This window comes from Miscanthus floridulus, chromosome 2, assembly GCF_019320115.1.
Source record: "Miscanthus floridulus cultivar M001 chromosome 2, ASM1932011v1, whole genome shotgun sequence".
Taxonomy (NCBI): domain Eukaryota; kingdom Viridiplantae; phylum Streptophyta; class Magnoliopsida; order Poales; family Poaceae; genus Miscanthus; species Miscanthus floridulus.
Window position 1 is genome coordinate 74,274,641 of NC_089581.1, and position 144,179 is coordinate 74,418,819.

Genomic DNA, 144,179 nt, shown 5'->3' on the forward strand with positions numbered 1-144,179 from the left:
CATTGATTGGCTAGATAATAAATTAATCATGGCTGCTAATAATAACATAAATAAGGACTCACCATTAGTATTGCTTTCTGCAAAAAGAAAACCAACAAACCATAAAGCTTTGCAAATCCCTTGGAGTCTAGAAACTATTCCCACTAGTCAGATAAGTCTTGCGAGTACATTGTGTACTCAGGGTTTATTTACCCCTATTGCAGGTAATGCTTGAGGAGTACCGTTGTGTGAAGGATTCTTCTAGTGGGCACAGATGGATCCTTGTTCTTTATCGATAGATGTTTATTATCATTCCGCTGTTTAATATTTCACACTCTGAATTTGGCAATGTAATAATGAATTTCTAAGAACTCTGGATGTATGAAATGTACTAAGTATTATAACTCGTTCTCATTATTGGATCCTTGAGGGAAAATGTGGACTCTTCGGGCTCTCCCTTGGGGTATGCCCGATGGAACCCGCCTGTTGTAGCTTGCTTTCGGGGTGCTTAGTATCTGGTGGAAGACGAGCGCCTCCATAAGTGCGTTATTTTGGGCGGTTCTACCATAGTTGGTACTAGAGCCAATAATGGGTCTACAAGTTTCATCACTCCTTTCCAAAACTTAAAATTTGACCAACAAAAGTTTTGCGAAAAGTAGGATGCGATAAATTATCTAAATAAGTATAGGCCCTAGCAATATGGTCTATCTAGGATAGCGGCACTGGTTTTATCTAATCAGTTTCGGTAGGTACACTGACTTACGTTGCGTAAGAAATCACTTAGCATATTGAAAGTGAGTGTGCGATGTGCCAAAATTTTGTGAATGCCGCTATATTTCGGCTTGAGTGAGCGTATAGGCCGATACATACATCATGATAAGAGAATCTTGCTTAACTAAAATCCCCCCTACACGTATAATTGGATTAGTAAAATTGATAGGATAAACTAAAAGAATGCTTTAATAAATGTCTTATCATTTCTCTAATCCCTTGTTTCTAATATGGAGGGTTGTTCTAAGTGGATGGTTCCTATCTCTTATAGATGAACTTGAGATTCGGTTGCAGGAGCACCAGCGTCGGGGAGGGCCAAGGTGAAAGTGGCCGGGGCAATGAGCATGGCAACAGGGAGAGCCATGAGGCTCCATGTCTGGCTCCTCCTCCTCCTCTACCACCACCTCTGATGACTCATGCAGAGATGATGGTGGAAATGTTGGCTGCTCACCATGAGTTAGCCTACGCCATGGAGCTGCTGGCACATGCTATTAGTGGCTTCACCCATGGAGGCCATGGGGGCAATGGTTGGAACATGGGTGGTGGCCACGATCCTGAGGGACCCTACTTTTATTAGGATTTCTTAAAGATGCATTCGCCCATGTTCACACCGATGGTTGAGCCCCTAGATGCGGAGCATTGGCTTTGTATTCTAGAGCAAAAGTTTCTTTTGCTCACCGTGCCTGATGAGCAGAAAGTGCGCTTTACAGTGCAATAGTTGTTGGAGTGCGTGAGTGCATGGTGGGGTACCTTCAATACCATGCAGCAGCTAGATCATCGGGTGACCTGGCAGGAGTTCACCGCAGCATTCAAAGAATTTTATATTCCTACTGGTGTTCTCAATAGGAAGTTGACTGAGTTCCTAGACCTATGGCAAGGGAGTATGTCTATGATGGACTATGTCAATAAGTTCAACCACTTGTCCCAGTATGCTGGAACTCATGTGGATACAGACGAGAAGAGGGACCGCTTCTATCGCGGCCTCTCTTGCAACTTACAGAAGGAGCTCTATACTAGGAACTATCAGACCTTTGGGCAATGATGAATGCTGCCATCGCCATGGAGTGCTTGCAGTAGGATTCCTAGGTAGAATGGAAGTGCAAGCAGGTGGCTATGGGGTCTTCTAGTCACCCCCATACTCAGAAAGTACAGGTTGTCAGGCGGGTGCCCAATCAATCTTTAGGCGGGCATTCGTTTCGACAGCCTCAGCAGACTGTTCAGGTTCCTTCCATGTAGTACCGTGCACCTACTCAGCAGGTGCAACTTCAACAGCCTCAAGGACAGCAGGTCCCACCTCACCAAGGATAGGGAAACAAGTTGGGTGCTTGTTTCAAATGTGGCAAGGATGGCCACTATGACAGAGAGTGTCCGCAAAACTAGCCAGCCCAATCCGCTCAACCATCGGCTAACTCTAGGCTAGTCAAGCGAACAGTGATCAAGAAGAAAGTGCCAGTCAGTTGATCTGGACAAGTGAATTTCACGGAGGCTGAGCAGATATTGCAAAATGAACCGGTGATGGCTGGTATGTTCACCATTGATTCCCATCCAGCTTATGTGTTATTTGATTCTGGTGCATCACACTCATTCATGAGCATGGGATTTGCACACCGACACAATATACCCCTTATGGCTATATGTTTCACCTAGAGAATTAGTACTCTGGGTGCGTAGATGTGCGTTAATACTCAGACGGATATAGTGAGCTTGGTATTAGCCACTCACACTTACCGTCTCTAGTTCATGATACTGCCTGGGTAATGCATTAATGCCATTCTAGGAATGAACTGGTTGCGTGTATATGGGGTAGTCTTGGATTTGAACTAGAGAATTGTGGAGTTACGACTTTCTTCTTCTGAGGATAGGATGTCTCTTCTGATACCCTCAGATCCATCCTTACCTATTGCTGCTCATGCTGAAGCCTCTCCTAATCTTACCTCTATTCCTGTGGTATGTGAGTTCTTGGATGTTTTTCCTAAAGATCTACCTGGATTGCCATCGGACAGAGAGGTGGAGTTCTCCATTGAGCTAGAGCCTGGTACTACTCCTATCTCCCGATGCCTATACCACATGGATCTGAAGGAATTGGTTGAAATGAAGAAGCAGCTAGAAGAGTTGCTAGAAAAGGGCTTCATCCATCCTAGCTCTTCACCTTGGTGTTGTCCAGCCATTTTTGTGAAGAAGAAGGATGGCACTCTTCAGATGTGTGCAGATTACCACCCTCTTAATGCGGTAACTATTAAGAATAAGTATCCTTTGCCCTACATAGATACTTTGTTCGATCAACTAGCTGGTGCCAAGGTGTTCTCCAAGATTGACCTTCGTTCAGGCAATCATCAAATCAAGATTAGACCACAAGATATACCAAAGACAACTTTTTCTACTAGGTATGGGCTGTATGAGTACCTAGTAATGTCTTTTCATCTCACCAACGCTCCTGCATTCTTCATATACCTGATGAACTCAGTCTTCATGCCAGAGTTGGACAAGTTTGTGGTGGTATTCATTGATGATATCCTGATATATTCCAAGAACAAGGAAGAGCATGCCCAACACCTTCGGATAGTACTGGCTCGATTGAGGGAACACAAGTTATATGCTAAATTTAGCAAGTGTGAATTCTGGTTACATCGAGTGCAGTTTTTGGGGCATGTTTTGACACCTGACGGTATCTCGGTTGACCCCAGCAAGGTGCAAGATGTGCTAAATTGGAAGTCTCCCAAGTTAGTGCACCAAATTCATTAGTTCCTTGGTCTAGCTAGATACTATCGGCGTTTCATCCCGAATTTCTCCAAGATAGCTCAGTCGATGACCAAGCTGCTCCAAAAAGAAGCCAAGTTTGATTGGAGCCTGGCTTATGAAGAAGCCTTCTAAGCTTTGAAGAAATTTCTGACCACTGCTCCTGTCATGGCCCAACCAGATATTGACAAACCTTTTGATGTATATTGTGATGCCTCGAAGATGGGGTTTGGATGTGTGCTTATGCAGGATGGGCGTGTGATAGCTTATGCTTCATGCCAACTAAAAAAGCACGAAGTGAATTACCCCACTCATGATTTAGAGCTAGCTGCTGTGGTCCACGCTCTAAAAATTTGGAGGCATTATTTGTTGGGCAACAAAGTACATATTTTTATAGATCATGAGAGCTTCAAATATATTTTTACTCAGTTTGAGTTAAATATGAGGCAAAGGAGATGGTTAGAATTGATCAAGTATTATAACTTGGAGGTACATTACCACCCAGGAAAGGCCAATGTGGTAGCTAATGCCTTGAGCTGAAAATCATATCAGGTTGAAGAAACACCTTTGTCTCTCAACCATGCAGAGGTGCTGGCTCACATTGCTTTGACCTTAGAATTGCTAGAGCAGATTATTTGGGAGCAAAGGCAAGACACTTTAGAAATTCCTCCCATCAAGAAATTGATTGCCGAAGGGCGTGGTCCTCACTTTAGTATTGATGAGCAAAGACTAGTGAGATACAAAGATAGATTGGTGGTTCCATCAAATGAGGAGCTGAGAAGGAAGATTTTGAATGAAGCCCATCATTCAAAGTTGTCTATCCATCCTGGCAGCAACAAGATGTACCATGATTTGTGCCACTTGTACTAGTGGTCCAACATGAAGTAGGATATCACCCAGTACATTGCGGAGTGCGACACTTGTGGGAGAGTTAAAGCAGATCATGTACGTACTTGGGATATTTTCAGCCCTTGCCATTCCTGTTTGGAAATGGGAAGATATCTCCATGGACTTTGTGGTGGGTTTGCCCCGCACATCCAATGGCTATGATTCTATTTGGGTCATTGTGGACCGTCTCACTAAGTCTGCTCATTTTATCCCAGCGGACGCTAGATATATAGCTAATAAGTATGCTGAGATATATTTTGATTAGATTGTGACCCTACACGGAGTTCCCCTTACTATCATCTCTGATAGGGGGTCAGTTTTTGTCTCTCATTTCTGGGAGCAACTACAACAATGTCTTGGTACTCCTCTCCTCAGAAGCTCAGCATATCATCCACAAACTAATAGCCGAACTAAAAGGGTGAACCTAGTGCTCGAGGATATGTTGAGAGCTTGTGCCATTTCTTTTCCTAAGAAGTGGGATGGATGCCTAAAGTTAGCTAAATTTTCTTACAATAATAGCTACCAAGAGAGCATTCGCATGGCACCATTTAAAGCTCTATATGGAAAGAAATGTAGGACACCACTTAACTGGGTTGAAGTAGGAGACCGTGGCTATTTTGGGCCTGATTTCATCAAAGAGGCTCAAGAGCAAGTAAGCATTATTCAGAGTCACTTGAAGACAGCTTAGAGCCGACAGAAAGCTTATACAGACAAGCAAAGAAGGCCCTTGCAGTTTGCAGTTGGGGATTATGTGTACCTCAAGGTGTCTCCTATGAGAGGGGTGCATCAGTTTGGTGTCCATGGCAAGCTAGCCTCTCGATATGTGGGTCCTTACAAGGTCTTGGCATAGTGTGGTCCAGTTGCTTATCATCTCCAACTTCCTGATATTTTATCGGTGGTACACGATGTGTTCCACATATTTTAGTTGAGGAAATGTTTGCGGGTGCCTAATGAAGCTGTGGAAATTGAAGGGCTTCCCCTCTAGCCTGATTTGACTTATATTGAGCACCCTATCAAAATCCTAGACGAAAAGGAAAGAGTGACGAGTTACAATGTGGTGAAGTTCTACAAGGTGCAGTGGCAAAACCACTCAGAGGATGAAGCCACGTGGGAACAAGAGAGCTATATATTGAAGCATTACCCCCACCTTCTCTTGGGTTCTGATAGGTAGTTGTTTACATTGAAATGTATTTCCTATCTCCTTTCCCACACTAGGCACATAAATCTCGGGTCGAGATTTTGTTTTAGGGGGGTAGAATTGTAACACCCTCGGTGTTACACTATAAATCTTTTTCTAAAACACTGCATATGCATCATGTTTATGCAATAATGTATGAATTATAGTGTGTAAATCAATTCCTATGACTCGAAATGTTCATCGAAAATGCGAAACGAATGTTTTTTCATGTCGCGTTATATCGCTTAGGGTTCTAAACGAATTTTTAGTGAACGAAAATGTTATAGGACGCATGTACGAAACTTAAATAAAGTCTGTAGTATAACATTCGGAGGTGATGATGAAATACCTATGGTTGAGAATGGGATTCACTAGCTAGCTTACTTAATAGCTTGGAAATCCTATTCGACGCGAAACCAATCAAGACGTGGTCAAGTTTCTTAAGTTAGAAAGCGGGTTGACGAGGCTAAGTTTGAGAATTTTTGTAGGAGAATTGTGTTAAGTAGTGGTATGTTCTTAGGGTTTGTTTTGGTAGCTTGACATGCCACCTCGAGAGTGAAATAGATGGTTCAGCAACTGGATCACTGAGACGCATTTTTTGGATGCTTTAAAAAGCGTGCAAGGCACATTCCCGGCCGACGTCAACATCTAGATGTGGTCACTGCCTCGGCTCGGCTCGACGCCACAGCGCTAGCTCACCCAAGTGCGCACCACCACATAGGCCACACCACCACTGCCATGCCCTAGCACGCGCTTACGCACACGCACACGATGCGCACATGTGCACACGCCTAGATGCGTGCCACCGCACTGGCTAGGCCTACCGCTGGCTCCACGCTGCTGGCCACTGCCACCTGCTACCACGTGTCACAGAACCGACTAATTTATAAGAGCACAAGTACAAAAACAATCACCGAAATGATCAAATTCTCACACTTGAGCCCATATAAACCCGGTAGTCAACTGAAACCACAAAGGATTTCAAACCAACTTGTATACAACCAAGATCACAGCAATTCAACATAACATATCGTACGTTACAACATTTCATAGATGGTTTGCAATTAGGTTACAACACCTCAGAGTCATCGTTATTACAAAATAGGTCTTGTAAAGTATGCGGAAGCAAATAGTTTAACTTACACACCCGAGTTCAAATACAAATACTGGTTTGCTAATCACAACCCGCAAAAGCATTCAGATAAGAGAAACAGAGATCATGCCCATGATCTAGTCTTCGTCACCCGCCGGGTGGAGACAATACTTACAGAAACCCTAATATAGAAGGTCATCTGCAACAAGAGGGAATAAACCCTGAGTATGAGAATGTACTCAGCTAGACTTACCCATCGGAAACCAAAACAAAAGACACCAAGGATCATGCATAGCTTAATTTAGTGGATCTGGCTGACACTTTCTCTTTGCGGAAAAGCATAAGTAATAATGATCAACTCTTAATCTGAACTAGCAGTGACTTTTAGCCATTAACCTGTCATCTACATGAGCACCTGTACTAAGCAATCATTTGATTAAGATGCAAACATTAATAACCATAGCAGGTATAAATCGTGGCAACATTCTCATCATCATCCATTTAACCATATCGTTAAATTAATAGAATCTACGTTTCTGCTGCTCAGTCAAGTTCTCACTATCCGAGAGAGACGGTGATTCGAATCGATTCCTATCTAGCTAGAGAGGTATTCCTAAACATAAACCCTGCTTCCCTCATCAGGGTCGCAAACAAGTCACCTTTGGCACAATTCAGGAGTCATGAGTCTGAACAGATCGACATTCTCAGAGAACCACTCTACCAAGGTTGCTCAGGACTCTAACCCGCCTTGGACTTATGCTAATGGCTCTCTACACATCCTTACTACCTCCAGAATGCACGCCACTGCTCATGTTCCTGGCCTGAGTCGAGCTACAAGGCTTCGTGGTCGGAACGAGTTATCCGGCCAGCTAAGTGTTAGGTTACGTTCAACATGACATGAGGACTTACAGCGTATCGGTCCTTAAATGACACAAATAGAGTCACTATGTCTAACCCTACATAAGACTCCGCCCGGTCTTAATTCATTATTAACATGGTTCTTTTCCATGATAGCAAATATAGCCAACCGTGATCCACCTCATCCTAAAGCTCGCAGGTGATAGGAAATCACCTGACTTCTACCGCACTAAGCATGGCTAAGCATTTAACCCATTCCTGAATGTAAATAGGATTCAAGTGCGATACCTAGACAAGGATGGGTATATAATGCAACAATTGGTTCCAACCAATTCCTATACTTAATGCATCATCAACGAGTAAAAGATACTCAAGATATTTGTAAAAGCATGGGAGACTTAATATGCTCCGGGGCTTGCCTTTCAGGAAAGAGGACGGTTGGTGGTCAGGGCACTCGGGCAATTCCTCCTCGGCGGCTGCTTCATCGATTTCTTGCACCTTGGGCTCCTCCTCCTGGCTCGCTCCTCGAATTCCAGCAGCGTCACTCCGTCCGGCACACCTATTGCATGTATGCGCATGATAAATATCATGGATGCACATGACGAAGTTAGGAATGCTCGGGGAATGCACATGCTTACTGCAGTCTGCATTTTCCGACCTCAAGGCATGATTCCAACTTTTACCAGGTCAAATTTACAGAACCACATAATCAGGTCCAACAAGATAGAGAGCAAGCAAAACTATGATCTAACTTTGAACAGTTGTGGCTCCTAAACTACTAGGCCAATTGCCACCAAATTTTGACAGCAGCTAGATACATAAGTTATCTTCAACTTTTGTATTCACCACATTCCCAGCAAACCAAAATATCATGGGAAACTTTGTAAAGTCCCGAGAACTGTCCACAAAGACATAATGCTAGGAAATATTTATTAACTGATGTTGCAAACAAATAATTGGACAAAACCAACTCTACTCACGTATCACACATGTCACAAGAACATCAGAAAGTAAAGTGTTCACCACCAATTCATTTCTTTTAATGCCTTTCTTAATTTATTTAATTAATCAGGGGAAATGGTAAACATATATGAAAACTACACCATTTAATCTACAAAAATTATAGTAGGTATCACATGCTCCAAGTAGACTACTATACAAATTTCACATCATTTGAGCAAGTATAACATCTAATACAAAAATGACAAGGCATAAAGGCTAAAAATGACATAATTAGGAAACCCTAGTGAAAAGTGTCAAGCGACAGATTTTATATTTTTCCTAGCATCCTAAAGGTACTAGGACATTCCCTGCAAAATTTCATGGTCATTGGATTCATAGATAAATTACAAAAATTCATTTGGTACAACTTAGGTCTACATTTCGCTGGGAATTTATATTTTTCCTAGCATCCTAAAGGTACCAGCTGGGAATTTATTCCTAACACAAACCCAGGTCTACCAGCCACGATAGCCTTAGGTCACCTTTGGTACAACTTAGGTCTACATTTTGCGGGTCCATACCGTGCCGCACAATCTGGAACACCAGATGCCAGGACGTTCAGGCCTAGCCTGCCCTTGGGCTCAGTCTGATCGTTCCTCGGAAGGAGCGCACAACAGAACGGTTCCTGGCCTGAGTTGAATTACTCGGCTTCACGGTCGGAACGAGTTATCCGGCCAGCTAAGTGAGAGGCATGCGTTCAATCTTGTCAGAAGCGCCAACAACGGTACGGTCCTTAATCGACACAGATGGGGATAGATCCACACCCAAGACCTCCATGTCTTGTGGCTTCTCTATCGACATCCCGCCCGGTCTCGATTTTCTTTTACCCCATGGTTCTATTCCACGATAGCAAATATAGCCAACCGTGCTCCGGTATCCACCTATATCTCGTAGGTGACAGGACATCACCCGACTTCTACTGGTCTAAGCAGGGCTAAGTATATATTCGATCTTGGACCTATACCGGTTAAAGGTGTAATATCTGGACAAGGAATGTACATGCACCAAGTGGTTCCATTCAACTCTTATAACCTAATGCATCAATCATAAGTACTTCAGTAAACATTTGTAAAATACTAGGAGACTTAGAATGCTCCAAGGCTTGCCTCACAGAAAGGAAGTGGGGCGGTGGTCAGGACACTCCGGGAGCTCTTCAGGATTCTGCTCCACGCCTTCGGGAGCTACGGCTTGAGGATTCTCCTGCTGGTCCCCTTCCTCTGCTTCTTCGAATTCCAGCAACGTTATTTCTTCCTCCAATCCTAGATGCATGAATATGGCATAAGTATTATGAATGCATATATGTTAACAAGTGCATCATGTTTATTGAGTAGGTGCATATCTCTTCTCGATTATTTAATTAACTACTTCCACAATGCGTCGACTATATCACAAAACAGCAGCTACTTGTTTCACTCATAACTAGAGTTCTACTAATCCAAATGCAGTGATCCTAGACTTTCTGGAAAGCTTATCAAATTATCTACGACTTTGTTGTTAAGCATTTTTACAGCAAACATCATACCTATCATGCAACTTATCAAACTACAGAATCTGTCCGGAATCCTTTTAATCTTTGCATTTTAAAGCAACAATACTTCTACTTCAGGTAATCACTCAAAGTTTGACAACATAAAGCCTACCAACAGTTTAAGCATACCAAATACTTTCAAGACAATATAATGGTGAAGCCCAAACTATTTATTTAAATGCCTTTATTATTTTGTTTAGATAATTAGGCTAAATAATAAACATATATCAATTGTGCATCAAAAATTCTTAAACATTTACAGTGCCTTACTAATGCTATCAAAGGACTACTGTAAATGTTTCATGCCATTTTATTCAATAAAACACTCTATACAAAAATGATAAGACAGAAAGGCTTACAATAGCAAAAATAGAAAACCCTAGTGAAAAGTGTCAAGCAATAGATTTCCTATTTTTCTTAGCATCCTTATGGTACTATGATTACCCCCAACAAATTTCATGAATTTTGGATTCATAAATAATTTATAAAAATTCATACAAGGATTAACTATTTATAAAAGAAAAATCTATAACTATGAATCTACACATGCACTAATCCTCAAATTTTTACCAGAGTTCATACATGACAAGAATAGCTTACCACAAAACTTTCATAATTTTTGGAGCACAGGAACTCTAGATATAAAATAAACAAGTTTGCATGCATTCAAAAACACATTTCAAATCTCTATTTAAATCTCCCAAAATTTCTACTGTAAATGTCAAGAACATATTTTTCCTAAATACTACACTTCCTAAGGAACACTACCAAATTTATTTCACAATTTTTGAAGCTACCAAACTAGAGATCTAAAAATTACAAAACACACTCAAATCTGGAATATTTGAACTAGCTTTAGAATGAAGGGTCGCTGACAGCAGGGACCCACGCGCCAGTTGGACCCACGCGTCAGCGACACAAAAACAGAGCAGCGGCGCTTGCGCAAGCTTGCGCGGCCATGGCTCATCGACGGCAAGTTCGCCGGCGGTGAGGTCTTCACCGCGTGACCTACGTGACCTAGCGCACCGGTTGAGCTACTCGGTGGGATCTCTCATCGGGGCTATGCACGGCGGTGGTGCTCATGGCGGAGCGGTGGCACTGGACGACGGCGAGACGCTGGTGGAAGCTACAGCGGCTCAAACAAATGCCACGCCGAGCATCACAGAGCTACGGTGGACCTAGCTAGCGCTCTATCGTGGCCTGGGGTAGACGGTGGCGACATGGCCACGACAACGGGGCTGGCGGCGGAGCTCCGACGAGGCTTGCACGGCGCGGTGGCTTACCAAGCTTGAACAGCGGGCACTGGGGGACACAGGGAGTTGCTGGGAAGATGGTGATGCTATTGCGGTGGCGAATGGGCGGCTCAGTGCTAGCTAGAGCTGGCTATGGCGACAGCGGAGGCGGGACGAGCTCGGCTGTCGCTGCGACGAGGAAGGAGGACGTGAAATGGGGAAATGAGGGCGCGGCTGAGTGTTGGCGGACGCTGGGGAGTTGAAGGCACGCTCTGTCCTGGCTTTGCCGCGTGGGGCAGGGCACCGGCGACGCGCGGCTAGCCGTGACGTCGACGCAGCACGCGGACTCTGTTCCGGTCGACCACTGAATCAACCGATTTAGTCGGTTCAGTCGCGCAAGGAGCAGCTTGACAGCGAGTTTTCCCGGCCATTTCACCGCTAATCCGTGGCTCCAAAGCATAAACCGTCTAAACAAAAATCATAGCCCTATGTACCAGCTTCAACTTTGGTTAAGGGAGTATGCTCTAATTTGCAACCAATAACGAGTAATGTCATCACCAAGATGGGTTTGTCAGGCTGTCAGTCGAACAAAGACTTAGAAAATTTCACAAGTGTTGAAATGTTGATTTTGCTGATTTTTGTGATCTCAATTCAAGCATGTTAGGAGCTAAATCATTCAATGACCCAAAAATAAAAGTTGTTCCTTATGTCAAATACTACAACTTTACTTTAGTGATCTCCTCCATGCAAGGTCTCTAACACCTAGTTCAAACTTGGTCAAACATGTCACATTTAAATGATGATATACATCAAAGCATGGCTTAATGACCTATTTACCCCTAACCATGAATATCAAAGTTGTTCATAATGATACTCTAAACATGTTTAAGCAATTTGCAAGGTCATTCAATCATTTCATGTAGTAGTCACTCATAGGGCTAGTTAGTGTAATCACATGAAGCTTAAGTGTTGGTTCATGAAATGTGACCATGAACAAAGTCCTATTTGCTAACCTAGGTGTTGCTATATATATTTTTGTGACTCACATCCACCAAGTACATGTGTCCACCCATGATCATATGCATAGACACATGGAGACATGAAATAATGAGAAAAGTTGCATATGTTTAAGAAACATGCGATAACAAGCAAACGTTGCAGATGTTTCAATCCAATGTTTCAATTGTAAATGCTTATTTATGAATGCTTGATGATCATGCTCATGTTATGCAAGTCAAGTTATGCAAGGCTAACACCCGAGGTGTTATAGCCCCTCCCCTTATAAAAATCTCATCTTGAGATTTGCAAGACCTACCATTCTTGGAAAAAGGCAGGATAAACTTCTCATAAATAATCTTCTCTTTCCCACGTAGCATCTTGTTCACTATGATTATTCCACACCACCTTATAGAACTTAATAATCTTACTCCATGTCACTCTCTCCATCTCCTCTAATACTCGAATTGGCTTTTCTTCATAGGTCAAATCCGATTGAAGCTGCACGTTGGTGGGTGCAATAGCTTCTTTAGGTACTCGAAGACATTTCTTCAACTGAGAAACATGGAACACATCAAGTATTGCACTCATCTCTGGTGGAAGTTGTAACTTATACGCAACATTTCCTTTTCGTTCCAAAATTTTGTATGGCCCTACATATCTGGGTGAAAGCTTCTTTTTCATCCCAAATCTTTTCACACCTTTCATGGGTGATACTCTCAAGTATACATAGTCACCCACTTCAAAAGTCAGTGGTCTTCTTCTTCTGTCGGCATAACTCTTTTGTCTTGATTGAGCTGCCTTCATATGTTGTTGGATGATACGTACTTGCTCTTCGGCTTCATTGACAAAGTCAATACCAAAGTATCTCCTTTCACCAGGCTCAATCCAATTCAATGGAGTTCTACATTTTCTGCCATACAAGGCTTCAAATGGAGCCATCTTGATACTCGCTTGATAACTGTTGTTATAGGAGAATTCAGCTAAAGGTAACCATTTCTCCCATGAACCCTTTGATGATATAACACAAGCTCTAAGTAAATCTTCTAGGATTTGGTTCACTCGCTCTGTCTGTCCTGAAGTTTGTGGATGGTATGCCGAACTTCTGATGAGCATGGTTCCCAAAGCCTGGTGTAAGTGCTCCCAGAAACGAGCTATGAACTATGGTCCTCGATCTGAGATTATAGTCCTGGGTACTCCATGCAGTCTCACGATCTGGGAAACATATATCTCAGCATATTTTCCAACTATATACCGTGTGTTCACGGGTATAAAGTGTGCTGACTTGGTGAGATGATCAACAATAACCCATATTGAATCGTGACCTTGTGGCGTCATTGGAAGACCTGTGATAAAGTCCATGCTGATTTCCTCCCATTTCCATCCTGGAATAGGCAATGGCTGAAGTAATTCGGCAGATTTCATATGGATGGCTTTTACTCTACTGCAGTTATCGCACCTAGCAACATAGGCTGTGATCTCTTTCTTCATCTTAGTCCACCAAAAATAGGTCTTCAAATCTTGATACATTTTACTACTACCCGGATGGATAGACAATTTGGATGAGTGAGCTTCATCTAAAATTTGATTCCTTAGCTCACGGTCTTTTGGTACCACAAGTCGGTCCTCAAACCATAATACACCTCTTTCGTCCAATCTAAAATGTTTGGTTTCTTGCGCTTGCATTTTTCTCTTGATGTGACTTATTCCTACATTGGTCTGCTGTAGCTCTATGATTTTGCTCTCAAGTGAACAACTGATCGTGATATTGTGTAGTATAGCAGGATGTAACAAGTTGAATCCATCTTCCAATAATGATTCCATAGTGTTGCAATGAGACTTCCGACTGAGTGCATCGGCTACTACATTAGCTTTACCCGAATGGTAATACACTTCTAAATTGTAGTCCTTAATCAATTCCAACCATCTTCGTTGTCTCATGTTCAGCTCTGGTTGGGTAAAGATATACTTGAGACTTTTGTGGTCAGTATATATATGACATACATTGCCCAACAAATAATGTCTCCATATCTTTAATGTGTGAACAACTGCTGCAAGTTCTAAATCATGTGTAGGGTAGTTGACTTCATGTTTCCTCAATTGCCAAGAAGCATATGCAATAACTCTTCCTTCTTGCATAAGCACACAACCCAAACCTATGCCTGATGCATCACAAAATACATCGAAAGGCTTTTCAATGTCTGGTTGTGCTAGCATAGGTGCTGTAGTCAACAAAGTTCTGAGGGTGTGAAAAGCTGCTTCACATTCTGGTGTCCATTTGTACTTCTCATCTTTCTGAAGTAGTCTGGTCATTGGCTTAGCTATCTTTGAGAAATCTGGAATGAAACGACGATAATATCCTGCTAACCCTAGAAAACTCCGAACTTCATGAACCAAAGTTGGGGCTTTCCAATCCATGACTTCTTGTACTTTTGATGGGTCTATAGAGATTCCATCTCTTGATAAGATGTGACCTAAGAAAGGTACTTTGCTCAACCAAAATTCACATTTGCTAAACTTCGCATATATCTTATGCTCCCTCAATCTGGATAAAACAATCCTTAGATGCTCTCCATGATCTGACTCATTTTCTGAATAAATCAATATATCATCGATAAACATGACCACAAACTTGTCGAGTTCGGGCATGAATACCAAGTTCATTAGGTACATGAAGTAGGCTAGAGAATTTGTTAGTCCAAAAGACATAACCAAATACTCATATAAGCCGTACCTAGTAGAGAAAGCAGTTTTAGGTATATCCTCCGGTCTGATCTTTATCTGATGGTAGCCCGATCTTAAGTCAATTTTGGAGAATACCTTTGCCTTCGCTAGCTGATCGAACAAGATGTCGATGCGGGGCAATGGATATTTGTTCTTGATGGTCACATCATTGAGTGGTTTGTAATCTACACACATTCTCAGTGACTTGTCCTTCTTTTTCACAAACAAGGCTAGACATCCCCACGGAGATGAGCTAGGTTGGATAAGACCCTTGTCCAATAGATCTTGCAATTGAACCTTAAGTTTCGCTAACTCATTGGGTGGCATTCTATAGGGCCTTTTGGATATGGGTGCCATACCTGGCACTAATTCAATCTTAAATTCCACCTCCCTATCAGGTGGTAAGCCTAGTAATTCCTCTGGAAATACATCCGGAAACTCACAAACCACTGGGATATCACAAAGTGTGGTGGTTTGGATAGCACAAGCTAAATGTTGGAGTTCAAAATTGCGGGAGAGTGGTACTAGAAAAGCATTCCCTCCCGTGGGTTCCCTCAACATAATAGTGTGGGTGCTAGTGTCAATAAGAACACCATGATCCTTCATCCAATTCATGCCTAAGATTACACTTATCGATAACCCGGGCAATATTATCAAATCCGTTGTGTACTCCCTCCCTTGTATAGAGATGAGTACATTTTTTACTATCTTTTTGGTAGTAATAGTATCCCCTGCTGAACTTATGTTATAACCCCCTTTACTTACTTCAATTATTTCTTGATCATGTCTAGATGCAAATGCTTGACTCATAAATGAATGAGAAGCTCCCGAATCAAATAAAACAACAGCGGGATGCTTGTTGACGAGAAACATACCAGCCGTGACAACTTCTCCAGCGGGCACTTCCTCAACAGTGGTATAATGCACGTGTCCCGGACGTGCCCTGGCATTCGCCTGCCTCTGATTGTTTTGATTTGGGTTGCCATTCTTCTTGGGGTGGGGGCATTCCTTGGACCAATGACCCAGTTGGTTGCAGTTGAAACATGGCTGATTATTCCTCAGTCCGATGGAGCTTCCCTGACTGTCAGTTCCTTTTGGTAAGGCAATAGTGAACGCCTTACGAAATGGTTTCTGTGACCTGTTATTCTGAGCCTTAGGTGGTGGAGGCCTAAACTTGGGTGCAGGTGGATGGAATTGTGGCCTAGCTGTGATAGGCGCCTTTGATTGGGAAGATCCGGAGGCACCGGCCTCATATGCCCTCTTGCGACCCTTAGCAACGGCATGCATGTTGTTGTGGTTTTCTTGGGTCAAGGCATCACTAATAAACTCATTGTACGTGGCACACCTAGAATTTGCCATGGTCTTCATCAGTTTGGTGCCCAGACCTCGCTTGAAACTCTCTATCTTTTTCTCTTCAGTATCTAAGAAACCTAGAGCATATATGGACAAGTTGTTGAATGCGTGCATATATTCTGTGAGTGTCTTCGTTCCTTGAGTGAGCCTCATAAATTCAGCCGCTTTCATGCGCATTAGGCCGGGGGAATATGATGTCCCCTAAAAGCCAGCTTGAACTATTCCTAGGTCACTCGCGCATTAGTAGGCAGAGACGACAGGAAATGTGTCCACTAGATTCCTGCTGGTCCTTGCAGCTGATGAGAAGCATACTCAGCTTTCAGATGCTCTGTGACCCTCAGCAGATGAAATTTCTGCTCAATGGTATTTAGCCACTCGTCAGCCTATAGTGGTTCCTCAGCCACCTTGAAGATTGGAGGGCTTCATATCCAGAAACTCCTTGAATGTACTGTGCTGATTTGGCTCAGCCCCTAGTTGATGTGGGTGGCCACGAGCGGTGTTTTGCGTGATGAGGCGCAAAGCTTCCTCCATTGTCCTTTGGCTCCCCAAGAACTAGGTAAAGAACTCCTGAGTGGATGGTGGCGGTGGTGGTGGTAAGTCATCATGGTTGCCATCCTGGCTGCCACCTGCTCCAGCATGGGTGCGCGTCATCTGCGAAGTTGCAACAATAAGCGATTATTGGTTGATGTCAAGAGATTGCAGATGAATTATGTACTCATGCCAAACTGAAATTACTGGAGAAAATTCTCAAAATCACAATAAAAACAGAGGCATAACAATTCATTCTCGCAACATGACATCCCCAATTTGACCACTTATCACGCTCATAACGCATGCAAATTTAAATCGTGATCACCAACAAAGGACTAGAATTGCATTGATGTTCAACCAAACATGCGATAGTCGTGCGATTAACGATATTACATGATAGTCTAATTACTAATACCAAATTCGAACTATAGGTCCATTACATGAATAAAGGTGATACATTGGCCCTTCCACTAAGTACTAAGCGATCTAATCCTCATCATGATCACTATCGAGGTCAGACATAGGATCATCTCCTTCCTCAGGCTCCACTTCTTCCTCTTCCTCGTCCTCCTCTGGATCCATATCTGCGGCTCCAGGCGGAACATAAGGGTGGAGCTGGTTATTCAGCTGATGAACCTCTTCATGTAGGTTATCGTTGTATTCTTCCGCATTGGCCAGCTGCTATTCTAGCTCAAACTGTCAAGCTCTCAGAACATCTTCTCTGGACCGGGCTGCATTCCTCTGGTGAGTTAACTGAGCCATCTCTACATTGAGCCTCTCAATCTCGGTGTCATGCTCCCTCTGAAGCTGACGTCGGTCCTCGCGGGCATGACCAAGAGCACCAGACACACGTCTTAGGCTACCTTCTACTCCATCTAACACCTTCATCACTGCGAACATGGCGCTCATAGCAGGGTTATCACTATTCTGCCCTTCTGCTGCACCAATCTCCAAAGATCTTCCTCTTGCCTACTGCCATGAGTTAGTGGAGGGGTTGCCCCTCGGAAAGACTCCAACCAAAGCGGCTACCAGCTCCTAAGGAAAACGATTCATGATATCCCTTAGGATCCCAAAGGCTGCCCTGCCAGCTGCTTCTTCAGCAGTCCTACCAGTTGACTCATAACACCAACCTATCCACTCAGAATCGTCACCTCAGGGACGAACAACGGCCTCCATAGTAACCAAGAGACCTTCTCCCAACTGCTCATTCGCCCAGAAGTAGCGGGGTTCCATTCCATCAGGATAGCCTACATAGCTGAGCACTCTCCACAAGAGTGTAGGCATCCCAAACTCTCCAAGAAACATGTGACATTGACGGGTACGTGGAGCAAGCTGACGGCTGGGAGCTCTGCCTCCGGTGGACTTTGCGAGCGGTCTGCTTTGTGCGTGCCATCTGCACCATTAACATGTACCACTTGGTGAGACAATGCCATAATGGATAAGAGTTACTTAACCAAGTAAGAATTTTATAAGGGGAGGAACAATGTAGTTATGTGAATGGTAATTATCATGATGCATGCTTGTTCTGTACGTCCTCACAAACTTAGGAAAAATTTGTTTCTAACGGTTGACACGGTGGCATACATATGTTCTCTCATAAATAGCATAACTAGTCGAGCTACACATTTCGTTGTTAGTGTACCTGCATAAGAATTTCATTTCAGCCCTAAACCCATAATGAAATATGCAGAATGTAATTGTAAATACTTCCATATATGTATACCCAAACATATACTTCCGTATCAATCTACCTGACAATAATTTAATCCCACAATTAAATACATACCATATACACATGCAAGCATGCATACACAGCCATACCAAAGCTAATTCTCCCCGACCGCACGCTCACATCTTGCGGTCATACACTCATCATCTTACCTTGACATAGAAGCAATTGATCCATACATTACCACTCAAGTGAATGGCATCCATACAATAGCACGCCGTATGGACGACGAAGTAAAAACCCCCATGTTAGTACTTAAATAGCCACCTAATAGTCCTTAATTTGGGCATAAGGAAAGTGATCATTGGCACACTTTAGGTTTCAAATACCTATTGATATAACTATTAGTTGCTAAAGAAGGGTTTTTGGAAAACAAAAACTTTTGTTTTTAAATACACATGTGACAATTAATGTTGAATCTTGCTCTAATGCCAGCTGTCGTAGAACCGACCAATTTATAAGAGTACAAGTACAATGGCAGCCCGCAAGCGGTCGCACTGTCATACTTGAACCCATATAAACCCGGTAGTCCGTCGAGTACCACGACGGGTCTCGATAAACGATTTACAACAACCAAGATCGTACATGATTCAACATACATGCCACATATTACATAAAGTTCACAGATACATTTCATCATCAGAGTACGAATAAAAGTTATTACAAACCGAGTATGATAGATGAAGCGGAAGCAATTGAGTTCGAAAATAAAGTTTCCAACATAGTTTGATACAGTGCCAAGTAGGATCACGGTCCACAAAAGCAAAGACAGGGATTAATAAAGAAGCCTGCCCAAGGCTTACTCCTCATCCACGGTGGGATAGAAGCAACTCTTGCAATAACCATGATACACAGTGCCATCTGCAACAATGGGAAATAAAACCCTGAGTACGAGAAGGTACTCAGCTAGACTTATCCAGTCATGAACCAGAAATAAAATGACTCCAAGGATTATGCAAGGCTGTATCAGTGGACGTAACTCGACAACATTTTGCATAAAAGCAATTGACGTCAGTTGTACCATTACGATTCCTTTATCAAGTTAATTATAACTATCTATTTCTAGATTAGCAACTATCCTGTGCCAAACATGTGGTATATCATTTAAAGCATACAATAGTAACCATAGCAGGTATTGTACTTCCATATTCATTCCGAACCAGTCATGTTCCATAACATAGTTACTATGATGTTGGGACTAGCCAAGTTTCTCACTATCCGGGAGAGACTGGCGATTCGAATCGATTTCAACCAGCTCGGAATTTATTCCTAACACAAACCCAGGTCTACCAGCCACTGATAGCCTTAGGTCACCTTTGGTACAACTCAGGTCTACATTTTGTGGGTCTGTACCATGCTGCACAATCTGGAACACTAGATGCCAGGACGTTCAGGCCTAGCCTGCCCTTGGGCTCAGTCTGATCGTTCCCCGGAAGCAGCGCACAACAGAACGGTTCTCGGCCTAGTTGAATTACTCGGCTTCGCGCTTAGAATGAGTTATCCGGCCAGCTAAGTGAGAGTCATGCGTTCAATCTTGTCAGAAGTGCCAACAATGGTACGGTCCTTAATCGACACAGACGGGGATAGATCCACACCCAAGACCTCCATGTCTTGTTGCTTCTCTATCGACATCCCGCCCTGGTCTCGATTTTTTTTACCCCATGGTTCTATTCCACGATAGCAAATATAGCCAACCGTGCTCCGGTATCCACCTATATCTCGTAGGTGACAGGACATCACCCGACTTCTACCGGTCTAAGCAGGGCTAAGCATATATTCGATCCTAGGACCTATACCAGTTAAAGGTGTAATATCTGGACAAGGAATGTACTATGCACCAAGTGGTTCCATTCAACTCTTATAACCTAATGCATCAATCATAAGTACTTAAGTAAACATTTGTAAAATACTAGGAGACTTAGAATGCTCCAGGGCTTGCCTCGCAGAAAGGAAGTGGGGCGGTGGTCAGGACATTCCGGGAGCTCTTCAGGATTCTGCTCCACGCCTTCGGGAGCTGCAGCTTGAGGATTCTCCTGCTGGTCCCCTTCCTCTGCTTCTTCGAATTCCAAGCAACATTATTTCTTCCTCCGATCCTAGATGCATGAATATGGCATAAGTATTACGAATGCATATATGTTAACAAGTGCATCATGTTTATTGAGTAGGTGCATATCTCTTCTCGATTATTTAATTAACTACTTCCATAATGCATCGACTATATCACAAAACAGTAGCTACTTGTTTCACTCATAACTAGAGTTCTACTAATCCAAATGCAGTGATCCTAGACTTTCTAGAAAGCTTATCAAATTATCTACGACTTTGTTATTAAGCATTTTTACAGCAAACATCATCCCTATCATGCAACTTATCAAACTACAGAATCTGTCCGGAATCCTTTTAATCTTTGCATTTTAAAGCAACAATACTTCTACTTTAGGTAATCACTCAAAGTTTGACAACATAAAGCCTACCAACAGTTTAAGCATACCAAATACATTCAAGACAATATAATGGTGAAGCCCAAACTATTTATTTAAATGCCTTTATTATTTTGTTTAGATAATTAGGCTAAATAATAAACATATATCAATTGTGCATCAAAAATTCTTAAACATTTACAGTGCCTTACTAATGCTATCAAAGGACTACTGTAAAAGTTTCATGCCATTTTATTCAATAAAACACTCTATACAAAAATGATAAGATAGAAAGGCTTACAATAGCAAAAATAGAAAACCATAGTGAAAAGTTTCAAGCAATAGATTTCCTATTTTTCTTATCATCCTTATGGTACTAGGATTACCCCCAACAAATTTCATTAATTTTGGATTCATAAATAATTTATAAAAATTCATACAAGGATTAACTATTTATAAAAGAAAAATCTATAACTATGAATCTACACATGCACTAATCCTCAAATTTTTACCAGAGTTCATACATGATAAGAATAGCTTACCACAAAAATTTCATAATTTTTGGAGCAAAGGAACTCAAGATATAAAATAAACAAGTTTGCATGCATTCAAAAACACATTTCAAATCTCTATTTAAATCTCCCAAAATTTCTACTGTAAATGTCAAGAACATATTTTTCCTAAATACTACACTTCCTAAGGAACACTACCAAATTTATTTCACAATTTTTGAAGCTACCAAACTAGAGATCTAAAAATTACAAAACACACTCAAATCTGGAATATTTGAACTAGCTTTAGAATAAAGGGTCGCTGACAGCAGGGACCCACGCGTCAGCGACGCAAAAATAGAGCAGCGGCGCTTGCGCGGCCATGGCTCGTCGACGGCGAGTTCACCGGCGATGAGGTCTTCACCGCGTGACCTACGTGACCTAGCGCACCGGTTGAGCTACTCGGTGGGACCTCTCGTCGGGGCTATGCACGGCGGCGGCGCTCATGGCGGAGCGGTGGTGCTGGACGATGGCGAGACGCCAATGGAAGCTACGGCGGCTCAAACAAATGCCACGCCGAGCATCATAGATCTACGGTGGACCTAGCTAGCGCTCTATCGTGGCCTGGGGTAGACGGTGGCGACGTGGCCACGATGACGGGGCTGGCGGCGGAGCTCCAGCGAGGCTTGCACGGCATGGTGGCTTACCAAGCTTGAACAGCGGGCACTGGGGGACACAGGGAGTTGCTGGGAAGATGGTGATGCTATTGCGGTGGCGAATGGGTGGCTCAACGCTAGCTGGAGCTGGCTATGGCGACGGCGGAGGCGGGACGAGCTCGGCTATCGCTACGGCGAGGAAGGAGGAGGCGAAATGGGGAAATGAGGGCACGGCTGAGTGCGGGCGGACGCTGGGGAGTTGAAGGCGCGCTCTGGCCTGGCTTTGCCATGCGGGGCAGGGCGCCGGCGACGCACGGCCAGCCGCGACTGTCCACGTGGCATGCCGGACTCTGTTCTGGTCGGCCACTGAATCAACCGATTCAGTCGGTTCAGTCGCGCAAGGAGCAGCCTGACAGCGAGTTTTCCCTGGCCATTTCACCGCTAATCCGTGGCTCCAAAGCATAAACCGTCTAAACAAAAATCATAGCCCTATGTACCAGCTTCAACTTTGGTTAAGGGAGTATGCTCTAATTCGCAACCAATAACGAGTAATGTCATCACCAAGATGGGTTTGTCAGGCTGTCAGTCGAACAAAGACTTAGAAAATTTCACAAGTGTTGAAATGTTGATTTTGCTGATTTTTGTGATCTCAATTCAAGCATGTTAGGAGCTAAATCAGTCAATGACCCAAAAATAAAAGTTGTTCCTTATGTCAAATACTACAACTTTGCTTTAGTGATCTCCTCCATGCAAGGTCTCTAACACCTAGTTCAAACTTGGTCAAACATGTCACATTTAAATGATGATATACATCAAAGCATGGCTTAATGACCTATTTACCCCTAACCATGAATATCAAAGTTGTTCATAATGATACTCTAAACATGTTTAAGCAATTTGCAAGGTCATTCAATCATTTCATGTAGTAGTCACTCATAGGGCTAGTTAGTGTAATCACATGAAGCTTAAGTGTTGGTTCATGAAATGTGACCATGAACAAAGTCCTATTTGCTAACCTAGGTGTTGCTATATATTTTGTGTGACTCACATCCACCAAGTACATGTGTCCACTCATGATCATATGCATAGACACATGGAGACATGAAATAACAGAGAAAAGTTGCATATGTTGAAGAAACATGCGATAACAAGCAAACGTTGCAGATGTTTCAATCCAATGTTTCAATTGTAAATGCTTGTTTATGAATGCTTGATGATCATGCTCATGTTATGCAAGTCAAGTTATGCAAGGCTAACACCCGAGGTGTTACAGAACCTGCCCGCTGTAGCTTGCTTTCAGGGTGCTTAGTGTATGGTGGAAGGCGAGCGCCTCTATAAGTGTGTTATTTTAGGCCGTTCTGCCACACAACATGTGGTGCGTCCCTTGGCGAGGCGAAGCTTGCCATGGTGCTTGTTCTACCTCTACCAGTCCAAGGTGGCTGGAACACAGCTATGCCATGGCGGGGACGGTGGGCGTGACGTAGTGGTGATAGCGTTCCTGAGCCCCTGTGGCTCAACAAGGCTAAGCCTTGGCTCATGTGCGTGTGTGCGGTGCACCACAATAGCAAAAAGGCTAGCCCTTGGCCCTCCCAAGGGGCAGAACACGGTGGCATGGCCATGGCAAGTCCATAGCAATGAGCATGGGAGAGCGGCGTTGGGGCTCACCATGGTGATGGGTAGGTAGGATGGTAGTGCGGTGGTGAGTTGAGGCCATGACAAGAGGTAGCAGTGCAGTGTCGAACCGCTATGGCGAGGAAGATGATCGGGGCACCGTCTTCTTCTTTGGTGAGCTCAGATGACTTCAGCGGGCTCATCTCCTTCCCTCCCTCCTCCTCTAGGGCATTATGGTGGTTCGTGGGTTGCCACAAAGTGGTGACGAGGTGTAGGAGGGGCACTAGGGCACCGGGGGTGCCCTCTTACAGGAAGGCCACAGCCATGGCGAGCGGTGGATGGCGAGGAAGGGTAGAGGGGTACATGTAGTGCGAATACGACCTCTAGGCTAGGGTTTTGGGAGCACGAGGTGATCACATGGGCGCTGGCGCTCCCAATTCGAGTGGCGTCTGGTCAAAAAGGTGGATGGGGTGGTGTCATGGTGACAGGGCCATGGCGGCGATGTCAGCATAGCGTGGCATAGTTGAGGAAGGCACGGGGGTGCCATGGATCACGGACGTGGTGTCTATCTATGCGCCCTCGCCTAATGTCTTGGGAACGGGAGGTGGGGATGCAAGGCGTGGCCTCGGATGCTCACCGGTGGGGTGCTCTACCTTAGTGGGAAAAGCAAAGGGGAGGAGGGGAAACAGAGGGGATGATAGGTGGGGTCCACGCATTAGTGGCTGCAGGGAAGGCGATGGTAGCAGCTCATCACGATGCGGGTGGGCGTGATGTGGACCATGTTGCTGGGCCACGTGAGCACGCGCGCGAGTGTAGACATGGTACTAGGCTATGGTGGCTGGCTAGGCAGCGCGAGCAAAGCAGGGCGGCGAGCGGTGCTGGCGCGAGCTGGGCCGGCTGCTGCTACTGGGCTGCTTTCCCTTTTCTATTTATTCCCCTTTTCTAATTCCTTTTCTATTTCCTATACCCCTTCTATGCTATACCTTGGGCTCCTATGTGTGTGTACATGTGTTGCCAAGCATGTACACACCCTTATGGGGCACACTAGGGGTCAACTAGGGTATTAGGGTCAATGCTAAGGGTCACACACAACAAGTTTGGTTAAAAAGGATTAATTGATTTTATTACATCACATAAAATCATGAAGAAGCAACTCACAAGTTGAATTTAAAATGCAATATGCTTAAACAAGCTGGCTTGGGATATACTTGTGCAAGTACATGGGTGCTTTCTTTGTATGCACACTCACCATGCATGGGTTTTGTAAAAAAAATTAAGTTTAGATTTTTGGTTATCAAAAAACCTGGGTTGTTACAGCGCTTTATGCAAGCTTTTCCAAAATTGGGCTGTGAATTGAGTTCCTCTATCTGAAACAATTTGGCTTGGTACCCCATGTAATCTAAGGATGTTGTCGATGTATAGCTGTGCTAACTTGTTACCCTTGTAATCGGTCCTTACTGGAATAAAGTGTGCCACCTTCGTCAATCGATCTATTATAATCCATATTGAGTCATGTCCATTTGGTGTCTTGGGCAATCCTACTATGAAGTCCATGCTGAATTCGTCCCATTTCCATACTGGGATGTGCAATGGCTGAAGTAGTCCCGCTGGTCGTTGATGTTCTGCCTTGACTCATCGACACGTATCGCCTTGGGTGACAAATTCTGCGATATCTCCTTTCATTCAGATCCACCAGTATTTTTGTTTGAGGTCCATGTACATCTTGGTTGATCCTGGGTGGATAGAGTAAGCTGAATGGTGTGCTTCGTCCAATATTAACCTTCAGAGTGCTTCATCCTTTGGTACGCATATCCGATCTTCATACCATAACTTCCCTTGTTCGTCGATCCTAAATCCTAGAAGTTCTTTCTTGCTACTTTGCTCCTTGAAATATTGTATTTCTTCATCCTTGTCTAGGGCTTGCTTTATCTGGTCTTCCAAGGTTGGTCGTATATGTAGGACATTTAGGGTACCTTGTGGTATAATTTGCAAATTCAGTTGGCAGACTTCTTGTGCCAACTCTGGTCCTCGGTTTAGAGTTGTCATGTAGTGACAATATGCCTTTTTGCTTAATGCGCATACAACTGCATTGGCTTTTTCCTCCTTGATCAGTTCCAACCATCTCCTTTGTTGTAGGTTCAAATCTAGCTGAGTGAAAATGTACTTCGAACTCTTATGGTCTGTAAATATCTCACATCTGTTTCCAATGAGATAGTGTCTCCATATCTTCAATGCGTACACTACGACTGCTAGTTCCAAATCATGTGTTGGATAATTTTGCTCGTGTTTCTTCAATTGTCGGGAGGCATAGGCAACTACTTTATCATCTTGCATTAGGACACATCCTAATCCTTGTTGAGAGGCATCATAGTACACTATGAAGTTCCTGTGTATGTCTAGTAGCGTGAGTATTGGGGCTATATTTAATCTTGTGTTCAACTCTTGGAAACTCTTCATGCATGCTTTTGTCCACTTGAATTCCTTTCCTTTCTGTGTCAGGACAGTCATGGGTCTTGCGATCTTCAAAAATCATTCAATAAATCTTTGGTAGTAGCCCGCTAATCCAAGAAAACTGTGAATTTTTGTCACATTTGTTGGTTGCTTCCATTCTGATACGGCCTTAACTTTCTCCGGGTCTACTTTTACTCCTTCTGTGGTGATAATGTGTCCTAGGAAGGTGACTTCTTAGCTAAAATTTACATCTGCTGAACTTAGCGTATAGCTCATGTGCCCGTAGCTTGTTCAATATTACTCTCAAATGTTGCTCATATTCTTCGGCACTTCTTGAATAGATAAGAATGTTGTCCATGAATACTACCATGAATTTATCTAATTCTTCCATAAAGACTTTGTTCATCAGATTCATGAAATAGGATGGGGCATTGGTTAATCCAAACGACATTACAGTGAATTCATATTGTCCATAGTGGGTCACAAACACGGTCTTTGGTATATCGTTGAGCCAAATCTTTAGTTGATAGTAGCCTGATCTTAGATCTATCTTGGAGAAGTATTGGCACCTTTTAGTTGATCAAACAGGTCATCAATTCTTGGTAGACGGTACTTGTTCTTGATGGTGACTTCAGTTAAAGACCGATAATCAATACACATTCGGAGGCTGCCATGTTTCTTCTTTATGAACAAAACTGGTGATCCCTAGGGTGATAAGCTTGGTCTAATGTATCATTTCTCTTGTAACTCCTGTAGTTGCTTCTTCAGTTCTTCCAACTCATTGGCTGCCATTCGGTAGGGTCTTTTTGCAATTGGTGCAGTTCCGGGTATTAGGTCAATAATAAAATCCAAGTCTCTGTCAGGTGGCATTCCAAGTAACTCTTTAGGGAACACATCGGGGTACTCACATACGACTAGTACTTCTTCAATGCTTGTTGCCTATATGTTGCAAACCATTGGTTCTACTTTGGGAGCTTGGGGTGTCATTCTACCTTTATTCCTTTGTGATTTATCAGGGTTACTGCTCTATCACTATAGGATATAGTGCCATGGTGTCTCTTTAACCAATCCATTCTTAGAATTATGTCCCAACCTTCTGTCTTTAGTACTACCAAATATGCTTGAAATTCTACTCCATCTATCATTATCTTCACTCGAGGGCATTTGAGAGTGTATTTGAGAATAGCTCTAGGGGTTCGAATCAAAAGAAGGGTGGGGAGTAACACTGTCCTTAAACTATTTTAAGCACAAAACAAGCAGAAATAAACGAATGCAAAGCGCCGGAATCAAACAACACGGTTGTAGAAGTGGAGTTTACTAAAAACTCACCGTACACGACATCTAGTGCTGCCTATACATCTTGCCATGTGATAGCTTCTGGTTCATTAACTGCATCTTGGTAGTTTTCCCACCATTCACCAGTGGCTCCTACTAGTTGGTGGGTGGCTAAAATAACCCTTTCTTCTTCGGTGGCTCGTACTGCATTTTTCCTTGTCCATTGCCGAATGGGTCATCTTTTGCACTATCGAATGTTGGTGGGTGAAGCCTCATGAATGCTACCATTTTTCCTTGTCCATTGCCATTATCCTATCTTCTTGCAAGATTTTTCAATAATCGTGTCTATCGATCCATTACTTTTGCTAATGTTGGTGGGGGTGGCAGGGGTTTCTCCCCTTGTACCAGGTTATTTCTGACATTTTGCTCAACTTCTTCTTCACCTCCTTCATGTACTTCTTCTACAATCAGAACATTATCTTCTTATGGTTGCTCATGCCCATGCCTACGGTTACGACGCTCGTGATTGCCTCTATTTTGCCTACCTCTAGGTTGTGGTGCAACTGGTTCCTCTTCTTCATGAACCTGCCTTTTGGCGGCCTTTTCACGGCTATCCTGAATCCTAGCAAACCTCCTTTCCATCTGTTGCTATGGAGCAACAAGTATGAGAAGACATCCTCTAGGATTTGGGTGCAATAAAATAACAAGCAAGCAAAGACACACATGCATAAACAAACACACAATATATTATATCACACAAACAGTCATACATATATGATACAAGGGTGCATCATATAATAAGTGCTAGGGTGATTGCTACGCGATAACTCATACTTCTAATGACACTACTACTAGCTACTGTAGTTCCCATTATTTATTTTACATGAACTATATCTCATGAAGGTTCCATCATGAAGTTCACATGCATATCCCTTAGCATCTAGTCCTAAAGGAAACTTGAGAGGGTTCAGTGGTATTTGCATCCCAGTGGTCTTCTTGGATATTGTAGGTGGTTGATTCTTCAGTAGGCTCTCTTTCTTCTTTTCCTCGCCTTTGGGCGTTCAAGGGCCTTCTGTAGTTCTTGCTTGCATTGCTCCTTTTCTTCTCTCATGGTTCACAGTTGTGAGTTTAGCATGAGTAGCTTTGTCCTTAGTGCTTGTACTTCAGCTTCTGCTTCCTTGAGTTTAGTGTTCCTTATCTATGAGAGCCCGGCGTGCTGCAATCTAGCATGTGTCACTCAGTTCTCTTCTGATTGTTGGGATGCATCTAACCCTGAACTCAGTGCTTATTAGATGCTCGGTAATATGTAGGCGCATCTCGCACTTGGGTACACCCTCCACATCATACTCACAATAGTAGTACAAGGGAGGCTCCATGTAACCCAAGCGCTGGAGTGTCTCCCAAAGGAGTGGTGGGAATCCTCCAACGGTCAAACAGTCCGAACGCTCCCATATGTCATCCATTGCTGCAAAAATTTCACCATAGGTGTTAGAAACATTTTTGCGACACAAATGAGAAACAACAACGAGAAAAATTCATCTATTATATTTTTATTATGTTTATGGTTATTACTATCGCTATTATAATTATTAAACGTGTTCCAATCCTAGGGCTTCGTCCTATGGTCAAGCTCAGCTCTGATACCACTTTGTCGGCCCCTCATTTTGAGAGTCCTAAGTGCATCCGTACTTGTGCTAGGATCACGCACAACTACGCACAAATCACAAGAATGGTACATAGATATATAATAAAAGGTTCTAAGCTTTATTGATATCTAAAAATAGGGTCTTACAATAGTGGCTTAAAGGGGCTTGGTCTTAGGCTTACATATCTAGCAAAATACTATGGCCGTGAAATGACATTATTCTTGGTAGTCTCTAGAGCGGTATTATTATATACCAAAGCAGTGTCCTATTCCACAGGCAACTTGAGCGCGGTCGAAACCCTAGCCTCGATGTCATACTCCTACGAATGTTTTTCCTTGCGTGACTCCTAATCCTCATGGTACGTCTCCTCGTCGAAGTCATAGTCTTCTTCTGTGCCGAAGTCTGTGGGTCAACAATGGGTGAGTACATACATACTCAGCAAGCCCTAACCATAGGATGGAAATAGAAGTGTAGTGGTGATTATAATTAAGGGTTGGGTCCTAGCGGAGTATTACCATTCCCACTAGTTCCCAGGTTAACATCAATTCTATTACCAGTTTCATTACACATAAAAGCAAATCTAATCATAGTATCCCATTGTAGCATTTGCCCATTCCAAGGACATGGCTACTCAAATAGGTTTACTTAACTCTATAGAGGTGTACAAATTTCCCCACACGATAGGTGCAACCTCATCCATGATCAGTGGACGAAATAGACCTAACAAGACCCCGTACCTGAATGTACGTGGCCTTAGATATCCATATAATTCTACTATGGCTTCTTAGGGGTTGGAAACACACATAAACCGGGAGGATACCTAATCGTCCCAACATGATGATACCTAATCATCACAATAAGTAACAACATGGCTCGAACACGGCCAAAACAATAATCATGGGCTTGAACATGGCCAAAATCTCAAAAGCTTAACATGGAAGATCACATAACATCCACGCCAACCAGACCATAGAAGGAAACCTATCCCCCATGTATGCTCCTGATATTTCACTGCCTACACCGGCCTCCTAGTAGAAATTATATGTAATGACCCGAGTTCATTGTAACCTAGGCAACCATTTTGATTTAACAAAAGGAGTCAGTCACCAACCATTAGTGAAGACTTGCACCGTGGAACACAACACTGACATCAAGAACATTCATTCAATGACTTAGTCAATTTAGCAAAGATAGGGAATACCGAACCATCCGCCAGTACACCGGACCATCCGATACGCCTGGGAGGCTCCTGCTGTCCATAACATACCTCATGCAATTTGACAGGCTGATCCTGTAGCCTCAGTATCTCTCGGGCCCTGAAACTCATCACCCTGTAATCTCTGCCGTTGAATGCAAAGTGAATGAAGTTGTGATGCGGATCAACGTAGAGTGAAGCATAAAACTGCCGAACCCAAGATGGTACATATACTCCTGTCCGGCCAATCAGATCTGCGAGCCCCGGCAAATATGACAAGTAGGGGCGGATGTGCTCTCTGGCTGCTGCCACAATAGACTCTAAACTGCATACCCGCTGAGATCTGAACACTGCCCCACTGTTGAGATAAGCATTATAGAAATCCTCCTGGAGCGGCGTGTAGAACCCCTCTGCTGCTCTCTCATCCCTCCTCAGAGGAAACCACACAACGAACTCAACAAACCTCAACTGGCGAACCTGTCTGGCTGTGGTGGCCCTCAAGTCGAGGTGTACCACTGGAGGCGGACCCTATGGTCTAGGCAGTGGGCGTGAGCCCCTGCGCTGTGTAGCTGGCCTCGGTGGACTGTAGCACTGGTATGACCAGAGCGGTGTAGCTAGGGTGCCGACTCGGTCTCCTCGGCCTACTGGCCCTCCTGAGTGTCCTGAGCTGGCTGGGGCTCTGCTGGTGGGGGCTGCTACTGTGGCTCCTGCTAGGACTCCCCCTGACGTCGAGCCTCCTTAATAACCAGTCGACATCCTGCCATCATGACAGTCCCAGGTGGACCACCATGACGACGCTCAGCCTCCTCAACTGCTGCCCTCTATGCTGGTGTGAGCCGTGGATCTGCTATGACAACACCACTGTGAGTGCCTCCTCTCTCGGCATGCTCTGTGGCCTCTGCAACAGCTGCTGCTCTCGCTGTCTCTACGTCGGGGTACTTGCACTTCTCTACGCTGGCGAGGCGGGGGCCTCCGATCTTCTTCTCCCGGACCACCACCAACATTCTTGGTGCGAGCCATCTGATCTGACAATAGGATGAACTGCCGCTGATGAAGATCAACTGTCAAACTGACACTCTCGAGGCTTGGTCTCAATCCTTACTCGCGAGCTTGGCTCTGAGTTGACTGACAATTGCCACAAGAGCCTCAATGGCACCGACTCGCTGCACGATGGAATAGATGGATATACGAATAAATACAATATATCTAATAGATGTGAAAGACCTAGGAAGCAAGCAATGTAGGTGCGAAATTGAGACGATGGGCAAGCTACCTGACGATCAGCGATCCAGAAAAGGAAGAGATGTCACGCGGGGGAAACCTCAGAACCGGCTGAGGCTAGGGTTGCGAAGAACTACGATGAACCGGTGGCCCTAGATTATTTGAAATCAGTGATTTGCAATGGATTTAGGTCACAAGCAAGGCAAATTCAAAACAAGGATAATGCCTTACCAACCAATCGAGGAGAAGGGCTAGGGCTTGGATCAATGACCTTGAATGGCCCTCGGTGACTGGGAAGCCGACGGCGGCGCTGAGTTGCGGGAGATGCACGGGTCAGGCGAGTGCACAAGGAGGCTCGCTAGCAGGCGGAGCCAGGCGCATGGTCGTGGGAGACGGGAGGCTCGCTGCTGCGGTGGACTGGTGGCGCATGGAGCAGGACAGCGGCGTTGGCACGGGAGAGCTGCGACGGCGACCTGGCGCCGGCTCAGGCTAGGGCAAGGTGACTACGGCGATTAGTATTAGACGCTGGCGGCTGAGATCAAGGATACGGATGGTTAAAAGGAGATCCCACGCGTAATGGAGAAGGAAATAGGGAAAGAGTTCAGAAACCGCACGTTCTCCATTGACCGGACGCTCCGGTGGTAGCGACCGGACGCTACCACCCAGCGTCCGGTCGATTCTAGAGAGGTCCAATTCCTCTAGAATCACGATCAGACGCGTCCAGTCAGCTCAGCCTGATTCTCCTTCAAACGACCGGACGCTGGATCCCTTCCTGACCGGACGCACAAACGCAGCGTCTGGTCACTCCTTCAGCAGCAGTTCACCTCCTGTGAACTGACCGGACGCTGGACAGCAGCGTCCGGTGCACCTTTTCTAGCAAAACTTCAAAGTTCCTTCACGTTGCCTGTTCCCAATCAAGTCCCAACTCGAATAAGATCCAAATAAACACCAATTGGGACTGATGTGAGTGACCTCTCTCAAACCCTCATATTTTTCAAAATATTTTGCCTTAGGCTATAATTCTTTTAAAGAAAATAGGCAATAAGAGGGCAAATGGAACAAAACGACAAAACAACATCCATGTATAGGCAATACTATGTAAGTAAATCTAGTTGCTTGTCAAGTTTGATCCAAGGTTAAGCTTCTTCACACGCTTTTTGGCGGTTATCTTAACCATGTTAGACAAGCCCTATATGCATTGCCAAAAATTAAACATGTTGTATATTACAATGAATGCAAGGGACAACACAAGCTCAATTTTTAGTGAAGTTACTAAAATCAAGCACATTGAGCTCGTTCTGCAATCTACAAAATGTAGCCTCATCTAGCAGTTTAGTGAAGATATCCGCTAATTGATCTTTGGTTCTTACACCTTCTAGTGATATATCATTTTTAGCAACATGATCTCTTAGAAAGTGATGGCGAATATCTATGTGCTTGGTGCGAGAGTGTTGAACCGGATTATTTGCAAGTTTTACCGCACTTTCATTGTCGCATAAAAGAGGTACCTTTTCTAGAACTACACCATAGTCTAGCAAAGTTTGTTTCATGTATAGTATTTGTGCACAACAAGCACCCACGGTAATGTATTCCGCTTCGGCGGTGGACAAAGCCACACTATTTTGTTTCTTGGAGGACCAAGACACAAGTGATCTACCAAGCAAATGGCACCCTCCGGGTGTGCTTTTTCTATCTACTTTGCATCCGACGTAATCCAAATCGGAATAGCCAATTAATTCAAATATAGCTCCTTTGGGATACCAAAGGCCAATACTTGGTGTGTGCTTAAGATACCTAAGGATTCTTTTTACAGCAATTAAATGTGTTTCCTTAGGACTAGCTTGAAATCTAGCAAACATACACACACTAAACATGATGTCGGGCCTAGATGCGGTTAAATATAACAAGCTACCAATCATAGAACGGTAGAGAGTTTGATCAACCGGGTTACCTCCCTCATCTAGGTCGAGATGTCCATTGGTAGGCATTGGTGTCTTGATTGGCTTACATTCATCCATCTTGAATCTCTTGAGAAGATCTTTTGTGTATTTTTCTTGAGAGATGAAGATGCCTTCTTTCATTTGATTGACTTGAAAACCAAGAAAGAATGTAAGCTCACCAATCATGGACATCTCGAACTCCTTCGACATCAATTCACCAAATTCTTTGCATGAGTCTTCATTTGATAATCCAAAGATGATATCATCAACATATACTTGACAAATGAAGATATGCCCATCAAGCTTCTTGGTGAATAGTATGGTGTCGACCTTCCCAATGGTGAAGCCCTTCTTAATGAGGAAGTCCCGAAGGCGCTCATACCAAGCTCTTGGGGCTTGCTTAAGCCCATATAGTGCCTTGGACAACCTATAAACATGATTAGGATATCTAGGGTCTTTAAACCCGGGAGGTTGATCAACATAGACTAGTTCATTAATAAAGCCATTTAAAAATGCACTTTTCACATCCATTTGATATAGTTTCATTTCATGATGTGATGCATATGCAAGAAGGATACGGATGGCTTCTAATCTTGCAACCGGTGCAAAGGTCTCTCCAAAATCCAAACCTTCAACTTGAGAGAACCCCTTTGCAACTAGTCTTGCCTTGTTCCTCACAACAACACCTTGATCATCTTGCTTGTTACGGAACACCCACTTTGTTCCAATGACTCTTGCACCTTTTGGTCGCTCTTCAAGAGTCCAAACTTCATTGCGAGTGAAGTTGTTCAACTCTTCATGCATGGCATTGATCCAATCCGGATCTTTAAGAGCTTCTTCTACCTTGGTAGGCTCATAGCAAGAGACAAAAGAGTGATGAGCAATAAATGAAGTAAGTTTTTGAGATCGAGTCATTACTCCCTTTGATGGACTCCCTATGATGAGATCTTGTGGATGATCTTGTAGGAGAGGTGTATTTCTTCTATTGACCACTTGGGGAGGAGGTTGTGGAGCATCAACATCTTGTGCTTGTACCACCATTTGCTCATGGGAGATATGAGTATCTTCATTTTCTACTCTCCCATCTTTTTCACCATCTTATAGCACACTTGATGAAGAGGGTTGATCAATGACTTGTACATTATCTTCATCATCCTTTGGCTTGATGTCTCCCACCGGAATATTCTTCATAGCCTCCCTCAATGGTTCATCACCTACATCATCAAGATTCTCATGTGCTCCTTGGGAGCCGTTAGATTCATCAAATTCTACATCATATGTTTCTTCAACCAAGCCGATGGCATAATTAAATACTCTATATGCTTTGGACTTTGATGAGTAACCGACAAGAAAACCAATATCATAACGTCTTTGGAACTTCCATAGGTGTTGTCGCTTCTTGTATATGTAGCATTTGCAACCAAACACCCTAAAGGAGACATCTGGCTTCTTCCCATTTAGCAACTCATAAGGTGTCTTGCCAAGGAACTTTTGAAGGAATAGGCGGTTTGATACATAGCATGCGGTGTTGATTGCTTCCGCCCATAGAGCTTCGGGGGTGTTGTACTCATCTAGCATTGTCCTTGCAAGAGTGATCAAAGTCGGGTTCTTCCTCTCAACTACACCATTTTGTTGAGGAGTATAAGTTGCGGAGACTTCATGCTTGATCCCAACTTCATCACAATAGGCTTCAATGTTTGTGTTGTCAAATTCTTTCCCATTGTCACTTCTAATCTTTTTGAGCTTCACTTCAAATTCATTTTGAGCTCTCTTGGCAAACTTCTTGAAGCAAGATGCAACTTCGGATTTGTCATGAAGGAAGAATACCCATGTATACCATGAATAGTCATCCACAATCATAAGACAATAGAGATTCCCTCCCAAACTCTTGTATGTTGTTGGTCCAAATAAATCCATGTGTAGGAGTTCTAACACTCTTGTGGTTGACATGAAAGCTTTGGTTGGATGAGTGTTTGCAACTTGCTTGCCAGCTTGACATGCACTACAAAGCTTGTCCTTCTCAAACTTCACATCCTTCAACCCTCTCACCAAATCATTCTTCATAAGCTTTTTGAGTGAGCTCATCCCAACATGAGCAAGTCTTCTATGCCATAGCCACCCAAGTGTTGTTTTGGTGAATAGGCAAGTCTTCAAATTTGCATCTTCGGAGGTGAAGTCCACTAGATATAAGTTGTTGTATCTAAATCCATTGAATATCACTTGATTGTCATCTACCTTGGATACAACAACCTCCTTCTCGGTGAACAAGCATTGGAAGCCAAGATCACACAATTGTCCAACGGATAGCAAGTTGAAGCTCAATGAAGCAACATAGAGCACATTGGAGATGGAATGATCATTTGATATTGCCACTTTGCCCAATCCTTTAACCTTGCCCTTTGAATTATCTTCAAATGTTATTTTCTCTTGTCCATCTACCTCTTCATCTAGTGAGGTGAACATACGAGGGTCACCGGTCATATGTTGAGTGCAACCACTATCAATAACCCAATGACTTCCACCGGTCATGTAGTTCACCTACACACAAGAGATTCAGGCTTTAGGAATCCAAACTTGTTGAGGACCCTTCACCTTCTCAACAAGTGACTTAGCCACCCAAATCTTCTTAGGCCTACTCTTGTTGGGGGCGTAAGAACATGACTTTCATCTTTCCACTAGAATCTTTTCTAAGCATGTAGTGAGCATTGAAAGCAAAGGGTCTAACATGCTTGGGCAAGGGTTGTGGCGGTGGAGTTTGACACTCATGAGCAAAGTGGCCTTCTTGTCCACACTCAAAACATCTCTTTGGCTTTGGCTTTGGCTTTGATTATTGTTGTTGAGCTTAAGCCTTCTTCTTCTCTACACTTGCTACATATCCAATGCCACTTCTATCCATCTTCATGACGGTGTTCATAAGTAGCTCACTTTGGAGGTGCTTGCCTCTAGCAAACTTGCTCAACCCAATCTTGAGATGCTCTTTCTCCAACTTGAGCTTCTTATTTTCTTCCTTTAGAGCATCATCTTTCTTCTCTTCCTTGAGCTTCTTGTTTTCTTCTTTGAGCTTCTCATTCTCAAGGATCAACTCTTTGTCATGATCAAGAGTTTCTAGCACAATGATGTTGTGGCTTTTCATCTCTTCAAGATCTTTCATGATCTTCTCATTATCACTCTTGAGCTTGACATACTCATCAAAGTCATTGCACTCAACCACTTGCTTGCCTTTGCTATTAGATCCATGCTCAATGCTCTCAACAATTAAATCATCACATGAAGTAGCTATATCAATCTTGACAACATGGTTAGTAGCATCATGTGGCTCATTTGGTAAAAATTCTTGAGCAATGACAAGAGTATCATGATTAATCTTAAGAGTAGTGTATTCATCTTTTAGCTTATTGTGACTAGTGATGAACTCATTGTGCACCCACTCAAGTTTATCATGTTTATCCTTAAGCTCTTTCTTAGAAGATTTGAGCTCCTTGAGTTTGGATGATATAGCATCATTAGTTTCTCTAAGCTCATCATTAGCCTTTTCCAATGTATCACACTTAGCTAAGAGTGAATCATTTTTAGCATCAAGCTTTTCATTTGTAGCTCTACTCTTTCTAATGATCTTAGTGTATTTTCTTAGTATTTTGACAAGATCATCATATGTAGGTGAATCATTATCATCGCTATCGCTATCATCATCACTAGCTTGCTCATCATCACTACTATCATCACTCTTAGTTACCTTGCGTTCACCCTTGGCCATAAGGCATAGGTGTGTAGAGGATGATGGCGATGGTGGCGGTGAAGATGCAAGATCAATAGCAATGGCGGCCACCTTCTCATTGTCACTATCATCATCGGATGATCCACTTGATGAATCAATGTCCGTGAGCCAATCACCGACAATGTAGGCCTTTCTACTCTTCTTCTTCTTGTGGAAGTCCATCTTCTTGCCATCTCTCTTCTTGTATGGCTTGTTCTTTTTCTTCTCATCTTCATCTTCATTGCTTGAGTCATCTTTCTTGCCCTTGTTCTTGTTCTTGAACTTGTCTTTCTTGGGCTTCGTGCATTGATGAGCTAGATGGCCAAGTTCGCCACAATTGTAGCAATCCATCTCGGAGATTGGCTTTCTTCTTGAGCTAGTGAAGAACTTCTTCTTCTTGCCGTCAAACTTGATGCCACTCTTGTTTAGCTTCTTTAGCATCTTGGCGGTCTTCTTCACCATGAGAGCAAGACTTTCTTCATCATCTTCTTCATCACTTGAGCTCTCATACTTAAGTCTTGCTTTGCCCTTATCTTGGCTAGCTTTGAATGCTAAGTCCTTCTCTTTATTCTTTGTAGAGGATGAGCCATCTTGTGGGGTGATGTGCATGTACATCTCATGAGCATTGATCTTTCCCAAGATTTGTGTCGGTGTAGCGGCGGAAAGATCACCTTGATGTAGCACGGTCACGATGTGCCCATATTTGTCAATGGGAAGGACACTCAAGATCTTTCTCACAACATCGGATGATGACATTTGAGTAAGTCTAAGCCCATTGACTTCCTCTACAAGAACATTTAAACGAGAATACATCTCATTAGCACTTTCTTTGGGAAGCATCTCAAAAGAATTTAGCTTTTTAATTACAAGATGATAGCGTTCCTCACACTCACTCTTGGTTCCCTCATGGAGCGCACAAACATCTGACCATAGTGCATGGGCGTCTTTGTGGTTCCTTACACGGTTAAACACATCTTTACAAAGGCCTCTAAAGATGGTGTTTCGAGCCTTTGCATTCCATTTTTCATAGTTAACCTCATCGCCTTGTAGATTAGTAGCACCCCGAGGTTTTGGGAAGCCTTGAGAGGCGGCTCTAAGAATACCAATGTCTAGAGCTTCTAAGTACGCCTCCATGCGGATTTTCCAATATGGAAAGTCATCTCCCTCAAAGATAGGAGGAGGTTCATCCCCGTGAGACATCTTGCTCTAAGCGGTTAAGCTTAAAAATGTGAGCACGAGGCTCTAATACCAATTGAAAGGATCAAGATGCCCAAGAGGGGGGTGAATTGGGCTAATTCTAAATTTTCTTGCAATAATCAAATCCTATGGATAGCCCAATTAACCCCTTGTGCCTAGAAAAGTATTTCTATCAAGCTAACGCACAAAGGACTTGCAATCTATGTTTCAAACTTACTCTAGCATGGCAATTCTATGAATGTAAATACAAGTATTGAATTGCTCAAAGTAAATACTCAAAGTAAATGCTCAAAGTAAAGAGAGAGAGGAACGCGGCGATGTTTTGCCGAGGTATCGGAGAGTCGCCACTCCCCACTAGTCCTCGTTGGAGCACCCGTGCAAGGGTGTAGCTCCCCCTTGATCCGCGCAAGGATCAAGTGCTCTCTACGGGTTGATTCTTCGACACTCTGTCACGGCGAATCACCCAAAGCCGCTCACAACTTGAGTTGGGTCACCCACAAGCTCCGCCGGGTGATCACCAAGCTCCCAATCACCACCAAGCTATCTAGGTGATGGCGATCACCAAGAGTAACAAGCACGAACTCTCACTTGACCATGCGAAGCCTAATGAGAAGATGGATGCACACTTGACTACTCTTGATTCACTAATGAGGCTACTCTCTTAGATTCCCAAATCTCAATCACCTCACTAGGACCTTGCTCTTCTTGGCACTCACAAACGTGTTTCTCAGCTGTTGGAATGAGCAAAAGTGACTCCACACACAAGTGGAGCTTCTATTTATAAGGCAGCCTAAAAAACGAACCGTTATGAGTTTCTGCGGGGTGACCAGATGCTCCGGTCGTATTGACCGGACGCTCCGGTCAGTTCAACCCGTGAACCAGTGAAAATGTGTTGACCGAATGCTGGTAGGGTCCGGTCAGCACTGATCGGACGTGTCCGGTCGCATTAAACCCTTACTAGAACCTTACTGGACTCGACCGGACGCTGAACCCTCAGGGTCCGGTCAGTACTGACCGGACGCGTCCGGTCGTAGATTCCCTTCTTTGGAACCTTACTGGAGTCGACCGGACGCTGCCTTTCAGTGTCCGGTCACTTGACCTCTCCAGCGTCCGGTCGCACCGAACGCAGACTGCTGATCAAATGAACTGACCGGACCCTGCGGCCAGCGTCCGGTCGCACCGGGGCCAGCGTTCGGTCAGCATTTGACCCTCCATTCACTTCCAACACTCGAATAATATGTGAATGAAGTTTGCTCTAAAGGATCTTAGGCATTCATAGGAGCTACCTAGAGCTAGTTTTAACAAGTGTGCACCACACCTAACTCACTAGACTCAACTAGGTCAAGCTACCCGTCCATACCCCTCTTAATAGTATGGCCAAAGGAAAAACAAAGTCCTAAACTACTCTAAGTGTCACTCCAACTCCAATTGACACTTAGAACTAGTCATCCTTAACCTTGTCGTCCATCCTTTGAAAACCAAAACGATTTCCATCGTAGGGGCATGACAACTTTGATTGCCCAATTGATCTCCATTACTATGACCTAACTTAATTGCATCTACAAAACACACGTTAGTCATAGTAATCTTGTATTGTTATTAATCACCGAAACCCAACTAGGGGCCTAGATGCTTTCAGTAACCTAATCCTATCCACCCATGTTCCCCCTCATTGTTCCGATCGTTGATGTATCTCTTAGATGATCTTCCGTATTCTTTAAAAAACATGCATGCACCTTCGTTGTTAGTTTCTAGATGTTTGGACGGCAACACCATCAGGCAGACACCCCACTATTATAAACCCTACTTTGGATATTTATCAAGTTGCATTATGAGTCATGCATCGCATGTAGTCTTGGATAATGATCACTCTTATACTACACTTAGAGTAGCCTAATAATCTGTAGAAGCCTCTCATCTAAACAATAGGAATGGGAACACTTAATGCTTATTGCTTAGTTGCTTGGGCAATGGTAGAAGTCGAGTATGAGAAGGGAACTCATACTCGCGCGTGTAGGATGTTACACCTAGATAATTAACTATTAAAACCAGTGATGGTACAACTTGACTTACCTAACTAATTTGGCTAAGGACTAATATGATAATCTTGATGATAACTTGGATATCTAGCTCGTGCGATGGGTAGGGTGTTGTGAGTGTGGGATCTCAGACAACGTAGCTCATGGAGCAGTAAGGACCATGTATTGGGTTATGTAAGTCTGAGTAACCACCCATACAGACCACATGTCGCGGATGGGGTCAACAAGCCAAGTAACTAGTTGCAACATGTTTATCCGTGAAACTGGCAAGGGAGTTGGCGTCGGTCGGGAATGTTCGGGGCATTGATCGGGTAACTGCTTGAACCTTTTGTCGGAAACTCGGACCGGATTAGGGAAAGGTTGGAGATATGAGGCAACCCTTATCTCTGGTGTACAAGATATGGAGGTTCGTCCCATTTCTCCGTGTGGGTACAGTTGTACACCTCTATAGAGTCTTGAAAGTCTGAAGTCCCTCGGGACGGAACTAATCAGTTGTTCTTTTTTTCTATACCCATGGTAGCATGAACAATGGACTATGAGCACATTGTTATAATGATGAATACCTTTACTTCTATGTTGAGCATAGCATGTCATAATCTTAATGAACATCATTGTTTTCCGCACTCATACAAATACCTAATAACTCCCTCATGCATCCACCAAATACTATATGTTGGAATTAAGTCCTGCGAATACGCAATGTACTCATGGTGCAGCCGTTAAGTTATTTTGCAGGAACGGCTAGACCGATGGAGGTCAAGTCTCCATCACCGCTGCCTAGTAGTGTCAGGGAAGGACGACCCCGAGTATGCTACATATTCACTCCGTAGTCTTGTTCGAGTGACCTTGAGTGATTACTTTAGAATGGATTCTGGATCTTCCATTGGTTGGACTGGATCGCGTAATTTATGTAAACTCTATCTTGTAAGCTTTTTAGTATAAGTTATTTGAGCATTATTTATTAGCCCTTGTCAGTTTGGTATGTGAACTATTACGTACCACTCAACCTGATCCCGAAGAGAAGTTGCCTAGTGCGCTCCCAGGGGCTTCGCGATGTTGTTTTGCTTAAATTGAGCACGTCAAGTGGATGACACTCGATTTAGATAAAGAATCGTGCCGGGCGCCCCACATTATACTTCTATCTAATGGGATGCGAAATCAAACCTATCCATATAGGCATGTGGCTGTACGTAATCGTCATGTTTGTTTGGCTTATAAGTCGTACTTTTTTAGCCAACGAACACTATTTTTCTCTCACAACAAATTAGCCAACGGTATTTTCAGTCACGACTTATCAGCCAAACAAACATGACAAATATCTCACCAGGCGAGAAAGATTATGAACCCGTCCTTATGTGATCGAGACGAGTATCTCCTACTAAAATCCTGTCTAGCATCTTGTCATACCACCACGCGCAGTGTGACTCCGCCTCGCGCCTCGCACACGCGACAGTCTAATCCAAGTCCAACAAAGTCGAGTCGTCGAGAACGAACATGAACGCTACCCCACGCGGCACGCCAGCACTCGCGCGGCGGCGGCCACGCCGCCCTGGCCACAAACTCGCGGTCTCGCGCCTCGCCTCACGGAGACACGGAGCTTCACTGCTACGGCGGCGCGGGGTCCTCGGCGCTCGCGTCGCGGCGTCGACTGCGGCCGAGCGGACCGGCCGCTCCATGTCGCGGCTCCGCGGCGAGCTGGGCTGCTGGGGCACTAGCTGCTAGGCCCGAGTGCCCGACGAAGGCCACGCCGCCACGGTAGAGGGCAGACCGCAGACGCCAGACGGCTTACGGCCCGTTGCTTCGAGTTGCAGGTTTAAGAATTAAGATTGATTTTCTTATATTTGCAAAAAACTTGTGTACCTACAGTTCTACATACTTTTATTTATTAATGATTAATGATTTGTTTGTATTTCAGTTCCAGGGTTCGTTCAACACACCAATAATTAGCGCCAATCCATCAACATTCATATCCTGTGACCTGTGAGTCTCTTCTATGGCTATATTTCAAACTATTTGTATTTCATTTAAACTGTTTATATCAAGATTTATCGTCGTTTCTAGCTTAATCTTTAAATCTAACGCTTATCGTGTTATTTAATGTACGCGGCGAATTAGAATATGATTTACTGAATTGCATAAGAAAAAATTTTACGACCTACCTTGTAATAAAATTCTAGGTCCGCCACTGTCCAGTGCCTCTCTGGTGTGGGTGTGGCACGCCAGACATTTTTGGTGATGCAAAAAACTTTCTCCTCATCCACCTGAGAGGTCCATGGTCACTGGATAAGCCCGATGGCCCCCACCGGATTTCCAGTGCCACAGTTAAAATCTCCCGCACCCTACTAACTCTGCCGCTTTATCCGGTGCGGCGAGTGGGGGTACCACTAAGCATTTCCGGTGAGTACCTCGATGCACAGTTAACTCCTCACGCAACACCTCTTTTTCTCCGGTGACTACACAACAGAATTTCCGGTGTTGCAGAAAAATTTGCACTAAGTAACAAACGCACAAGTGACTAGAATCTGCTAACTTTAATGGCCCCGTTCGCTTGGAGGAATTCTGGAGGAATCTGGATAAATCTGGAGGAATTTGTGAGAGGAAAACACTGTTCCGGATGAAAAAAAGAAGCGGATCAAGCCGGGTTTAAGGGCCCCTTAAACCCGGCTTGATCCGCTTCTTTTTTCATCCGGAACAGTGTTTTCCTCTCACAAATTCCTCCAAATTTATGTTCAAACATGAACATCTTCACCTTAGGCACTAAGTTTGCTTTTCAAAAACATTTTTTACTTTGCACCTCACCACGTCACTAGGTCTAATACATGTGCAAAGTTAGTTCACACCTAGTGGCACTTACATAACCATTTTGCTTTATAGTTCCCCTCTTAGTAGTATGATTATCTATCCTAAATGTTACCACTCACTCTATTGCGTCTCAGCCAGTGAAATGAAAACCCCTAGCATATACCTTTGTCTTTGAGCTTGTTTTCACCTCTTCATCAACAAGTGTGAGCTTGCTCCATATGGAGTGATCACCCTTCATCTATCTCCTAGCCTTGCTCACCACCTTAGTGTCAACCCTAACTCAATCACAACTCATTGAAAGCATTAGTCCACTGGTTGTTATTCAATTACCAAAACCAAACACAGGGCTTTCAGTTGCATAACTCATTTTTAGTAGAGATAGCAACACTTAACAAAACCTTAGTTGCACATTAGATTGATTATCTTTGCATATGTTTTGTTAAGAAGGAAATAAAGGACAAGTTAGAGTAGAAGATTTTAGAAAGCCTGGTCACTTCAAGCTCGACGGTGGCAAGTTAGGACTTGTAGTTGGAACTGAAACTTCCATCATCAAACCCATCCCCTCATTGTTGCACATCCAAGCCTGCATGGTCGAGATGTTGCGGTAACTGATTTATGATGTTGTATTCATTGTTTCTCTATGTTGCATGAGACATTTGGGATGTTGCAACATATGATTTTTGAACGTTGCAATAAATTATTCATGTGTTGCAAAAACTAAGTTTTGATGTTGTGTCACCTTTTTCTCCCAGTGTTGCAGCAACCTATGAGTTTGAGCCATTTCTCTGTGTTATCACAAGTGAATTTAGGTGTCGGCATTACCTTTTCCAAATGATGCAACAATGAAAAGTGATTCGATCGAGATGTTTCATTTTCATGTTGATTTTGTGATATTGCAGTAGATAGTTTGTGATCTTGCTTACAATACATGATCTTGTTTTATGTTGCACGAGATTATCTAGCTTGAGATATGCTTTCCATTGTCGAATTTGTGACGTTGTAGTGGATAGTTTTGATGTTGCAGTACATGATCTTTTACATATTGCACTAGGCAGTTTGTGATGTTGCATAAGATGGTTTTATATGCTGCAAATTTGGTGGCAATGTTTCGGTAGAAGTTTTTATTTTTCTTTTTTCTACATTTGAAGATTAAACGGTATTACGCAACACACGTAACATATTAGTAATGTTTTGCAGGGAGTTAAACCATCCGGGCGGTAACCGCCCAGGCGCTGGAGCTTCCTTAAAGAAAACGATTTTAAGCTAGGCAGAAGCCAGTAGCTATCCACTCACTATTTAGAAGAGTATTAATGTCTAACTGACGTTAGTTACATCTGATCCACTTGGTCTACAGTCTCTACGTCTCGGACTCGCGCTATTGTCTGTGTATAACGACTTTAGAAGTTTGATTGACATATGTTGTCGTACATTGTTGGTCATATGGACAAGCTAGAGAGTGACATCGCTGCCGTGTCATTGTCACCGTCTAGCTGCAATTTAATATATTTCAATTTACAAGAACAAAAGGGCCTCGATGCTCAAGCTGAGAGCTCATCTAGTAAACATCACTTGATCTGTTTCTTTTTGATATACTTAATAAGTTAATATTAAAGGCAAAGGACCCTTCCATGCATTTTTTTTCCTTCCCACAAAGCTCTCACACCCTGTCCTGTATTCTTCTATCAGTCTTTTTTTTACTTTCCACAATGCACCCACATCTTCTATATCCCATGCGACCCAGACTCACAATCCATACTCATACAAATTAGAACAACTCACATCTAACAATAATACCAAGTTAGATTCCAAGATATGTCAAGCAACGGTAACAAATTCTGCTGTGGCTGTGGCTGTTTATCTCACACAGTATTGTTTACCAGTACTGCAGATAAAACTTGAAAAGCGGCTACGACTTAAAGCTCAAGCGAACACCCCCATGATCAGTTGAGTAAATCTCTAAGCCATAAATTGTTCAAATCACCATGCAACAAATTATGGAGTCCATGCAACATATGTGCATGTTTGCTAGTAACTCTCATTTGCTACGTCATGGGTGCTTTATGCCAGGTAAGAATTACCAACACATACAATGGTCTCGCGTACTCTAAATTAAAATTACGTGTGTCCACAATCCACATACTTTGGCCAACACAAAATTTATACTTCAAGAAAATCATGATACTTTTGTGCCTTTACCACTATACTTCTGTTGTCATCTTTATAATATGAACTTTGTCAGACCTATCAAACTTATGCAATGTCCAGGTCAAGGATAAGGAAAGATACCACAGATATATTCCAGTTTTAGTAATATAAAGGACTTTAGCATAATGATGACTAAAGAGAATGGATCTTAGATTTGACAGCAACCTATAAAGAATGTAGTCTACTTCAACACTTGGGGCAAAAATAAAAACAAAAAAGCATATGGTGGAATGAATATTAGCACCGATTGAATGAAAAAGGATGGGTTATAGTTATCACTGACCTATCAAATCCTCTAAGTTCACTACCGCAGCATCACTATTTGTTACCAAAGCAAACCTAGGCAATTCATCGAGACAAATAAGATGGCTGAAGGTGCTGCGTCAAGAACTGAGCAGAGTGAACATGACGAAGAGATGAGGGCATTTCGATGTTTGACATGTCAACATCTGGTACTTCCTCTGCGATTTCCTTAGTCGTGAAAGGAATGCTGCAATTGGAAATTAGGAAGGATCGACTAGATGTAAGTTTTGAGTGCATGAATCATGCAAAAGATTAAGACAGAACAATATATAAGTTCATGAACTGAAGCTCCAGGGACAACTAACCTTAAGTCATCATCTAGAAGAAATGAATTAGAGACAGGATTTTGCATGTCATTACTCACCATGTCCCTCATTCTGGCAACAACCTGCAAAGAACACACTGAGTTAGATGAAAGCAAGAAACATGACTGCATGTCACAGAAGAGAAGATGAGAATGTACCTCAGCTGATACACTATGAGTACCATATTTGTCATCCCAGTACATTGTACATAGACGATATATCTGTCTCACACTTAATGCCTAGGAGAAATCATTGAATCAAGACAAGGGTTTTCAATTGTTGGAAGGATAATTCTATCAATGCCTAACTTGTACCATATAGGAATAGCACTATTGAAATTTGTCCATACCGGGCAAATATTTTTCTTAATCTGCTCAAGGGTCTTTTTGCTTTTCTGTGGAATGATCTGCAGTACATGCAGTGTATGAGAAGAAAACATAAAAACAACAACAAAATCTAGCTATCTAGAATGAATGAATTATACTGAGTTTTACCAGAAAGTCAACCGCTTGCCTAATGAACTGCAGCTCATCCCAAGCTGCACCTGCATGCTACAACGTAGAAAAGAATAGGTGCACTGTTGAATGCTGATCAAGATACAAATGAGAGAAAGGCCTGCAGCGAACCTCTTCAGTGTCCACAATCCATTTCTCCAGCACACAAAGCCCAGATTTCACATATTCTCCATTTGAAAATGTGCAACATTCTCGTCGTAGGAGCATACTGCAGATTAGAAAAAGGAAAACTAAATCAAAAGTTTGTAAACCTGAATGTTTTTTTTCTGAAATATAATTGATATGCACAGCCTGACCTATTGAACAACTGCACATTAATGAAGGAGAAAACTTGAGTTACTAGCTTGCGGGTGAAAAAAGAAGGCACCTGTATGAAGATTTGATCTGAAGATCAGTTAAGAGTGAATAGATCATAAAGAATACAAACTACTGAGTTAAGAAATGTGGGTTTCCTAAAAATATAATTGCAATGGACAGGTGCAAAAGAGACCGTTAAGTTCACATAAAAAATTGGACCCAAGCTTCTCTAGCATTTTGCTTCCACGCAAATGGGGTTTTGAAAAGCACATATTCTGTTCATTCAACAAACATTAATCAAATGGAGCACCTTTCTTATTCCCAAAATGACCACTCGACAAGAAACCCTCAAAACAGTTAGCGGACCAGAATACAGCCAGATTGGATTCTTTTTCTTACAGTTCATTTACCAATCTTAGGATGCAAATTTTGCTCTAGATCATGCATGATGAACCCTTGGACTTAAGTTCCAGCTAGCATATGATACTGAACCACATTAGAATTCTATCTATTGAATGGAAGATCGATTGCACAATCATGTGAACATACTCAGAGCATACTCAGGGTCCAGATTCAAAACTAAACATACTCAGAGCATACTCAGGGTCCAGATTCAAAACTAAACATACTCCAAGCATGGCAAGTTGGTTATGGTATATGTTATATATATGGACTCCTAACTCTCTATTAGCTACTTCAAAGGATATAGGAATTACTTAAGTATCAACTCCCAAGTACACTTGCATGACTGTGAAGTTATGATAACAACTGGAAAAATCATGTAACATTAGTTGCCACCAATGGAATTTGCTGATAGAATGTTTGCAAGTTTGTATGGAGTAACTCACAAAATTTTTATGTAGTCTATCCATCAATGAGTCCAAAAATTTTACAATCCGATCCCAATGACTACTTATCGGTTGCTGCAAGGCTACATCAGGTGACCTTGACCTCCTTCCACTGCCTCCTCGAGCAAGTTTTGGTGCCTTTTTATCAAGATAATAGAAAGTTGAAGCCGTTGCTTCCAAATATGAACTGATCAAAATTGTGCAGCCTCCAGCATAGAATTTCCATAAAGTTTGTGCTGGATGAAATCAGCAAGAAACTGGAGCTGTTAGATCACATACCTGAATGCAAAGGCTTAAAAGAGGTGATATCTCTTTCTTTAGATTGTCACGAATTAAGCCAAAGATCTTCTCCAAGGAAGCAGTTAGTTGTTGCTTAAATAGCATGGCTGGGTATCGAGCATCAATGTGTGACATGCTTGTTTGTTGTCCAAAGGCTCTTAAAGGAGACCGGAATGCCTGTAAGAATGTTTACAAAATCAATGATAGATGGCCATGGTATGTGTTTTATCAGATATGTAACAATATGTATTCTATAAAAAAACCCAAGGTCCACCATTGGCTCTATTGACATGTTCTGAACAGAATTCAAGTTTCTTCTGGGAACTGCTAGACACAGCTGCAACTTTCAAAGATCTCGTTTCAGAAAAAGTAAGCTACTATGGGCCTGTTTGGTAGAACTCTGTGGAATCTGATTCTCTAAGAGAAAATATAAATGTTTCTCTATGATTCTCTAGGATAAACTCTATGCATACAATGGCTGTGCATGGGGTAAATCAAGAGAAGCTACTTTTTCAGCTCCCAGCCGTTCATTTCAGAGGTTCACTTCACAGAACCAGCTCAGTAAACTGTTTGGCAGAGCTCCTCCTGGATTCAGCAAGCTGCTCTGGGAGCTCTGCCAAACAGGCCCTATTAGTCGCATCAGACTGACCAGGACCAATGTAAACCTGTTACCGCTAGAGATAAATTGAATCTTAAATCCAAATGCACGGACAAAAGAGACCTGTAAAGTGCAAGCTGAAAAGTGAATACGTTGATGGGTTGGAACTCACTTCATTTGCCTTTTCATTTAAGTGAGTATCTGAAGACGATCGAGAGGGTGCCATGATGAATCCTTTTGACCTTAAGTTTCTTTGCAACATGCATAGAAGGGCAGAACCATTGGCTAGCCAGTAGGGCAAAATGTCATTCTCGTTTTCTGCCTGAAAAGCAACATGTTGATACCAATAATGAGCGCACCTTAGTCACATGGCTAAGGAAAAAGAACAGGATCCTAACCTTCAGAGTGGTATTGATTGTGTGAATTATGAAGTCAAAAATAGTTGTTCTTTCAGCCTCGAATACTCCCCAATGGAGAAGGCATTTGTAAATGATACAGGCTGCAACTGGTTTTCCGTTCTTGAATCCCATATCATCTTTGATGCACCGTTGGAGCACATCATGATAATCCTGAAAGTGCCCCAAGAAAAAAATTGAGTATGCTTAACTTAATACGAAAAAGATCATCCTGGAGATGACTAATATCTAGAAAGAACATGTACATAAAACGATGTTCTTTTTAATATTTAGAGAAAGATATATTTAACCTCATATCTATCAGAATTCATCCTCGACCTTCTTGATTCTGTCTGGTTATGTGGGAGAGGTGCAAGTTTCACAGGTGAAGATTCCTGAAGGGAGACAATATTTCATTTATCATAACTCAGATGGATCTACAATGAAAATGACAGTGAGGTCGCATGTCTTACAAAGAATGGTCTTGGACTGCATGGTGAAGAACCGCAATGATAACTCTATGAACAAATATAAGAGCATTCATTAGAACATAATAATTCTTAACTGAACACACTACATGCGGACACTAAAAGAAAAAGATGTCTTTCTAGAATGAATAAGATATACCCCAGTTCGGCTGTGCCTAGGAGATAAATTCAAGGCCTTCTGTCTCAATAAATGATTCTCGTCTTCTAAATTTGAGATCTTATCCTCCAAGCTGGAAAAAAGCGTGCAAATTATTTAGTAAAAACTCTGGAGCTCTATGATGTTACTGTAAAAAAAAACTTACTTTTTCAAGTTATCCCGGAGATGCCCATAGTTCTTTTCCACATCGTGCAGCTTGTCCATATTATCATGGCTACATTTTTGAGCTTTTAAGAGCTCTTGTTCCATTTCTGTGTTCTTTGCCTGCATTACAGAAAAGGTTTGACAAATCTAGAACACAGATTTAATCAACCTATCAAAATTAACATAATAGACACTGGAATTAATTAAGGATCGCTTAGACCAAGCACAAACTAAGACAAACCACAAACTAGAGTATTGATGAGAGATAAAAATATGAGAGGCATAAACATAAGATTTTGAAAGTGGCATGGAATATTGAATCCAAATTGAACTCGAAGTGGGGATATTGGACTAAATTTAAAATTTACAGGTGGGGAACACCTTCAGTAAAATATTCTCCCTCTTCACTTCTTCTATCTGAGAAAGACTGTTTTGCTGAGCTTCTTGATCCTTGGATGATAAATCTAGCTGATGTTGGAGTGAGGCAATTTTCTTGCAACTATTTTTATTTTCTTCATTTGATGCCTCTAATTCTAACTTCACTGAATCCAATATTTTGAGAAGCTTAGATATCTCCAATGCCTTAGACTCTTCAGTAGCAAGCTGTGTACACACACACACACATAATTATATAACTGATACTGTAACAAAAATCAATTAATATACAAATAATTGAGTGCTTAACTGGGCTGTTGAGAAGTATGGAGAAAACATATAGATGATGTTAAACTACTTTAGATGCATTGCTGCTAATTGTTCCCCACCAAACCCTTATAGAGTGAATGTCCTTCTAGGTCATACTAGATAAGGAAAAGCACTTCATCTTTGAAAATGTTTACATTAGAAGATCTATATCATACAGAAGCATACCCTTTGCCTCCTCTCTAACGTGAATCGCAAAGTAAGATCTTCTAAGCTCTTCTCGAGTTTGCCTTTAGCTTCACGTAAAGCTCCAGTTTCATAAGCAGCCTTGAAAATGAAGAAGTTCAGTACTTGAAGCAAATTGAACTAAAATATCAACATAATACATAATTAGAATACCAACACACTACCTAATTACACTGCATGACATGTGAATCATCAATAATACAAGATAAATTTATCACAAGAAAGATAAATGCGATGAACTATGGAATAGTGTACCAGAAGAATGCCTTTCGAATTTAATCATACAGAAAACTAACTTATTGAGTCCGACTTCCATGCACCAACCATCTTACTTAAATTCTTTATCTGTGGAGGAAAGACATAACATACAACACTGCTAGTTACTACTCCATCTGTTCCAAATTATAAGTTGCTTTGACTTTTTTGGTTCATCCATTTTGCTATGTATGTAGACATATTATTATATCTAGATGCATTGCAAAATGGACGTACAAAAAAAGACAAAGCAACTTATAATTTGGAACGGAGGGAGTAAGTCATATCAAGTCTTCATCAAAGTTGAAGCAGGCTGTCATAACTATTTATTTAGAAGAAAATTGTGTTAGGCGATACTATAACTCAAGAACTTTGGCTCTAATACCACACTGAGATTCATGCATCAACCAGTCACCCAAGACCTGGAGCTTTTGGTGAACAGTGTGCAACATACTTCACAAGATTGCAGACTAATGAAAAGTTAACACGTGTTATATCACATCTAGGACAAAAAAATGAGATAGTTACAGTGTAGTTATTAGCAATGGAAAGGATTTGTATTAAGCATGCAGAAATTGGTATCATCATATGCAAAATTTCAGGTTGGGACTTCATAAATGGAATAAGACAGGAATCATCATTCACCACTTCATTCCTTATAGAACTATTTATGGCAGTAAATATTAATATCTTGCAAAGAACAAGGAAAATGAATATATTCAATTGTGAAATTGATTGTCACGTCTTGTGGGCACCGTTTGTTGGAACCTTATGCTTACCTCTAGCAGCAACCAAACTATCAACAGGTAAAATTTAGGAAGACTATCTTTTTATTTAGAACAAAATTTAGGAAGCTTCCAAAAATTTAGTTGTTATTTTCAGGGTTCAAATTGGATGCTTTAAGACACATTGGACTGCAGATAGTTGCTGTTGTTCATACATGTTTAAGGTTCCCCAATGCCCTTTTAGCAAGCTTCTGTCTCCAACAACACTGGATGAGAACTGTTGCCCGTCGATATTGCTGATGGAAATAATGGAGCTTCTGCATCCTCCACCAAGCCTATATATTAAATTAACAGTGTTGGTCAGTATACATCATCTTTATGAACAAAGATCAAACCAGAAAAGTTTATGGATACAATATTACTTGAGATTTACAAATGGCAATTACAATCTCGATCCAATGAAACAATTCCATGACTTGACAAGTTAAAACTAATGAGAGAGAAAGAGATTAAGAAACAACTACAGTTTACAAGAATCAAAGATGAGAAAGACCTGGATAACAGTAGAAGCTTTAGCATTCTTTAAGTGTAGCAACCTCTGAACTGCTAAGATATAGCGAATCCCAGACTGGATCACAAGAGAAGCAGAACGAAGATGCAAATATGCACAACGACACAACCATCTTCTAGCATATCTTTCAACTGAAACAGCTGCAGCTATCTGTCTCTTAGCTTCAAGCACATTTCGTGCTAAACACCCTGCAGAACAGCAAGTCAGCAGTCAAAGCCAATGACCATTATTTTAACCATCAAAGTGCAATTTATAGTGCATAATGTAAGTTGGGAATAATAGATTGATTATAGAGGTGTACAAGTATATATAGGTGTGAGTAGGGGCAGCTTATGGAAACAGAACCATGCTCTGATACTCCTACCCTAAAACAACTCAATCTACAGGTGTGCCGGATTAGGACTCTAAGGCAACACGTATATAGGCACATGGGCCAAGACAATCTATACCCAAAACTATATGTCTAACATGCCCCCGCAATCGGATCATCAATGGGTCGAACGTTCTCCGTGAACACCGTAGAAGGCAACCCTTTGGCACCTGTTGAAGTGTATAAGTGGATTGCCCACCTCTTCCCAATGGCTTAAGCTTTTGGGTTCATCTGGTTGGTGCATGAAACCTAACATGGTATCAAAGCTAGAGATCTCGAGTTCGAATCCTGGTAGAGGCATCATTTAAGTCCTCCGCTCCTTTATTTCCATGTTTGCGCCTTGTACGTGGCTGCACGTGAGTGGGAGTGTTGGAAGTGGTGGATTGCCCACCTCTTCCCAATGGCTTAAGGTTTTGGGTTCATCTAGTTGGCGCATGAAACCTAACAGCACCAAGAGCAACATGCTCGTGAACAAAATGAAGATCGATCTCCACATGTTTGGCTCCTGGTGCTGAACGGGATTCGAAGACATGTAGACAGTACTGATGTTGTCGCAATACACCAGTGTAGCTCGGTGCAAGGGAGTATGCAGCTTGAGCAAGAGTTGTCATCAATAGCATTTGCAACAACACAGTACTCTGCCTCGACACTGGAACGAGAAACAGTTGTATGTCGCTTGGCCGACCAAGAGATGAGATTATCACTGAGGAACACAGCATAGCCCGATGTGGACTTGTGTGTATCAGGACAATAGGCCCAATCTGCGTCAAAGACTGAACGAAGTATGCCACCAAGTCAGATTGAGAGCAAGATCATACAACCAGTCCCAAATCTAGAGTGCCGTGGACGTAACGGAGTTTGTGCTTCAGAGCTGCAAGGTGTGGCTCCCTTGGATCATGCCAGGGGCGGAGCTTAGTTCAGACAAAGGTGCATGCCCATCCCTGGGCAAGTGTGGCCGGTGGGACCGCACAGGGCCCCCAATATCTTGTGTACAGCCCATAGCCCAATAGTATATAGGCTTAGTCTCTGTTTTTTTTGGCCCAAGTTCCATTGATGCGTATAGAAAACAACAATTGCGTCTATTCGACTTCCTCCCGATGGTGCGTGCCTTCGTTCTTCCCGACGAATCGTGGCTCGCGAGTCGTCTCGTCGACTCTGCCCTAGGTATTTCGCACTTGCCGTGCTTCAGCGGCTGAGCGGCAGTGCCGCGGCAGACGTCGAAGCCACGAGGCCCACGAGAGGCCGTGCTAATTGACGAGCGTTTTGAATGGTACATGAAGTTGGGAGCAGCCAAGACGGAAGGAAGCCTGATCATGATTGGTTGTGGCAAGTTAGCGAGCAAGGTAATTTTCTTTTTTCTTTTCTAAAATTCTACTCATTATTAAATCAGTACACGTGCATTTGATGTATATGTGCCGTATGTCTCTAAATTTTGTTCTTTTCATCTTTTGTATACATGTGTATCCTGTAATATTAAATGTCTAAATTAAAGATAAAAGGAGACTCACATCATATTTACTTTATTTAGACACTTAATATTAGACAATCAAGAGATGACATTAGATAATCAAGAAATGTATTTGAGAAAAACAATCTACAATTGATTGAGAAGATTTATTTACTTATAATTTCTAGTAATTAGTGAGGACTAATGATATATACTAATGAAGATTATGCAAAGGACTAATGAAGATTTATGGCCCTATTTTGCTAGCCTGTGAAGCCCCGTTTTAGACTTTGCACAGGGCCTCAGTTTTGGTCGAGACGGCCCTGCAAAGGTGGGCCACGGCCCCTCCTGTCAAACATGATTTGCACTGAGTAAACAGTAAATGTGGTACTGTTAATTGTTGTTTACAGCATAATTACACAGACTGGCCCCTCCTGATTTCTTGATCAAGCTCCACCTCTAGATCATGCATACGAAGACAGACCGGTTGGACGGCGTATAGTAAAGGTGAGATATTGCAGAGCACCAGCAAGGCTGCGATAGTCAGAGTGATCCGAAACAGGAGCACCATCGGCTGCAGAGTGCTTCGGATTCAAATCAACAAGTGTCAAGCATGGCTTGCAGTCTGCCATGCCAGCACGTTCCAGAATCTCAACCATATACTGCTACTGGAAAGAAGAGGGATGCAATAGTGCGACGAAGTAGAGCAACCGAGGAAGCTGTAAGAATAATATCATCCACATAGAGTAGGACGTAAACCGTGAAATCACCATGATGATAAATGAACAGAGATGTGTCTGGTTTGGACTCCACAAAACCAAGCTGGAATAAGTGTGAAGCGAAGCGACTGTACCAAGCCCTGGGTTCCTAAAGAGAACGATTCAGCCAGCAGACATAATCAGCATGTGCAGAATCCTCAAATCCAGGAGACTGGGAACAATAAACTGTCTCTGTCAAAACCCCATGAAGAAAAGCATTCTTGATGTCGAGCTGATGAATGGGCCAGTTTGAGAGACAGCAAGAGAGAATACAGTGTGCATGGTCGCAGGCTTCACAACTGGGCTAAAAGTCTCATTGAAGTCAATCCCGGGGCACAGAGTTTCCCCGAAGAACCCATCATGCCTTATAATGTTCAAGTGAACCATCTGCCTTGAATTTATGCTTGAAGATCCACTTTCTGGTCACCAGATTGGCTGTGGGAGGACGGGGGAACAAGATCCCATGTGTTATTCTCCAGAAAGGAGGAGAATTTATCTTCCATGGTAGCCCGCCAATTGGGGTTGGCATCGACAAGAGCAGCAGGATAGCTTGGAGGCACCAGGAACAGCAGCACGGCATGGTAGAGCGCAGGCTGACGGAACCCGAGCTTGCCACAGGTGATCATGCAATGCTGATTGGCTACTGGGGGGGGACAGGAACTGCACCATGAGGAAGCTGAGGAGCTGGCACAGTTTCCAGGGAAAGAGATGACATCGGCGAGGTGGGAGCCAAAGCTGGTCACCCAGAGTAGATGAAGCGGAAGTCACAGGAGGGAAGACAACCCATCTGACCAGCTGCGCAAGCTAAGAGGGGGCCAAGCACAGGGTTAGTGTAATCATCGAGGAACTCGAAATCCGCTGGGGTGGGAGTGGTTTGCTGCTCGGCAAAGGGAAAAGAGGCCTCATCAAAGATGACGTGGCGAGAGACAATGATACGATTTGACTGAAAGTGAACACACTGGTGAGACAATGAGCAGAATATCCCAGAAAAACACAGAGGACGGAAAGAGGGGCAGGCTTGTGAGAAGCGGTGGCGGAAAGGTTAGGATGACACTTGCAACCGAAGACACAAAGGAGAGAATAGGATGGTAGAGTGCCAAGAAGGGTGTGATGTGGTGTAGAGAAATCAAGCGACTTGGTAGGCAAGATGTTAAGACGATAGGTGGTGATGTGGAGGGCTCCAACCCAGTAAGAGGGGGAATACTGACATGAAACAAGAGAGAGCAAACAATGTTATTTGTGGAACGGATGATGCGCTTGGCTTTACCGTTTTGGGAGGAGGTGTAGGGACATGACATGTGGAGATGGACGCCACGGGAGAGGAAGAACACGCGCACACTAAAGTTATCAAACTCCTGGCCATTGTCTTAATGGTGATGCCAAACTGGGTGCAGACAAAGGAGAAAAAGTTAGAACGAGTGGCTGCTGTCCAGAAAGCCAGCTAGTAGGAAGAGGCTACTGGGTGCCGCCAAGGAAGGCCTACTGTGGCTGCTGTCCAGAAGACCGGCCAGTAGGAAGAGGCACCAGGGTAGACCAGGCCAGATCTGAATAGCCCCTGACCAGGGGTTGTGGAAGGAGGGCCAGCCACCTGTGCTAGACTGACTAGGAGAATAGCCAATGCCTGTGCCTGGAGGAGGAGCAGTGCCTGCAGCAGCAAACCTGGGACTGGCCTTGCTGGCCACCAGGGCGGTGCTCCTAGTTGTGCTGATTGCGCTGGCCGCTGCAGTTCTTCGGAAGGGCGCCCCCGGTGCACGAGGCAGGCTGCTGCTGCTGCTAGAATCAGGGCACTGGAGGGTGGCTGATGGGGGCGACCAGTAGTGGCAACAAAGTCTGACAAGGTGGAGGAGCGTTTGGCGATGTTGAGATCCTCATGAAGAAGTTCGTTCCAGGCAGCAAGGAAGGTCAGGAACGGCCTCGAACGTTGCAGATGCATCCCAATGACGGCATACTTCTTGTTCAAGCTGCGGATGAGGTTGAGAACGGTCCTACACAGGCTTACCAAGATCCTACACAGGCTTACCAAGATCCTACACAGGCTGCGGATGAAGGTCCTACACAAGCTTATCAAGATTGCCAAGGGCAGAGCACGGGTCCGGGTGAGCTGAGGGCATCCCGCATGCAAGCCTCGGTGGCATCCTGAGCCGCGGCAGTGAGGGTGACCTCGCGTTCGACAGTCTCGACTTTCTCCAGCGCATCCATCTGCATGGGTCCAGGTAGCCCTGGCAGCGGCGTCGGAAAGGGCAGAGGTCGCGGCCGCAAGCTTCTCCTTGGCAGCGGCGGCTGCCTCGGCGGTGGCAGCGGCGACGGCTTTGTGCTCATAGCAGCGGCGGCGGCGGCCTTGGGTTCGGTGGTGGTTCCCAAAGAGTCAGAGGGATCGCCGGCCATGGGGACATTGCAACACAAGGGGAAGCGGAGCGCAGGATACTGGGTACGGAAGAGGGCAGCGGAAGGAGAGGATCAGATTGATCCGGTGTCTTTGATATCATGTAAGTTGGGAATAGTAGATTGATTATATAGGTGTACAAGGTACAAGTATATATAGGTGTGGCGGCTAATGGAAATAGAACCGTACTCAGATACTCCTAGTCTAATACAACTCAATCTACAGTGTGCCGGATTAGGACTCTGGCAACATGTATGTGGGCCGGCCGGCCATGATATAGGCGCATGGGCCAGACGAAATCTAATACCCAAAACTATGAGCGTGTTTTGTTACCGGCCATCGTACACCACGCCGCATGTGCGGCGTCACCGCAGCTGAGGCATCAAAAATGGACGCCGCACTCTTTGGTGAGAATCCAACCTGTTTACGTTGCAATCTTCTGTGGCTACCTAAGTAGTCTTATCAACCAAACAGAAGCTTCTGTTTTTGTGGCGTAGCCACAGTTTAGGCATGGCGTGTTGTGGCTGGGAACCAAACACACCCTAAATGTCTAACACTAACCCTACTGGGTCCTTAGAATATTAGTTGACTATGCACAAGATAAAGTAATAAGCTATCATTGGATTCTACACAATGATATTTATGATAGCTATCATTGGTTGATTCTTGAGTGGTCCTTTGTTTTTCTTCTTGTTCTAGCCTTGCTAGGGCTTAGCTGAAGTTTTTTCCGTTTGTTTGGCTCAGTGTTTGTTTTTGTGTTTTAATAAAATCTAACAGTGGGGGCTTCTCCTGCTGTTTTCCTGGTTCAAAAAAATATTTTTTTAATGTATTGAGCAATAAGATTTCTCCTAACATTGTTAGCATAGGCGCCTGATAGGGCTGTTATGGGCCTGGTGTTAAGGCCCATGCGGCTAGTGCCTTAGGGGTTAAGTTAGATTGATAAGGCAAGGATCACCGTTGATTAGGTGTTTCTATAAACCCTCCGGATCATTGCCTATATATATATATATATATTGTACCCTGTACTCTTGATAATCAATCTATCAATCCCGAGACATATTTGCTCTCATGGTATCTGACGCCTAGGTCAGGGGACCTCTCTTCCGCTGCCTCCGCGCAGCCGACACTCCGTCGCGCGCGTCCACCCTCCCCCGCGCCGGCTTCTCTTTGCCGTTCTGCACCCTCCCCTGCACCATGTCGCCTACCCCTCCATCCTCTCCCAGGGTCACCGACGCCTCCTCTGCCACCATCTAGGACGACGCCATCGCCCAGCGCACCGCAGAGGACCGCGCCAACACTGCCGCCGCCGATGCCCAGCGCATCGAGCGCGAACGCGTGGCCGCCCGGGACGCAGCCCTTGCCCGCGCTCAGGAGGCCGAGGAGGAAGCCGCCGCCGCCGCGAAGGCCCACGACGAGGCCGCTCAGCGAGCCAGCTCCGCCCTGGCTCGCGCGGCCCAGGCGCGCGCGGCTGCTGCTGCCGCCATGGCACCACCAGAATCTTCTGGCGCGACCCCTAGTGGCCCTCCTCCACCTCTTACCGATCTGCGCGCCGCCCTCCTCCATCATGAGGCCGTGGCTCTGCTGCAGCTCCACTCCCAGGCCGTCGCCGTGAACAACATCCACAATCACGTCATCACGGTCCTTGACGTCGACTCCGGCAACTTCAACTGCTGGCGTGATCAGTTCTTGCTCATCTTGGCAAGTTCTCCCTTCGGGATCATGTCCACGCGGAGCCTCCAGTCCCTATCTCTCCTACCTGGGATCGGATGGACTGCGTCGTCAAGGCCTGGATCATCGCCACCCTCACCGACGACTTGGCGGAGATCATCTTTGCCCAAGGCTCCACCGCACGCCATGCTTGGCTTGCCGTCGAGTCTCAGTTCCTCGGCAACCAGGAGGCTCGCTCCATCCACCTGGAGACGCGCTTTCGGAACTTCGTCCAGGGCGACCTCTCCGTCACCAATTACTGTCGCCGGTTGAAGAAGATGGCGGACGATCTCACTGCCCTCGGCGAGGCCGTGACTGACCGGACCCTTGTCCTCAACGTCATTCGCGGTCTCAACGAGCGTTTCAGCCACGTCGACACCCTCCTCCGTCGCACACATCCCTTCCCCTCCTTCCTGGAGGCACGCGACGACCTCATCCTTGAGGAACTCACCTTGGAGAACAGGAAGGATGCTCCCGCCACCGCTCTCGCTGCTACCTCTACGGCGAACAGCACCGCCCCTGCGTCTTCCGGCTCGGGCTCCGGTAGCGCTGGGGGTGGCTCCAAGTCCTCCAACAATCGCCGCAACAAGCGCAGCGGCGGCAAAGGCGGTGGCAGCACTGGCGACGGTGGCGGTGGCCAGGGGCCGCGCCCCTCTGCTGGTCACAACCAGCCGCAACCCACCGGCCAGCAGCAGCAGCAGCCTACTCCCGGTGGACGCTGGCCCAGCTACTACAATCCCTGGACAGGCACCATCCAGATGTGGCCCGGAGGCCCCCGCCCTCCGCTGGCGCCGATCCCGGTGCCCCCTCATCTACAGGCGCAACAGCAGCAGGCGCAGCAGCAGGCGCTCGTCACCCACAGCCAGGCTGCTGCCGCTGCACCCGACGACGCCGCACACTGGGTCACCCCCGGGTACTGCAACCCCGTGGCCGGCCTTCCCTCCTGGGATCCGACGGCGCTTGCCTCCGCTTTCAGTACCACGTCCCTGACTCCACCTCCGTCTAGTGACTGGTACTTCGACTCAGGTGCTACCTCCCACATGACCTCTCAGTCCTCCTTTCTTTCACATATTCTTCCTTTGCGGTATCCTACTCCTTCATCTATTGTCGTAGGTAATGGTTCTATCATGCCTCTCACCGCCACTGGCTCCACAGAGTTGTCCTCCTCTTTACGTCTTAATAATGTTGTGTCACCACAACTTATTAAGAATCTCATCTCTGTTCACCAATTTACTATCGACAATAATTGTTCTGTGGAGTTTGACCCCGCTGGTTGTTCTGTGAAGGTTCTTCCCTCCCGGACCGAGATCGTCAGGTGCAATAGCTTCGGGCCACTATACCCCCTGCGCTTACCTCCAGCTCATTCCCTTGTCGCCCAGGACTCCTCCCCGCTGTGGCACCGGCGACTTGGCCACCCCGGCCATGAGGCGTTGTCCAAGCTTGCGTCCAGCACCTCGCGTCATATTAGTGATTGTTCAGATTTGTGTCATGCTTGTTAGTTAGGGCGTCATGTTCGATTTCCCTTTTATTCGTCCACCTCTCGTGCGTCTAGCAAGTTTGATCTTATTCACTGTGATCTGTGGACCTCCCCGGTTGTCAGTGTTTCTGGTTATAAATATTACTTGGTTATACTTGATGACTGCACTCATTACTTGTGGACATTTCCTCTGCGACTCAAATCTGACACTTTCAGCACGCTGGCCCAGTTCCTCGCCCACGTCTCCACTCAGTTTGACACACGTGTCAAATCTGTCCAGTGCGACAATGGGAAAGAGTTCGACAATTCGAGCACTCGCCACTTTTTCCTCGCTCAGGGCATTCATCTTCGCATGTCCTGCCCCTACACCTCGCCTCAGAACGGTAAAGCTGAACGGATTATTCGTACCATTAATAATGTTGTTCGCTCACTACTCTTCAGGCGTCCATGCCTCCCTCCTATTGGGTGGAGGCCCTCTCCACTGCCACTGTCCTCCTCAACATATTGCCTACCAAGACTCTCCAGTTCTCTACGCCTCACTTTGCACTATTCGCAAAGCTGCCTACGTATGATCATCTTCGGGTCTTTGGTTGCAAGTGTTACCCCAACCTGTCTGCCACCGTTCCTCATAAACTCGCTCCTAGGTCTGCTCTATGTGTCTTTTTAGGCTACTCCGCCCACCATAAAGGATACCGCTGCCTTGACCTCTCCAGCAATAGAGTTATCATCTCCAGGCACGTCATCTTCGATGAAACGGCCTTTCCCTTTGCTGAGCGTCATGGCCCCAGCAATCCAGCGGAACTCGAGTTTCTTGATTTTACTGATGATGTTGTGCCAGCTCCTATTGGACCCTCGCACACGTTGTTTCCTGCAGGCATGTCTCCCAGCACCTCCGATGTTCCTGCTGCCCCTGCCGGTCCTCGTGTGGCCGAGCTTGGGGCACTCCCCGGTGACACCAGCGCCCCTGCCAGTCCTTCTGTGATTGTGCCTGGGGCGCCCGAGGCTGCTGACAACGTCCCGGTGCCGGCGCTCTACATCCCGCCTGCGCTCCGGTCACCGGCAACCCCCTCCGCGCCACGCGCGGCCACGGTGCAGGCGCCAGGAAGCCCTCCCGCGCCACACGTTGTCCCCGGCGGCTCCCCTCCCGCGCCACGCGCGGCCCCAGCACCGGCCAGTGTGTCTGGCAGCACGTCCCCGCGGCTGCTGTACGTCCCGCCCACGCTGCGCGTCGGCTCGACGTCCCCTGCGCAGTCCGCAGGGTTTCCCGCGCCTCCTCAGGCGCCCCGTGGGCCTCCACCGGGATTTCCACCGCTTCGCTCGGCCCGCGACTTCACGTACCATTACTCGCGTCGCCCGCGACCTCCACCGGTCGTCCCAGCGGCTCCTGCACCGGTTCCTGCATCAGCAGCCCCGCTGCCGGCGGCCTCTTCATCGGTCCCTGCAGCAGCTGCCCCACTGCCCATGGGCGCGGTTGCTGTCCCTCCGGTGGCCAACCAGCACTCTATGGGCACCCGTTCGAAGAGCGGCTTCCGGATGCCTACTGCCTACCATGCTGTGCCACTCTCTCCGGTGCCGAAGACCTTCCGTAGCGCTCTTGCTGATCCCAATTGGCGAGCGGCTATGGAGGAAGAACACAGTGCTCTCCTGCTGAACCACACCTGGGATCTAGTGCCCCGTCCGCCCCGGGCCAATGTTATCACTGGGAAGTGGATCTTCAAGCACAAGCTTCAGTCTGATGGCTCCCTCGAGCGGTACAAGGCACGTTGGGTCCTCCGTGGTTTCACCCAGCGGCCCGGTGTGGACTTTGATGAAACCTTCAGCCCTGTGGTGAAGCCGGCTACCGTTCGCACGGTGCTGTCCTTGGCGCTCTCCCGTCGCTGGCCCATTCACCAGCTGGACGTGAAGAACGCCTTTCTTCATGGCAATTTGACTGAGACGGTGTATTGCCAGCAGCCATCCAAGTTTGAAGATCCAGTTCATCCGGATTTTGTCTGTCTTTTGAAGAAATCACTCTATGGCCTGAAGCAGGCTCCTCGTGCTTGGTACAGTCGAATGGCTACTTTCTTGCTGTCTATTGGGTTTGTTGAAGCCAAGTCAGACACCTCACTCTTCGTCTACCAGCGTGGTTCCGACACAGCCTACTTGTTGCTATATGTTGACGACATTGTCCTCACAGCTTCATCATCAGACCTTCTTCGGCGGATCATCTCAGCACTTCAGCGAGAATTCGCCATGAAAGATCTTGGTGAACTACATCACTTCCTCGGCATGCATGTTCAGCGAAGTGGTGATGGACTCCTACTCTCACAGCGACAGTACATGCTGGATATCCTCGATCGCGCCGGAATGGCTGAGTGCAAGCCATGCTCTACTCCAGTGGACACCAATCCTAAGGTTGCTGCCGCTGAGGGGGCCCCTGTGTCTGATGCTACCGACTTCCGCAGTCTTGCTGGAGCCCTTCAGTACTTGACATTCACCCACCCAGACATTGCATATGCCGTTCAGCAGGTCTGTCTTCACATGCATGACCCTCGGGAGCCTCACCTCGCTGCTCTGAAGCGGATTGTTCGCTATGTTCGGGGCACAATCCACCTCGGTCTCCTGCTGCGACCTTCCACTTCGACTGATCTTGTCGTCTACACCGACGCTGATTGGGCTGGTTGTCCGGACACTCGCAAGTCCACCTCGGGCTATGCAGTGTTCCTTAGTGACAATCTTGTTTCTTGGTCCTCCAAGCGCCAGAACACAGTATCAAGATCAAGTGTTGAAGCTGAATATCGCGCAGTGGCTAACGGAGTTGCAGAGGCAACTTGGCTACGCCAGCTTCTCCTAGAGTTGCATGCCCCTCTTCGGCGCGCCACACTGGTGTACTGCGACAACATCAGTGCCGTCTACATGACCTCCAACCCGGTGCAACATCAGCGCACCAAGCACATCGAGATTGATCTTCACTTCGTCCGGGAGCGAGTCGCCATTGGTGATCTCCGTGTTCTGCATGTTCCCACCTCTTCGCAATATGCAGACATCTTCACCAAGGGGCTGCCTACCTCAGTGTTCACGGAGTTCAGGTCCAGTCTAAACGTGCAGAGTGGCTGACGATTCGACTGTGGGGACGTGTTAGCATAGGCGCCTGATAGGGCTGTTATGGGCCTGGTGTTAAGGCCCATGCGGCTAGTGCCTTAGGGGTTAAGTTAGATTGATAAGGCAAGGATCACCGTTGATTGGGTGTTTTCTATAAACCCTCCGGATCCTTGCCTATATATATATATATATATATATATATATATATATATATATATATATATATATATATATATATATATATATATATATTGTACCCTGTACTCTTGATAATCAATCTATTAATCCCGAGACATATTTGCTCTCAAACATGTCTAAAAAAGGTCACCAAATAAACATAATATGATACTGCAGGTTAGTTATTTTATAACATAAAAAAAGCTTATTCGTGCGAAAAGCTGAGGTTAGACTCTAGAAAAAATTTAGGACCTGTTTGTTTACCCCCCCCCCCCCCCCCCTGCCTGAACCCCCAACAACTAATATTTAAATAATGTATAGTATGAAAACCACAGAAAGATCCACCATACCTCGGCAAAATGTTTGGATAGAAATAGAAGCTTTCCTTGTTGAAAGAAATTTCTTGCGAACAGTAAAGGTTCGAAAGTGACCCTGCACAATCCTGGAAGCATTGTCCAGAATCTCACCACGTCTGGAGTCCAACACAGCTATCTGACCAGCCCGGAGAAAAACTTTTGTTCTGCCAAGCTGAAGAATACAATCAGACACAAAATAGGTATACACCATTAAATTGTATTTCCATGAAACTAGTTTATATTAATGCCGCTTCCAAGAGGTGTTTCTATGATTCACCATCACAACAGGGTTGCACAAATGTTAATGCCCTTGAAGGGCAAGTAAGAATAAACAGCCCTTCAGTTTACCTTCAAATTTTATAAAACTCTAAACGTCAAACATAGAAGCACCTCTCATCATATGCAACCTGTGTAACAAATTTTTTTTGAGCGGCAAAAACTGTGGGGATATGTTGTGTAACAATTGCCTGGTGGTGATAAATTTCTTTTTTGGTGGTGATTAGTTTCAAGACATGAGCAGTAACTTATGTCCTTAAGATCTTAGCTAAACAATACACAAAGTCAAAAATAGAGAAAACAATAACACAAAGAAAATGGCAACCAGAGAGCTCATAAGTTCTAGTTGAATGCGTGAATGCAGTTGAATGTTCTTATCTTAGTGTTAAAATAAACTGAACACAAAAGAGGTACGCGATAGTTAACAAGATTGCTGACAAGTTGCCTGGTTGGGAAATGGCCACGATGCATCTAGCTGGGAGGGCTACCCTTGCCAGTGCAATGTTCACGCCAATACCTATTTATCAGCTCATTTCCTTGGAATTTTCTAAATGGGTTGTTAAAGCAATTGACAAGATTCAAAGAACTTTTCTTTGGAAAGGTTGCAAAGAGGTGAATGGAGGCCATTGCCTTGTCGCTTGGGGATGGGTCAAAAGACCAATTGATCTTGGAAGACTGTGAATTCTTGATCTAGAAGTGATTAGATGGGCATTGATAATGAGGTGGTTATGGCTTAAAAAGACCCAGCCTGATCACATATGGGCTGGACTTGATATCATAGGATTGTTCTCCATCTCAGTAATGTCTACTGTACAGGATAGCAGCAGGACACTATTTCAGCATGAAAATGATTGCATGGGAAATCCTTGTCCATCTTCCTCCATCTCTGTGTATGCATACAACGAGACATTGTCAACCGAAGAACAGACCAGGAGGCACAAACAGATAAAACTCAGATCCGTGATATTAAAGATGGCTCATCAACAGAGGCTTTATTTGAATAGCTTCAGCTATATGGGTATGGGATATATTATCTGAGGTTGACCTCACCCCTGGAGTGGAGGATCAGCACTTATGGCCTTATGGGTGTCTTCTCCTTTGGGTCAGTTCATGACAAGATCAGCCTATCATCGTTTCAATGTGGGAGCTGTTGTATTCGAGCCATAGAAGGAAATTTGGAGAAGTTCGGCTCCACCTCACGGCCAATTTTTTGTTCGGTTGGCATCCCGAAAGTGTTGGACTTCTGATTGTTTAGCCCATCAAGGTCATGATCATCCTGAGCAATCCCTCTATGTGATCAGGAGTAAACTGTACAACAGTTACCCACTACATGTATGTTCTCAAGCAAAGTTTGGATCTGTCTTTTCATTGGTTCGTCTGCAGCATCAGGCCATGGCTAAATAATCTCATTTTTCATTGAGATTATGGTGCTGAACCCCTAGTTACGCACAACATATATATGAAAAAATCTCATTTTTCCCTGGTGCCAAGCATTGCAGCAACCAACAAGGTTTATAAGCATCATCACTAGGGGTTCAACTCCTCAGTGGTGCTGTTGGCTTAGGAGATATGGAAGCACAGGAATGAATGTATTTTTTGAAGGGGCTTCAACTGATCTAAATGCTATATTTGCAGGGCATTAGGGATGTGGCCAAGTTGTGGTGTATGCCGGGTGGGGGGGTGGGGGGGGGGGGGGGGGGGGGGGGGGGGGGGGAAAGGCCTCAATAGTATTAGCCATAGGAGTTGTGTCGATGTTGCTTGTTGTAATTTCCTTTAGTGATTGGCAAATCCTCTCTTGTACTGAACCGTGGCCTGATGGACTTAGTAGGGAGTCTTCTTAGACTCCTCTTTCTTCTTCTTAATATAATGATGTGCCCCGCTGCGGTGCATTTGAGAAAAAAAATGGCCCAAGTCTGGATAGAATTAGGATACTTTACTTGAAAGTTCTCCAGGTTTAGTTGCCTTAGGATCCTCTGTGTCAGTGATCTCTCATCAAATCTGCAATAGTGAAAAAAAGTACATGGTAATCTTTTACTCTATAATTAAGTGATAGTAAAACTTCCAAAGAGAAATATGACAGAAATACATTTATACTACTGAGAGATGCCATATTCTGACATTCTAAAGTACTCAACAATAATGTTAGCATATAACCTTTCATCCATATGTTCTGGCACAAGAAGTCCAAAGCGGTTGATGAATTCAGAGTATGTTCTCCTTGTGGGATAACCAGCAAGACTTATCCTAATAGCTTCAAGTACACCCTGTAACGAAACCAAATAAATAAACTAAATTAGTAGCACAATGATTCCAAGAATGAAGCATATCAAAAAAAAAAGATGAGTTAAACCGAACGGAGAAATCATTGAAATGAATCAAACTTCAAAAGACTGCTACATTAGGGTGTAAGAACAGAAAATCATTGGAACTAACCCCACTCCGCAGTTGCTGTAGTACACTGCCATTTTCAAACTTCTGAGGGCAATTCAGAGAATTTGGTTTTATGCAACGGATGTAATGAGGCTCCGTGGAGCTAAGTGTCTCCATTAGTGCTTGGAGTTGTTGCTGTTGGGATTAGATAACTGACCATATCATAAGTATAATCAAATAAAAATAAAATTGAAATTAACATGCATTATTCTTGGGGGCTTTCAAAGAATTACTCTCCACACAACACACAGGGAGAGAGGAGGGAGAGAGAGATTCATGACGAAAACTCAAATGAGTTCCTTTGACTGCAAAAGTTCAAAAATTATATATATGAAATACTAGATTTTGAACTATGCTTTTGCCTGTTTCTTTGTTGTTTCCCTTTATTGTTAGCATGCAAGCAATACACATTTATTTGTACCACACAAATAGCTGTAAACAAATATCTAATGTGCACTGGCCAGAACAGTAAAGATAAATAACCCAGAAACAGTAAGTAAAGCAAAAATCTGGAAAAACAAACAATTATGCCCAGAGGAAATAAAGAAAACAGTAACGTGCAGCACTATACCTTAAATCGTGAAGCTACTGAAGAAAACTTATAAGATGATTTCAATGGATCATCTTGGTGTGAAGCAAAGAGACCAGAAATAAATGAGCATTTTGAAGAAGACAAAAGATTCTGGTGCTCTGCAATAACATAATCTCGGTTCTTCTCCAAAAATAAATCAGTTTGGTAGGTCACCTACAAAAAGTAGACCATTCATTGCCACATGCTCTAACCTAGTCAGAGCAACAAAATGCTAAGAATAGCTTACAAGAAATGTGATTCACAGGACATGCCTTTCCAGCAAAATGCGACAGGGCGAAATCTGTCTTTGAGAGCTTTGGTTTTTCTAGTCTCGGGTGTGCTCTTAAATTCTGAAATAACTTCATCGCAAAAGTTTCATGTGTTGATTTTCCAAGCATGCTGTTTAACAAGACTAGAAAGGAGTTAGAATTTTGAACTCTTAAGTGTTTGATAGCACAGTATGAAAATCCTACCATGCTTCATCCAAAAGTGAAACTATGCCTATTGGTTTCTGCAAAACAAAAAAAGAAATAGCACAATTATATAAATCCACACATAGATGAAACCAAATAAAATTTCAGCACTAGATATATATTCAATGATGCCATCGACAAGGATGCAACTAGTCATTTTCTGCAAATTTGGTAATATAAGTAGATGATATTGAATAGAATATGCGAGTTAAGTCAAATATCCACTTAGACACATGCCAAAAAAGACTTCTAAATGTTAAAGACAGTGATTAAAGGTACAGTTACTTTGAATTATTTTTCATATATTTAGATAATATGCTAGCATGAAACATAAATGGAGGAAAGATTCCGACAAGAAAAACACATTCAGTGATATATGTTAGAGAAAAGAAAACACATGCAGTGATATACCATCTTTTTCAGAAGTTCAAATGTTCAGTTACATTACATGTACATCAGAAAGCAGAAGGATGTACCAACTTTCCTCCTCATAAGTGTACGTCTGTAACCAGTGCTATATGGATTACGTTTTTATAGAAAATGCACATTACTATTAAGATCAAGGTTATAGCATAACTACAGCAATGATACTTCCGTAAAATGGCAAGTACGATTTAGAAACTATTGTCAACAGGAAAATTGTGCATCAAATCAACTTATGCCCTATTTAGATTCAATGGGAGATAACCAACACCTTTAGCTCTGTTTCAATTTTAAAATTATTCTGGATTTCGTTTAGCACTCTGGCCAAGATATGTTAAACAATTGCTATATATTGCAAAGCTACAAACATCATTACAGATATAGGCGCCTACCACAATCAGAAGGGAGAAAAGAAAACCTTGAAAAGTTTAGTCAAAGCTGGTAAAGGTAAATCAAATATAACTACCATATCATATTCTGTGCAGAAACAATTTATGAACACAGAATGTAGCAAACTTCACGGGCACATGCCACAGGCATGTCAAGACCTTTGTTCATTATATGTGCACACTGGTATGAAAACTAAAAGAAAATGTGAGCAAGCAATACAAAATTGGCATTCATATCACCACAAATAACAGGGGATATTTCAAATGTAACTATAGATTCTTTTAGTTTTAGAAGTTTAGACCTTTTCAATAAGATCCAATATATCTTGGTTATCAACAAATTCAATGTAGCTCCAATTAATTTCTTCTGTTTTATATTCCTCCTGCTCCATCTTGAAAACATGCTGGATCAAGAAATTCAAAATACAAATGAATCAAATATGTTTGTGATTCTGAGGAAGGACATAGGCAGGGTCATAAAATACCTTATTAAAATGTTGTTGAAGCTTTTCATTAGCAAAATTGATGCACAACTGCTCAAAGCTAGCAGAAGGAAGGGCCATCAGAAATTTGAAAAGAAAAATAGATTTAACTAAATAATCTTTCAAAAGTATTAACAATAGCGTTGAAGAATCTTCATGTGAAGTAAGACAGCTAACAGTGTCGGTTGGAATTGCATTGTACTACAATGTAGCTTTCAACCTGCTCTTTTGTGTGTGGGAATGTTACAATTCATCATTAAAAGAATTCAACCAAAGTGCATGAAACTAAGTAAGTGCTGGTGTATTATATAGGGCCATCAGCTTCAGAACATGCCAACTAGTCTACTATACAAATTTTATCAATCAAGTACAAACACTATAAGGAATAACTAAGTGCATTAAAAAAAATTTATTACCATGAATGAGATTTTTTTCCATTTGAAGTTCTCTTACAACCAAGGGCAGCCAACAGAATTCTTATTCCATTCAAAAGTCCTTGCCCAAGAGCGTGCTATGCAAGAGAAGCCAAGAGAACCAAGCATGTCTAACATTACTGAGTTGCGAGCTAGCTCGTTATTTGCTAATCAAATCTGGCACTGGTGTTTGTTAACAAAAATTAGCATTGCATAAATAATTGTGGTGGTATTATTTCGAGGCAAACAGTTCCTTCAAGAATGGCCAACATAACAAACTTCAAAGTTTGGTCAACCTGCTTCTTGACAGGGGAACATTAGGCTTTTTGTTGTCTTCTTGAAACTTGAAGAAAATACAAAATTTAGCATCACATTAATACAATAATACTTGTACTAGGTAATATTTTTTAATTATGAAGCTACTTGAAGAATAGCCACTGACACAAAGCTAAAATTTTGGCTAGGCCTCTGCTTATTAGTTTGAAAGAAAGACCGAAAGCCTGACCTGTTATATTTGAAACACTCAAAACCATAGATGTCCAAGACCCCAATCTGTGACCTAGACTCCTTGTCCTGCCCAATGGACTTATTAATGTTGTCAACAAGCCTGCAGTAGCCACACTATAAGCAACGCATTGAAAAAATGTAAAGCAGTTCACAAGGAGACATGGTCATACCAATCAAAGAGTCGAGCATAAACAGTCTTTGCAAGAGTATCACGACCGATGACAGCTGCAGAACTGTCAACTGCCTTGATTATGTTTCCTTCAGGAGTTTTAATTGTGCGATAGCACAGAGTTGAAAGCAAAAGGCTTGCATCAACCCTGGAAAAAAACAAACAAACAACTCCCATAAAATAATGCGTAGACATAACATATTAACATAATTTATAAATCATTTTAAAAATGTCCATGAATTTTTTTGGTGATGCTCACAAAGAACCAATGCATGTGATCATGAGTACTGCTAATATCATATATTGCCCCAAAAAATAACAGAGCACATAAAAAGGCAATGTCTAAAGCACTAACTAAATGAGTAAGGCACTGTGCTTCTCAAAAAGTTAGTTTTCAAATGAAGAAGTGGATTGTTTGATGAGCATGTTAAAATAAAGAGAAGGCCATGGGACATACTTATGAATCTAGAAAAGTTAACAGAGTCATTGATGCATTAAGGTATTTCTTCACTACATTCAAAGCTATAATATCTCACAGCTTGTAAAGAAAACAAAAGATAGTAGCATTTGTCAATTTGCTTGAACAACAAAGCTTATTACAGAAAAAGCTACCTTTTTATGTAAGTGTGAAACTTGGGGAGCATATTCCTCTAAAATTTTGGTTACTAAATAGGAGACTCTGGGTTTTGATGTGAAGGGTTCATGGTGAGGCAACACAAATTATCAGTCTATGATGAAATAGTTTATGGAAAGCTGGGAAAACAGAATCAACAATAAGTAGCATATGCAAACACATAACTTGGTCTGAGAGAATTAGCAGTATGAGCCTATTATGTCCACAACAGAAAGTAACATGTTCACTTTGCAGTTTTGTGATGCACAGCACCAGTGACAGGAGACTAAGATAAAGATTAATAAAATACTCACATAAGTAAATCAGCAGCCATCTGGAGATGGAATTTACATTTTTCATCCTTAATAACAGAGGAATCAAACTCCTTTCCAGGAGAAAATTCAATGTTTCCTAGATGAAGGATAGCAGCCACAATTCGGAATATAGCTTCCTGAGAGTGCATGGTAGCATCACGAGTCAAAATTATTTATCAAGAGAAACAAGAATTTGGTAATTTTCTGTGCTAGTGTTGGAATGAGGGAAAGATGAACCTGATCAGAAAAACATATACCAACAATGTCCATAGCTCTCCGTGTTTTTAAATATTCTTCTGCATCGCTGACCCCTTCTAATTCATACATATGGCTTTGATTTAGGTAGTAAAAGTTCCTAGGATGAGCAAGCTTGTATTTATCTGCATCCTGGTGATACAAATTAATAATACCATAAAGTATCAATTGTGAGCTAAGTAACTCTGAACTGCAGCACATACAATGTTACTTATGTAGACAACATACATTGATAAATATTGAGCTATGAGGAGGTTTAACCCAACAGAGTCCTCAATCTCTCATGACAATGAAAATAATTCCATGGAGTAGTTGTGATAGGAATCCGATCCCTACCGATGCGAGTTCGTAGGTTGTACGAGTGAGAGAGGGGAGGGCGAGGCTGGAGGCACGCTCGACGGCTTCTGGGCGCCGTGGTCGCGCGCAGAAGAAGAGAAGGAGGCGGCTAGGGCTACTGGGGTTCTTGTAGAATGACAGAGAAATGGGAAACACCACACACCCAACATGGGGGGGGTGACATTCATATATATAGCCAATATGGCAGGGTATAACAGGCATGTACATGCTTTACATAGCAGGTGCTAATCACACTGATTTGTGCCGTTGCCTATTATATACTTGGCTAATATACACTTGCCTAATATATCTATCAGCCGCCCGCAGTCGAAGCGTCAGGATTCCGGATGCAGAGACTGGACCGAAATTCTTCAAACAGCTGAACCGGCAACCCCTTTGTCATGATGTCAGCGAACTGAAAACGTGACGGCACATGGAGAACTCGAACCTCGCCGAGAGCCACCTTCTCACGGACGAAGTGGATGTCAATCTCGATGTGCTTGGTACGGCGGTGGTGGACCGGGTTGGCTGTCATGTAGACAGCGCTGACGTTGTCACAGTAGACAACTGTGGCAACCTTCAAGGGAACATGAAGTTCCTGAAGGAGTTGACGAAGCCAACAGCACTCGGCAACCACGTGAGCAACAGCCCGGTACTCGGCCTCCGCACTGGACCGGGACACCGTGGTTTGCCGTTTTGAAGACCAGGACACCAGACTGTCGCCGAGGAAGACGCAGAAGCCTGATGTAGAGCGGCGGGAGTCTGGGCACCCGGCCCAGTCAGCATCGGAGTATGCAATCAGCTTGTCGACTGGCCCAGTGCCGATGTGGAGACCAGCCGACAGTGTGCCCTTCACATATCGAAGGATGCGCTTGATCAGCGCGAGGTGAGCTTCGCGCGGGTCATGCATGAAGAGGCACACTTGCTGTACAGCATAGGCCAGGTCGGGGCGAGTAAGCGTCAGGTACTGGAGAGAGCCGGCGAGACTCCGGTACGCGGCGGGATCAGCGACAGGAGCGCCCGCCGAGGCAGAGAGCTTGGCACGAGAGTCAACAGGTGTCGATGTCGAGTGACACTCGGCCATGCCCGCCTTCTGGAGGAGGTCCACGGCGTACTGCCGCTGGCTGAGGAAGAGGCCGTCGGAGGAGCGAGTGACGGATATACCCAGGAAGTGATGTAGTTCCCCGAGGTCCGTCATGGCGAACTCAGAGTGAAGGCGAGCGATGATACGTCGAAGCAGAGCGGCCGAGGAAGCCGTGAGGACGATGTCGTCGACGTACAGCAACAAGTAGGCGGAGGAGCTGCCCTCGGAGTAGATGAAGAGGGAGGCATCGGTGGCAGAGGCGACGAAGCCGAGCTGTCGGAGAAACGTGGCGAAGCGTTGGTGCCACGCTCGAGGGGCCTGCTTGAGGCCGTAGAGGGAGCGCTGGAGGAGGCAGACGGCGTCGGGTCGTGCTGGGTCGACGAAGCCGGGGGGCTGCTGACAGTAGACCGTCTCATGCAGGTGGCCATGAAGAAAAGCGTTCTTCACATCCAACTAATGGATAGGCCACTGGCGAGATGCGGCGATGCTGAGGACGGCCCGAATAGTGGCCGGCTTGACGACGGGGCTGAACGTCTCGTCGTAGTCGACGCCGTGACGCTGGGTGAAGCCGCGGACGACCCAGCGAGCTTTGTGCCGAGCCAAGGTGCCATCGGAGTGGAATTTGTGCCGGAAAATCCACTTGCCGGTGACCACATTGGCGCCAGGAGGACGAGGAACGAGGCGCCAGGTGTTGTTGTCGACAAGGGCCTTGTACTCCTCAGCCATGGCTGCACGCCACTGAGAATCAGCAAGACCCCCCCTGTAGTCGCGCGGAATGGGCGAGGCAGTGGAGCCGGTGGCGACGTGAGCTGCTGGAGGGAACCCGTACCGATCGACAGGCCTGAGGGAACCTGTCTGGAGGCGCGTCACAGGTCGGTTCGGAGGCAGTGGCGGTGGCAGTGGCGGAGCAGCCACCACAGCCGGAGCAGCCGCCATGGCTGGAACAGCTGCCACGGCTGGAGCCGGGGCCGGCTGTTCGGAAACAGCTGGTGTCGGTGAAGAAGTGTTCGGTGCAGCTGGAGCCGTGCGGCGCCGGGTGTAGACCCGAAGGGGTGGGGGAGCGACCGGTGCAGGTGGAAGAACCGGGCCAATCTGGAGGATGGCCGGGTCCTCAGCGAGCTCCTCCAGATGAGCTCGATGACGCGGCTGCTCAGCGTCGGGTTGCGACGGAGCGACCGCTGCTGCGCGTGGCACCGGCGCTGGTGTTCCTGCAAGAAAATCCAGAGAGCTTGGCAGCGCACTGGTGGAGTCAGATTGAAATGGAAATGTCGTCTCGGCGAATACAACATGACGGGAAATGATGATCCGTCGTGTTGTTAGGTCGAGACACCGGTAGCCCTTATGGGAAGAGGGATAACCAAGGAAGACACAAGCGGTGGAGCGGGGGGCCAACTTGTGTTTGGAGGTAGCGGTGAGGTTAGGATAGCATAGACAACCGAATACACGAAGAATAGTGTAATCTGGTGGCTGCTGGTAGAGTTGCTCATAGGGGACTCTATGGTGAATGGCTGAGCTGGGGCGCCTGTTGAGGAGATAGGTGGCTGTGGTGAGCGCCTCGGCCCAGTATTTGGGTGGCATGTGAGCGTGGAGGAGGAGGGTGCGGCATATATCGTTCAGAGAACGGATGATGCGTTCAGCCTTCCCGTTTTGAGGGGAGGTGTAAGGGCAAGAGAGGCGTAGGTGAATACCGCTGGAGGCAAAGAAGGTGGTGAGGGCAGTATTGATGAACTCAGTGCCATTATCAGCTTGTACAGCCTTGACAGGAAGGCTAAACTGTGTGTGGACGTAGGCGCAAAAATTGATGATGTGAGTGGCTACCTCAGATTTGCGGACGAGGGGGAACGTCCAGCAATAATGTGTGAAATCATCTAGGATGACAAGATAGTACTGCGCACCAGAAATGCTAGCGACCGGGGACGTCCAAACATCACAGTGTACAAGCTCAAAGGGGAGAGATGAAACTGAACTGGAATTACCGAAGGGCAGCCGCACATGCTTGCCAAGTTGACATGGATGACATAAAGTAGGAGCTGATTTATTACAGGAAATGGAATTATTGTTCCTAAGCAAATCTAGAGTGGCAGCCCCTGGATGACCAAGACGATGGTGCCATAGGTCAGTGGAGGTGGCGAGGTTGGCCTGTGGCGTGGCGGGGACGGTGTAGAGGCCGTCGGAGCTATTGGAGCGAAGAATCACGCGTCGGATCTGCAGGTCCTTAACAGAGAAACCAAACGCGTCAAATTCGATAGTGCAATGGTTGTCACGAGTGAATTGACGAACTGAAAGTAAGTTGCGCACTAAGGAGGGGGCAACAAGAACATTGCGAAGAGAGAAGGGGGAGGTGCGGCCAGGTAAAGTGGAGTGACCAGAACAGGACACAGGCAACTGATGCCCGTTGCCGACAGTGATGGAAGAAGAGGAGGAGGGATGACGAGATAGAAGTATACCATCCGAGTTGTGCATGTGGGAGGTGGCGCCGGAGTCCATGACCCAGCCAGAGTTCTGGAGCGCCATTTGGTTCAAGGCGGCAATGAGGCCGGCTTGATCCCACATCGGTGTTGGTGGAGGTGCAGCGAAGTGCGCCTGCGGGTTGGTGCCCATGAGCCCCTGGTGACGCCCGCCCTGGGCATTGGGGTGCTGCCAGCCAGGGCGAGGGCCCTGCAGCCAGTCGCCATGTGGAGGAGGACCGCCCTGGGGGGCCCAGGGGGTGTAGCAGAACCAGGGCACCATGGGGCGGTTGCCCCCGTGTTGCTGACCGCCACCGCCGCCCTGCTGCCAGCCGCCGCCGCCGCCCTGCTGCCAGCCACCACCCTGGCCGCGCCAGGGACCCTTCTTGCCGCCCTTGCCTTTCTTGCCGCCCCCTGGACCCTTGGAAGGGGCAGAGGGAGCGCTGGAAGTGGAGGAATGGCACTCGGCAGAGGTGCAGCTAGAGCCGGAGGCGGCTACCATAGCGGAGGCCGCCGTGGTCTTCTCATCGTTGGCGAGGCGCAGTTCCTTGAGGGAGAGCATCTCGCGCGCTCTGATACCATGTAGAATGACAGAGAAATGGGAAACACCACACACCCAACATGGGGGGGGGGTGACATTCATATATATAGCCAATATGGCAGGGTATAACAGGCATGTACATGCTTTACATAGCAGGTGCTAATCACACTGATTTGTGCCGTTGCCTATTATATACTTGGCTAATATACACTTGCCTAATATATCTATCAGTTCTCCCGGCTCCCTAAAGGAAGCCAAGCAATTATGTTGGCTATTTTTCCTCCCATCATAAAGTGTCTTACACAACAACAAAGCCTTTAAGTCCCAAACAAGTTGGGGTAGGCTAGAGTTGAAAGTTCTCCCGGCTACCTAAAGTGTCTTACATCTGCTTATATAACTCTCCTCCTTGCTAATAATAGGAAATAAATAATAATAAATTGGGCCAAGCCCGTAATTCCCTGCGCCTCTAGCCACTAATGGCCCTCCTCCGGGTGTACTGAACCCCGGTCATAACATCTCTCCCCGCCTGCGCAAACAGCTCGTCCTCGAGCTGGAAGTCGGGGAAGTGCTCGCGGAACTCGTCGAGAGGCTCCCAGGTAGCATCCTCGTCCGGAAGGCCGCGCCACTTGATCAGCACGCGCCAGACACCACGGCGTTGCTGCGCCTGCAGCGCCCGTTCTGGTCCCGGCAGAACGCGACCATCGAGGACCGGCGGAAGGGTGGCCGGAACAGCCGGCGGTTCTCCGCGTTGCCGCTTCAGCAGCCCCACATGGAAGACGTCGTGGACGCGGGCGCCCTCCGGTAGCTGCAGGCGGTAGGCGACGCGCCCAATGCGCTCCAACACCTGGAACAGTCCTGCGTAGCGAGGCCCAAGCTTGCGCCCGGCACGGGGGTCCAGGGACTGCGCTATTCTGTGTAACAGCCGCGGCCAGACCCAGTCGCCGACGGCGAACTCCAAGTCGCGGTGGTTGGCGTCGTAGTACTTCTTGGACAGCTGCTGCGCCTGCAGGAGGCGCGGGCGCACCTCGGCGAGGATCTCATCACGGCTGCGGAGGAGGGCGTCAGCAGCTTCCATCCGGGCCATCCCCGGCTTATACGGCAGGATGGGCGGCGGGAGACGGCCATAGACCACCTCGAACGGAGTGGCGCGAAGGGCGGTGTGGTAGGAGGTGTTGTAGCAGTACTACGCCTAGGCGAGCTAGTCCACCCACGCATGCAGGCGGTCACCTGTAACACACCGCAAGTACATGGCAATCACCTTGTTCACCACCTCGGACTGGTCGTCAGTCTGCGGGTGGAAAGTCGTGCTCATACGCAGCTTGACACCAGCCATCCGGAAGAGGTCGCGCCAGACGTGGCCGGTGAAGACCGGATCCCGGTCGCTGACGATGGAGGAGGGAAACCCGTGGAGCCGGACGATGCCGTCGAAGAAGGCGCGAGCGACGGAGGTGGCAGTGTAGGGGTGGCCGAGCGCGATGAAGTGCGCGTACTTGGAGAAGCGGTCAACCACCGTGAGTACGACGGACTTGCCGCCCACCTTCGGGAGGCCCTCGACGAAGTCCATGGAGATATCCGCCCATACCTGGGACGGAACCTCCAGCGGCTGCAGCAGTCCCGCCGGCTGCAGGGTCTCCGTCTTGTTGCGCTGACAGGTACTGCAGGACCGCACCCAGTCCTGCACCAGCGCGCGATCACCAGGGATGTAGAAGTCGGAGCGTAGGCGGTGGAGGGTCTTCTGAATGCCCTCGTGCCCGGCCGAGTGCGCCAAAAGGAGCGTCTGATGGCGCAGGTCACCGTGGTCGGGGACGAAGAGGCAACTACCATGCAGGAGTAGCCCGTCGTCAAGGCGCCACGGCCCCTGCAGGTCGCCCGCCTCAAGGCGCCGAAGGAGTAGCTGCGCGTCCACCGTGGCGCGGTGGATGTCGTCGATGAAAGCGAAGGAGGGGCCTGAGCGAGCGCACATGGCAGCGCCCACGCTGCTGTCCTCCTCAGCCCCGTGCTCGGCATCGCGGCGGGACAGGGTGTCCGCCACGGTGTTGAGGCGCCCGGGGCGGTATTCGACGGTGAAGTCAAAGCCGAACGGCTTGCTGATCCACTGGTGCTGCAGAATGGTAGACAAGCGCTGGTCCAGGAGGAACTTCAAGCTGTAATGGTCAGTGCGAATAAGGAAGTGGCGCCCCCACAGATACGGGCGCCAGTGGAGCACAACTTGCACCAAACCGATGAGCTCCCGCTCGTAAGCCGCGAGCTTGAGATGGCGCGCGGCGAACGGCCTGCTGAAGAATGCGAGAGGTCCAGCACCCTGGTGGAGAACGGCGCCAAACCCCACGCCGGACGCGTCTCAGTCTATCATGAATAGCTTGTCGAAGTCAGGCATCTGGAGGACGGGCCCGGTGGTGAGGGCGCGCTTAAGCGCCTGGAAGGCCTCCTCTGCCTCCGTGTCCCAGGCGAACGCGTCTCGTCGCAAGAGACGCGTCAGGGGCGCCGCGATGAGGCCGAACTCCCGGATGAATTTCCGGTAGTAGCCCGCCAGGCCCAGGAAGCCCCGGAGGCCCCGAGCGGAGCGCGGCGGGGGCCACGCAGCGACCGCCGCCACCTTGTCGACGTCCATGGCGACGTCGTCCGCAGAGATGACGTGGCCCAGGTAGGCCACGGACATCGCCCCGAACGAGCACTTCGAGCGCTTAAGGTGAAGACGGTGCGCCCGAAGCTCGTTGAGGACGATGGCAATGTGCTGCAGATGCTCCGCCCACGAAGAGCTGTAGATGAGAATATCGTCGAAAAAGACCAACACAAACCTCCGCAAGTAGGGGCGAAGGACGTCGTTCATCAACGCCTGGAATGTCGCCGGGGCGTTGGAGAGGCCGAAAGGCATCACCAGGAACTCGTAGTGATCGTGGTGTGTGCGGAAGGCGGTCTTGGCGATGTCGTCGGGGTGCATCCGCACCTGGTGGTAGCCCGAACGCAGGTCGAGCTTGGTGAAGAAGCGAGCCCCATGGAGCTCGTCGAGAAGCTCATCCACGACCGGTATGGGGAACTTGTCCTTGGACGTCTTGGCATTGAGGGCGCAGTAGTCGATGCAGAAGCGCCAAGACTTGTCCGCTTTGCGGACAAGGAGCACGGGCACCGAGAACGACGAAGTGCTAGGCCGGATGATGCCCTGGGTGAGCATGTCCTCGCACTGCCGTTCCAGCTCGTCCTTCTGCAGCTGGGGGTAGCGGTACGGGCGCACGGCGACGGGAGCGGTGTCCGACAGGAGGTGGATGCGGTGGTCGTACTGACGGGCCGGTGGAAGGCCCTGCGTCTCCTCGAAGATGGCGCCGTGCTGCTGCAGTAGGCGGTCCAGCAAGGGCTGCTGAGAGTCGACGGAGGTCGCCGCCACATGCTGCTGGGGCGCGGCCAAGTTAGAGCCGCCCACGCCCTTCCAGAGGACACGGCGACCCTCACGCCAGAAGGCCAACGTCATGGCCTCGATGTCCCAGAGAATGAGGCCCAAGGTCCGCAGGAAGTCGACGCCGAGGATGAAGTCGAAGAGCCCAAGTCGAGGCCGACGCATGTGATGGAGAAGTCCTCGCCCCCGATGCTGATGGGGATGTGACGGGCGATGCCCTCGCATCGCAGGCGATCGCCGTTGGCGACGATGACGCAGAGTTGCGCCCCCCTGGTGGGCGGAAGCCCCAGGCGGCGCATGGTTTTGTGGGTGGAGCCGGTATCGAGAAGGGCCAAGAGGCACTCCCCCTTGACCATCACCGGCAGCAGCATCGTGTTCTCCGTCCGGATACCTGCAAGTGCATGGAGGGACACGACGAGAGCGTTAGCAGCCGCCTGCCCCTAGGCGGCCGGCTCCTCTGGTGGTATGGCCGCGTCCCCGTCCTCGACGGGCGCGTCGTCCTCCTCAATGTAGTCCCCGGACTCCAGGTAGAAGAGTCGCTGACACACATGCCCAGGGACGTAGGGCTCGTCGCAGTTGTAGCATAGTCCTTGGCGACGACGTTCCAGCTGCTCCGCCGGTGTAAGGCAGCGAAACGGGCGCGCCGCGGGGGCCGCATTGGCCGCAACGGGGGCCTGTCCCGCCTGGGCCGCCCCGGGTGCGCGCGCCGGAGGAGGCTGACCCTGACGCAGAGCCGGACGAGCGGCTCGAGGAGGCGGCGCTAGCTACATGGCAGCCGCACGATGCTCAAACGCCCGGGCGTAGTACATGGCCGTCTGGAGGTCCGGGGGTCACGCATCTCCACGTCCACCCGGATATGATCCGAAAGGCCACCAACGAAGAGCTCGGCCCGCTGACGCGTGGAGACGTCCCGGGCGTGACATGCCACCGCCTGAAAGCGATCGGCGAACTCCTGCACAGTGGAAACAAATGGCAGCCGGCCCAGCTCAGCCAACCGACTCCCGCGGATCGGAGGGCCGAAGCGCAGACGACATAGCTCCTTGAAGCGCTCCCACGGTGGCATGCCCTCGTCCTGCTCGAGGGCATAGTACCAAGTCTGGGCCGCCCCCCCCCCCCCCCCCCCCCGGAGATGATAGGAGGCGAGCCAGGTACGGTCGGAGGCGAGCATGCGCTGACCCCGAAAGAATTGCTCACACTAGTTGAGCTCCAACTTGGTAAAACTTGGGCGGCGGCGGGTCCTGTGTGGCGGCCGAGGGCGCCGCGCCCGTGCTGTCCAGCGAGAGCGACGCGGCGGAGAGCGTCGGCATCAGGCTGCCGCCATGGAACAGGGGACCGTCCACCCCACCGTAGAGGACGCCCAGAGCCAGGGCGCCGCCATGCGCCATGACAGCCCCGGTGGTCGGGAGCGGCGGTAGGTGCGGTTGGGTACTGGTCGCCGTGTAGATGGGTTCCGACGAACCGGTGATCCAAGCCGGAAGCGGTGACAGTGACGACGGAAACCTGATCTGCTGGATGGGGACACCCTGGGACAGCGGTGGCGCGGCTGGGAATGAGGTCGTCGCAGTCCCGTCGTAGGGCATCCCATACTGGTACGAGATGACCAGCGCCATGGTCGCGGCCGAGGGCGGCGGCGGCGGCGGGGGTAGCTGCTGTTGGTGTGGTGGTGGAGGAGGTGGCAGCTAGGGCTGCAGCTGGGGCGCATAGGGCCCGACGAGGAAGGCCCTGATGCCCGCCACGGCCTGCCCTAATTCCAGGATTGCGCCTGTCATCTGCTCCGGGGTGAGGACGAGGGCGGCGGGAGACGACGGCGCCGGGGCAGAGGGCGCGATCGCCCCTGAGGACGCCAGCGCGCCCAATGCCGGCGCGCCTGATGTGTGGGGCAGCAGCGCCGACGAAGACGCTGGTGGCGACGGGTGGGTGTGCGGCGGCGGCGGGTGGGAAGAACTCAGTAGAGGGCTGGACATGATCGAACCAGAGATCTCTGATACCAGATTGATAGGAATTCGATCCCTACCGATGCGAGTTCGTAGGTTGTACGAGTGAGAGAGGGGAGGGCGAGGCTGGAGGCACGCTCGACGGCTTCTGGGCGTCGTGGTCGCGCGCAGAAGAAGAGAAGGAGGCGGCTAGGGCTACTGGGGGTCTCTCGGCTCCCTAAAAGAAGCCGAGCAATTATGTTGGCTCTTTTTCCTCCCATCACAAAGTGTCTTACATCTGCTTATATAACTCTCCTCCTTGCTAATAATAGGAAATAAATAATAATAAATTGGGCCAAGCCCGTAATTCCCTTCGCCTCTAGCCACTAATGGCCCTCCTCCGGGTGTACTAAACCCCGGTCATAACAAGTTGACACAAATATTAAAATACCAAATTCAAACAAAGTTGAGGAAGAAATGATTCCACAAACAAAAGCATTTTGTTGTCTGTTGTGCAAATCCTTCTTTACGAAAATTGGCTATTTATGATATACAATGCTACCAGTTAAGCATCTATGGCAGAGTGGTTAAAAGCACCCAATTCATAATTGGTCAATTTGTGGACTCAATTACAGCTGGATGCACGCAAACAGGAACTGCATAAACGAAAATGTCCATTTACTCCCCCAAGTTTTTCAGTTGTCCAGGATAGCCCTCTAAACTATTTTTTCTGCTTCACTTTGTCTAATGAAAATACTATTCCCTCCGTTCCAAATTGTAAGTCATTTTGGCTTTTTTAGAAACATAGTTATTACTATGTATCTAGACATAGTGTATATCTAGGTGCATAGCAAAAGCTATGTACCTAGAAAAGCCAAAACAACTTACAATTTCGAATGGAGGGAGTAATATATAGTCACTTCACTCCATATTTGAGGTGAAGCTTCACTTCTTAGTGGCATTTGTCTTCTTTTTGTTTCTCTTTACACAAGTTGTATTTCAAGTTGAAACTTATGTGAGATTATAGACGACAACATACCCTATTTTATGAAATATGTGCATAATCTTTCATGACTAGTTGCATATATCGGTAGCACCTGAAATCAGTTTAATCCTCAGGAAATGGAAAATTTGTCCTTCCCTGGAAAACAATGTAGGGGATTTTCCAGATCCAAATTTTACAGCTTCATGTTATGGGGAACATCACAATTAGTCTCAGGGATAATAACTAATATAAAAACACTAAAGGTGTGTAAACAAACCTTCCCAGATGCACAAAGTTGATAAAAGCAGTGGTAATTCCTTTCAGATTCAGAAATTTGCACAACACGAGACCGTTCCAGGAGGTAAGTTCGAACTGCAGCCCCAGATATTCTACCGGATTTGTCAAATTGAATTTCAACAAATTTCCCAAATCGACTGCAGTGAAATAAAATATTAAGTAAACATATGGGTATATAGAAGAAAGCAGTACACCTACTAGTAATATACTATCATGCCTATCTACAACCTTTTTCTCACACCTATGAGCATACTGATATAAGTGCCTAGCTTCATTTCTTTTTATAATGAGGATTAAACCTAAAACGCTAGCACCTTTGAAAAATTAATAAGCATAGCACCCTCACCGTTCAAAGACTATCAAATAAAAGATGTATATAGTTGTATGGCCAAAGAATCAAACAAGCATTCTTTTTTTATGAAAAATAGTCAAATAAATTGATTGACTCCAAGAAAATTAATGAAAGAAGTAAAGAAGTTCACCTGGAGTTATCATTTCTCACTGTCCGTGCATTACCAAAAGCTTCCAACAGTGGATTTGACTGCATTGAAATGAGAGCAGGATAGATGCAGAGTTGAGAAAACATAAAGCCTTCTATAGGGCATGTTAATCATGCACCAAAAGAATTGATGAGAAAACTGAAAGTTACCTCTAGAACTTGTTGCTCCACAGAGCGGATATCACCAATTGCACGGCCCCCAACAAAAGTAAGATACCGCATAATGAGTTTGGTGGTCTCTGTTTTTCCAGCACCGCTTTCTCCACTGACTAATATGGACTGGCTGTGGTTCTCGCTAACCATAGCTCTTCAAGAAAGAGAAATATGCCATGTAAAACTCCATATTCTAATTTCTAACTACCACGCTGCAAGCTGGTTTCCATGTTTCATACCTGTACGATGCATCAGCAATGGCAAAAACATGTGGACTCAATTCACCGAACTGCACACCTCTGTACTGCTCCATCATATGCATATCATACATATGGGGGAGCTTTGCAAAAGGATTTACAGCAATCAAGATGCGCCCTGTGTATGTCTGAAGAAACAACAGAAGCGTCGGAATAATGTATGGCACACATAACACCAACATTAGCAACATGTTCCCACAAAACACAACATATGGGCTAGCACAGATCGGCAAAATAATCCCTTCCCTCAATTCCACATACATTGGACCCGTACATGATCTTACACGAGACCACTAGCCCACTATCCTCTTAGAAAGACTTCTTACAGGATACGAGTAATGTGCAGCCAATGGACATTGTGAGATTAAAAAGAGAGTAGAAAAGATGGAGACACTCACGTAGATCTCGTTGAGCGTGTATCGGAGTGCGAGGTTGCAGAGCACCCCAGGCTCGTGGAGGTAGACGAGCTTGGTCATATCGTCGACGCCCCCAAGATCGGCCTCCGTGTCCCGTGGCAGGACCTTCCTACCGTCTACTACAGCCTGCCCACACCACAGACCAGCCACAAAGATAATAACCAAACGGGCAAACCAACCCAGCCACGAAGCTAGCAATTCGACGAACACCTATGCTGCAGCTGCAGCGGGGCTTGGAAATCGAAACGATGGGTTGTCTGGGTCGTTCCGCCCTCACCTTGACACCGGTGGATAGGACGACAGCGACTGAGGACGGCGAGGACGGGGAGGCGGGCGAGGAGACGACCTCGGCCTCGGCCCAGGCGAGTTCCGGGTGTTCCACCCACACGGCGGTGCCGGGACGAAAGATCATTGCGGCAGCGGCGGGGGTAGGCGTCGCAGCGGTGGCGCTGCGGTTTGTGGGGAATCCAGGCGATTGGAGTAGGATTGCCCATATGGAAGGAGAGGTGGTCGGGATTCAGGAAGGGAGGGAGATGGCGGAAGTCGCGCTCGAGCGCCCGCGTGTGGGACGAACCGACCGTTGGAGGAAACGGCGGGGCAGGAGAGAGAATCAGAGAATGTGTGGAAGACGATGGATGAACCGAGCATTTTTTTTGTCTTCCAAATTACGGTCGTTTTATAGGGTAATAATATGAGTTTTTTTTGTTTTGTTTTGAACTTGGCCCATTCATTACTCAGCTGAGAAATCGTCAGAGACAATTACAAATACATCATCGGGGATGGTGCATGTGATCACCGCCTCTCCTTCGATGCAACTGTAACCTAAACCCGCCACAGCATGGGCAGCTCTATTGCCATCTCTACCCAGAAAATTATAGACAAAAACATTAAAATTGGACCTAGTTAATGACTTTAGCTCTTCAATCAAACCTCCTTCCGGCGGAATATCAAAGCCTTGGGCCTGTATAGCTTGCTGAACATTCAGTGCGTCAGTTTCCAGGATTAAGAGTGAAATACACTGGCGGTCCTTTAACTTGTCGGCCCATGTCAGTCAGGTCCATGAACTTGCAAACGCGAAAAATAGACCCCTGAACTTGTCAAGTTGTTCACCGCAGGTCCATTTCCCATCCGACGCGGCCTCCATGCGACGCAGCGCCAGCGTGGCGGACGAAGCACGTGAACCAGCAGCTACACCTGTCCCTGCTCCACGCCGCGCGGGGCTCCCCGTCCACTTCGCGGCGCCGGAGTTGCACCTCCAGGAGGCCACTCTGGACGTGCCCGCGCACGAGTCTCCCGCCCCGGACCCGCTCTCCCCTTTCCCGGCGCACGTGCAGCCGCTCTTCGAGGCCTACAGCGCCGGCGCACGGGCCCCGCTAGCCGCGCTCCTGGCGGAGCTCGCCGCGACCCACCGCCGCGTCGTTGTCCTTCACGACAGCATGGCGGCGTTCGCGGTGGCCGAGGCCACACGCTTGCCCAACGCCAAGGCCCTCGGCGTGCACTGCCTCGCCGCCTCCTACAACGTCGGGTGGGCGGACCGGGAGCAAGCCCTGCTGCGCCGCCACGGCCTCGTGTTCCACCCGCCTGACGCCTGCGCCACCTCGGAGTTTGTCGCGCTCGCCAGGCGGATGGGGCAGGAGCGTCGGCACGCGCCTGGCGCCGGCATGGTCATCAACACCTGCCGCGCGCTCGAGGGCAACTTCCTCGACGCGCTCCAGGGGATCCCGTCTTCCGAAGGCCGCACGCTGTTTGCCGTCAGGCCTCTCAGCCCGGTGCTCCTCCCCGGCGCCGGCGCGAGCAGTGGGACTGGCAGCGGGAACTCGCGGCGGCACGAGTGCCTGGACTGGCTCGACGCGCAGCCGCCGTCGTCGGTGCTGTACGTCTTGTTCGGCACGACGTTGTCGCTGCGCCTAGAGCAGGTGCGCGAGCTCGCCTCTGATTCACTGCAAGACCGGCGGAATCCGCCTCTGATTCACTGCAAGACCGGCGTATCTCCTTCGTCGTTCCTCTGCAAGTCTACGAATTTGTGGGCGTGCGGCCTGTAAGCCTGGGAGAACAGCAATCTGAATGAAGAAAAAGATGGACGTTTGCATTATTGGTTGAAGAAAGACGCAAGCAAGAGCATCAGGAGTTCTAGACAAACCAAAGTTGTAAGCACATGTGAATTTGTTCAATTCGTTGTGTTCTTACCTCTCTACGACAATGGACGCCGCGGCGTCGTGGTGTCCGATTGGCTGCGGGTGGCGACAGGTTGCACCTGTTGCGCCCATGCGCTCGTCGGCCCGAGGCATGCACACGAACGCAGCCATAAGGCATAGCCCCTGGCCAGGGCGAAATCGGCAGTGCCCGCATGCCCAGTGTGGCCACGGTGCCTGCACACAACCTGGCCTGTGTGCTTGCCCGGCGGCTGGTGGCCGGCTACGGCCAGGCCCGCGATGGAGGCTACCCTACGCCTGCGCCTCACGCGCCACGGCCAGCGGCTCCTGCGCCCGCGACTGGCAACCCCGCACAGCGTCCTTGGCCCGGTGCTCGAGGCCTCGCGCGGCACACACCGGTGGCGACGACATCCATGGCCGAGTTCGCGCAGGTTGCGGCAGCGTCCGCGACTTCCACGGTGGTGGTCGCACCCCTTCGGCTCGAAGCAGAGGCGGTTGCACCCGTTCGGCCCATGGCGACGGCACCCCACATGCCTGTCCTGCGGCTACGGCTGTGGCTCCCACTCGCCCGGCCACAGGACAACGGCTCCGTGTCTACATTGAATCAGAGACCTCCGCGCCGGCGTGCTCGTGCGCCCCTGGGAGCGGCGCCACGACGTGACCCCCGCGGCCGCGATCCACGATGCCATCGACAGGGTTATGGCCTCGGGGAGTCCGTTCGCGGTGCCGTGGTCGAGGGCGGGTCGTCCAGGTCCCTGGACGAGCTCGTCGCGTATGTGACGAGGTGATCCATGGTCCGTGCGGCGACTGTGCTGCGTTGTGGCGTCCGTGCAGCGACTTCGTCCGCCACGCTGACGCTGCCACGTCGCTGGAGGCCGCGCCGGATGGAAAATGAGCCTGCAGTGAACAACTTGACAAGTTTAGGGGCCTATTTTCCGCGTTTGCAAATTCGTGGACCGAACTGGCACATGCCGACAAATTAAAGGACCGCCGGTGTATTTCACTCCAGGATTAACTTGCCTATGCCCAAATTACTCGCCACTTGGACGTCTTGCAGGCAGGCGATCAGCTCGCCACTTGGACGTCTTCCCTCGATCCATCATCACCACATCTCCATCGTGGTCACGGATCAAGAATCCCTAGCTCCTAGCCATGGTTTCCTGAATGAATGAGGCATCGCAGTTAAGCTTCAGAAAGCCCTCCGGCGGCTTACTCCACTTCACTCTTGGTACCGATCTCGGTAGCTTTGGAGGACTCTGAGACCGAGATATCTCGTTAGCATAAATTCTAATTGACCGTGCAAGTTCCTCAGCTCATCGGCCTCGGCCTTCTTCCCGGACAATGTTCCGGTTTGTCCACAGAGACCACAAAGTGATGACCATCAAGATAGCAATCTCCTCTTTCTCCGACAGAATGATTGAGACTGCATCCATGGCTGAGAATTGTGTAGCCAATCTATGTCTCCTGTCCTCCAAGGCCAGCAGGTTCCAAACTTGCTTGGCGAGCTTACATCTAAAGAAGAGGTGGCCTCCATCTTCAATATCTCTTCCACAGACCGGACAGTGATGGTCAATTTCCATGCCACGATGGACTAGCTTGCAGTAGAGGGGATGGCTATCATGCGCCATACGCCAGAGAAAATGTTTCACTTTGTTTGGGCAGTGGAGGCCCCAAATCTTCATCCAGACCGGGTCTGCTTGTTGCCTGCTACCACCTTGAGCCGGCTTGCCATTACTGATTTTGATAAAATCATCTCTGCATATCTTGTACGCGCTTCGGACGCTAAAGTTGCCATGCTTGTCAAAATGCTAGGCCAAGATATTATCTCGACCTTCAAACACAGGGATTGCCAAGATGACTTGTTGATCTTCTTCCCAAAAGAGCTCCTTAACCAACTCCACATCCCAATCGCCAGTCACAGGATTGATCAGCTCATCTACATCAGTTACCAGATTTGTCCCCCTAGGTGTGATGGGCCTTCTGGATTGGTCCCTCGGGAGCCAAGGGTCAGTGCATATTTTCAAACCTCTGCCGTCCCCCACTCTCTATATCATTCCTTTTTTCATCAACTGAACACCTCTCAAAATACTCCGCCATGTCTATGACATGCCAGACTTCGGCTTAGCATCCAAAACCGTGGAGTTGTTGTAGTACTTTGCTCGCATAATACGCGCACAAAGGCCCCGTTCGCTTGTCTTAAAAATGGCTTGTTCGGCTTCTTTTTTCAGCCGGAACAGTGTTTTTCTCTCACAACAATTCAGCCGGAACAGTGTTTTTCAGCCAGTTTCAGCCAAGTTTCAGACCAGCGAACGGGGCCAAAGGGACTCTGGCCTATCCCAAAGTCTCCAGGCCTGTTTTGATAGCATAGCAAGGTTGAAAGCATGGATATCCCTGAAGCCCAGACCCCCCCCCCCCCCTCCTTTTTGGGACGTATCAGAGTATCACGGTGCAACCAATGGATTTTATGCTTTCCCTCCTGCTGATTCTAGCAAACCATTGAGCTAATTTGATCAAAAAAGTCTTTGTTAGATCAAAACACCCCATCGCATGCGTTGGGATTGCTTGAGCCACCGCTTGATGAGAATCTCCTCTCCAGCCCAAGACAAGAATTTTTCCTTCCATGCCTGAATGTGCTGCCAAATTCTTTCCTTGATATAAGCAAAGGTGCTTGACTTTGATTTACCCACCTGTACTGGGAGTCCTAAATATCGTTCATTTATTGTTTCCTTCGTAATTTGCAGCATGGCGCAGTGTTTTGACTGAAAAGCACCGCCGATTTCGCCTTGTTGATCATTGTTAGTATTTATTAACTTCACTGGTAAAGAAACGACCTTTGATCCAGCTCAAAATTTAGCTTTAGTTTCGATATTTTTCGCGCTTGGGACTAGAGAGACCTTTAGTCCCGGTTTGTAACTCCAACCGGGACTAAAGGTCCCTGCCCAACGGCTACTGCGGCAGGCTTTTGCTATAGGGGACCTTTAGTCCTGGTTAGAGCTACCAACTAGGACTAAAGGTTAACTTTTACTCTCGGTTGGTCCTTCCAACCAGGAGTAAAAGTCTACTTCCGGCTAGAGGCTCCATCCGGGACTAGAAAGGGACCTTTAGTCCCGGTTTCTGTCTCCAACCGGGACTAAAGGTCCCCTCCTATATAGCCCTACTTCCTCTCCGAGCCCAAGCCACTTCGAGCTTAGTGTTCTTGCTTCATCGCCGGCCTCTCTTCTTTCTCATCGTCGGTAATCACAAGATTTCTTTAATTCCTCCATCGATTCTTCGGTTCTAAAGGTTACCAACTTTATACTCTCATGTTTCATCAGTAACATATCTTATTTTGTGGACTAGATATATATGGTTTTTTATGGTGAATTTTTTTTTATTTGTAAGCCATTTAAGCTCAAAATCACTTTAAAGTTTGTATATTTGGATGAAGGAAGGTTAAACTAGTTATTCAAAACTAGTATTCAGCTTTCATTTCTAGCATGCATAGCACACTTCATGGTTTAGAGATATAGAGAATTTTAGAGTTTTTTTAATTTTATTTGTTTATAAAATGAGAAATTTATATTATATTAAAATGAGTATAGAGAGCAGATGTCAACTGCTTCAGGGTCCTCGGCCTCTTATCGGGTTCCAAAGCGACTGAGGCCGCTCCCTCTCATTGCATGCGGCAAGTGTGAGGAGAAGATTGTGATGGAGTACCGGGTGAGGAAGGAGTGTCCCAACAAGGGTCGTATCTTCTACAAGTGTCCGGATCGCAACGTGAGTTATTTTGTCGCATTTGATGATTATGGTTAATTTATACTTATTTTTATGATGATTGTGATTAAAGTTCTAATTTTTTGTTTTAATTTCAGTGGGATGGCACTGGATGTTCAGGCTGGTATTAGGAGAAAGAGTATGTTAGAACATGTGTAACACTCTCTTGCACAGGCGGCTACGGCAGCTGATGAGGCAGTGATCCTGCGGAAGAAGCCCATAGATGTTGAACAAACGCATGATCTCTCTGCTTTAGTTGGGATTGGTCGCGAAATCCTTATGCTGCTGAAGTGCATTTTAGCTTTAGTTTTTTAGTGGTAGTTGGGATTGTCTACATTATAGCGAGACTTTCATAAATTAATACCTTGTGTGGTGGCATGCATGTCGTATAATTAACTAATTATGTTCTAAGTTTTAATATGGTACGTATGTCATGTAATGCAGATGAGCCGGCATTGGATGTACAATGCTGATCGCCGCTCCCAAGAGTTCATTGAGGGCGTGCATTCTTTCTTACGTGTGGCCGAGGCAAACAAACGTGATGGTTTCATGTGCTGCTCATGTGCCATATGTAAGAATTTGAAGGAATATGCTAGCTAAAGGAGTCTTCATTCACACTTGTTGAAGTTGGGTTTCATGCCAAACTATATTTGTTGGACGAAGCACGGAGAAACCGGGGTTGTAATGGAAGAAGGTAAAGAAGAACAATAGGACGATGATGACATTATTGCTGAATATGGTGCCTTCAATGATACTGCAATGGGGGAAGCTGAAGAAGAGGTAGTGGCAGAAGATGAGCCCGCTGATGATCTTGGTCAGGCCATTCATGACGCACAAAGAGAATGCGAAAGTGAAAAGGAGAAGATCAAGTTTGAGCGCATGCTAGAGGATCACAAGAAATTGCTATACCCAACTTATGATGCGGGACAGAAAAAGTTGGGTGCCACACTGGAATTGCTGCAATGGAAGGCAAAGAATGGTGTATCTAACAAGGGATTTGGGGAGTTACTGAAAATCCAAAAGAAGATGCTTCCGAAGAATAACGAATTGCCCGTCACTACATACGAAGCAAAACAGGTAGTCTGTCCCTTGGGATTAGAAATCCAGAAGATACATGCATGTCCTAATGACTGCATCCTCTACCATGGCGAGGAGTACGAGAAGTTAGATGCATGCCCGGTATGTCATGCATCGCGGTATAAGATCAGGCGAGATGACCCTGGTGATGTTGAGGGCGAACGTCCCACGAAGAAAATCTCTGCCAAGATTATGTGGTATGCTCCTATAATACCATGCTTGAAACGTCTGTTCAGAAACAAAGACCATGCAAAGTTATTGCGATGGCACAAAGAAGACCATAAGGTAGACAATATGTTGAGACACCCTGCTGATGGGTCCCAGTGGAGAGCAATCGTAGAGAATTCTCGGAGTTTGCAAATGATGCAAGAAACTTAAGGTTTGCTTTAAGTACGGATGGTATGAATCCTTTCGGGGAGCAGAGCAGTAGTCATAGCACTTGGCCTGTTACTCTATGTATCTACAACCTTCCTCCCTGGTTATGCATGAAGCGTAAGTTTATTATGATGCCAGTGCTCATCCAAGGCCCAAGGCAACGTGACAACAACATCGATGTGTACCTGAGGCCACTAGTTGAAGAACTTCTACTTTTATGGAACAGACTAGGTGTACGTGTGTGGGTTGAGCACAAACAGGAGCACTTTGACCTAGGAGCATTGTTGTTCGTAACAATCAATGATTGGCCTGCTCTAAGTAATCTTTCGAGACAATCAAACAAGGGATATAATGCATGCACACACGGTTCGATGACATTAAAGGTATATTCTTGAAAAAATGTCGAAAGGTCGTGTACCTTGGCCATCGTCGATTTCTTCCTATAAATCACCCCCTAAGAAAGAAAGGCAAGCATTTTAAAGGTAAGGCAGACCACCAGACCAAGCCAGGCAACCGAACTAGTGAGGATGTACTCAGTATGGTCAAGGATGTAAAAGTAGTATTTGGAAAGGCACATGGCAACAAACCTGTTCTGAACGACGCCGATAGTCACGCACCCATGTGGAAGAAGAAGTTCATATTTTGGGAGCTACCCTATTGGCAAGTCCTAGAGGTCCGTAGCGTGATCGACGTGATGCACCTGATGAGTAATCTTTGTGTGAACCTGCTAAGCTTCATGGGTGTGTATGAGAAGCCTAAGGACACACTTGAAGCACGACAGGACCTGCGATGTTTGAAAGAATGAGACAACCTACATCTAGAGAAGACAGATGATGGACGCCATTACTTAAGTCCTACCAGCTACACTCTTAGCAAAGAAGAGAAGAAAAACATGTTTGAATGCCTAGCAAGCATCAAGGTACCATCTGGATTCTCCTTGAATATAAAGGGTATAATAAATGTGCTAGAGAAGAAATTTCTAAACTTAAAGTCCCATGACTGCCACGTGCTCATGACGCAATTGCTTCCAGTTGCATTAAGAGGAATTCTACCTCTAAATGTACGTCTAGCCACCATGAAGCTATGTGCATTCCTCAATGCAATTTCTTAGAAGGCAATCGATCCAATGGATCTAGCTAAACTACAGAATGATGTGGTTCAATGTCTTGTCAGCTTTGAGTTGGTGTTCCCTCCTTCCTTCTTTAATATCATGACACACCTCCTAGTTCACCTGGTCAAGGAGATTAGCATTCTCGATCCTGTGTTCCTGCACAACATGTTCCCCTTTGAGAGGTTCATGAGAGTCCTAAAGAAATATGTTCACAATTGTGCTTGGCTAGAAGGAAGCATTACCAAGGGCTAAGGAACAGAGGAGGTCATTGAGTTTTGTATTGACTTTATTCCCGACCTTGACCCGATTGGTGTTCCTGAATCGCGACACGAGGGGAGACTAAGTGGAAAGGGGACACTAGGGAAGAAAACATATATTGGTACGCAGGACAATTATTTTAATAAAGCACACTACACAGTTCTGCAAAACTCCTCCTTGGTGGATCCGTATATTGAGACACATAAAGAGTTGCTCCGATCCGAGTTTTCAGGGAAGTCTGAAGCTTAGATTATGCATCAGCACATGGAAACTTTTAGCGACTGGTTGCGAAAAGAATGTCAGGGTGATGAGAGTATTGATGAGCAACTGTATTTGTTGGCTAGGCAGCCATCGTGGCATATCCTCACATACAAAGTGTACAAGATAAATGGGAATACATTTTACATAGTAGCCTAAGATAAAAGGAGCACCAACCAAAATAGTGGTGTCCGCATAGATGCCACCGACCCTAATGGAAATAAGCAAATATATTATGGCCGCATAGAGGAGATATGGGAACTAAACTATGCACCTACTTTTAAGGTACCTTTGTTCAAGTGCCAATGGGTAAAGGCGACTGGAGGCAGGGTAACAGTCAACAACCAGTATGGAATGACAACCGTGGACCTCAACAATATTGGGTACAAAGATAAACCGTTCGTCCTTACCAAGGATGTGAATCAGGTGTTCTATGTCAAGGATATGTCTACAAAACCGAAGAGAGGGAAAAACAACAACGACCCAATCAATGAGCCAAAGCGCCACATAGTTCTTTCAGGGAAAAGAAACATCATCGAAATTGAAGACAAGTTAGACATATTAGAAGATTATGAAAATGATGACTGAATTCCACCCTTCATAGTGAACAAAGACCCAAGCATCTAGCTAAATGATGAGGACACTCCATGGTTACGGCGCGATCATAACCAAGGGATATACGTTAAGAAAAAGTTCACTACTGTGCCCGCTTGATATATATAGTGTATTCATATTTCTGTCGTGTATTCATATTTTCTACCACTTAAATGAATTTTTTGCTTGATGGTGGATTTCCTATGGAGAATGTGTGATGAAAAAACAAATGATCAACGTCAATAAGATGTGAAAACTAATTTCCTATCGAAAAGCAATAGTTTTAATGATTTTAATTAAGTAGTACATTTTTGCATGGTGAAAATTATGATTATTATTTACACTATGTTAAATATTTATACGGTAAAACAAAAGAGTTTAGGTTATAGATTTTTCTTATGTACAATAATGCAAAACCAGGTCTCGGAATTCTTTTTGTATTTTTTTTATAATATTTTATTTACTAGGCAATTAACAACTCTCTGCATATTTATATAAAAAAATATATAAAAAAGGAAAAACTTCTACAAACTGGCGGGAAGCCAAACTGTAGCCCACCTTTACTCCCGGGTGGACCAACTACCTGGGACTAAAGGTCAGACCTTTAGTCCTAGTTCTAACCATCACCCGAGAGTAAAGAACCTTTAGTCCCGATTCTAACCATCACCCGGGACTACTAAAGATGGGCTGCATTTTCGCGGCCTGCCAAAATACCCTTTACTCCAAGGCCGTGGCTACACCCAGGACTAAAGGTCAGACCTTTAGTCCCGGTTCTAACCATCACCCGGGACTAAAGAACCTTTAGTCCCGGTCCTAACAATCACCCAGGACTACAGGTCCCCCTTTATAAACCACGCCCTTCTCCCTTAGTTCTCTTCCTCTCTATCTCCGCCGCCTTCTTCTCCAACCGGATCCAGTAGCCGCCAAGCCTTCTTCTCCGTTGCCTCATCTTCTCCACCAGATCGATCTGATCCAGTAGCGCTGCCGCCCCTAGGCGACCACCCTAGCCTCACCTCATCATGCGCGCATGTTGTCACCAGCCCCACACGCATGCGCACTTCTTCTCTAGCCGGCCAGCGCACGCCTCGCGTTGTCCTCATCCCTAGCCCACCTCACCCCTAAGTGGTTCAAGGTTCTTCGAGGTGTCTATCTCTACCAATTCATCCCCTTCTTCATCCTCCTCTCCGTGCTATGTTTGAACTTTGAAGCCCTCGTTCTTGTGTTAGATCCACGAGACGCAGTCTTCTCCAAGATCCACAGCAGGCCACAACATCTCTATTACGGCACGTCTTCTCTAGGTTTGGCCCGGTCTCCCTCTTCCTCTACACTCTCTTGCTGCTGTATGGCCAACTTGTTCAGTGCCGTTGCTCAATGAATGTATCACTTCGATTTGGTGCTAGCTAGTAGCCTTTGCAATTGGTGCATACTTCTATTTATATGTTAGGCTCCTTGGTGCTAGAATGTGGGCGACTGAGGCCATGAATTCATACTGATATTTATGCTTGTGTCTGGCCCTATGTAATATGTATTTGCATGTGCATGTCGATGATCAAATTAAATGGAAAGACATGTACCACTGTTATTACCAATCAATCACCCATGCCACTTGAGGTTGAGGGTAACAATTTAGCTAGTCTGCTACTTTTGCATGGCGATATTTGATTTCATCTAACCATACTTGCTGCTCTTAAGAGGCAAAGCTCAAATGGATGGGCTTTCCTGCAGCCATATTTACCATCGACATGTGATCCATGACTGGAATATTCTTTCTGATTGTAGGAATAGTGATAGCTTCCCAGTCCTGTAATGAAACAGATTATTACTATTTTTTAGTAAAGTCTAAGTCTCTAACATGTTTTTTGGCTGCAAGAGCTAGACCTCATGTTTGACACCTTGGATGTGAGCCACCGCTGCCACCATATATAATCCGTTTATGATGGATTAATTCTTCCAACCTTTTTTAATCGGATGGATGCGTGTGCCGAGCCCTCGTGCTGGCAATCTTGTAATGCGATTTTGCACTGAGCCATCGAGCTCAGTGGAGCACGGACATGGTCTGGTGTCTCGTTGTTTCCTCCTTTTTGTGCGGTAGCTTATGATGACGTCGGCCCCTAGATCCGAGACGTTCGACGGTGTCCGTGATGTTGTAGTAGCAGGGCACGTAGTTCTCGTACTCGGGCGGGCATACCTCTGCCTCCTTGGCGCAGACTAGTTAGAAAATTGTAGAAAATCCGTACTAGTTGAACTTGCGGACCGTGTTCATCTCGGCTAGCATGTTCTCTGCCGAGCGGTAACGGACGTCAAAGAGGAGCTTTGATTCTACGAGGGAGAGCGGCAATGGTTGTGGAAGACCGTGTTCCCTTCCTCGTAGAATTAGAGTTCTTCCGTGGCCAAGTACGATGCCGTCCGGTGGAGAAATGCCCACCAAGATGATCACGTAAGCAAGGTCAACTAGTACGGAAGCTTACATGATCTTAGAAGATGTGTGAGGTCATGAGAGCGTGTGTTTTTTCTCAATTTTATCGAGCAGGTCACTTAGAATTAATTTTTCCATGAAATGAAATACTTAGAAATCATGCCTTTTATTTTTTAGAATTAATTTTTCCATGAAATGAAAAACTTAGAAAATAGTTAGAAAATTATAGAAAATCCATACTAGTTGAACTTGTGGACCGTGTTCATCTCGGCTAGCATGTTCTCTGCTGAGCAGCAATGGACGTCAAGGAGGAGCTTTGATTCTATGAGGGAGAGCGGCAACGGTCGTGGAAGACCGTGTTCCCTTCCTCGTAGAATCGGAGCTCTTCCGTGGCCAAGTACGGTGCCATCCGGTGGAGAAATGCTCGCCGAGATGATCACGTAAGCAAGGTCAACTAGTACGGATGGTTATTTATTTAAACATGTTTTTGAGCTAGAATTTGACGGATATTTGATAGATATAGTTTTTATGTTTTATAGATATATCTAGTGGTGTAAAAGCTAGATGGCTGCCCCAAGAGACAACATGGATGAAGAAATGATGGATATTATCAACACCGGCACTCAATTTGCCGATGGTGACCAGCAGGATGTAGATGACGGGAGTCAATACCTGGCTCTTGAAGATAACCAAGAAAATATTGTGCAAGAAAATACTGGCGAGGTATACATATTTTTATATATATTTGAATATTATATATATATTTGAATATCTATCATCTATTATGTGTACACATGATATTTATTTATTCTTTTTTATACGTAGCCCTCTGGATCGATGACCACAACGGTGAAAAACAAAAATATTCGAGGCCCGAAAAAGCCATTGGAGGGGCTCTATATAATATCGGAATTCAATATCGAGACAGGCGAACCACTTGGTCCACATGCAAGGAAATTCATGCAACACTGTGGGTGCCTTATAAGGGACAAACTTCCAATCAGTGCCCATGAATAGAAGCAAAAGATCAACGAGCCTCATGTTAGTTTTGTCTCTGATATTGATAAGAATTTAATTTGAGATGATATCCTTCAACATTTCACATTGCAAGCGGATGATTATGATGATATCAACGATGATGAATTGAAGGAGCTAGTTCGAAAGTGGGCTATGAAGAAGATGGCCACACAATTCCAGACTTGGAAGAAATCCCTATACATGAAATACGTCAAGAAGAACCTAACGTCTAATTTCAATACTAGTGGCCCGCTCACGAAGTTGAGGCCCTACTGGAATGATTTTGTACAATACAAGACATCGGAAGAGGGTGAGGAATGGGTGAGAAGGAACCAAGAGAATGCCCGACAGAAGGCATACCACCATGGCATGGGATCAGGTGGCTACGCAATTGCCATTCCCATGTGGGAAAAAATGGAAGCGGACATTCTTGCCAAGGGTATCACACTAGAGTCACTCAATTGGCCCAAACGCGCGAAGAATTGGTTTTTCGCTCATGGGGGAAGACTAGACCTAGAGACCGGGAAGCTAGTTCATGTCCCAAAACTCAAAAGAGCAACACAAAGATTTTCTTATGCTCTACAAGCTAAAGCTATTGGTGCGTTCAGGCCCAATAGAGAGAAGGATGAACTGACGTATGCCATCAAAACTGCTGAACATAGTGGCCGAACGAGAGGTTTAGGATGGAACATTTCTTGGGAGCATGATTTCCCTAACGACAGAGATACCTACAAAAGCCAGCAAAGAAGGAAGGATGAGAAAGCAACGTGGATCAGCAGGTTGGAGGAATATGTTTGTGAGTCACAGGAGGCATTGCTTCAAGCACAGGAGCGCGAAAAAGACATGCAAGCTAGAATGCAGGACAAAATCATAAAGCAAGTGCAAATAGCAATGAGTGCCCAAAGGCAGGCATCAGATCCAGGAATCAACATTAATATTAGCCCCCTGATCAGTTGAAAAGCAACTGTGTTTCCACGGAGTTGCCAAATCAGGATGACACAATGCTACGTTTTCCCATGGATGACATCAGTGCACTGTTTACATCATGTGAGCTACATATTCCAAAAGGGAATGCCACAATCATGGTGGCTCTTAGTGTTTTTTCTCCTCTAGATCCTACCAAGACACCAAGAATCCATGGGGTAATAATACCACCTGGATATGTTAGCGTCTCAGTGGATAGAGTTAACAAAGGTTTTAGTGATCTGGCTCTTGACATTTCAGGAGGTGATGGGGAGAAGACTCTAGGAGAAGCAGAGAAGACATTCATACTATGGCGCAAGCGCTACATCATTATTCTCGAGGTCTCTAGTCTACCACTGCTTCCTCAACTGCCAGACAATAGGTGCGGACAAAAGTGAATGAAACAATTTTTTCACTAATTTTCTATTGACATGCATGATTAATAATAACAATTTTTCTTACACCTAATTATTCTTTTTTGTACTCACACAGCAGGGCCTTCGCCATCCTAAGTCCAATTATTCAATCTCCAGATCATCATAGTGCTCCGGGCAATGATTATGCAATGCTGCCACCGCCGCCACCTTTAAGGAGGTCTCCAACGCCTCCAAGGAGGTCTCCAATGGCTGCCCCACCTCCCTTCATGACCAAGAAGTAGCCAGCTCCTAAGAGGTCCGCCCCACAAACGAAGCCATTGGCCCACCAGCCGATAAAGAAGAAAGCCTCCTCTAATCCAGTTATTCCCCAAAAACTGACTTACGAGAAAAGTGAAAAGGAATTAAATGCTGCAGTATAAAAAGATGTGAGCAGTTTCTTCAAAAAAGTAAGAAAGCAATGAGAAGCGAGGGAGAACCTAGAGAAACCATACTTCTACCTACCTCCAGATCTTATAAGAAAGAAGGTGGACCAGAAAAAGCAGGAATATCAAAAGACCCTGCCAAAATCGGACTACGACCACTCTCTCACCAAGTCATTTGAGGCGAAGCTGAAAAAGACTAGAGTAGGGAAAGGTGTTGCCCAACTCGGACAACAATCGCAATAATCAGTCCCCCCTCTTATCATTCGTAATGAATATGGTTCAAACTAGACGTACTGGATGTCGATTTTGAGGACCTAGCTCGGTTTTACGAGGATACCGGTTTGGACCTTGCCCAAGTGCTCGCTGAAGGACCATCTGCTCTAAAAGTGGATCCTTGGAAGAAATTTGAACATGGAAAGAGTCTATACAACCCTAAGGCCTTAGGTGAACTGGGTACACAAATGTACCTGCTAAACAAGTGGTACATGACGGCATGTGAACAGGGAGAGACCTTTGTTTCTGTCAGAGTTAGAAACCAATATTACTTCCGTGACGATGACGTTATATATGTCTAGTTTTCAGAATTACACCAACTATGCCACCTGGACTCTCTCGACAAAAGTTTCATTAGCTGCTATTGTCTATAAGTGTGATTATTTTCTACTATTAAAGTGTATATATATAAAGCTACATGTATATATATAAATTATATATCCTCACACTATATTTTTATAATGCAGATATAAGATGATAGAACTCAGAAAGAGAAAGGATAATGATGTTGGTTTCGTTGATCCATATGTCGTATTCAAACACCCTAATCCCCCGCCTCAATGGAAAGCTGAACTCGAGAAAAATCTCATGAGGTTCTTAGTGAACCAACAAAACAAGGACATACTCTTCCCCTACAACTTCAAGTGAGTGTTAAATAATTAATGTCGATCATATGGACATTTGTTCAATTATTTGCTTACTAGCTAAGCTATCTCCCATATATATATATATATTGACTCTAGTTAATGTCGATCATATTTGTGTATAAAAACATATGCAGCAATCACTGGATATTGATGGTCATCGATATGGCCAATAGTCGGTTGAGCATCTTAGACTCATTAAGAAAAGAGCAAACAGAGTACCAAGACATGATAGATATTATCCAAGGGTAATTTGGTCTCTCTAGCAACTATATATACCCTGATCTCTTAACTGCAACAATTATTAAAAGCCAAATTAATTTTTTATTTTATTGGGCGCAGTGCTTGGAAAAAATCCATTGAGGAACACCACATGAAACATTGCAAAGCGCCACTGGATGTAATCGCACACAAAGTAAGTACTAGCTACATATATATATATATATATATATATATATATATATATATATATATAATTCAATTAACACCATGCATGCTTTCAATTCATCAGATCTTTTTTCTCGTAAAAGTGGGTTCTGAGGCAAGAACAGGAGAACAACTACTGCGGATACTATGTTTGCGAGTTCATCATGGCGTACTAAAAAAGAACTCCTGAAGAGAACCTCAAAGTACGTTATATAAATATATTCATATATTCACAATTTCTTTTATTGCTCATATATATATAAGTAATCACGTGACCAACACATATATATATATATTGATACTTTTCCTTTAACTTTTATTGAAGACTCTATGGTTGAAGGAAAAAGTCATACGACGTGACCAACTAAAAGCAATTCAAGAGACCATAGCAGGATTTCTTAATGACCAGGTCCTAAACCCCGCCGACGAGTTCTACAATGACGTGAACAAAACATGGAAGCCAAACCAGATGGAGTGAATTTGTTATGCCAAGAATATGATAGAATATACAATGCAAGCTTTATTTGTAATATATATATACATATTATATGTACATAAAATAACATACAATATATATATATATGCATGTAATATATACGTTAGTTTCATACTTTAGTTTGTACAAAATGTTCGAACATTATAAACGTGTAGAATACATATATTATTGGTAGCGTAGAATACGTATTCGAAAACCTATTCAAAAACCAAAATGAATCATCAATTGAAAATAGAAACAAAAAATAAAGAAAAAAAGAAAACCTTTAGTCCCGGTTGGTAATACCAACCGGGACTAAAGGGCCGAACCACGTGGCCAGGCCGGGAGGCCTCTTTAGTCCCGGTTGGTATTACCAACCGGGATTAAAGGTGGACCTTTAGTCCCGGGCGCAAAACCAAGACTAAAGGAGGGGCCCTTTAGTCCCGGATTCGTGCTCCCGTTTCTAAAATCGGGACTGAAGGGGGTTGAGAACCAGGAGTACAACTAGTTTCTCTACTAGTGCTTGTTACTTGTTTTAGTAGCCACCTATTACAAACCTATATCTCATAATATTTCTTTACTAGGTTGTCATCCCTAGTGATGATGCCAGAGATGTTTGTTGGTATTGCATAACATTACTACTAGAATAATACTAAGCAGTTCTTTATCATTTTATGTGACTAGAAAGAATATATAGATATATGAATGAAAAGGATCTAAAAGCGCACAGATAATATACCATTGTTGCACTTCACCCGAGAGTATTCCAGTATCGTTATTTATATTTTTACCACAGAGAAGGTCTAGCATGGACATGTATTGATAACTTATATAATTGATGGAGAAGTTAATCATAACCAATATTCTACTCATAACAGGGGTAAGTCATAGGATAATATATATATATATATATATATATATATATATATATATATATATATATGATAAGTATTGATTAATGATAAATCACTCAGAGTACTCCTTTCTATGACATTAGCATGGTTAGGTAGAATATTAGAGGAATAATTCCTAAGTCATTCTTAATTACAAGTCAAAGCATACATTGATTAGTGCAATTATACCTAGTAATCAATGCTAAGATCATCTTCATATCTACACATAAGGGATATTACTAAGGAAGATTAAGAATAGAGCTTATCTTCCGTCGTAACCGCATCCTCCTTGCAAGCCTATATTTGGGGAGTGGACTACAAAGGACTCAATGGGAATGTCACATCCGCAATCTACCACATGGCCTGGAATATAGGGTGTATCCATAGGTAAACAACGTATAAGTACCACGCTTACACAATGTCGACCACTCACCCATGGTACCTTAGAGTGAGCACTATACGAACTTATGCATGAACATGATGATAATCCAACTATACTAAGCATATAATCAAAGTAGACTAAACAATATAATGAAGAACATGAATAAGATGAATACTAATATTGTCATAACAATTGTAACTAGCATGTAAAAGTAATGGAGAAACAAAAGAGAGGGGGTACAAAAATTATACCAAAACCACGCTCTTGACATGATCGGGAACCCAAGCGAAGTCTGCTTGCCTCCCTCTAGGCCTAGCCTAACTAGCTATGCCCTAGAATTGATGAAGCTCTGAGGATGATTAGGGTTGTTGTCTTCTCAAATGACTTATGCAATGCCTCAGGGGGGTTGGCAGGGGCTGGTATATATAGGCAAGAGCATACAACATGAGCCCTTGGATCAAACTGACTTAAAGGATGGCATAGATGCAACCTAGGAGGTGGTGGAGAACTGACATTGTGACGTGGAGGCTGACAGGTGGGCCTAGGGGCCAGGAGGCCTATAGGTGGGGCCGGCTGACCCCACCTGGCAGCCACTCGGGCTCCGCTCGGTGTGGAGTTCTCTCGAGTCTTCTAGAGTCTTCTAGTGTTCATTTTGCTATGGATAAGCGTAATTAATTCCGACATGCAGGTCCACTTTGACTGTTTTCTAGATAAACCCTGCAAAAAATATAGATTCACCAAAACTCATGGAATTTATTAGTTTAAACACCCTAGAGCGTTGTTGGTGATTATATTTATGCCCGTATACTTATTTATCTCATTAAATGGGTTAAACGGCCAATTAAACGGGTTAAACGACCAATTAAACGGGGTAAACGGGTGATTAAACAGAAACGGCGCACCACCGTATAGCGTTTACCCGGTGTTTAAATGGGCTAAATGACCGTTTTGGCGAACAGTGTATGCATGTTATATTGACGGTTTATAATGGCTGTTAACTACCGTCAATAATCTCCCCAAGCTTAACCTTTGCTAGTCTCTTAGCAAAGCTAAACTCAGTAAATGGATTAAGAGTTGCGTCGATGCTTTCACTCCTCAAAAGTACACATGCGTTCAAACAAGAACTCTCCTCTGGATTAGAATAAACTGATCTAACTTTCAAACTTACCCATATTACCTTCAATCGTGGGGCTTTTTAGCTTTCACTTGGGTCTTGAGCAATTGAAAGATAGAACGATCAAGTCAAGCACTATATCTCAAGTTCTTTGCTCAACCATTATTCCAAAGTTTTTATATATTTTCAAAATAAAACTCAGAGCTTCCTTTGTATGACACTCTCAAGTCTCTCAATATATGTGGTATTTATGGATCCTCACCAAGGCAGTAATGATGTTCTGCCTTTCTTTTGCTACAACTAAGGCTTATGTGGAGCTCATAGGAGTGGAGAAAACATAAAAGAGCATACTTGTAATACATATATTGTAAAGTCAAATCTCGGATCAAAGAAAGTTGAGTCATACAATCAAATCAAGATGTTCATGTGTGTGGTGGATATATTTGGTGGCTAACTTAATTCTACTTTGCTCCTTGAAAACATCTCTCTTTTAAAACTTGTAAACAACTTTGCAAGAAGACATGGGCTATCTTATTCATCTTTTCTTCTCTTTTTTAGGTGGACATCTAAGTACCCAATGTTTTCAATATCTCTGACACTTGTCTATTTTTTCTCATCTCTTTTTTTATAAATAACTTTTGCATAGCCCCATGTCTCTTTTTTGCAACAAAACGTTTAAGAGATAGCAACAAGAACTTGGAGCATTTATTTAGTGGATATCCTATCAAGAATATTTTTGGTGTTTTCTCCTAGTGTAGGAGTAAAACATTTTTGGGGTGGATCTAGATGAAATGGCATGTTTGAGGGTCAACAAAGCTTGATTGAACTCAATGCAATGCAAGCAGCATATATATGGAAAATTTTCTAATCTAAATATCATATATGGCTCCAGTGGGAATTCAAGCTTTGTCATACAAGAGTTCATCATGTAGGATTTTTATATTTTTCAAAAGATAAATCTCTAGAACTTTAGTGTCACTTGGAACAAGATAAACAGTAGCTCGGTCCTTCTCATATCATATCTATCAATTACCTAGACTTAGATCAAGCATATGCTACCCACGAGTTTCAAGTTCAGAGTAAATTCTTATATCAAAACAGCCATATCCAAAACTCGGGAGAATTTAAGGCTGAAAACTAGTTACTTGAAAGGAATTACGATAGAGCAACTATTCATCATTTTCATTGTAAGAGATTATCCTCAGAGTTCATTTATTTTATTCAGCTCTTAAAATCAAACTTAAAGAAAACTTACCACACCTTTTATTTTGTTTTCATTTTTGAGATCACACCTTACTATTATATATAGCTAATACAAACATAAATTTTTATTTTGCTTTTGATTTGTTATGTATTTTTTATTTCATTATTATTTTTAGCAACTATATAGCAAACTTAAAAATAGTAAATGTAAAGAAATAGTTAGCTAGATACATGGAGATGCTCCTCCCCCAAGCTGGATGTTGTCATGGTCTTTCTTAGAGTGAGTCTACCAGCAGAAGTCTTTCTCATCCGTCTAGAAGTTGGGTTCCTCGTGCAGCAGGTGTAGCAACAGTTTGCGAAAATGTACTTCGGATGGATGGCTTTACTCTTGACCATCCTGCAAAATACCCCCAACAAGAACACCAAAACTCGTGGCATGGATTAGGATAAGGGATTAGCGGTCAACCATTCAGAGATTGGTTGTTCTTGTGGGTTTAGACATATTTCCTAATTGGCAAAGTTCTAGCAGGATGTTTATTTATTATTTTTGGATTTTCTTATTAATATAATATAGAAAGAAAATATGCATGCATGATATACATATATTTTTATATGCCACCACAGTGAATATTCCTGCAGGTGTTTACACACCGTAAAATTACTTACGTGAGGCTTAGGTTTTTTATAATGTGATGATGATATACAGTAATAAAACTTTTTATTATTTTTCTTTTATGAGTGCAAGACAAATGTAGAAAAGTAAATATGCTAAAGTAAAAAATAATTCATGCAATACTAAAAAGTAAATATGGATAACTACCAATGTTACCTCATGGTCAGGGTGTGGATTTTTTAGTCCTTTGGATAGGACTTAGCTAGAGAAAAGTTCTTCACTCTTCGGGTGCATCATACGGTCTCAACGATGGAGAACTAGATGGTTGCACATCCTGTGATGGTGTCTCTCATGGTGATGTCACCTTCTCTTTTCATACCTGCTTGGTCTGTGGACTTAACTTAGGCGGAGTAGCTTCATCTTTCATAGGCTCTTTAAGCTCTTCATCTTCCTCCCATCCATTCTTGGGGGATTGATTATTCCGACGTTGGGGTGATTGATGTCTCCTCCTAGAGCGGGTCTTCTTTGGCTGTTCATAAGTGGTATAACTATTAAAATAGCAGTGTACCTTTTCTCTAGGGAATTGAAAGTCGACTTGTCTAGATCCAACATAGATGATCATGTTGGTAGTGTTAAGGAATGGTCTTCCAAGTATGACAGGCATATCATCTTCTTCTCCACCCATGTCTAGAACCATAAAGTCGACAGGGGCATAGTGATCATGTATTCTCACCATGACATCCTTTGCTATTCCCTTCAAAAATTGAATTGATTGGTTCGCCATCTGCAATTGCATTTTGTCAGTATGAAATTTCATCCTGTGCCGAGGGCACACGAGCAAGCCAGAAGGGTCTGCTCGATGGAGCTATAGATCCGCCTGGCTTCAACGCTAGGATGGTCGATCCTACATACTCCACCCAAGATGTGCCAGTCAATTTGACCCTACAATTGACAAGGAGAGAAAGCTAATTAGTAATTTAAGACGAAACATGCCGGTGTTGCCAGACAGTCCCGAATGTGTGGCTCTAAGAGCCGATATGGAAGGAGATCGACTAAATAGCTAATTCCAGCATACTCATAAGAATAAATCAATTGAAACTCATGGAGTCATGGAAGGAAAATCAGTTATCATTCAGGATGAATCTCATTATTTAGACAAATATTAATCAATGGTAATAGGATGTCAACAATAATCAGTTTACACTAAGCCAATGACTGCAAGTAACCGAATCCCCTTTTTATATAAAAAAGCATCTCATCATCATTTAACCATTTAATAAAGATAAATCTAATAAACATATTAGATCTCATCTATCGCTATAACTAGTGGGGCATAAGGCAGAATCATGCAGGCCATAGAAACAACAATAGATTCGATAACCCTAACTTATTACTAGTATCAGTGGGGCATGAGGCAGAATCATGCAGGTCGTAATACAATAATAAGATCATGGGGCTAACACATCTTTCAACCTATCTTTACTTCAACAGTCTCGTGATGTGAACTGCATATGTGAAAGCACTCGATATCGGCTAAAATAGCCGATTTAGGCATAGCGCACAGTTAAGGTCATGCCCTATCAGGAACAGATCTACCAAATAACGATCCCCACTCCATGGTGCTAACAGTGGGGTGTGAGCTAGAATCACATAGGCCATGATAATGGGCCACAGAACGGTTTTCGTTATCCAATAGATCTATTCAAGACCAGACATGCCTTAACTGCACACTATGCATGATCAAGATTGACATAAAACAGCCGATAAAACATAACTCATCGTTTAAGATGCAGATTAGATCAATTTAGATTAACAAACGATGGGTTAAATAGGATATAATGCTGATCTAGATCAATCTCAATCGGGCGAAGTGATATTATTGTAATTAAATAAATAATGAAAGCAATAAGCAATATCGGTAACTTACTGAATCTATCTGAAAGAAGCCACCCTTATATAGAGCCAATAACTTGACATTAATCTAGTTCGAGCAGTAGAGGTCGACCGGATCAATGCAGCCATACTTGAACTAAACAAGAGTCGATAACTAGCTTATACCAGAGTCATAGTGGAGGTCGACCGGATTGATGCAGCCGTATGAATAGAATTATAAGCCATGACGGTACTTATAGACAAGCTAGAGGTCGGTCGGATCATTACAACCCTGCTCGCTGAAGAACTCACCGAGATCTACTCTACTCCTACTCCTAAGGGGTGTCCGGAGCCAAAAAAGTAAGCAACTTGTATTGGATTGATTGTGTGTCCTTTACAATAGTCGGGGTCCAATATTTATACCCAAAATCTACGCATGAATCCTACTTAAGCACGACTCATTACAATTTTTGGCCTAGGAGAAAACATTCCTAATTTAAGATAACTTGGACCCTAATCTTTCCCTTTTTGTAGAGTCCAGCATGATTTTCTCGGCGTCGATCGTAGCTTTTGTTGTTATTTGCTAGCACTATCTGAAGAAAGCCGATTCCAGTGCTGCATTCGAATTAGCTGATACCGACCTTCATGCAATCGATTCCTTGATGACATGATTCTAGGAGCTTTCAAGTCCCTGCAATTCTTCTTCCAAATTTTGGTGTAAACACATGCTCCCTAATTTTGGGATAAAAGTAATTTTATTCCAAAATTATCATGTCTGTATCCCCGATAGGTCCGTAGTCATGGGTAGAAAATCTTGATCTGGGGTCTATTGTTTGTCACCGTCTATGTCAGCTCATGAGCCTTTGCTTCAAAACTTTTACGAGAGCATCATTGCTTTATGGGCACTTGGATCCATCCTTCTAGGCTGACTATAAAATGCCTATCCGACTCAGGCAAGAGTAATCCAACAATTCAGCTATGTTTCTCTTCTATCTGCTTCCTCGAGTGCCTCTAACTCCACCTGACCCTCCATGATCTATCTTTTTGCCATGAAGATCTTGAGTGGTTAGAAGAATTCTTGTGCATAGGGTGATTATGTCGCTCATTTTAGCTCCTTGTCAAGCAAGAGGATCGGCTACTATGGTTAGAAGAATTCTTATGACATCACCTAAGTCTTCTCTCCATCCTCGTAGAGCTGTTCTAGTGTTTGCAAAGGATTAAATCTGTGGACACCTTCCCCTTTTTTGTTCCATCAAACGCCCATCAGGAAAGTCACAGGCTTCTTTCCCACAGTTTCTCAGTCACCAAGAAATCAGCTAGGCATCTATTAGGTGGGCGGACTTTCCCCTTCTCTTGGCATAATTATATCAACGGGCCGATGTGACTCGGTTCATGATTACCTTAGGCCTTGTGGGGACCCGGACTCCCTTCCATTCAAAGAAGCCTTGGTGGGTTGATCGCTAGTCAATGTAAACCTTTCGTATCCACCCCACGATATTTTGTGATTATGGGAAGCAATAAGTCTGAATCTGCTATTTCTTCATTATCCATCCCCTGAATTTCTGGAGTGTCGATCCGTTTCCGTATCTGACTTCAATTCCATACCCCCGGCGAAATCTATCTTCTCACCTTCCCAGGCTATATATACGGGCCACGATTGTGGATCAAAAAACAACCCGCTTTGTCTCAAATCTCTTGCCTCTTTAGTGTAGTTCTTGCTTTCCCGACGGTTTGAGATTTTGGAGAATAGCAAGAGGTCTGCTGAGGAGGCCCTCAATGGATCTACATCATCGCGCCAGTGCCTTCATCGCTAAGAGGGTGCAACTCGGGATGCTCCCATCATTCTGGGATAGAGGGCCAACTCTACTTTGCCTTTGGGGTCATCTTTAGCACCAATTTGCCACTAGCTCCCCCACTATCTAAGGAGGTAGATCGACAATGATGATCTGCTGGCCTCCATCGATCGGACTGATCAGAATCTAGCCAACCGACTCTCCCTCACAGAATCGGCTCTGGCCATGATTCAAGGCCGATCACCCCTTGAGGCCACCCCGATGGGGAAAGGTTGGCCAAGGCTGAAGCCAGAATCATAGGTGAGACGTCTACCACAATTTTCTGTCTCTTCTTAATTTTGCCTTTAAGATTTCTGATCATTTCCTCAAATCTTTTAGATCTAACTGCTTAGTTGGAAAGCCTTCGATCAGCTATGGTGCACGTGGTAGGATTTGTCAATGCCAGAGGTGTTGTTCTGGTGGTTCACTTGGATGACATCCCTAACCGTGTCAGGGAGGTCACTCTTCATGGCGTTCATCATGGTGCTGCCATGGCATTGGCTACTGCACAAGCCCGCTCTGGTCATGATCTTTGGCTTCTTCCCCATGGTTTTCTAGCCACCAAACGCCCTGGGGATCATGAGCACCTAGTCGATGATTTCTTCAACGCTGCCAACTCTGTAGCTTTCAACACCCAGGCCGATGATATAGTAAGCAAAATGTTTTCTGGCCCATAGCTTGTAATAGGTGACACTTAGCAAACAACCTCTTTGTCTTAAGTGTCATCAATTCATCCATGTTTGCTTTGCTCTTTGTAGGGGACCGTGATGCCTAAGAGGGGGAGGGTGAATTAGGCAACTTAAAATTCAACTTCTAAACTATGGCTTCTTTTTCTAACCTTAGCAAAACCTATGCAAAAGATAAACTATCTAAAAGTGCAATTACGGTTTTGCTAGTGTGTTTCTATCTCTACTGCAAAGGAGTAATGTAATCAATGTAAATGCGGAAGCTAAAAAGCAAGGTAGAGATATGCAAACTCCCGTCGATGACTCCAGTATTTTTACCGAGGTATCGAGAAGCACTCAAGCTTCCCCCTAGTCCTCGTTGGAGCCCCTCGCAAGGAATCTCTCGCAAGGGCCAAGCTCCCAGTTGGGTAACTCAATGGATAGCTTCGGGCCTTCTCCATGTGCAAGTGGGTCTCCGATGTGCCTTCCGGCAAGCCTCTCCCGGATGCTCCCCGCCGTCGTCACTATCAAGCTTCTGGCCGAAATGTCGTGGGCCTTATTCCCTCTGGTACATGGTGGCGGCCACACCACAACCGTGGTCAGTGTGATCTTGCAAGACTACATGCCCTCCGATGTTCAACAATGGTGCGTGCAAGCACCGAGTGGTAAGACGTATGCAAACCTCACTAAACACTAGGCCTAAACCTAGAGCAAGCGCATAAGCGGTGGTCTAATCAACCTAAGCACTTCACAAAGCACCTACGCTAATCACCTAATGAATCACTAAGCACTATGCAAGTGGAGATCACTAAAATGGTGTATCAACACCCTTGATATGTTTCCTTAGCTCCACACACTGCAAATGGCCGGTTGGGGGGTCTATTTATAAGCCCCACTGAGAAAGTAGCCATTGGAGACAAAATCCTGCTTTTCTGCTATTGACCGGACGTTGATCATGTCTTGATCGGACGCGTCCGGTCATCCCGACCGTAGGAGCCATGATCAATTGATCGGACGCTTCCAGCGTCCGGTCACATGCCACTGGACGCATCCGGTCGTATTTTTGCCGCTCTAGGACCTCTCTGTACTCGATCGGACGCTGTAGTCCTGTGTCTGGTCAATTTGTCCTCAGCGTCCGGTCGCGCCTACTATTGCCGAGCCTCTTGATCGGAGCATCTGTTCGCTTTTCACTAGCATCTGGTCCAGCGTCCGATCACCTCTATGAGCTCGTTTCTTCATGATCTTGCGTCTGGCTTGGTTCCTATCTTCGTGCTTGGACTTTGCTTGATATCTTGGGTCTTCTCTTGTGCTTCTAAGGTCTTACTTATGGTGTTGATCATCGGATCATCACGTTGCCTTTGTCCAAGTCACGTCTTGCACCCTATTAAACTACAAAACAATCACTTGCAAATTCATTAGTCCAATTTGGTTGTGTTGGTCATCAAACACCCAAATCCAAAGTAAATGGGCATAGGGTCCATTTTCCATACAATCTCCCCCTTTTTGGTGATTGATGACAACACGACCAAAGCAAGCAAATAATAGAATATTGAAATTTAAAAACTACCTACTTGCTAGGATGCAATGCAAGGGGCAAGGTTATATGATGCTAAAAGATGCTACTTGTCAAACTAAATGATACCACATAAAAACTTATCTTGCCCTTGCAAATATCCCCATGTGGCATTATGGATTTAAGCCTTGCTTCCTACAAATTTTCCCAATTACATAGACTAATCCGTAATCCACTATCCTCCCTTTCTTGGACCATTACCACTTGTAGACCATTACCACTTGTAAATTATTATGATCTAGCTTTTGGTCCTACAAATTAATGCTTGCTTTTGGTCCTCTAAATTCTCCCCCTTTGGAATCATACACTAAAAAGGAAGACATTAGTAGCACAAGGGAGGGTCAAACTTTGTGATCCTTTGTGTAGAGTGGAATAGGTCACAAAATTTGACTCTCACATTATATAGATTAAGCTCCCCCTAAATATATGCATACATATGGTAGAAGGCAAAGCATATGCATAATTGGCAAATTATTGCTCAAGGGGATTTAATCTATATAATGCATGGAGAGAGCATATATTTATCAAGATGACATCAACATGATGATATCGGTTTAGAAATACCACATGTGGAAACCAATTTGATTTCTACCACTTGCAATAGGTGGTGGATATTTGAAGTATGATGCTTAACTCTGGGGACTCCATTTTCCTTGCAATGAGACTAATACACACATGATAAGCTTGAAAAGGTGTTAGTCTCAAAACATCCAACTTGTAGAGTAACCTCCCCCTAAATTTGTGCACATAAGTGTGGAATACTTGTAGAAGACATGCACATTGATTTTAGAATCAATAATACCACTTGAAAGATGACATCACATGAATGCGAGAATCATTTTCGAAGATGATATTTGGGAGAAATTATCTACAATTTGGACTTTGGTACATATTAGATGAACAATTGTAAGACAAGCTATGTGCCGTGCGCCTAAACAATTTTAAACCATGTAGATTTGCTCCAAGGGTTAAGAATGAAAACGAGCAAGCCTACCATAAGATATACCTAGTGTATGCATGATAAAAGATATAAGCATGCAAATGCAAACCTAGGCATGAAGAGTAACTAGATGCTTAAAGATGCCACTTGTAGGAAATTAAATCTAGTACCACTTGAAGCAAATTGAATCTAGTTACCTAACATGGGAAGGGGAATTTGGGTCCATGGTATTCACTAACCCACTTGGCAATGATTTTGTTCATCATGATGCAGTCCATGAAATGCATCCATACTTTGCCAAGTCTCCAATTCCTCAATGTCCATCGGACTTCTCACTTCCCTTTCAGGATCCAAATCTTCTTGGTGCTCTTCATGTTGGAAATGATTTCCTTTGGCACCCAAAAGCGTTTGACCCCATTGTTGGCTTGCTTGTTCACCTTGATGGCCACCACTTTGTCATTTTTCTTCTTCTTTAACAAGTATGGTGTGGAGGCCTTCTTGTCCACCTTGTTAGTGTAGGTGTTGGAGAGCTTGCTTGTTTGCCTTTTCTCTTTCTTCTTTGCTCCTCCCCCATTCTTCACCTTGCACTCATAGGACTTGTGACCTTCCTTGTGGCACACGTAGCAAACCATGGTTTGTTCTTCATCAAGCTTCTTCACTCCCTTGACGGTCTTGATGAAGTTGGGCTTGTTTCGCCTTGCCTTTCACTTGAGTCAAGTCCTTGGTGAGGCCAGCTACTTCCTGCTTGAGTTGCTCATTCTCCTTTGCAACCTCTTGTGTGCATGTATCTACAACAACTTTCTCAACACAAACTTGGTTGCACAAAGATGAGTCTAAACATAAATTATTACAAGAAGTAGAGGCATCCTTTTTAGACATGTTAAAGATAGAACTTTTCTTTTTAGATGTCTTAGTGGGGGTTGTACTAACGGCTTCAAGATTAGCAACTTTATTAGTTAGCTCATCACAATGTTTGCACATGGTTTCCATTTTAGCAAGCAAGCTTTTATAAGCATCTTGTGAGCTAGCTAACTTTTCTTTTAATTTTTCATTTTTCTTTACAAGTTGCACATCGTTGATTGTGCATGCATTTGTTGTTGCACTAGCCTTAAGTTGCTCAATTTTAGTAGATAGTTCAATATTGAGATTAGCAAATGTCTCATATTGTTCAAGCAAAGTTTTATATGCTTCTTGTGAACTATCTAGCTTTTCTTTTATTTTTTCGAGCTTCTTTTGTTGACTAGTGCAAACTTTAGCATAATTAAGATTTTGTTGCACAATTTCATCATAAGAAGGCATTTCATCATCACTATCACTCTCACTAGAGGATGAGCTTTCGTTACCTCATGCCATAAGGCACACACAAGAAGAACTTGATGATGAGTGCTTGCGCCCTCGCCTCTTGTGATGGTCTTCTTCTTCACTTGAAGAATCATCCCGTGTCCTTATTGATGTGAGGGCTTGGTCTTGCATGCCTTCTTCTTTGTCTTGGGTGTGGGCTTGTTTAGACAAACTTCCACAAAGTGCCCTAACTCACCGCATCCATAGCATCCTCTCTTTCTTTGCTCATTTCTTTGATTAGTGAAGATGATATCTTGAATTTGGATGGGCACACCCTTGACATTGAGCCTTTGGATCATCTTCTTAACATTGTTGATAAGTTTGGTTGATTCTTCATCAAGGTCAGAGGTGGAGGAGGAAGATTGATCATCATCACTTGAATCTTCTTCATCATCATCATCATCCTCAACTTCTTCTTCATCTTCACTTGAGGAGCTTGAGCTTGAGCTTGTCTCAACTTGCTTACCCTTCATCTTCTTTTTCTTGCTACATGCGAGAGCTTTGCCTTTGCTTGATGAAGAGGCTTCTTCTGGACCCATCTTGTGTGACATTTCAAATGCCACTTTCTTACCAATGACTATGGCCGGGGTCATGGTGCTCAAGTCCTCCATGTTGTGAAGGATGGTGATGATGCTTGCATATTTCTTTTGTGGTAGCACGGAGATGATCTTCCTCACGATGTCCGCATCATCTAGCTTTGTTAGTCCTATTGAATGGAGCTCATTGATAATTAGATTCAAACAAGAATACATATCATGAACAAGCTCATCATCATTCATTGTAATGGAATCATAATTTTGTTTAGCTAGACAATGTTTTTGCTCATGGACATTAGATGTGCCGTCATGGAGCTCTTGGAGTTTTAACCAAATTTCATGTGCCATATTTAGTGAACACTTGGTTAAACACATCCATGCTAAAAGATTCAAACAAGCAATTCTTAGCTCTAGCATTGAAATGTATTTTCTTTTCTTCACTCTTTGTGGGTTTATCGGGATTCTTAATGGGTTTCATCTAGTCATGAGTGACTCCAAACTCCCAAATCAACCGCCTCAAGGTAGCAAGCCATTCTAGCTTTATAATAGGGGAAGTTAGTGCCATCAAACTGCGGAGGCCTAGAGGTATCCATCCCAAATCCTCTAAATAGTGTCGGCTCAACGACGGTTAAGCCAAAGGTCCAAATTGAGCCAACCGGCTCTGATATCACTTGCAGGGGACCGTGATGCCTAAGAGGGGGGGGTGAATTAGGCAACTTAAAATTCAACTTCTAAACTATGATAGAACCGCCCAATTTATACAAGATCAAGTATGGCTGTCCCCACTAACACGTTGACACGTGCATACTTTCACATATATAAACCTGGTAGTCCGTCGAGTGTCCCGAAGGACCTCGGTAAATCAACATCACAACCAAGATCGCATGATTAAGCAAATACACATCACATACGCAGAGTTGCAACGAAAATAATATTACAAATGGTTTCACAAATAATAGTACAAGTTTGGGTTTCAAAACCGATTAGTGAAAACAACATTGCTTTCAAAGGATTACATTAATATAATTTCCAAATACATTGCTAGCATAAGTGACATCCTCACATAAAAGCTTATAGATGAGAAATAATATAGGCACCGAGCCCACCGGCAGTTAGCCACCATCATCAGCAGGCCAAGAACTTCACCTGCAACATGGTGGGATAAACCTTGAATACTTGAGTGTACTCAGCTAGACTTACTCGTCATAAACCAGAAATAAATTAACTCCAAGGATTATGCAAGGCTTTATAAGTGGAGGTAGCTTGGCAACATTTTGCATAAAAAGCGATTAACTCAATTATACAATTATAATTCTTTCATCAAGTTAATTATAACTATCCATGTCTAGATTGGCAACTATCCTGTGCCAAACATGTGGTATATCATTTTAGAGCATACAATAGTAACCATAGCCGGTATAGTAATTCCATGTTTATTCGAACCATCATATTCCATAATTACCATTACTACGATGTTGGAGCTAGCCAAGTTTCTCACTATCCAGGAGAGACAGCGATTCGAATCGATTTCAACCAGCTGAGAATTTATTCCTAACACAAACCTAGGCATACCACGTGAAGATAGCCTTAGGTCACCTTTGGTACAACTCAAGTACACATTTCGCGGGTTCGCCCAGCGCCGCACAATTAGGGACAACCAACTGCCAGGACGTTCAAGCCCAGCCTGCCCTTGGGCTCACGTCTGGCTCCCCATAGATCCTTACTACCATCCAGAGTGCGCACTTTGACAGAGCAGGCCTGGCTTGAGTTGAGCTACTCGGCTTCATGGTCGAAACGAGTTATCCGGCCAGCTAAGTGATAGGCATGTGTTCAATCTTGTCAAAAGGTCCAACAACGGTACGGTCCTTAATCGGCACAGACGGAATCACATGAGTCAACCTACCATAGACTCCGCCTGGCCTCCATTTACTTTTACCCCATGGTTCTTTTCCACGATAGCAAATATAGCCAACCGTGCTTGGTATCCACCTATATCTCGTAGGTGATAGGAAATCACCCGACTTCTACTGGTCCAAGCATGGCTAAGCATATATTCGATCCTGGACCTACACAGGGTTAAGGTGTATATATCTGGACAAGGAAATTATATGCATCAAGTGGTTCCAATCAACTCTTATAACCTAATGCATCAATCATAAAAGGACTCGAGTAATATTTTGTAAAACACTGGGAGACTTAGAATACTCTGGGGCTTGCTTGGAATCCAACACTAGGTCAGTGTTTGTTAGATGACACTCGCTTGGCGAGTATCTCACGTCCTAGCACTTGTCCAGTCCTTCCATCTTCGGGATAGGTCCACCATACACCGTCTTTGGGTTTGGCTCCAACATCTTGCCCTTCACGTGGTTCATCTAGTGTACCTAGATGAGATGCAAGATGCAGGTGTATCAATATGAAGAATGGTAATATGAGATGCATCATATAATAGCATTCAAGGCAAACATAAGATCATGCAAGACATAGACACCTAGAGTTATTTTAACTAAACATCACACAACCTATTATAGAGGGATAGCAAGCATATTGGGCATGGCACACAAGTGAACTTAAGTTCAGATATTGCACCTATGCATTGATCAAGAACTAACCCACATGTTTAGCCAAAACAAGAGCAAGCTAAAGCAATCACTTAGCACATGTAAAGAAATCTGGATAGCGACACAATAGTCACTTATTTTATTCATAACTGGAGATCCATACATACAAATAAGGTGATCCTAGACTTTCTAGAAAGCTTATTAAATTATCTAAAATATGTTTACTATCATCACAAGGTGATTCCTCAATTAACAAGGTCCATCAAGCACAATTGGGCACCTCTGTCCAGACTTGGACAGATTCTACCATGCAACTTCACAAGGTTATAACTGGAGATTTAAACCACCAAAAGGAGTGATATTTAACAATATAGAAAGCTCATGAAAAGAACTACACTTCTTCTATTATATCCAAGACATGATTCAAAGCTTAGCCAAGTCAAACAATGCAATCATTCAGATCTGTACAGAGAGCATGCAAAATCTGACAATGAACTTACAAAATCTATAGCTCCTAAATTATCAGGCCTATGGTCATGAAATTTGAACACAAGAAATATTATGAAATTAGCTACATCTTTGGTACTCACTACAACCACAGCAAACATCATTTCCACCACAAAAATAATTGCACAAGCAAAACTGCACATGCAGTCCAATAGCAGTGGTACAAAAAACTGATAGCAACTTCAGAGAAGCATAACTGGAGTTCTAGACCTCCAACAAACATGAATCATAACTTTTTAAAAAGCTTATAAAGTTACCTACAACTTTCTTATTCTCCTATTAAGATGACTCTACAGTTAAGAAGGTCAATTAATCCAATAAATACATCTCTATCCAAAACATGGATAGAATCTGACATACCACTTTAAACAGCTATAACTAGAGTTCTAAATGTACAATAAATGTGGTTCTAGACTTTTTTAGAAATATTAGAAAATTATAAACCACTTTTTTATAAACACCTAAAGCTAATTCTACTATTAAAAAGGCCCCACAGTACCAACAAGGCAATCCTATATGGGTTTGGGCAGAAACAGCCACAGAGATTTAAGCAACTATAACTAAAGATCCGCTTAACCAAAAATCATGATATTTAGCTTTTTTAAAAGCTTGATAAAAATACTACAACTCATGTATTATCATAAAGTCATGATTCATAACTTAACTAAGCCAATTAATTCAATCATGCAGACGTATTCAGAATAGGGGCAAAGCAACAGAGGGCATTTGTTATTTTTATAACTCTTAAACCATCAAATTTAAACTCCTGAAATTTTTACCAGACATCAACCATCACCTTAGTAGCACTCCATAAAAATTTCACCTTTATTTGAGTATAACAACTGCAGTTATGAAAAAGACAACACACAACTAGTATTAAAACCTAACTGCATAAATCTATTTTTACAGACAAATATTTAAAGTAAAACATGCCATATTATAGATCTATTGCATATAAAATTTCACAAGGATTCCAAAAAGTCCTCATTTGCTATTTTAGGATTTTCTACAATTTACTACGATTTTCCAAAGTTTATCATCCAAATCTACAAAAATCCAAAGAAAAGGAATGTAAATTTTGCATCGGGGACCCTGTAGTTTTGTCAAATAAAATCAAATGAAAAGATCCTTTATGGCACTATTTAACTGAGTCACTACTTCTTCACTTAACCCCCTGGAGAATATCATATTCATGCGTGTGGTCCTCCTTCTTCCTCATGACGGCAGCATAGGGAGCGGCCGGACTCGCGGCTCCGGCCGGCTGTGGTCGTCGACGGTGGCGATGGAGTGGCGGGGAGGACTAGGGGGCCTGCACGCACACACTAGGCTACCCAGCTCGGCCTGAGGTGGCTTGTGGTGGCGCGGCCATGGCAGCAAGCGGTGGTGACGGTAGTGGCTCCGACGACCGCGCTGCTCTGGTGGTTTCCGTCTCAGCGGAGGTGCGCCGATCGTAGAGGAGGAAGAGGCAGAGGTGGTGGTTCACGTGGTGGGTCACGAGGGGGCTCGAAGGCAGCAGGGATGCAGCGGTGGCGAGCTTAGCCAGTCGGCCATGGCGGACGCGGCTACGCATGGCGTCACAGCGCGAGAGAGCGAGGAAGGGCGAGTGAGGGAGAGTGCCAAGCGAGTGTCGAGGGCGTCAGGCTTCACCAAATGTGAGAGGGAGCAGCAGGGATGCGTGGCGTGGAGGTGGGATGTGCGGCAACAATGGAGGGTGTCCTCTGCTGCCTGGGCGACGCGTCGACCTTCCGCCGAACACCTGGCGCGCGTTAGTGTGGGCGAGGTGGGGATCTAATTTGGGCTACATTCGGGCCGAATCAGACCTTGGGGAAAAAATGAAGTTTGTTCAACTTGGCCTGCTCTACATTTTTCATAAAGGCACTCTGGTCATTTGAGCAACATAATAGTGGGTAATTAATCTCCAAGGTAATAGCATGAATGCGTTGATGGTGATTAACAAAAGTCCAAATTGAAGGTCCAAACGAAGTCACACGGGTGCCATCTTTTTACATGATCTTCTCCATCATGTACACTCCAACTTTTATTTTGGGGTCAAGTCAAGTTGCTTAACAAAAACACGAGAATGCGACATGCCAACGCTGATGACGATGAATTTTTGGCTTAGAATATTTCTAAGTCTGAAAACAGCCACTGATTCAATCTTCGGGCCTCTGTTTGACCTATTTCCAAGCTAATTTGGCTCTTGGTCCAAAAAAAAGTTTGATCTACTCCACTCCAAATTCAACTTTGATTTCAGGCGCAACTCCATGCAAGCACCATAAGCCATATTTCAAACCAAGTCAAAGTAGGATCACGGTAAAGCTTAAATTAGAGTTCTTGACCGATTGAGGTATTTTCTTGACCTTTGCTCAACACGAACCCTTTATGACTTTTGTTGTAGATTTCAATTAGAGTCATTTGGGCAAGGTTGCAAGGTTTGGTTGATGATCTATAATTCCATTCACTTAATAAAGCAATCTAAGAAAGATTATAACTTATCATTTCATGTGACTTTTTGATTCCAAACTTCACGAAGCTTTTCCAATCATCCATGTGGGTGGAAATTGATGTGAGGCACATAAAAGAAGCACCTTCAACATTACTTAGGTATATATCTGAAATGGGCCAATATGCAAGCAAAGGCGTGTTGCTCAAGTTTAAGTTGGAGCTCGCTCTTATAGATTTGATCTTGACACCTTCATCACCACTTAACATGTCTTGTTTGAGCGCAAACCCATTTCTTAATGGGTGACAAACACCTGGGGTGTTACATAAACTATGGTCTCTTTTTCTAACCTTAGCAAAACCTATGCAAAAGATAAACTATCTAAAAGTGCAACAATGGTTTTGCTAGTGTGTTGCTATCTCTACCGCAAAGGAGTAATGTAATCAATGTAAATGCGGAAGCTAAAAAGTAAGGTAGAGATATGCAAACTCCCATCGACGACTCTGGTATTTTTACCGAGGTATCGAGAAGTGCTCAAGCTTCTCCCTAGTCCTCGTTGGAGCCCCTCGCAAGGGCCAAGCTCCCAGTTGGGCAAGCCTCTCCCAGATGCTCCCCGCAATCTTCACTATCAAGCTTCCAGCCGAAACGCCGTGGGCCTTGTTCCCTCCGATACACGGTGGCGGCTACACCACAACCGTGGTTGGTGTGATCTTGCAAGACTACAAACCCCTCCGATGTACAACAATGGTGCGCACAAGCACCGAGTGGTAAGAGGTATGCAAACCTCACTAAACACTAGGCCTAAACCTAAAGCAAGCGCATAAGCGGTGGTCTAATCAACCTAAGCACTTCACAAAGCACCTACGCTAATCACCTAATGAATCACTAAGCACTATGCAAGTGGAGATCACTAAAATGGTGTATCAACACCCTTGATATGTTTCCTCAGCTCCACACACTGCAAATGGCCGGTTGGGGGGGTCTATTTATAAGCTCCACTGAGAAAGTAGCCATTGGGGAACGAAATCTCGCTTTTCTACTACTGACCGGACGCTGATCACGTCCTGATTGAAAGCATCCAGTCGTCCCGACCGTTGGAGCCGCGATCAACTGATCGGACGCTTCCAGCATCCGGTCACATGCCACCGGATGCGTCCGATCGCATTTTTGCCGCTCTAGAACCTCTCTGTACTCGATCAGACGCTGCAGTCTCACATCTGGTCAATTTGTCGTCAGTGTTGGGTCGCACCTGCTGTTGTCAAGCCTCTTGATCAGAGTGTCCGGTCGCTTTTCGCCAGCGTCCGATGTAGCGTCCGGTCACCTCTGTGAGCTCGTTTATTCGTGATCTTGCGTCCGGCTTGGTTCCTATCTACGTGCTTGGACTTTGCTTAATATCTTGGGTCTTCTCTTGTGCTTCTAAGGTCTTTCTTATGGTGTTGATCATCGGATCATCACGTTGCTTTCATTCAAGTCACGTCTTGCACCCTTCTAAACTACAAAACAATCACTTGCAAATTCATTAGTCCAATTTGGTTGTGTTGGTCATCAAACACAAAAATTCAAAGTAAATGGGCATAGGGTCCATTTTCCTTACACTCTTATAGGCGAAGCATATCGTACCGGCTTCTACCCCTTCAGGTTTATTTTGGTACTAGAGGCGATACCCTTCTGGTATCGGCTATAAGAGCCGACGACCAAACAAATCGATTGTCAGGCATTGATCCAAAGGCTAGGGTAATATTTCTTTAGATATTTCCCATTGATTGCTCTACCAAATTATTCCTCCTCTTTTAGTGTTTCCAAAATATAAGCATTACCAGGCGCACAACGTTTGATTCGATAAGGTCCTTCCCAATTAGGTGACCATTTGCCAAACTTGCTGTCCTTTGACCCGATCGGCAATTTTACTTTTTAGACCAAGTCTCCTTCAGAAAATTGCTTATTCTTGACTCTTTTATTGTAATATTTTACAACCCTCAGTTTATTGGCTTCAATATTTTCAAGAGCACGCAGCCGAAGGCAACTCAAGTCCTCTAAGTCATCTATCATAAGATTCTTGTAGACTTCGGCTGACAAATCATTATGCAACATAACACGCCTTGATCCAGTCTGAACTTCCCAAGGAAGGACTACATTATGGCCATACACAAGTTAATAAGGTGACGTTTAATTGATCCATGACATGCCATCCTATATGCCCATAGTGCCTCATTAAGCGTTGAATGCCACTTCCTTGGCTGCTCCTGAATCTTCTTCTTGATTGGCTTAATCATAATCTGATTGGACGCCTCTGCCTGGCCGTTAGCTTGAGCATAGTAAGGAGAAGAATTTAGTAGCTTGATTCCCATACTAGCAGCAAAATCTTCGAACTCTTCTGATGTGAACATTGTCCCCTGATCGGTAGTTATAGTTTGAGGAATCCCAAAATGATACACAATGTGCTCCTTGACAAAATCAACCATGTGCTTTGAGGTTATCGTCTTCAAAGGAATTGCCTCAACCCATTTAGTGAAGTAATCTGTTGCCACCGATATGAACTTATGTCCTTTGCTTGAGGGTAGAAAAATCTAGCCAATTAAATCAATTCCCCAACCTCGAAATGGCCATGGCTTGATTATTGGATTCATAGTCGATGTAGGTGATTTCTGGACATTACTAAAACATTGACAGTCCTAGCACCCCTTGTAATAATCAAAACAGTCTTCCAATATTGTTGGCCAGAAATATCCAGTTCTATGAATAATCCATTTTATCTTATAAGCCAATTGATGAGCTCCACATATCCCTTCATGTACCTCACCCATCAACACCTTAGCTTCTTCTTGATTTAAGCATTTGAGCAACACCCCATCAACTATTTTATAATATAGCTGATCATCTAGTAAATAGTAAAACATACTTAGTCGATTTATACCTTAGCTTTCTAGTAACTTTCTGTGATGGATTTCTAAGGTTATCGACTATTTTGACTCTCCAATCATCATTTGAGGTTTCACTACACAAGACTTCTCAAAATGTTTGATACCCTAATGCACTTTGAGCTAGACGATTAGCCTCTTGGTTTTGTGCTCTCAGAATATGTTGGAAAGAGACATGAAGAAATTCTTTGAACAACTTTTGGCACTCATCATAGTATCCTCTCAAAGTATCTTCTTTGCACTCATATAGGCCGATCAACTGATTAATAATTAACTATGAATCTCCAAATACTTCAATTGCTTCGGACTTTACTTCATGAAGAAGTTGAAGTCCCTTAAGAATAGCTTCATATTCTGCTTGGTTGTTGGTAATCATTGGTTCAGTTGGAAGAGCAAACTCAAAACTTGCCCCCCGAGGCAAAATAATAACAATACCAATGCCACCACCTTGCTTGCATGATGATCCATCAAATAATAACGTCCAAGGTACCTACTCTACATAATCAATGTTTGGCTTATGGTGCTGGGTGACAAAATTGGCCATTATTTGTCCTTTGATTGCTTTAGCTGATTTGTACTTCAAGTCAAATTCCGATAACATGAGAATCCACTTTCCCACTCACCCATTCAGTATTGGCATTGATAATATGTGCTTAATCACATTAGCCTTGGAAACAACCGTACATTCAGCCGATAATAAGTAGTGTCGCAACTTAGTGCAAGAGAAATATAAGCACAAGCATAACTTTTTGATGGGAGAATATCTTGTCTCTGGATCCAAGAGCCTTCTACTCAGATAGAAAACAACTTGTTCTTTTCCTTCAAACTCTTGCATCAAGGCCGATCCAATTATCTTGTCATCAGCCGATATGTACAAGTTAAAACGCTTACCTTGCTGAGGAGGGACCAACACAGGTGGACATTTCATATATTCTTTTATCTTTTCAAACACCTTTTGTTGTACGTCACCCCACTTGAATTCTTGATCATTTTTCAACTTCAACAAGGGAGAAAACGGTAGAATCCTTTCCGACAAATTTGAAATGAATCTTCTGATGAAATTATTCTTACCAAGCAGAGATTGCAACTCTGTTTTAGTAGTCAGGGGAACTGCCTCATCAATTGCTTTTATGCTTTTTTGACCAACTTTGATTCCTCTCTCGTGGACCATGAAACCCAAGAATTGTCTAGCTGACACTCCAAAAGCACACTTATTAGGATTCATCTTTAGACCAAGTTTTCTTGTGCATTCCAGAGTATCCCGTAGATCAGCTAGATGCTCTTTGTATCCTTTGGATTTTATCATCACATCATCAATGTAGATTTCAACAATCCTATCGATCAACTTATGAAAAATATAATTCATCGCCCATTGATAAGTTGCACCGGCATTCTTCAGACCAAAGGTCATCATGCCCACTCTAATAAACCGATTGCACCGAGGCACCTAAAAGCGGTCTTTGCTATGTCTTCCTTAGCCATGAAAATTTGGTTATATCCTACATTGCCATCCTTGAAGCTTATAACCTTGTGCCCGACTGCTGCATCCACTAACATATCAGCTATCGGCATTGGATAACCATCCATGGGTGTGGCTTTGTTCAAATCCCTGAAATTGATGCAAACTCTTAATTTTCCATTCTTCTTATACACAGGGACAACATTCGATATCCACTCTGCATATTAGCACAGTCGGATAAACTTTGCTTCCCATAACCTTTCAATCTCCTTTTTTATATCATCAAACATGTTTGGGTTGAATCTCCTTGGAGCTTGTTTAAATGACCGATATCCAGGTTTGATTGGCAACCGATGTTCAATAATTGATCGGTCTAGACCAGGCATCTCATAGTATTCCCAAGCAAAATAGTCTTTAAATTCCTTTAATAAATCAACTAACTCTCGCTTATACTCAGGATCTAACTTGGCACTTACATACATCGGCCTAGGTCTATCTCTAGAACCAATATCTACTTCTTCTAATTCATTGGCCGACGTGAAGCCATGTCCTAGTTTCTCATCTGTACCATCTATTGGATTATCCATTAAGACAAATTTTCAAAGCCGACTGCTTGGATTGGTTGTTGGCTTTCATTATTGACTCTAATGAAGCCTCCTTCCCATATCTTGCCAGAAAAGCACTCGAACTCTCCTAGTTCCCAAAAGACTGGATCGGCTATTGTGGTACTTATAGACTCATCAGCGTGAACCAGTTTGACATAATCTCCATGCCATTAAATCAAACACTAATGCATGGTCGATGGTACACAACAGTTCGCATGAATCCAGTCATGACCAAGGAGCAAACTATATGACCCTTTTCCATCGATGATGAAGAATATGGTGAGTAGAGTCTTACTCCCAATTGTTAGTTCAACGTTCATTGCCCCTCAGGTCTTAGATGCATTACCCCCAAAGTCCTTAAGCATCATATCAGTCTCAATCAGATCTCCTGGTCCCTTGCCAAGTTTACGAAAAGTGGCATAAGACATGAGATTGACAGAAGCACCTCCGTCCATCAACATCTTGTTCATTTGCTTCCCATCAACCAAACCTTTTACATATAAAGCCTTTAAGTGCTGATGCTCGACTGGTTTATCAAATATAGCCTGTTGTATAACCATCAGCTTAACAACTATCTCTTCATACTTCGATTCATCGAAATCCAAATAAACTTCTTGATCTGCTGGAGCTCTGAACTCTAATAGCAATAGAAAAGCCATTTGAATATTAGCTGATGGTTGCTTTCTATCGGCTGTTTGCTTAGCATGCCATACTTGAGGTTTATCAGATGCCAGAGTCTGTTCCAACTGTCTATTCCTTAGGCGTTGCACCCTTCTCTTCTGACTTCTTGTCAAACCTCCTAGACACTATTGGCCTTCCTACCAAACATATTCTCTCTTGTTCCTTTCTTCTTCATAATCAGTCCAGTTTTGATCAACAACTCTTTTTTCAAGCCAATTATGAACACTTCCATTGTTTAAGCGCCGATCCATGTTATCATGATGATATGCATCTTGAGCATGGACAAACCGGCGGTTGGCTTGAGATTGTCTAAACTCCCAATACTGATCACTGCACTCTGGACAACTATTCCTGGTAGGCAACTTCAAACCTTCATTCCAGCAATGTCTGAAGAAAGGACAATTCCAATGCAATTCAACTTGCTTTCTTTCATACCTCTCTTTTTCTTGTTGATGCTGGTACTCTTGCTTTTTTAACCAACGCTGATAATCCTTTTTCTTCTACCACTGCCATTTATTCAACAGAATTCGAGATGTAACTAGCGGCTTTGTCGCCCCTTCTTTAGACGTTTCTCCCTGCTCATATCGGCTCTTTTGCTTGTCGCGATGTCTTCTAATTTCTCTATATTCATCAGCTGATATTTGCATCTCGAGATCGACTATTCCAACTTCTCTTGATTTGGTTGATGTTAGGACCTTAGTCTTTCCTTTGAGCAGCCTAACATCGACCATGTTTTGATCTCCTGGGAAAGGATTATCATCAACTTTCATTTTCTGAGGTGTATCAAATTTGAGTCTTCCTTGCTAAATAGCCCTCTGTATATGCTGCCAAAAAATTCTGCATTCATTAGTGGATTGAGAAGTAGCATTATGGAACTTGTAAAACTTCTTATTCTTCAACTAATCAGGGGGCAACATAACATGATTATCGTACAACTTGATCTGTCCCTTCTCAAGCAAGAAATCGAAGAGCTTGTCTGATTTTGTGACATCAAAGTCATAGCTCTCCTCGACTCCTCTTCCCCAAGGATTTGGTACCATTACTATCTTTTTGCCCCAATTCCACTCAGTTGCGGCAACCTTTTCTTCTTCATCTTTATAGTCATCATCGACTAAATATGGATTATAAGCTTCGGCCACTGTGGTACTCTTCTGGAATCGAGTATCTCTGCACATACTCTGGAATTGGCTATTGAGCACTGCCACTCGTTGAGCCAATTGACCCAAGTTGTCAAATTCTTGTCCCAGCAGTTTTTCTTTCCACGTTGGCAGCATCCCTTGAATGGCCAAAGTGGCTAGTTGACCATCAATCAAATTTAATGAGAAGCACAAATTCCTAGTCTATCAGAATCTCTGAAGAAACTCAATGCCCGATTCGTTAGTTTTCTGCCTTATAGTCATCAAATCGGTAATCTTCTTTTCTCTAATCCTAGTATAAAAATATGTATGAAATTTCTTTTCCAGGTCAGCCCAATTGGCAATGGAGTTGACTGGCAGTGATGCAAACCAAGTGAAGGCTGGCCCTGATAGGGACAAGGAGAAGAAATGAACTCGATGGGCTTCTTCAATGGATGCTTCGCCCAACTGTGTAAGATACCGACAAACATGTTCTATTATGCTTGTGCTGTCTTGGCTAGTGAACTTAGCAAACTCTGGGAGCCTATAATTTGTAGGAAGAGTGACCAAATCATACCATTCTAGATATGGACGTCTATACGAGAAGGTCAACCCTTTTGGCTTCAGACCGAACTAATTCTTCATCATCTCGGTCACCTTCAGCAACAACTTGTTAGCATGTGAATTTGGATTTCTTTGCACTTGCTGACCCATCTTTGGATTGAAATCTCATGTGCCTTGATACCTTGGATTTAGAATCATGTGAAGGGTGTTATAATTTGTACCATAATGATACCCCTATGGAATCTCGATCTGCTGGGTCCTTTGCTGGTTTGCTGCTTGAACTCTCTGGTTATAGACATTAGGATCTATATCTCTACAGATCCTTTGAATTGATGGTGCTATTTTTTGAGCCGACAATGGTATGTGGCCTGATGTGCCAAAATTAATCACCTAGTTTTGACCTTGCCCCGTCGGCTGTTGCATATGCTGCACTAACGATCTAGGATTATATTGTGTCTGATTTATAGTAACTCCTTAAGCTTGTTCAGAAGAACTCTGAACTGCCTAGACATCATCATTACCAGCTGGTGCTATTTCTTAACAACTGGTACCGGTTTGATTAGTCCCTTGAGTTGATGGATGTGCAATGTTGTAATAAGCCGGTCCAACCTGATCAACTGGAAACCCATGAAACACCTCCTTCATGGTGTTATGGAATGTGTTCAAGAAAATTTTATTATGGTTCGATATGGCATCGTGAACAGACTTGTTTATAGCTTCTGTGAAGAAACGCCTGTCTTTAGTCTCATCTGCATCTGTCTGCCCATGCAATAGAACTCTAAGTAGTGGATATTTCTGAATAATTGTATTGTCACGTGTTTTGGTGTAGGACAACAAACACTTGTTCTGAAATTCTTCTATAGCTTTGCTGATGACATCTTAATCTCCATTAGGTAGGTCTTCGTAATGTACCATAAGGATGTCGTTGTTGTTGTAAGCCGCCATGACGATTGTGGAGTCCCACCAGGCGTGCCAGAACGTGTGTCGGCACGAAATTTCTTCCCATGCCGAGGGCACACGAGCAAGCTAGAAGGGTCTGCTCGATGGAGCTGTAGATCCACCTGGCTTCAATATAGGGATGGTCGATCTGATGTACTCCTCCCAAGATGTGACAGTCAATTTGACCCTACAATTAACAAGGGGAGAAAGCTAATTAGTAATTTAAGGCGGAACATGCCGGTGTTGCTAGACAGTCCTGAATGTGTGGCTCTAAGAGTCGATATGGAAGGAGATCGACTAAATAGCTGATTCTAACATACTCATAAGAATAAATCAATTAAAGCTCATGGAGTTATGGAAGGAAAATTGGTTATCATTTAGGATGAATCTCATTATTTAGATAAATATTAATCAATGGCAATAGGATGTCAACAATAATCAGTTTACACTAAGCTAATGACTGCAAGTAACCGAATCCCCTTTTTATATAAAAGAAGCAGCTCGTCATCATTTAACCATTTAATAAAGATAAATCTAATGAACATATTAGATCTCATCTATCGCTATGATCAGTGGGGCATGAGGTAGAATCATGTAGGCCATAGAAACAATAATAGATTCGACAACCCTAACTTATTACTAATATCAGTGGGGCATGAGACAGAATCATTTAGGCCGTAATACAATAATAAGATCATGGGTCTAACACATCTTTCAAACTATCTTTACTTCAACAGTCTCGTGACGTGAACTGCATATGTGAAAGCACTCGATATCGGCTAAAACAGCCGATTTAGGCATAACGCACAGTTAAGGTCATGTCCTATCAGGAATAGATCTACCAAATAACGATCCCCACTCCACGGTGCTAACAGTGGGGTGTGAGGCAGAATCACACAGACCGTGATAACGGGCCATGGACTGGTTTTCGTTAGCCAATAGATCTATTCAAGACCAGACATGCCTTAACCGCACACTATGCATGATCAAGATTAACATAAAATAGCCGACAAAACATAACTCATCGTTTAAAATGCAGATTAGATCAGTTTAGTTTAACAAACGATGGGTTAAATAGGATATAAGGCCGATCTAGATCAATCCCAATCGGGCGAAGTGATATTGCTGTAATTAAATAAATAATGAAAGCAATAAGCAATATCGGTAACTTAATGAATCTATCCGAAGGATGCCACCCTTAAATAGAGCCAATAACTTGATCTTAATCTAGTTCGAGCAATGGAGGTCGACCGGATCGATGCGACCGTACTTAAACTAAACAAGAGTTGATAACTAGCTTATACCAGAGTCATAGTGGAGGTCGACCGGATCGATGTAGCCGTACGAACAGAAGTACAAGCCATGACGGTACTTACAGACAAGCCGAAGGTCGACCGGATCGATGCAGCCCTGCTCGCTGAAGAACTCACTGAGATCTACTCTACTCCTACTCCTAAGGGGTGGTCCAAGCCTAAAAAAGTAAGTAACTTATATTGGATTGATTGTGTGTCCTTTACAATAGCCGGGGTACAATATTTATACCCGGAACCTATGCATGAATCCTACTTAAGCATGACTCATTACAATTTTTGGCCTAAGAGAAAACATTCCTAATTTAAGATAACTTGGACCCTAATCTTTCCCTTTTTGTAGAGTCCAGCATGATTTTCCCAGCGCCGATTGTAGCTTTTGTCGTTATCTGCTGGCGCTATCTGAAGAAAGCCGATTCTATTGCTACATTCGAATCAACTGATACCGACCTTCATGCAATCGATTCCTTGATGACATGATCCTAGGAGCTTTCAAGTTCGTGCAATTCTTCTTCCAAATTTTGGTGTAAACATATTTATGTATGGAACAAAGGTTCGACACCAAATAAATATTCATATGTCATTTTATGTGACTAGAAAGAATATATAGATATATGAATGAAAAGGATTTGGAAGCGCGCAGATAATATACCATCGTCGCACTTCACCCGAGAGTATTCCAAGTATCATTATTTATATTTTTACCACAGAGAAGGTCTAGCATGGACATGTGTTGATAACTTATACTATTGATGGAGAAGTTAATCATAACCAATATTCTACTCATAACAGGGGTAAGTCATAGGAGCATGTATATATATGATAAGTATTGATTAATGATAAATCACTCAGAGTACTCCTTTCTATGGCATTAGCATGGTTAGGTAGAATATTAGAGGAATAATTCCTAAGTCATTCTTAATTACAAGTCAAAGCATACATTGATTAGTGCAATTATACCTAGTAATCATTACTAAGATCATCTTCATATCTACACATAAGGGATATTACTAAGGAAGATTAAGAATAGAACTAGTCTTCCGTCATAATTGCATCCTCCTTGTAAGCCTATATTCGGGGAGTGTACTACAAAGGACTCAACAGGAGTGTCACATCCGCGATCTACCACATGGCCCGGAATATAGGGTGTATCCGCAGGTAAACAATGTATAAGCACCACGCTTACACAATGTCGACCACTCACCCATGGTACCTTAGAGTGAGCGCTATACAAACTTATACATGAACATGATGATAATCCAACTATACTAAGCATATAATCAAAGTAGACTATGAACATTATAACGAAGAACATGAATAAGATGAATACTAATATTGTCATAACAATTGTAACTAGCATATAAAAGTAATGGAGATACAAAAGAGAGGGGGTACAAAGATTATACCAAAACCACGTTCTTGACACGATCGGGAACACGAGCGAAGTCTGTTTGCCTCCCTCTAGGCCTAGCCTAACTAGCTATGCCCTAGAATTGATGAAGCTCTAAGGATGATTAGGGTTTTTGTCTTCTCAAATGACTTATGCAATGCCTCAGGGGGGTTGGTAGGGGCTGGTATATATAGGCTAGAGCGTACAACATGAGCCCTTGGATCAAACTGACTTAAAGGATGACATAGATGCAACCTAGGAGGTGGTGGAGAATTGACATTGCGATGTGGAGGCTGATAGGTGGGCCTAGGGGTCAGGCGACCTACAGGTGGGGCCGGTTGACCCCACCTGGCAGCCACTCGGGCTCCGCTCGGTGTGGAGTTCTCTCGAGTCTTCTAGAGTCTTCTAGTGTTCGTTTTGCTATGGATAAGCGCGATTAATTCCGACATGTAGGTCCACTTTGACTATTTTCTAGATAAACCTTGCAGAAAATACAGATTCACCAAAACTCATGGAATTTATTAGTTTAAACCCCTAGAGCATTGTTGGTGATTATATTTATGCCCTTATGCTTGTTATATTGACATTTTATAATGGTTGTTAGCTACCGTCAACAATCATCTGACCCGACACACCCTCATAGAGATCCAAAATGTCTCGAAGCTGCTTAGCATCCCCCTCCATTGCACGAATCAAGATTAACGAGTCATCGACAAACAAAATGTATGAGGCACTTGGTGCATTTTTACAAACCTTCACTCCTTCAATTCTCCCTTCATGCTTCGCCTACTATAAAAGAGCAGAGAAACCTTCTACACAAAGGAGGAATAGATATGGCGATAGTGGGTCACCCTGGCATAACCCTCTCTCAGGTTTGAACCCCTCGGATAGCTCCCCATTCACCTTGATGCGGTAGGCAATAGTGGTCACACACTCCATGATGAGATTGACCTAAGGCTCAGCAAAACCCATTTTCAGCATAATGTCACGGAGAAAATGCCACTCGACCCTATCATACGCTTTACTCATATCTAACTTGCAGGCTACATAACCAACGTTACCTTTTGTTTTATTCATCAAGTAAAGAGTGATCTCATAAGCAATAAGGATATTGTCTAAGATCAGGCAACCCAGAACAAATGCACTTTGATTTGGCATGATAATGTCAGGAAGCACATCTCGAAGCCGTTAGACAAGGCCTTTGACACCACTTTATAGAGCACATTACAGAGACTTATAGGCCGTAGCTCAGTTACCTTCTCTGGCTTTTCAACCTTGGGGATCAACGCAATTGTCATTTCATTCTAGCCCTCCGACATGTGTCCTCCACTTAGCACATGCCGCACCTCACGTGTTAGCTGCTCCCCAACAACATCCTAGAAGCTTTTTGTAGAAGACCGATGGTAGCTCATCCGGCCCTAGAGCCTTTAGATCCCCAATAGAGTCTAGTGCATTCTTGAACTCCTCTTCCGTAAACTAAGCCATGAGCTTAGAATTCATATCGGCTGTGACTCGAGCTTGGAAGGCACTAAGGACCTACTGAGGATGTGCCTCAGTGTCGACCGCCCTAGCCCTGAAAAGCTACACAAAATGATTAGTAGTGAAATCAATCTTCTCCTTTTCATTCACCACCCATCCCACATCATCTTTATTCAAATTCCCAATCCTATTCCTTCTCTTCCTCTCCGAAAAAGCATTGTGGAAGTAGCTTGTATTCCTGTCTCCAAACTATAACCACTTTATATGAGCTCATTGCCTCCAATACATGTTAATCTGATCCTCCAATCGATCCACCTTGAAACTCCATACCGCCTCATGTCCCACTGCATAGTCACTGATCGAAGCTCGCCTCCATCTCTCCAATTCTCTTTTCACCTCTTTCAGCCATTTCTCCAAGTATCGTAAACTATTTGAGCTCCACTCCTTCAAGCTCCATGCCACACCTTTAGTATTTGATGTTAAACTATCACCGCTATCCGCCAACCCCTAGGCATCCTACACAACACGTCTATAGCCCTCCTTGAGCCAGCTAGCTTCAAACTTGAAGTCATTCTCACCACCCCTAGTCCTCCCCTCCAGCGATCTCTCTATGAGAATAATGACCGGGCGATGGTCCGACCTGTACATGTATCCATTCCTCACCAACACCAGAGGAAACTTCCTCCTCCATTCACCATTAGCCATAGCTCGATCCATCCATTCTCTTCCATGTGTACTTCCTTTTAGCTATTTGTTCTGCCATGTGAACACATCCCCAATGAAGCCAAGGTCCTGTAGATCACAACTCTCCAGAGATGCCTTAAAGTAGTCCAAGCAAGACTATGCATGTGGCACCCCTCCCTCCTTCTCATAATGGAACAACACTTCATTAAAGTCGCCTATGCACAATCAAGGAATGCCCTATGGCTATTGCAGTCGTAGCTCCTCCATCATCTCCCAAGTCTTATACTTCAACTCTGAGTGAGCTTTACCATAGACACCCAAGAACCGCCACCAGGAACCACCCGTCTCCAGGACCTCCATATTGATGTGGTACTTTGATTTGTTACGTAGTACCAGATCAATTCCTCTCCGCCATAATACTGCAATTCCCCTAACTTTTCCAACACAATCCACCACCTCCATTTTTGCCATCCCCAATTTAACCCTAATCGTCTCCATTCTTCTCTCATCTAATTTCATCTCTAACAAGAAAAGAATGTCTGCCTCCTCAGACTTCTAACACTTCAGTAGTCCCTGAACTGTCGGGGAGTTTCCCAACCCTCGATAGTTCCACTCTATTATCTTCATTGGTCCTCGCAGGACCGGTCCGCTAGTCCTGCTTTCTTTGCATCCCCAACAACAGCACTAGCACCAACCCTGCTCACCTTCCCATCTTGGCCAAGCTCATCGACATCCATAATATCATCTTCTTCCCAACTTCTCTTCCTCTCAACAACCTTCTCTTCCTTCTCTACATTGCCTTTCCCCCTATGGCTTGTCTCCACCTGCCTCCTTACCTTCTTAAACTTCCCTCTTCCCTTCTCATGTCCATTCTTTTCCTCGGGCTTATCAGACAATGCAGCCTTCGGTTCCTTGGCCACGTGCAGGAGATGCATGGCACTGTTCACATTTCCAGCCTCCCCCTTCCCGACTTCCTCCACCCTCCCCCCTTCACCTTGTACCACCATGTTAGTAGGCCTGGTCTCCTTCCCCAAAGATTTTGAGGAGCTACGCACTTCCTCCTCTTCCTCTTCCCCTTTCTCCTGCCCCTCCCCTAATCTATTCCGGTGATTTTCTCTAAGAAGGAATGTCACTCCTCGATTTGCCTCTGCTGTTCCTGCTCCCAGACCAAGCACCCCCACTCCTCAAGCCACTACGACCTTCCTCACCATGCGTAGCACCTCTCCTATCACCTAATCTCCCCCTATCAAAACCTAATCTCTATTTTGGTGGAATATACCTCAGCTCCCTACCAAAAGCCTTCACCGCCTTCTTCCCCACGTTCGCCAGACACACCCTGTCTGTGTGCCCAATAATGCCACAACAGTAGCAAAATTCAGGTAGAAACTCATATGATAGGGGCACCATCTGTCTTCCACGTCCTTCCACAGCATGATAGTTACACCCTACATCAATGGTTTTGGATGTCTAGCTTCACCTTCACCCACAGAAATCTCCCCGCAACAATCTCATTTGGCTCTGCATCGGCTTCCATCTCCATGAACTCTCCCACCTCATCACCAATCGCATGAGTAGTGATTGCATTCATGGACCCCAGAGGCAGATTGGATACACGAATCCAGATTGGGATAAAAGCGAACACGATCTCATCAAGGGTTTTGGATCCATCAAACTCTGCCATCACTAGCAGTTCATTCGACACCATCCATGGTCCCTCATCTAGGGATTTCCTCTTCCCCACCGCCTGGCCGAAGGTGAGCAGAAATAAATTATCTCCTAGATCCTTGCATTCAGTTCCTCTCACCGGGCACCAAATCCATCCCAACGCCTGTTCAATCACCTCAGCATGAACACTCCTATCAGAGAGTAGTTTCCCAAATGTGTTTTGCGGATCAGCTCCTATCTTCCCTTGCACCTGACCTCCTCCCCCAATACGCACCTTCTTCTTCTCTGCCTACAACAACTACAGGCCCTTCATTAGGTGTGTCATCTTCTTAATGATGCCTCAGCCAGAGATGGCTAGGCGCCAAAACCCTAGGTTACTAGACAGCCTAAACTATGGCTAGCAGAACTTAGGGCTAGTCTCTAAAGTGGAGAATTGACTGTGGACACTGATGGGAGATGGGACGTGGACTCCAACCCTGAGATCAGAATGAGATCAGGGCAAGAACAAGGGAGATCGGAGGAAGAAGAAGTAAAGCCCTAGCACCAGTCTAGGAACTGACTCGAGTCGCCTATCGCCCAAGCGCCGAGAAAAAAAGTGGTGAAAAACCAAAGCTACCACTGTTGCCAATTGCTTTTTGCGCCTCTCTACCGTGGGTCATAGATGCATAAGATAGTGGCGCTGTTCATGCCATTCATGATGCACACATGGCCGCCGGAGTTAGACATGGGGCCGTCGTTCATCACCACGGCTGTAGTTGCTACTCATCACGCCTCACACATGTGCAGTACGAATCAGAATCACAGACCCCTTACGGTGCTTGGGATGAATTGGTAGTTCCTCCCCTAAAAACTATTTACCGAGGCTATTAATTAAAAAATAATTAATTATAATTAAGGGAAGTTTAGTACTTTTCCTCTGCTGTACACAATCTCTAACTCAAATCTACAAACGGGAGGGAATAGCTGCTCCTGCATTGCAAGATCTCACCGCTCGCCGCCTCGCCGAGTCGCCGCGAATCACGTCTGTTGATGGCACTAATGCACCACACAATCCATCCCATTCACTACTGGATACGGATTCTTTGCCGAGTGCCTGAGGCACTCGGCAAAGGCCGATATACACTCGGCAAAGGGCGCTCGATAAATAGTTTATCGACAAAGGCTTTGCCGAGTGCCAATCCGACACTCGGCAAAGAAAAGTGGTCGTGACGGCGAGCGCCACCGTGACGGTGGCTTTGCCGAGTGTCAAGGTCAAGCACTCGACAAAGGTACCCGATTTGCCGAGCGCTATTGACTTAGACACTCGGCAAAGGTGGCCACTTTGCTGAGTGTCACTAACAAGACACTCGGCAAAGTCGTGACCTTTGCCGAGTGCCTGGACCGTGGCACTCGGCAAATCTGTGATGTTTGCCGAGTGCAATGGCCATTGCACTCGGCAAAGCATGTTCCAAGGTAGTTCCCAGATGGTCACGTTGCCGAGTGTCATGGTCATTGCACTCGGCAAAGTGACTAAAAATAGCCTTTTTATTTGTTTTTTACATCCCATCCAAACAAACAGAAGATATATATAACAAACATCACCAACATCACATATATATCATCAACATCACATATATATCACCAACACCACATATATATCACAAACGTAACATGTCTCACAATATATCACAAATAAATTCACAAGCAATCCAAGTGCTCCATCATCGTCAACCACAATTGCAAATAGAAGTACCTTTAACAACCACAAGTATCATCACTGATTTGGTGAAGGATTCGCTGAAGCATGAGGATCGTTCGATGCCGCCGATTGATTCTGCACAAAGGAGAAGAGATTCATGTGTGAGACAAGTTAAATATATACCATACATGAATAAAACTTTCATACTCCACTAGGTTTGACCATAAGCATGAACATACAAACTAAAACAATTATACTCATAGGAGTAGAATAGTGAGGAGGTAGAGGTAGAGGTGGAGCGAATAGCGAAGGTGACGGAGCTACACCTGTAGCGGCGCCAAGACTTTGCATGTACTGAAGAATCTTCACCATCCTCTGTTGCTCGGCCTCCCGCTCGGCCTCCACCCTCTCCATCTTTGCCTACATCTACTCCCGTATCCTCCTATCTTGTTCCAGCTAGGCCTACAATATATTCACCCCAATGTTACAATAATGCAAAGGAAAGGTATGAAAAAACCAATGAACGATGAATAAACCAGGAATAACCTCGAGTGCCTCCACCCGGTGGTGTGAAGTGTCCTGCCAAGGTCGTATGGCCGGGCTCCTGCTCGTGCTGCTTGCTCGAATCTAGGAGAGACTGGGAGTAGCGGCCGAGTCGATTGCGCCGTCGCCAATCCAGTACTGCCCATGCTTCTTGCCTCCTCCCACCCTCATGATGACTTCTCCATCAAGGTCCTCGGTGCTCGGATCATACTCTGACCCATGGACCTCCCTTACCATGGATGTGTACTCACTAAGGCGGTTGTGGACAGTCGCATTGTTGTATGCCTTGGGCCCATCCTCCGGGTTGTAGTCGACGTCGGACGTCGCCTTGCCCTTGTGGGCCATAGCAAATGCCTTGAAGATGGAGCAAGGCTGGCCACCATGTGACATCGACTGCGAGAAAAAATGCAAGATGATTAGAAATCATGTAGAATTGAGCGTTAGAATAAATAAATGAATTTACGTACCCATGTTTCTACGTATCCACTAAGGCTGCGGCTGCCTTGATGGTGTGCTACACCTGGCATCATCAAGCGCCGCTCCTGGCACAAGTTGTGCGTCTCCTCCCACTTGCATGAGCACCACCTATCCACCATCTATTCCCAGCACTGGGGATGCGTGGCGCACCAATAAGGAATCATCTACAGGCCATCAAGTACATGACATATCAGAAGATGAAATTAAGCCTACTTAATCTCAAAAGGAATCATCATTAATGTTCTGTATTTACCTGCAGGTACTGGTCCTGGGTCAGCGTCATGGATCTTGCATCCCTTTTGGTGACCTTCGTTCCAAGGATGGTCCCGTGGTAAGTTACGACGGCCTAGATACGTGCCTCGTAATGCATGTCCACGACGAGTTTTTTGCAGCATTTGGTAGCCACCGCATCCGCCCTGGCCTCATGTCCATCCTAGCATCTAAAGAAATCCTGCATACAAACATGATGTATCCATTCATCTATTTCATGGATTCCTCAGTCATGTATAGCCATTGGATCCTCGGTATGAACGGAAGGTGCCGTAGGATTGTCACGGGAATGTCAAGTTGCCTCTTCAGGCCATCACCGGAATCTACCTCCAGGAACCTAGAGGATTTACACTTTGGATACTACTTTGCTTCCACGTATTCTTTCCTAAATAGGACACACCCCTTCGGGCAAGTATGTATCTGCTCATACGACATCTTAAGTGCACGAAGGAGTTTCTGTGACTCGTGCATGCTCTTTGGAAGAAGGTGACCCTCCGAAAGTAGGCTGCCAATAACTGTCAACATACCATCGAAGGCGTCTCGACTCAGGCTATACTAGGACTTTAACGCCATTATGCGTCCAATGGCATCCAGTTGAGAAACCTTTGTCTGGCCGTGAAGGGGTTTCTGTGGCGCGGCAAACATGTCATAGAACGCATTTGCGGTTGCCTCTAGCTCCTCCTCCGTACGTCCTTCAGCAAACTGTGCCTCATGATAGTCATTTAACATGTTTGCTACCCCCGCATCAGCATCATAATCCTTGACGCGTGGTCTCACACCCTCCTCTCTCATACGATCGGCTTCACCATGGTAGACCCACCGGGTATAGTCTACCATAAATCCATTCTTCCAAAGATGTCCCCCCATGACCTTCTTCGTTTGTCTTTTCCTGTTTGCACATTTGCTACAGGGACAATAAATTTTACTTGCTCCTTTAGCAGCCATGCCAAATGCATGTTCCAAGAAAGCATCAGTCTTATCGATCCATTCATTGGTGACCTGACCCTGACTTGCGCGGCCCGTGTACATCCACTCACGGTCCTCCATCCTCTAACATATATAGCGACGAGTAATATAAACATCAATTGCATCTACACGACGTTCCTACTATCTAATAGGTGAGGATAGGTCCTAATACCACGCGAGGATGCGTATGTGGGGTTAGTTTCCATGCTCTACTCCTATCCGAGACAGAATTTCGGCAGCACCTCCCTGCTGTTCTCCAAATACACGTCCTGCCAGGGAGAGTGTGTATTCGGAAAATAATAGAGAGATGATGCTAAAACTCTGTCTCAGATCAGAGCAGACCATGGAAACTAACCCCACCTACGCATCCGTGGGCTGTCCAAAAAACGTGGACAATTCGAAACAGATACGGTTTTAGATATGGAAATATCTGCATATTTCCTACCGTATCTCTTTCGAACGAGAGATGCCAAACTGGGTTACGTGATCTACGACCATGATACGGAAAGAGGGGTTATACCTAGGGTGGCGGTGGAGTCAGGCTAGCGGGGCCGTGCCGTGGTTCTGGTAGACCCACAGCGGCGAGGAAGGTGATCGAGGTCGCCGAGGTACTTCGGCTCCGCTCCGATGGGCTCTTCTCTACAAAAAAGAAACAAAAAATTGTCAATACAAAATTTTGGCAGCACCTCCCCTGCATGGTGAGGTTTCCAAAACCTGCAAGAAAACCAATGGCACGATGGCCGACATGAACATATATATGAATGACACGATGGCTGACATGCACAAGATTATATCCAACCACATATATATAACAATGTCACAACCACTCCTACGACTACCACCACTGCTACTCTACCACTACTACTACCGCAACTACTAGTAATACTACTACGACAATGACGGTAGGGCATACCTAGTGGGCGTCATAGGGCGGCGGCGGTGAAGGGGCCACGGCACCGGTGGACAAGGCGACGACTGGGGAAGCGCCCAGGACGGCGCGGGCGCGGGCGGGGGTGGCGGTGGGGCTGGCGCCTCCTTCTTCTTCCTCCTTCCTCCTTCTTCCTCCTCCTTCTCTTCCTCCTTCTTCCTCCTCTCCTCCTCCTCTCTTTCTCCTCCTCCTCCGACGGCGCAGCGCGAGGGGCAGCACGGGCGGCGGCGGCGGGGCTGGCGCGGGCGCAGGCCAGGGCGGGCGCGGCGGTGTGGGGAGGGGGGGGGGGGTGACGAGGCTGGCGCGGCGCGGCGCTGGCGCGGGCCTGTGTATGTGCGTGCGTGCAGTGTGTGGGCCGGCTGGGCCGGGAGGTTAAATCCCCTCTTTGCCGAGTGCCCCCGATCTGGCACTCGGCAAAGTTTTTTTTTTATTTTTTTAAATTCGTTGTCGAGTGCCACCTGGCCAGGCACTCGGCAAAGAGGGTTTTTTTTATTTTTTTTAAAAAAATCTTTGCCGAGTGCCATAGGTCCTGACACTCGGCAAAGAGACTCCTTTGCCGAGTGTCTTCTCCTGACACTTGGCAAAGAGGCTCCTTTGCCGAGTGTTATTTTTTGACACTCGATAAACCATATTTTTTTTTCACTTTTGACCTCCAAAGTTTTTTTTTCAGTCCTCAGACAATACCTGGTACTCCATGTTCCAATATAGCACATTTCTCAGAATTTTTCTATATTTCTTTAATTTATTTTATTTAATTGAATTTTCTTGCATAATTCAAATTATAACTGCTAGTCATTCAAATAATAAAAAAAATAAATGGAAAAATGATATTCATGTTGTTTAGTATAATGTGAGGCCGTATATAGGAACAGACCACCAATTTTGAACATCTTGTTCACGAAACATGACCACGAACTTGCGGTCGAGTTGTTTTTAAATTCTATAAAAAGCAAACGAAGTCCGAAAATCATGAAACTTATCAAGATGTTAAGATATCATATGTGGAGGCTGCGGTTTGCAAGCATCGTACGTGATAACTTGCGCGAAACCTCCTCAATTTTTTATCACAGCCTCCACATATGATATCTTGACTTCTTGACAAGTTTCATGATTTTCGGACATCGTTTGTTTTTTATAGAATTTAAAAACAACTCGACCGAAAGTTCGTGGTTATGTTTCGTAAACAAGATGTTCAAAACTGGTGGTCTGTTTCTAGATACGGCCTCACATTATACTGAATAACATGAATATCATTTTTTTCATTATTCGAATGACTAGCGGTATTGTCTAAGGACTACAGAAAAAGTTTGAAGGTCAAAAGTGAAAAAATATGGTTTGCCGAGTGTCAAAAAAATGACACTCAGCAAAGGAGCCTCTTTGCCGAGTGTTAGGAGAAGACACTCGGCAAAGGATTAACGGCGGCTGCCGGCCGTTAACGGCGGCGGCCCTTTGCCGAGTGTTATTGTTTGACACTCGGCAAACCTGGTCTTTGCCGAGTGTTATTCTTTACCAAGTGTTCGGCACTCGGCAAATCCTCTTTTTGCCGAGTGCCATTTGTTTGTCGTTACCAGTGTCCGATAAAAAATACTCGGCAAAGTTTAGGACACTCGACAAAGAAACCGTCTCCGGTAGTGATTGATCCTGTTCTCTGCTCCAAACGGTGCACGTGCTCCGGCGCTCCCTTGGGTCTGCTTGGTGTCGAGCTTGAGGGTCTATGATTCCGATTCGTACTGCACAGGTGTGAAGCGCGATGAGTAGCAGCTACAGCCACGGTGATGAACGATAGCCCCATGTCTAACTCCGGCGGCCGTGTGTGCGTCATGAGCAGTAAGAACGACACCACCATCTCATGCATATGTGACCCACGATGAAAATCAAGCAAGGCCGCATCCGCACTATCGTTTGGCAGCCCACCGGCGACTTCATCTAGACAATGAGTGCCTGGCAGCTCGACGTGTCCGGCTGCAGCAAGCATTATAGCCCGGAGATTCCCTCGACGGCCTAGCAGTTTTGACAAGCTCATCAGCGTTTCAAAGAACAGCTCCCCTTTTTTTACTAAGAGAAGCAGCTCCCGACACATTTATCAAGAACAACAACAACAACATAGCCTTTCAATCCCAAGCAAATTAGGGTAGACTAGAATTAAAATTTACCAAGAGCCCCAAGTCACAGTTCAGACACTTCAATAGCTGCTTTCTAAGCATTCCTATTCATAGATCTCTAGGTATATCCCACGCTTTCAAATATATTTTTATTGTCTCTCCCTATGTCAATTTCGGTCTTCCTCTACCTCTTCTCATATTATTAGCTTGGCTTAGGACTCCACAATGCACTGGTGCCTCTGGAGGTCTCCATTGGACATGGCCAAACCACTTTAACCGATGTTGGACAAGCTTTTCTTCAATTGGTGCTACCCCTAGGCGATCACGTATATCATCTTTCCAAACTTGGTCCATTCTTGTGTGACCATAAATCCATTGCAACATATGCATTTGTACAACACTTAGTTGTTGAACATGTCGAATCTTTGTAGGCCAACATTCTGCTCCATACAACATAGCCAATCTAATCGCCGTTCTATAAAACTTGCCTTTTAGCTTTTGTGGTATCCTCTTGTCACAGAGAATGCTAGAAGCCTGTCGCCACTTGATCCACCCTGCTTTGATTCTATGGCTAATGTCCGCATAAATATCTCCATCCATCTATAGCATCGATCCCAGATACCGAAAGGTATCCTTCTTAGGCACTACTTGACCTTCCAAACTCATATCTCCCTCCTCCTGTGTAGCTCTATCAAAGTTACATCTCATGTATTCGGTTTTAGTTCTGCTTAATCTAAAACCTTTAGACTCAAGGGTCTGCCGCCATAACTCTAGTTTCCTATTTACTCTCGCCCGGTTTTCGTCCACTAATACTACATCATCAATGAACAACATACACCAAGGGATATCCCCTTGTACGTTCCTAGTAACCTCATCCATTACCAAGGCAACGAGATACGGGCTTAAGGTTGACCCTTAATGAAGTTCAATTTTAATCGGAAAGTAATCTATGTTACCATCGTGTGTTTCAACACTAGTCACAACATTGTTGTACATGTCCTTGATGAGGGTCAAGTACTTTGATGAGACTTTATGTTTGTCCAAAGCCCACCACATAACATTTCTTGGTATCTTGTCATAAGACTTCTCTAAGTCAATGAAAACCATGTGGATGTCCTTCTTCTGCTCTCTAAACCGCTCCATAACTTGTCTTATTAAGAAGATTGCTTCTATGGTTGACCTTTCGGGCATGAAACCAAATTCGTTTGTTGATATCTGTGTCATTCCTCACAGGCGCTGCTCGATGACTCTCTCACATAGCTTCATAGTGTGGCTCATCAACTTAATTCCCCGATAATTAGTATAAGTTTGGATATCTCCCTTGTTCTTGTAGATTGGTACCAATATGCATCTTCTCCACTCTTCAGGCATCTTGTTCGATCGAAAGATATTGTTGAACATCTTGGTTAGCCATACTATAGCTATATCCCTAAGACATCTCCACACCTTGATTAGGATACCATCAGGGCCCATCGCTTTGCCCCTTTCATTCTTTTCAAGGCTTCTCTGACCTTCGTTTCTTGAATCCTCCGCACAAAGCACCTACTAGTGTCATCAAATGAGTCATCTAGCTAAACGGTGGTGTTCTCATTCTCACCATTGAACAATTTATCAAAATACTCTTGCCATTTATGTCTGATCTCATCCTCCTTCACCAAGAGCTGCTCCCTCTCATCATTTATGCACTTGACTTGATTGAAGTCCCTTGTCTTCCTATTATCAGCCATAGCCATCCTATAAATGTCCTTCTCTCTTTCCTTCATGCTCAAACATTGGTAAATGTCCCCATAGGCCCACCCCTTTGCTCACTCACCGTTTGTTTTGCAGTCTTATTTGCCACGTTGTACTTCTCTATGTTGTCTGCACACTTGTCATGATACAAGCGCTTATAGCACTCATTCTTTTCCTTAATTTCCTTTTGCACATCTTCATTCCACCACCAAGTGTCTTTCGAGTCGCATCCGCTCCCTTTGATCACTCCAAGCACCTTTGAAGCATCCTTCCGAATGCATGTTGCCATCTTCTCCCACATGCTGTTTGCATCGCATTCATTCTTCCAAGGGCCCTCTTCAATGACCTTTTCCTTAAAGACCTTTGATGCTCCCCTTCTAATTTCCACCACTTAATTCTAGCAACCCTAGCTTGTTTGTTCCCACGAACTTACACTAGAAAGCGGAAGTCAGCCACCACCAGCTTTTTTTGAGTGACCACACATTCTCCAGGTATCACCTTACAGTCCACGCATGTTTGTTTATCCCACCTTCTTGTAAGGACGAAGTCAATTTGACTAAAGTACTAGCCGCTACTAAAGGTCATTAAATGGGACTGTCTCTTATGAAAGAAAGTATTAGTTATCATCAGATCAAAAGCTATAGCAAAGTCTAAGACTTCCTCTCCCTCCTGGTTCCTACTACTATATCCAAAACCTCATGAACCGCCTCAAAACCTACACTTGATGTACCTACATGGCCATTAAGATCACCTCCTATAATGAGCTTCTCGCTACTAGGGACAGTTCTAACCCAGCGATCTAAGTCTTCCTAGAAAAGCCGCTTAGCACTCTCATCATGCCCTACTTGGGGGACATACACACTAATTACGTTTAAGACCATATCACTAATGACAAGTTTAACTAAGATGATCCTATCCCCTTGCCTTCTCACCTCCACCACACCATCCTTGAGGCTCTTATCAATCAAAACTACTACTCCATTTTTATTTGAAGTTGTCCCTGTGTACCCGAGCTTGAAGCCGGTATTGTCCACCTCCTTCGCCTTCTGTCCCTTCTATTTAGTCTCTTGGACACATATGATATTTACACGCCTCCTAACCGCTGTGTCCACTAACTCTCTTAACTTACCCGTAAGGGACCCTGCATTCCAGCTGCCTAAACGGATCCTAGTTGGCTCGACTAGCTTTCTTACCCTTCACACCCACTGAGGTAGGTGTGAAGACCCTTACTCATTTTGTACCATATCCGGGCGCTGATGTGGCGTGCCACTAAGGATGCGATAACACGATCCTTGCTCACTTAACACCGTGCCCAGATCGCGACACGGCGCTTTACGAGGGTGACGGCCCGGCCCTTGCTCATTTAACACTATACCCGGGTTCTAACATGGCGCGTCACTAAGAGGGTTACGCCCCAATGGGATTCTTTTGGGTTTCATCTCCATAAAAGTGGCTAAGTTTTTACATTGGCTCGCCACGCCTAACATAACCCTCCTCTTTTACCAGGGCTTGGGACCTGCTATGCTGGGACACCAAAGGCACCCCACCATAGACGTCTGACACGCGCACAAGGCTTCGAGTGTTGACCGCCTTTCCTCAATCCTCGTCCTGCTTGTTTCAGCTCCCAAGATGTTTATACCCTCCAAATTTAATTAGAAACCAGTTCTAGGTCCACGTAATTTTTGGTTTCAGCCCACAACTTAAGTTTCTTCCACCTGGTTCCTCCTATTTTTAAACCATTAGACCTAAGGAGATGGATGGCTCTCATTATTTCCAAGCGCTGTAAAATTTCACTAATAATATAACTATGCAGTCGATGTCACATAGGATTTTTGTGCATAGAAAGGAGAGAGAGAGGGAGGGCCGAGAGTTAGACATCATTATTTCGTCGAACAACCATGAGTTAAAAAGTAGGACTATAAGATAATTGTTGTACCATCGTATGACCCGACA

General features: G+C 44.7%; 1 protein-coding gene, 1 long non-coding RNA gene and 2 pseudogenes across 5 annotated transcripts; 2 read left to right on the forward strand and 2 right to left on the reverse strand.

Moving 5' to 3' along the window:
- Positions 1-41,969: 41,969 nt before the first annotated feature.
- On the forward strand, positions 41,970-45,157 carry LOC136526191 (uncharacterized). Its single transcript, XR_010776533.1, has 3 exons — positions 41,970-42,304; positions 42,409-42,473; positions 44,493-45,157. It is a non-coding gene; the product is annotated as an uncharacterized lncRNA (long non-coding RNA).
- A 24-nt stretch (positions 45,158-45,181) lies between these two features.
- Positions 45,182-84,283, reverse strand: LOC136526172 (protein OPAQUE1-like). 4 transcript variants are annotated; one of them, XM_066518934.1, is made up of 38 exons: positions 83,936-84,283; positions 83,641-83,784; positions 83,225-83,370; positions 82,983-83,139; positions 82,816-82,874; positions 82,314-82,470; positions 71,322-71,471; positions 71,085-71,221; positions 70,159-70,305; positions 69,987-70,088; positions 69,072-69,129; positions 68,889-68,990; positions 67,775-67,812; positions 67,574-67,700; positions 67,302-67,475; positions 66,734-66,865; positions 66,455-66,564; positions 66,238-66,298; positions 64,019-64,196; positions 52,251-52,456; positions 51,913-52,032; positions 50,700-50,798; positions 50,211-50,432; positions 49,831-49,949; positions 49,668-49,758; positions 49,514-49,558; positions 49,352-49,435; positions 49,044-49,214; positions 48,818-48,967; positions 48,048-48,224; positions 47,769-47,906; positions 46,920-46,990; positions 46,735-46,831; positions 46,603-46,659; positions 46,458-46,514; positions 46,267-46,347; positions 46,109-46,191; positions 45,182-45,990 (listed from the first exon to the last, which is right to left on the reverse strand). In XM_066518934.1, the coding sequence occupies exons 1-38, from the start codon at positions 84,068-84,070 to the stop codon at positions 45,849-45,851; spliced, it is 4,524 nt and encodes a 1,507-aa protein (XP_066375031.1). In that variant the 5' UTR covers positions 84,071-84,283; the 3' UTR covers positions 45,182-45,848. The 4 variants fall into 4 exon arrangements, 3 of the variants coding, with proteins under 3 accessions (XP_066375031.1, XP_066375034.1, XP_066375040.1); XM_066518937.1 differs by lacking the exon at positions 66,734-66,865; XR_010776532.1 differs by lacking the exons at positions 45,182-45,990; positions 46,109-46,191 and having other exon boundaries at positions 46,603-46,652.
- A 419-nt stretch (positions 84,284-84,702) lies between these two features.
- On the forward strand, positions 84,703-85,769 carry LOC136536724 (cis-zeatin O-glucosyltransferase 1-like; annotated as a pseudogene).
- A 56,297-nt stretch (positions 85,770-142,066) lies between these two features.
- Positions 142,067-143,665, reverse strand: LOC136536726 (uncharacterized; annotated as a pseudogene).
- Between the last annotated feature and the right edge of the window lie 514 nt (positions 143,666-144,179).

Bases quoted from the DNA above. Each gene is read 5' to 3' on its own strand.
- LOC136526172 (XM_066518934.1), bottom strand. From the start codon at position 84,070: ATGATCTTTCGTCCCGGCACCGCCGTGTGGGTGGAACACCCGGAACTC. The intron at 66,565-66,733 runs GTTAGTTCCAAT...GTTTCGTTACAG, and splicing joins TACAGCAACTGCGGAGTGGG to GGTGTACTTGAAGCTATTAG. The intron at 50,433-50,699 runs GTATGCTTCTGT...GTGTGTACACAG, and splicing joins CGTTAGAGAGGAGGCAAAGG to CTTGCTACTGAAGAGTCTAA.